Raw genomic sequence first — 144,179 nt, forward strand, 5'->3', positions numbered from 1 at the left:
CATTATTGACGAAAGTGGGACAACGTTGTCAGCTTTCAGCCAGAACCCGTTTACCGCGTCCAGCGGAGCTACACTTTCCGCGTCCAGTGGAGCTACACTTTCCGCGTCAAGCGGTGCAACGCTTTCCGCATCCAACCTTTCGGCTTCGCGTCTTCCACCGCCGCTGGTGTATGTTCGGGACCTTGTCGTCCCGTTACCACAACAGCGAGCGACGAGCGTTGCCTCGTCTGCGTTTGGCTGTTCTGGTGGCCCCGTCGTTCCATCATCACAACAGCGTGGTGTTACATGCTCATCGTTTGGCAGCTTTGGTGGCCACGTCACCTCGACACCAACGCAGCCGACGATGATCGTTCCAGCAGCATCCAGTGTTGTGTCGCCTCCGTTTGGCAGCTTTGGTGGCCATGTCGCCTCGTCACCAACGCAGCCAGCGTTACCTCCAGCGTTTTATGCTTCCGTGGTTCATCCTACCAGTTGCGCCGCAGAAATCTGCGAAATGAAACAGGACATAAAACATTTGGTAGGTGCAATGGAGGAGATGAACGCACACGTGTACACTCGATGACTCGTGTCTTGGTACAACGGAACGTGCAGGGTACGGCAGTCAGAGTTGTCCCCACCAGCGACATCGAGCCCACTTCATCTTTTGCTCCAGTCAAGTCGAAGGAGGAACTGGACGAAATGGAGCAATTTCTCGCCAACGAATGCAATATGGAAAGCATGGTGGCACGCTTAAGTGGTTCGGTACCTCCGCGTGATGCAGCAAAACGCTTAAGTGATGCTGTTCATATTGTTTTGTTGGACGAGTTTTTGATCCAGTGTAGTTGGCTTGGTGGGGGCAAAAACGGACTGAAAGTTCCCATAAAAAAGGATGCGAATTTTCAAACGTTGCTGCGACGAGTTGCAGGTTTTGATATCCGCGAGAGCGCAGCGTTTGATAAAATCCTCAAGCAGAAGATCTTTCATGCTAAGGATAGACTTCGCTTGCAAAACCTGCAAAGAAGCGTATACCGTAAACGGAATACGGGTTTGTCATGGGGATACACAAAAATTTACACTTAAAATATTTTTTTTTATTTCACAACATTTTTTGGCTAAAGTCTGAAATAAGGACCCACCCTCTCACGGTCAGAGTGGTTCTCAATCGTAATTGTGACGGTTGCGTGTTTTTTTAATTATGTATCGAGGCACAGACACCTGAGGGCATGGTCGTTCAAGAAGAAAATGTAGCCATTGGTGCCATCTGTCGACCACAGGTCAAAGATTGGCCATCTGTTGGATACCGCCCGAGTTATGGAGCAAAGTTGGGCCAAAAATGAGTAAAATTGCACCAAATGCTCGAAAAAGTGCAACAGTTGCTTTCGCGAATAGCCCCGGCCACAGACATGGTAGCGATTAGTGGTGCATGGATGAAATGTAGGCACAAGTGCCATCTACACCGCCGGTACATCTAGTACCGCCTGAGTTATGGGGCAAAGATGGGCCAAATATGAGGAAAATTTTACGCTTTCACAAACAGGGTATGGAACTTGGTTCCTCGATGAATAAATCACTTTTCACTACGCGAAAACCCCAATGTATTTGTAATTATAAAAAAAAATTCTGGCCACATTGCATAGCCTCCGAACCACCCTCTACGAAAAATTGACACGCAGATGAGTGACCGTGAGAGGGGGGTCCTTCCCTGCGGACAATATGAGAGAGAATCCCATACAAAATTTTGGCCTTATTTTCGCCTTATTCTGGCCTTATTGGGAGAACCAGATTAAGGCGAAATGAACAAGATGTGAGAGACGGCACTCACGTATGTTTTTTTTTATCTCGCATACCGTTACATTCGAAAATCGACATATCAGATTCGAAAATCGACCCATCCCTTGTCATCTGTCAAAATGAAATGTCATAAGCATATGTTGTTAACATTTTATTCGTTGGCTGTGCTGTTGGCGAGTTTGATTTTCTGTTTGTCGATTTTTTTTGCTGTAACCTGTAAGTAATATAAAAAGTAATGTGTAAAAAATTGTTTAAAGTGCAGAAGGTTAAGAAATAAACGATTGAACTTACTTTAGCGTTATTTTAGGTATTCGTTGGTTTCCCGGGAAGATTCTTCGATCGGATGCCACTGTGTTGCTGCCGGCAGTGAATCGCTCTTCTTGACATATTCTGTAAGTAATTAAAATACAGCAAATTTTTAACGCGTAGAAAGTTAAGAAACAAACGATTTAACTGACGTTACTGTTATTTTAGCTAAAGGATGGAATCGAAGAAAGACTCTACGGTCGGATGCCGCTGCGCTGTTGGTAGTGGAAGCGAATGTCCCTGTACAGCTATAGGAATAGAAATATGTAAACAAGTTTACAAATTAACAAAAACTGTGTCCGATTTGAAGAATCAACGGTATGAAAATTTGAGAATCCCTAACCAACGCCAAACTCTTGTGATGCCAACGACGAGCAATGATGAAATTATTCCCCTAATTTCATCTCAGCAGCAATTGCATGAGTTAAACGATAAATTAGCATTAACGGAAGAATTTAATCGATTGAAAACTAAATTGGAGGCAAAAATCACAGTTGCTGTAGGGAAACAACGTATGCATGAGGCTCTTTACCTTATGTTCAATCGGCTATTTTTAGTCAAATGTAGCTGGAGCGGTAGAGGAGGTAAAATAGAATTCCGGCGATTTGAAAACATCCTTAGACTTTTTGCTGGCATAGGTGAAATAGGACTTGAAACAACAAGAAGCTTAGCGGAAGAAGCAGCGGGAATGAACCACTAGAAAAAACGAACGCTTCAAACGCTAACACCCTGAAGAGGGAGTACGAACATTTTTTTCATGAAGGAGTAAAAGAGGTGGCATGCTAAAATTGAGTGACTTTGTTCGCAGGGATATTTCAGACTTTAGCTAAATGAACTCAACGAATGAACTCAGAATGAACTATGTAACCGGACAAAATAAAAAAAAAGCAGTAACAAACTGATCCTCTAACTTTCACGAAATTTTCTCCAATATCACATTAATCCCGATTTCCCGATCAATGAAAGTTCCTACAAGGAAAATAATGCATTACTCAACAACGACAAATACGTACTCAACTGTCCGGAGCATGAAATATTGCGCTTTAAGATCAATGGGATGGGCATAAGTCCTACTGAAGATAAAATCCTGGCAATACAAAACTTTACACTACCTGAAACGCAGGAAGAAGTGCGGAGTTTTTTAGGATTAATCAACTTTGTTGGCCAGTTTATTCCCCATCTCTCATCAAAAACGTAAGCTTTGCGACGCTTTATAAGAGAAGACACTAAATCGTTTGAGCTGGACCAACAGAAAACGAGTTCATACGGGAGCAGTGGTGATGGATGCTATGGCATCACTTGAGCTGGTCTTGTTGAACCGGGGCAACCGGCCAACCTGGAGCAGCAACAGTGGCCGTAGTTCCATTATCGACGTTTCCTTCTGCAGCTCGTCTCTTCTGGGGGAAAATAACTGGCGAGTCTGCGACGAAAATCCAAGTGACCACAATACCATCAAGTTTGCGGTCGGGAGGACGACGACGCAGCGTAACCTGGGACACAGTGCACAGCAGGCTTCGGAGAGCAGATGGGCAACCCGGTATTTCAACAAGGACTTGTTCGTTGAAATTCTGGGGTCACTGGACATCTACAATCGCACCCTCTTGGCGGACGAGTTGACGCAGGTAATGTCAACTGCCTGCGACGCGACGATGCCGAGATTGCCAGCAGCACGGGGAGGACGACGATCGGTGTACTGGTGGAATAACGAGATTTCCCAGTTACGTCGCACTTACATCGGGATGCGAAGAAGACTCAGGCGAGCCCGAACGGAAGAGCAGCGACAGGATCGGCCTCCGGCGTACACAGCAGCGAGAGCAGCACTGGAGCAAGCGGTCAAGCGGAGCAAGAAGGAGCAGGGCGATCAACTTCCGGAACAGCTGGGGCCTCACGGATTCGGGCCAGGCTACAAAATCCGGAGGCAGATGTGGCAAGGAGCCCGAGTACCGATGGAACGGGATCCAGCCAAGCTGCAGCACATCGTCGGCGAACTTTTTCCGGTGCAACCGCCCATGGAATGGCCCACGGCAACAGGATTGACGGACGAGGACACGGCACGGGATGCCGTTACCGAGGGTGAGCTGGTGAGCATTGCAAAATCGCTCAATCCCCAGCGTGCCCCAGGAGACGACAACATTCCGAACGTGGCCTTGATTGCGGCGATGACGGCGTTTCCACGCGTCTTCATGAGAACGTTCCAGCATTACATCGATTCCGGCCACTTCCCCGTCGAATGGAAGAGGCAACGGCTAGTGCTGTTCTCGAAAGCCGGGAAACCATCCGGAGAAGCATCGTCGTACCGGCCAATCTGCCTGCTGAGTGTTCTGGGAAAAGTATTGGAGCGACTCATACAGCGCAGACTTACGGAGCATCTGGATGCAACGGGCGGTCTCGCTGATGCCCAATACGGATTCAGGAAAGGACGCTCAACCATGGATGCCATCAACAGGGTGATTGCCAACGGAAGAGTTGCGCTCGACAAGAAGCGCAGGGGCGATCGACTGTGTGCGATGGTGACAATCGACGTGAAGAACGCCTTCAACACGGCCAACTGGACAGCGATCGGAGCAGCTCTGCAGCGAAGGAACACGCCACCGTACCTCCAGGCGTTGCTGCGAAACTACTTCACGAATCGCACGCTCCACTACGAAACGGATGAAGGAATGGTCTCGTTACCAGTATCGGCAGGTGTCCCACAGGGTTCGGTTCTAGGGCCAACACTGTGGAATGTTATGTACGATGACCTTCTTCGTTTGGAGCTGTTCGGAAAGCGTGCGGACATTGTAGGGCTTGCTGATGATGTGGTGTTCACCTTTATCGGGAGGGACCCGCAGCAAATCAGCAACCTTGCTACGAGGAACCTGGAGATGATCGAGCGTTGGATGGATGGAGTGGGATTGAAGCTGGCCCATCAAAAGACCGGCTACATGATCTTCTGCACTCATCACAACCCGCAGGTAGCTCAACTACGTGCGGGGAGACACACGATCGTATCCACGGAATCGCTCAAGTACCTGGGGGTCGAGCTCTGCCGCAAACAGCACCACGGTCGGCATTTGGAGAAGGTCTGCAGCAAGGCATCACGTATCACGGATGTCTTGACCGCTCTGATGCCGAATAAGTGTGGCCCAAAAAGCAGCAGAAGGAGACCCTTGGTTAACGTTGGGAATAGCATTGTCCGTTACGTGGCACCATCGTGGGGACGGACGCTTCTTCATAAGGACGTTCACCGGACCACGGTTCAGAGGACGCACCGCACAGGAGTTCTTCGAGTGGCCAGTGCCTTCCAAACGGTCTCCTACGATGCCGCTTGCGTGGTCGCAAGCACTATCCCGTTAGTCCTTCTCCTAGAGGAAGATATCCGCTGCCACGACGAAAAGGTAGCGAGGGGAAGTCCAGGGCCAGACATACGAAAGCGGCAAAGGGAAGAGACCATGGGACGCTGGCAACAACAATGGACAGCCGGAGCGGAGCAGCCGAGATCGCCGGGGATGAAGACGAGGAGAATTATCCCGGACATTATGTCCTGGGTAAATCGCAAGCACGGAGAAATTGATTTTTATCTCTCTCAACTCTTTACAGGGCATGGGTTTCTCCGGAGCTACTTCGTCGAAAAAGGCATCCTCGACGGCTCGCCAAACTGCCCGGTGTGTGAACACCAAGTGGAAGATGTCGACCATGTAATGTTCCACTGTCCACGGTTTGCTCGAACCCAACACGAGATGCAGCAGCAGAGCCACACCCGCTTAACGATAGAAAATCTTGCAGCGGAAATGTGTGCCAACAGCAGCACATGGGAAGCAGTCCGGACCGCCGCAAGGACCATCTTAAGAAACCTCCAAGTGAGATGGAATGAGGAAAGTCCACCTACGGCCAGACGGAGACGACAACAACGACGGCGGAACACGGAACAAACGGGACCGCACCAAAGGATGACGACAACGGAAGCAGCAGCAGCAGCAGCAACGAGTAACCAGAGCAGCAGCAGGAGCTAGACCCCACCGGAAGTAGCGGCTACGGACGGGCGGAATTAAGCAGCAGCAGCGGAAGGAAGGCACGAAGCAGCAGCAGCAGCAGCTGAGACAACTAGGACGGATGACGCAGTAGCAGCATTGGAAAGCAGCAACGCGTCAACAGGATGGGTGCATCGCACAAACGTTCCTGCATGGAGTACTACGCACATCAAGCGCATCGGCAGGGTTCGGATCAGGTCGAGGAGTGGTTTAGTTAGGGTCCCATCGGCTGCCGGGTCCGCTTCACGGGCCCAGCGTCACGATGAATCCCACATAACCCGTCTCGGAGGGATTGGTTTGTAGCCGCAAGCCGCCCTTCGAGGTGGGTACTTTTTGAAGGTTCCCTCCCCGTTAACAAAAAAAAAAAGAAAAAAAGGTAATGGATCAAACCGATACCAGGTAACGACAATATCCAAGTTTGAATCGATTCAAAAGCAACGATTCAAAAAGTATCGGAACTTTGACATCTGCTTGAACCGAACCGAAAACCACGGATCGAAACTGTAAAAATATCAGATCGTTGAATCTGACTTGAATCGAACCTAACGTATCGTGAACCTGTTTCACTTCAAAAAAAGAATCACGAACCATGGCCTCCATTGCACCATCCTCCATCTCAACAGTTTAAACATAAAATCTACTGTCTCGTCCAACGTTGGTCTTACGGAAGCCTCGGAATAATCGAAACGAAAGATATTCCTTCCATATCTGTCGTATGAATACATGGTTGCATAGTAAACAAAACACATCGTATCACTTAGATTTTTGAGACCGCAATGCGAGCGAACAGCAATACATTTGAGTTATGAAAAAAGGCTTTCGGTAATGTGTGGAAAGCGGCGGCCTTCCCTTGTATATATCAAGATTTGCAAGTGTTTATTTTTATGAGTAAAGTGATTGTTACTGACGGGAACAAATTCGGACTACGGGGTCCGCCGTACAGAGTTGACTACGCGAAGAATAGTCAAACTCGAAGCTCTTGCGCTAGCTTCTTTTCGCGTATTTATAGTGCCGCGGAATGGACTTCAAATATCGCACACTTCTCTTGCGGAAAATACGGCGATTGCCAAAATCACTCGAGTCAGCACAACTAGCCTTTGCTTCTGGATTTTCCAGAACAACTATGTAGCTGTGAACCTTCGTAATTTGGCGTTGCGGACTTAACAACGCGGACTGCTCTGCGATAAGATGGCTTGGTCAGATCAACTTGAGTCAAGACAACTAGCCTTTTCTTCTGGGTTAACCAGAACAAGTATCTAACTGTGGACCTTCGTGGGTATCTGATTAGCCAGAACCTAAAGGCGCCCGGCAACGGCGAGTGCAAAAGTCTGCAAATTGCAGGATTTACGGCTCTCATGAGTTCCATGCAAATTGCAAGCTTTTGCAAGAAACCTGGAACGCGCACAAAAATTCTTGCAATATGCAGCGAGCTGTCAACCAGAATGTAAACAACGGTTGTTAGTGCTAACTTTAGTCTTCATCCAGCTGGTTCAACAAAGAGAAATACTTTGGAACAGGACAAATATTCATTACAAGGATGCCAACAAGCAAGCAGACGCATGGGCACAAATATCTGCAGCTATGGATATACCTTGTTCTTCATTAATCCATAAGTGGAAGTCACTTTGTGCTGCATATCGTACTTACAATTCAAAAGTATCACAAAGCAAAGTGACTGGTTCATGTAAATTTACTTGTACCAATAAAGAAAACATTACCATAGCATTTTTTTAATAACTTTTAACTGCTGCTGATGTCTTCAAACCAACGTGGTTTGCTTATGAAGCCATGGATTTTATGAAAATTGATCGTGAATGTAAATCAACCATTAGCACCGTGAGTAAGAATTGAAAAGTTATTTTGTAATTCAATTGCATTTTTGTACTATTTTGTACTACATTTTTGTACTAAAACTATTGATTATAGTTCAAAATAATTTAAATCAATCCAAATTATGTTCTTAACTTTACATAAAATGCTTTAATTTAAATTTACAAACCCTTTAGTTAATTAACCTATACTACACAAATCAAAATTTAAAAGTTTTACATTTATACACATTCATTTATTAGCTAAATAATTTGCAAATCGCATGCTCATTTCCTTAAGATCATTTGATGATCTTATTTGTATTCCGGCCAATTCATCCAACACCGTTGTCATACCATTCGAAGATGACGATGTAGATCCAATAACCGAAGTAGAATTACTTTCAAGATCCATATATTCTGTAGGTTGCCGTGAACGTAAAAAATTATGTAAATATACAGTTGTAAGTACAACTAATCTTGCGAATTCAGGTTCCAACTGAATTGGACCAACTAGGACTCGGAATCTGCTTGATAAAATGCCAAATACATTTTCTATAACACTGCGTGCTCTTGAGTGTAATGTGTTAAATGTACGTTCAACAGAACCTCTTGCATGGGTTCCTGCGAATGGTCGAATTAAATATTCCGTCATTGCAAACGCCTTATCACCTAGCAATACAAATGGTACTGGTTGGGCATAAGGCGCGTTCAAGATTTGCGGGGCAGAAATATTTAGGCATTTGTTTTCGAGCAAGGAGTATAAAGAAGAATTTTTAAAGACTCCACCATCGGAAACTCGACCTTGACAACCTACATCAGCATACAATATATTATAATTAGCATCACATACAGCCAGCAAAACGATTCTGTTATAGCCTTTATAATTATAATATTCTGTTCCACTATGTTTCGGCGATCGAATCGGTACATGTTTACCGTCCATTGCTCCTAGTACATGTGGAAATTTCGATCGACTTTCGAATTCTTGGGCCACTTTTAACCATTCTTCAATCGTGCCTGGAAGCTGAAAAAACAACAAAAAATGAACAAACTACATTAATAAAGTATTTTATTTTAATTTATTTTTTTATATATTTCAGCATCCATTGAATATTATAACATCGGTGCCAACTACGCTGAACTTAAATCCTCCAGTAAATGAAGATGAAGTAATCATGGCCCTCACTTCCGAGCCTTTACCAATTACCACACTTCCTGTATCGCCATCATCCACAATAGTACAACAAACTGAAAATCAACCACCGTTGCTACAATCGCCGATATTACCAGCAACAACACTACCAACACTAACACTAACATCTACACAACAGCCAAACACCGCACAACTGTCCACTTCGCAGTCTCCACAACCACAGTCTTCAGAAGAAATACTCGCTTTACCGTCCACTTCGCAGCCTGCCGAAATGCGGTCCTCATAGCGACGAGCTACAACCTCGGCAACAAGGAGTCGCACGCCAGCAGAACGTCGTAATGGACGAACGCAAGAGGTTGTGGATTATTTAAATAGTGAAGCCGAAACAATAGAACTCCTAAGAACTTTAACAAAACATACAACCCAAGAGAAGGATGAACAGGCTATGCAATTTGGCCATACTGTATCGGGAATAGTAAAATTTATTCCAACTGAAAAGAGGGAGGATTTTTTTAACAAAGTTATGAGTGTTGTACATAACCAAAATTCGTTCGATAGCGATGTGCAACAATATGGACATGCAATTATGTGATCTTTGCAAAATATGACAAAGAACAATAGAAAATCGGCATATAAAGATATTCAAGCTATAATCAACAGCCGAGATTAAGAAGAATGATTGTACAATAATAAATATTGAAATCATATGAAAATTGTTCTCTTTTAATATACATCTTCATCCTTACCCCAACATATTCCTGCAGAACTTGTATCAACGCATTACATACATCAACAATAATCCGGCTAATCGATCTTACAGACACCTGAAAGGAAAATAAGCTGAAGTAAATTGGTAAAAACAAATATTTATACTACTTACTCGAAACAGGTATTGCAAACTCGCAAAACAATCTCCAGTTGCCAAATATCTTAAAGTGATTAACAGTCTTTCCTGTGATGTAATCGCTTTTCGCATATTTGTATCAGTTTTCCGAATTTTTGGCTCCACGAGATGCAATAAGTGTTCAAAATCTTCGTTATTCATACGGAGGAAGTTGAATGTGGCTCCCGTAAATTGCTCTTGCATTATCACGTCCAAAAGATCGTTTCCGGCTTCACGTCGTTGGATAAAAATTGGTCTCATCCACCACTGACGGATTTGCGCCAAAGCTCGCCTGCGTCGAACTAGGTTCATAGCCAGCACTCTTGCTAACACTCGTGCCCATTGCGGCGATTGTAAAATTTGCATCACTCGAAAATCCTCCCTAAAATAGTTGCGTTCAATTTAATTGATTGGCCGTGTTAATTTAACTTGCATAATGTAATATAATAGCGCATTCATAACTACGTGCTTACTTACATGTTTTGGATATTCAAACTGTTGTTGTCTGTCACCTTGCACAGTTAATAACAAAATGTAAGTGAAAAAATATTCCGATATTTGTCTTTCCAATATCGGATTTAAGGAATATTAAAATAGTATAATAATCGTTGTTTTGTCTCAAATAATGATAGAGGAACAATAAACAATAATTAAACCGAATTTTATGTAAAGCGTTCTTTGAAAAATAAGTAAATAATGAATTCAGAAGAGCAAACTAAATTCGTCAACTAACGCTACTTTTGTTCAGTACTGTAAAATAGATTGACATTTTAGCACATGACATATATACCGTGAGTGTTTGGATGAGCTACCGTAAATGCAAAAGCAAATAAGTTAGCCACGAGCTCACGCTTGCAAACGTAATTTTAGCCCTTGCAAATGAGATTTGAGTGCCTTGCAAAATTTTGCGCTTGCAAAATACAACGTTGCCGGGCGCCTTAAGACGAACTCGCCCGTTGAGGTTTAGATTGCAATTTCTTCCGGCTTATATACTAACAATGGATTCCGTTCTATCGTTCGATTCTCGCCTAACGCGTAACCCGTATAGCAAAATATGGGCATTTAAACTACTCGACCCGAAGCCACTGCTCGAATCGGAAAACCCTATATGCCTCTCGCGCGCCCGTATTCAAAAACGTATCGCGACCTCTCGTTCTGTTTTCGAATTTTTGAGCTTTTTCATGATTTTTAAGTAGGCGGGGCTGTAGCTCCGCTCTACAATTATAGTGTAAGACGTGTAACAGTGTGTGTCATGTCGCATGCTTCGCTGCATGGCAAACACGACGACACACGAACAACACCGAAGAGGACGACAAAAACACGATCCTTCACTGCACACTGGATTAGGGTGCGTGTACGATGCGGCAAACAGCGCAAGAAGAAAAAACGATCCTTCACTGCACACAGGATTACAGTGTGCGCACGGCGAATGACGCAGCACAAAAGGAAGACGAAAACACTATCCTGTACCAACGCGTACAATATGTTTGACACTATTTGTCACCAAAATACACGCATAAACATTCACACACCAAACACAGCACCAACTGAATTCATCGTCGTGTGAAAAGGGGAAGAAGTTTCCACAACATGCACCGAAAGTTTTTTCCCTCACTACATTTCAATGCGCTTGCCGAAGCAAGCACGGAGTGAAGGGAAAAAACTAACACCACACGTTAATGGCATGAAAAGGCACATCAACTCTACATAAATCACAACACTGGTCAGCATATTGCACTGCACAAAGCAATCGCGCATACTTGCAAACTTCCGCGCATCATTCACGCACAAACAAATATAAAATTTTCTAAGTCCCACAACACGTCCGCCCTGGACTTAGCACACAGCAAACTGAGCTCGTCACAGTGTGGGATGAACGCTAGAGTAAGGACGCAGGATAAACAATGTAGGCCAGAACGAGATGGAAACAATTCTAGCTTCAACAAACTCTCTCGGCTCACACACACAATCAAGGGTTTCATGCTTTTTTTCGGGTTTCGCCGTCGTTTTCCATGTTCTTCTTGATCTTTTACCGTAATTCTCTCAAATTTGAGGTCTCTTTGTCTGTCGGGAAGGGTCTGAACGCGTTCTGACTTGTTTATGTTTATACGTATCGAACCATGATCGCTTAAAGTTCTCACATGCTCGTTCTATGATAAAATGTCTCGTTCGCAACATTGATGTTCTTTGCTCGGGGATGTTATTCCCTACAAAGAATGGTTAATTTATCTATTCGTCAAGAATTGTTTTTTCACGTGTACAAATTGTTTCCAGCGTAGACTTGTTTTGTCAGCGCGTGCTCTAGTGATACTTGTTCATTTCGATCGAGTGTAGTGTTTTTAATATACCAAAGCGTACCGTTTTTTTACACGAGCTTTGAAATTAGGTGTGCAAAGATGAATTCATAAGAAAAAACATTTTTTGTTGTTCCGCATGTGCAATATTAGTTCTCAAAGCTGGACAAATGCTCAAATCGCAGGTGTCCGGATTAGCGATTGGCCCACTGTAGCTCGACACCAATCAATTGCAATCAAGCATAACGGAGCGGGTGGGCTAAATACGACCTAGGTAAAAACTGGACGGAAGTAAATAAACTACCCACTCATAAACCCAACCGGAACTACAGAGTGTTCAATAAATTCGAAAACAACCTTTCATCGTTGTATTGCTTTGTACCATGTGCACTCAGTGTAACGGTATTGATGTCAGTTTTAGCCCCATATATACAGTAACTTTGGCACAAAATATAAACTTGCTGTCACTTTTTGTTTGTTCACTAAGCACGATGAAAAAGTACCGCGACATCGTAGTAAAACTGTTTGCGAAAGGTGAGCAACCCAGTGACATATTCCGGCGGTTGAAGGAACATGGGGTGAAACGGAATTTAATTCATACCACCATCTGTCGGTACCGGGAGACGGGCTCGACCAATGACCGTGTGAGATCCGAGCGGCCGAATTTGCCAAGAACGCCAGCAGCCATCTGAGTGGTGAGGGAGAGCGTTCGCCGAAAAATGAACCGCTTGTTCCGGAAGACCACTGCTGACCTGCATGTGTTGATCGGGACTGCTCAAACCATCATTAGGAAGGACCTAGGATGCAAACCGTACAAAAAACGCAAGGATTACGGAGTAACGGAGGCTACAACGCAAACGAGGCTGGTCAGAGTCAAGCTGTTATTTTCGCGGCACGTGGTCATGAGTTCGTGTTCACTGATGAGAAACTCTTTGTCTTGCAACAGCCACACAATGTTCAAAATGATCGGTTGTGGTCGTCGACGTTGGACAGCTTCCCCCCCCCCCCCCCCCTTCCCTAATAAACATTCCAAGATTCCAAAACGCCACGTCACTCATGGTTTGTGAGGGTGCATCCAGACGCGGGAAACTCCCACTGGTATTCATAGAGAAAAACGTGAAAATCAATGCTGCGTACTACGAAGGCTGACAATAAAGTAAGGTCTCCAACAGTCGCAATCGAGAGCCTGACCCGAACGGACGTGTCTGCGCAGTGCTCCGATTGGTGAGAAAGTATTCGTGAGAGAGCGAGAGAGTGGGAGCGATAGTTATCCGTGTGACGAATGATAGTGAGTGTGTGTATGTGAAGCGAAAGCGAAAGTGACGCTGCACGCACTATTTCTTAAATTGCGAATTATACGATTTTCGTGATTGCAATCGCAAATCAAATTATTTGCGCGTGTGTGCTTTGAAGAGACGAAGATTTAGAGACATAGTTTGTGAAAATCAGTGGGGTTTTTTGAAGGTTATAAACAACATTGTGAAATTCATATATTGTGTGTTTCTGTGTCGATGAGTGTGTGCGCGGGCGCGCGTGTGTTCCGTGTTAGTGAGTGTGTGAGCGAGCGCGAATAGAACCTTCTAGAACTATCTAGAAATTTCTCGGCTGTTGCCGCGCGTGGCGTTCCGTTGCCCGCGCGTGTGTTCCGTGTTAGTGAGTGTGTGCGCGAGCGTGAGTAGAACCTTCTGGAACTTTCTAGAACTTTCTCGGCTGTTGCCGCGCGTGGCTTCCTTTTGCCCGCGCGTGTGTGTGTGAGTGTGTGCGCAAGCGCGCGGAATTTTCTCGGTTGTTGCTGCGCGTTCCGTTGCCCGCGTGTGTGTGTGTGCGCGAGCGCGTGGAACTTTCTCGGCCGTTGCCGCGCGTGGCGTTCCGTTGCCCGCGCGTGGCGTTCCGTGTCGCTGTGTGTGCGTTTCTCATAGCGTCACAGCGTCGGGAGCCATACGCGGTGGCGGGGGGTAACAACCCGCCACCATGGAAACGCGACTGAGAGGAAGGACAATATCGGTAGATGAGCGTCCTACCCTCGCAACAAAGAAGCCGGTGAGCGAGAAAAAACTCGGGACCATCGTCCAGGAACCGTCATCGGCAGGAGTGCCAGCAAGGACCATGGCGACGGGAGCAGTCAAATCGGCGGGAACGGCGACGAAGCCGGCGACTTCAACACCGGTTTCCACCGGAGAAGTGCGTCGGATGCTGGCGGACGCAAAAGCTGATAATGAGATGACGGTCGGCATTGTCAAGCGGTTGGAGGAGCAGATCCAGTTGCTGCGCTTGCAAATGGAGACCTCCAACGAGCAGCTGAAGGAAGCGCGAAGGGAGGTAAAAGAGGCGCGCGAAGAAGCTCGGTTACGCGAAGCGGAACACCGCGAAGAGCTCCGCAAGGAGAAGGAGCTCTTCAACGCTCTTCTAGCGCAGACTCTCGGTGGGACCGGCGGAGCTCGGCTAGAGAGCCAGCAGGAACTGCAGCGGGAGCAGGAGCTGCTTCGGAGGCTGGAAAGCCAGCAACGACAAGAACAGCGGCAGCAGCTGGAAGATCAACAGCGCCAACGGTGACGTCAGCAGCAGCAGCAACAACAACGGCAGCAGCGGCTACCTGCGCAGCAATGGCCGACGGTGCAGCAGAGCGGGCGTGCTCAGCGTCAGGGCGTGGCGGAGTCGGCATCCTCGGCGGTACTCGATGAGCCAGGAACGTGGGTGGAGGTCGTTCGCGGCAATCGGCGCAGGAATAAGCAGAATGGAGTGAATCTGCCCCGGCAGCCAACACACCGGCAGCATCATCAGTGGGCGCACCAGCAAAGTGGGCAGCAGCAGCAGCGGATGGAAATTCATCAGCAGGAGAAGCGGCGTCCGCGACGAAAACGCCCGGATGAAATCGTCGTGGTGCCCGCCCCAGGAGTGTCCTACAAGGACATGTATGTGAAGCTCCAGACCAGCCCGCGGATTGCCGATTTCCAGCGGCAAATTGGGGTTGGCAGAAGAACGCCGAAGGACCACCTCCTGCTGCCTTTGTCCCGCGACGTTGATAGCGCGGCGCTGAAGGACATCATCCAGGAGGTTATTGGAGAGAGTGGATCGGTAACCGTCAAGACAGAGATGGCCGAGGTCGTCCTGACTGGAATCGACAACATGATCGACGAGGAGGCGATCAAAAAGGCGTTCATGACCACTCTGGGAAAGCAGTCATTGGTGGCCACCGTGAACCTTTGGGAGCGCCGAGACATGACGAAGCGGGCTCGTGTGCGCCTTCCATGAGCAGAAGCGGAACTCGTCAAGGATCGCCGTTTGGAGCTGGGCTACACGTATTGTTCGGTACATGAAGCCCCAAAAGTATCGGGTCAGCTGACTCGGTGCTTCCGGTGTCTGGAGCGGGGACACATCGCCGCGACGTGTACGGGGGAGGATCGGTCCAATCGTTGCTTACGGTGCGGTGACCAAACTCACAAGGCGTCGGGTTACACCAACGAGATCAAGTGCATGCTGTGTGGCGGCGCCCACCGAATTGGTGCCGCAGCCTGCGGTTGACAACCTTCGAACTGAAATGGATGTGCTACAGATCAACGTCAATCGTAGCAGGAGCGCGCTAGATCTTGCGCTCAACACGATGCGGATGGAGCGGGCGGACGTCTGTCTAATGGTGGAGCAGCACAGTGTCCCCAGGAACAACGGGAACTGGGTAGCCGACAGGGACGGGAAGGTGGCCATCATAGCCAGCAGCGAAACGTATCCGGTTCAGCAAGTGGTCTCCGTGACGCAGTCTGGAATCGCGGCTGCCCGGATCAATGGCGTCCTGTTCATATGCAGCTACGTGTCGCCTTCAGCGGGCGTCCCTGAGTTCCTGGAGGTTATGCAGCGCATCGATGTGATAGCGAGAGATCACTCGCGCGTCGTCATTGCGGGGGACGTCAATGCGTGGCACAGTGCTTGGGGGAGTGGCCGCACTAACGCAAAGGGAGAGGCTGTGGTCCAGCTCGTCGACAGCTTGGGGCTGGAGGTGTTAAACACTGGCACCGCCCTAACCTTCCTGGGCAACGGAGTGGCTCGCCCGAGCGTGGTGGACGTTGGCTTTGCCAGACGCAGCATCGCCGGAGATAACACCTTTCCGGAGCATCGGTGGAGGATTATGAGCAGATACTCGTACAGCGACCACGTGTACATTTTGCTGTAGGGGAGCTGCTCCAGCGGCCAGCGGCAGATCGTCGTCGACAGGAGGGTCCTTCCACACGGGAAAGCGGCACGAGATGGCGTACCCGTCAGTTCGACGCCCGGCTTTTCGGCGTAGCGCTCGATGTAACTTCGTTCGCAGAGCGGGTTACAAGTGCCGAAAGCTTGGAGAGAGTCATGACGGAAGCTTGTGACGGAGCCATGGCGCGAGTGTTCCCTTCACAAGGTCATTCGGGACGACCTGCGTATTGGTGGACGCCAGCGATCGAGGTCCTGTGTGAGGACTGCCGCCTCGCTAAGGAACGCCTTGAAGCTGCCATCGACGAGGAAGAGCAGATCGCCGCAGCCAGTGACCTCCTCCAGGTGCGGACCGCCCTGGAGACAGCCATCCCCACCAGCAAGAAGGAGCACTTCGATGAAATGCTGCAGGGCCTCGCGGAAGACGAGACGGGACAATGGTTCCGCAACGTACTTAGCCGCCTTCGTGGAAGCTGGACGGCGAGGGAGCGCGATCCATCGGTGCTAGAGGGCGTCGTTTCCACTCTGTTCCCCCAGCATCCTCCGGTTGACTGGCCAACGTCACCAGGCCAAGTCCTGGAGAGGGGGGAGGAGGAACCAGTTCGGGACGTTACTACACAGGAGCTGCTGGACATCGCGAGCTCATTGAACCCGAGGAAAGCTCCAGGACTGGATGGTGTGCCGAACGCCGCTTTGACGGCCGCCATCCGGAAGTATCCGGACATCTTCAGGGAGTTGTTCCAGGAATGCTTGGACAACGAGCGGTTCCCGGATGAGTGGAAGAAGCAGAAACTGGCCCTTATCCCCAAGCCGGGCAAGCCACCGGGGCTCGCTTCATCTTTCCGCCCGATTCTGCTGCTGAACAACCCGGGCAAGGCGAACGAGCGGTTGCTGTTGTCGCGAATAAACGATGTCGTCGAGGATCCTGAATCACCAAGGTTGGCAGAAAACCAGTACGGGTTCAGGAGGGGCCGTTCGACAGTGCAGGCGATTCAGCTGGTGGTGGATGCGGGCCGTCACGCGATGACATTTGGCCGTACCAACGACAGGGACAAACGCTGCCTTCTAGTTGTGGCGCTAGATGTGCGTAATGCGTTTAACACTGCCAGCTGGCAGTGCATCGCTACAGCCCTGGAGGACAAGGGCGTGCCGAGGCAGCTCCGCAACATCCTGAGAGACTACTTCGCCAACAGGGAGCTCGTCTATGACACCGCAGACGGGCCCGTTACACGCCGAGTGACTGCAGGTGTTCCGCAGGGGTCCATTGTGGGCCCGACACTGTGGAACATCATGTACGACGGCGTGTTGCGGGTCGAGCTCCCTGAAGGGGCTAGCGTCATCGGCTATGCGGATGACATAGCGGTCATGGCACGGGGGTGCACACCAGAGGAGGCGGCATCGGTGGCCGAACAGGCGGTGGGCGCGATTGCGGCTTGGATGGAGGACCATCACCTGCAGCTCGCTCCGGAGAAAACGGAAGGAGTGATGATCTCCAGTCTGCATAGAGGTCAACTGAGGGTGCCGTTCCGTGTCGGGGACACCATCATACGCAGCAAGCAGTCGATCCGGTATCTGGAGGTCCAGATTCACGACCACCTGTCGTGGAAGCCGCACGTGGAGCTGTCAACGGCTAAAGCCCTCCGCGTGGTAGGCGTGGTCACCTTAGTGATGAGGAACCACAGTGGGCCCCAGGTGGCCAAGCGTCGGTTGTTGGCGGCGGTGGCGGAGTCGATCATCCGTTATGCTGCCCCCGTGTGGTCCGAGGCGACAGATCTGCAGAGGTGCCGAAGGAAGCTGGCCCAGGTGCAGAGGCCCCTGGCACGCGGTGTCACCAGCTCGTTCGTTTCGGTGGCATATGAGACAGGAGTTGTACTGGCAGGCCTTGTGCCGTTCAGGCTGCTGGTACGGGAGGACGCAAGGTGCCATCGGAGGCTCCTAGCTGCCCCGGGCGCCAGCCGCAAGGACATCCGGCTGGAGGAGCGACAGAGGACTCTCCAGGAGTGGCAGCGAGCGTGGGATGCGGCGGCCGCAGCTCCAATGGCCAGTCGGTACGCGGTTTGGGCCCACCGAATGATCCCGGACCTGCACCTGTGGATGGGTAGGCGACATGGAGAGGTGGATTTCCACCTCTCGCAGGTATTAACCGGACATGGATTCTTCCGGGAATACCTCCATGTCTGCGGTTTTGCCCCATCGGGGGAATGTCCACGGTGCCCGGGGTCGGTTGAGTCGGTGGCGCATGTGCTGTTCCGGTGTGAGGTTTTCCACGAGATCCGAGTGGAGCTGATGGGATACGGCATCAGCGATCCAGTGAGCGAGGACAATCTCGGCATGAAGCTGCTGGAGAGCCCCGAGCGGTGGAACAACATACAGGAAGCTGCACGCAGAATTACGAAGGTGTTGCAACAGCTTTGGCGTGAGGACGAGCTGCAGCTCAACTTCCAGGCACACCTTGCAGCATCACCGACGGGAGCATCAGCGGAAGACGCTGGTCCGCTTGGAAGAGGTGTCCGTTGACGGGGTGGCGGAACTCTTTCGATCCAACCGAGGTCGAGCCAGACGGACCAGAAGAGGTCGCCGGAGGGCGGAGGAACGGGCGGAAGTGCGCCTTGCATCCGCAATGGCAGCAGCCGAACGGGAACGCGAGGAGACCATACTGATGGCGGCGGTGCGGGCGGAGGAAGCAGGAGAAGCGCCACCACCCATCGCAATGAGAGGACGCGGACTGCCTCCTTCTCCGAGAATGATAAGAGCGCGGCACGAGCGGAGATTGTACCTGCAACGTCTCTACCGTCAGCGCGCCAGGGAAGGGACTCTACCACCAGTCCCACATGGTAGAAGCCGGAGGAGTAGGTCGGCCCCTTCGGAAGCTGATATCATCTGACGGCGGGTGAGAAGGCGTGAGATGGAGCGGTTACGCCGAGTATCACGTAGGGTGCCGTCTAACCAGGGAGCGCGTGAGGCGCTATCCGCAGACTCCCTGGCAGCCATCACGGAAGCGACTACCTCCGGCCGTTAAAACAAGGAGGATTATGGAATAGGGGGTTTAAAGGAAAGCGAAAGGAATGGCGTGAAAAAAAAATGCGTTGGGGGATTAATTCCGTTATGCGAATGAAAATGTTATGCGAATGAAAATGTTATGAATTTTCGTTACAAAATGTTATGTTCGTTATGAAAATGAAACAATAAAGGCGATGCCACGTGCGTAAAATATTCCTGGACCCAAGCCCCGCTAGGGAACGGGTCCAGGAGAGGGAGATAAGGATTAGATGTAAGATAAGTTAAGCTTATATTGAATAAATCCTTGAGCATTAAAAAAAAAGTAAGGTCTCCAACGCTGCAACTTCGCCGGATCACGCGCTAGGCGAAATCTGACAACACAAAATCACAACACGAAATCTGACAAAATCGGCATACAAAGATATTCAAGCTATAATCAACAGCCGAGATGAAGAAGAATGATTGTACAATAATAAATATTGAAATCATATGAAAATTGTTCTCTTTTAATATACATCTTCATCCTTACCCGAACATATTCCTGCAGAACTTGTATCAACGCATTACATACATCAACAATAATCCGGCTAATCGATCTTACAGACACCTGAAAGGAAAATAAGCTGAAGTAAATTGATAAAAACAAATATTTATACTACTTACTCGAAACAGGTATTGCAAACTCGCAAAACAATCTCCAGTTGCCAAATATCTTAAAGTGATTAACACTTTAAGTCTTTCCTGTGATGTAATCGCTTTTCGCATATTTGTATCAGTTTTCCGAATTTTTGGCTCCACGAGATGCAATAAGTGTTCAAAATCTTCGTTCTTCATACGAAGGAAGTTGAATGTGGCTCCCGTAAATTGCTCTTGCATTATCACGTCCAAAAGATCGTTTCCGGCTTCACGTCGTTGGATAAAAATTGGTCTCATCCACCACTGACGGATTTGCGCCAAAGCTCGCCTGCGTCGAACTAGGTTCATAGCCAGCACTCTTGCTAACACTCGTGCCCATTGCGGCGATTGTAAAATTTGCATCACTCGAAAATCCTCCCTAAAATAGTTGCGTTCAATTTAATTGATTGGCCGTGTTAATTTAACTTGCATAATATAATATAATAGCGCATTCATAACTACGTGCGTACTTACATGTTTTGGATATTCAAACTGTTGTTGTCTGTCACCTTGCACAGTTAATAACAAAATGTAAGTGAAAAAATATTCCGATATTTGTCTTTCCAATATCGGATTTAAGGAATATTAAAATAGTATAATAATCGTTGTTTTGTCTCAAATAATGATAGAGGAACAATAAAAACTAATTAAACCGAAATTTGCAAAATAAGTAAATAATGAATTCAGAAGAGCAAACTAAATTCGTCAACTAACGCTACTTTTGTTCAGTACTGTAAAATAGATTGACATTTTAACACATGACATATATACCGTGAGTGTTTGGATGAGCTACCGTAAATGCAAAAGCAAATAAGTTGGCCACGAGCTCACGCTTGCAAACGTAATTTTAGCCCTTGCAAATGAGATTTGAGTGCCTTGCAAAATTTTGCGCTTGCAAAATACAACGTTGCCGGGCGCCTTAAGACGAACTCGCCCGTTGAGGTTTAGATTGCAATTTCTTCCGGCTTATATACTAACAATGGATTCCGTTCTATCGTTCGATTCTCGCCTAACGCGTAACCCGTATAGCAAAATATGGGCATTTAAACTACTCGACCCGAAGCCACTGCTCGAATCGGAAAACCCTATATGCCTCTCGCGCGCCCGTATTCAAAAACGTATCGCGACCTCTCGTTCTGTTTTCGAATTTTTGAGCTTTTTCATGATTTTTAAGTAGGCGGGGCTGTAGCTCCGCTCTACAATTATAGTGTAAGACGTGTAACAGTGTGTGTCATGTCGCATGCTTCGCTGCATGGCAAACACGACGACACACGAACAACACCGAAGAGGACGACAAAAACACGATCCTTCACTGCACACTGGATTAGGGTGCGCGTACGATGCGGCAAACAGCGCAAGAAGAAAAAACGATCCTTCACTGCACACAGGATTACAGTGTGCGCACGGCGAATGACGCAGCACAAAAGGAAGACGAAAACACTATCCTGTACCAACGCGTACAATATGTTTGACACTATTTGTCACCAAAATACACGCATAAACATTCACACACCAAACACAACACCAACTGAATTCATCGACGTGTGAAAAGGGGAAGAAGTTTCCACAACATGCACCGAAAGTTTTTTCCCTCACTACATTTCAATGCGCTTGCCGAAGCAAGCACGGAGTGTAGGGAAAAAACTAACACCACACGTTAATGGCATAAAAAGGCACATCAACTCTACATAAATCACAACACTGGTCAGCATATTGCACTGCACAAAGCAATCGCGCATACTTGCAAACTTCCGCGCATCATTCACGCACAAACAAATATAAAATTTGCTAAGTCCCACAACACGTCCACCCTGGACTTAGCGCACAGCAAACTGAGCTCGTCACAGTGTGGGATGAACGCTAGAGTAAGGACGCAGGATAACAATGTAGGTCAGAACGAGATGGAAACAATTCTAGCTTCAACAAAATCTCTCGGCTCACACACACAATCAAGGGTTTCATGCTTTTTTTTCGGGTTTCGCCGTCGTTTTCCATGTTCTTCTTGATCTTTTACCGTAATTCTCTCAAATTTGAGGTCTCTTTGTCTGTCGGGAAGGGTCTGAACGCGTTCTGACTTGTTTATGTTTATACGTATCGAACCATGATCGCTTAAAGTTCTCACATGCTCGTTCTATGATAAAATGTCTCGTTCGCAACATTGATGTTCTTTGCTCGGGGATGTTATTCCCTACAAAGAATGGTTAATTTATCTATTCGTCAAGAATTGTTCTTTCACGTGTACAAATTGTTTCCAGCGTAGACTTGTTTTGTCAGCGCGTGCTCTAGTGATACTTGTTCATTTCGATCGAGTGTAGTGTTTTTAATATACCAAAGCGTACCGTTTTTTTACACGAGCTTTGAAATTAGGTGTGCAAAGATGAATTCATAAGAAAAAACATTTTTTGTTGTTCCGCATGTGCAATATTAGTTCTCAAAGCTGGACAAATGCTCAAATCGCAGGTGTCCGGATTAGCGATTGGCCCACTGTAGCTCGACACCAATCAATTGCAATCAAGCATAACGGAGCGGGTGGGCTAAATACGACCTAGGTAAAAACTGGACGGAAGTAAATAAACTACCCACTCATAAACCCAACCGGAACTACAGAGTGTTCAATAAATTCGAAAACAACCTTTCATCGTTGTATTGCTTTGTACCATGTGCACTCAGTGTAACGATATTGATGTCAGTTTTAGCCCCATATATACAGTAACTTTGGCACAAAATATAAACTTGCTGTCACTTTTAGTTTGTTCACTAAGCACGATGAAAAAGTACCGCGACATCGTAGTAAAACTGTTTGCGAAAGGTGAGCAACCCAGTGACATATTCCGGCGGTTGAAGGAACATGGGGTGAAACGGAATTTAATTCATACCACCATCTGTCGGTACCGGGAGACGAGCTCGACCAATGACCGTGTGAGATCCGAGCGGCCGAATTTGCCAAGAACGCCAGCAGCCATCTGAGTGGTGAGGGAGAGCGTTCGCCGAAAAATGAACCGCTTGTTCCGGAAGACCACTGCTGACCTGCATGTGTTGATCGGGACTGCTCAAACCATCATTAGGAAGGACCTAGGATGCAAACCGTACAAAAAACGCAAGGATTACGGAGTAACGGAGGCTACAACGCAAACGAGGCTGGTTAGAGTCAAGCTGTTATTTTCGCGGCACGTGGTCATGAGTTCGTGTTCACTGATGAGAAACTCTTTGTCTTGCAACAGCCACACAATGTTCAAAATGATCGGTTGTGGTCGTCGACGTTGGACAGCTTCCCCCCCCCCCCCCCCCCCCTTCCCTAATAAACATTCCAAGATTCCAAAACGCCACGTCACTCATGGTTTGTGAGGGTGCATCCAGACGCGGGAAACTCCCACTGGTATTCATAGAGAAAAACGTGAAAATCAATGCTGCGTACTACGAAGGCTGACAATAAAGTAAGGTCTCCAACAGTCGCAATCGAGAGCCTGACCCGAACGGACGTGTCTGCGCAGTGCTCCGATTGGTGAGAAAGTATTCGTGAGAGAGCGAGAGAGTGGGAGCGATAGTTATCCGTGTGACGAATGATAGTGAGTGTGTGTATGTGAAGCGAAAGCGAAAGTGACGCTACACGCACTATTTCTTAATTGCGAATTATACGATTTTCGTGATTGCAATCGCAAATCAAATTATTTGCGCGTGTGTGCTTTGAAGAGACGAAGATTTAGAGACATAGTTTGTGAAAATCAGTGGAGTTTTTTGAAGGTTATAAACAACATTGTGAAATTCATATATTGTGTGTTTCTGTGTCGATGAGTGTGTGCGCGGGCGCGCGTGTGTTCCGTGTTAGTGAGTGTGTGAGCGAGCGCGAATAGAACCTTCTAGAACTATCTAGAAATTTCTCGGCTGTTGCCGCGCGTGGCTTCCTTTTGCCCGCGCGTGTGTGTATGCGCGTGTGAGTGTGTGCGCGAGCGCGTGGAACTTTCTCGGCTGTTGCCGCGCGTGGCGTTCCGTTGCCCGCGCGTGTGTTCCGTGTTAGTGAGTGTGTGCGCGAGCGTGAGTAGAACCTTCTAGAACTTTCTAGAACTTTCTCGGCTGTTGCCGCGCGTGGCTTCCTTTTGCCCGCGCGTGTGTGTGTGAGTGTGTGCGCAAGCGCGTGGAATTTTCTCGGTTGTTGCGTCGGGAGCCATACGCGGTGGCGGGGGGTAACAACCCGCCACCATGGAAACGCGACTGAGAGGAAGGACAATATCGGTAGATGAGCGTCCTACCCTCGCAACAAAGAAGCCGGTGAGCGAGAAAAAACTCGGGACCATCGTCCAGGAACCGTCATCGGCAGGAGTGCCAGCAAGGACCATGGCGACGGGAGCAGTCAAATCGGCGGGAACGGCGACGAAGCCGGCGACTTCAACACCGGTTTCCACCGGAGAAGTGCGTCGGATGCTGGCGGACGCAAAAGCTGATAATGAGATGACGGTCGGCATTGTCAAGCGGTTGGAGGAGCAGATCCAGTTGCTGCGCTTGCAAATGGAGACCTCCAACGAGCAGCTGAAGGAAGCGCGAAGGGAGGTAAAAGAGGCGCGCGAAGAAGCTCGGTTACGCGAAGCGGAACACCGCGAAGAGCTCCGCAAGGAGAAGGAGCTCTTCAACGCTCTTCTAGCGCAGACTCTCGGTGGGACCGGCGGAGCTCGGCTAGAGAGCCAGCAGGAACTGCAGCGGGAGCAGGAGCTGCTTCGGAGGCTGGAAAGCCAGCAACGACAAGAACAGCGGCAGCAGCTGGAAGATCAACAGCGCCAACGGTGACGTCAGCAGCAGCAGCAACAACAACGGCAGCAGCGGCTACCTGCGCAGCAATGGCCGACGGTGCAGCAGAGCGGGCGTGCTCAGCGTCAGGGCGTGGCGGAGTCGGCATCCTCGGCGGTACTCGATGAGCCAGGAACGTGGGTGGAGGTCGTTCGCGGCAATCGGCGCAGGAATAAGCAGAATGGAGTGAATCTGCCCCGGCAGCCAGCACACCGGCAGCATCATCAGTGGGCGCACCAGCAAAGTGGGCAGCAGCAGCAGCGGATGGAAATTCATCAGCAGGAGAAGCGGCGTCCGCGACGAAAACGCCCGGATGAAATCGTCGTGGTGCCCGCCCCAGGAGTGTCCTACAAGGACATGTATGTGAAGCTCCGGACCAGCCCGCGGATTGCCGATTTCCAGCGGCAAATTGGGGTTGGCAGAAGAACGCCGAAGGACCACCTCCTGCTGCCTTTGTCCCGCGACGTTGATAGCGCGGCGCTGAAGGACATCATCCAGGAGGTTATTGGAGAGAGTGGATCGGTAACCGTCAAGACAGAGATGGCCGAGGTCGTCCTGACTGGAATCGACAACATGATCGACGAGGAGGCGATCAAAAAGGCGTTCATGACCACTCTGGGAAAGCAGTCATTGGTGGCCACCGTGAACCTTTGGGAGCGCCGAGACATGACGAAGCGGGCTCGTGTGCGCCTTCCATGAGCAGAAGCGGAACTCGTCAAGGATCGCCGTTTGGAGCTGGGCTACACGTATTGTTCGGTACATGAAGCCCCAAAAGTATCGGGTCAGCTGACTCGGTGCTTCCGGTGTCTGGAGCGGGGACACATCGCCGCGACGTGTACGGGGGAGGATCGGTCCAATCGTTGCTTACGGTGCGGTGACCAAACTCACAAGGCGTCGGGTTACACCAACGAGATCAAGTGCATGCTGTGTGGCGGCGCCCACCGAATTGGTGCCGCAGCCTGCGGTGGACAACCTTCGAACTGAAATGGATGTGCTACAGATCAACGTCAATCGTAGCAGGAGCGCGCTAGATCTTGCGCTCAACACGATGCGGATGGAGCGGGCGGACGTCTGTCTAATGGTGGAGCAGCACAGTGTCCCCAGGAACAACGGGAACTGGGTAGCCGACAGGGACGGGAAGGTGGCCATCATAGCCAGCAGCGAAACGTATCCGGTTCAGCAAGTGGTCTCCGTGACGCAGTCTGGGATCGCGGCTGCCCGGATCAATGGCGTCCTGTTCATATGCAGCTACGTGTCGCCTTCAGCGGGCGTCCCTGAGTTCCTGGAGGTTATGCAGCGCATCGATGTGATAGCGAGAGATCACTCGCGCGTCGTCATTGCGGGGGACGTCAATGCGTGGCACAGTGCTTGGGGGAGTGGCCGCACTAACGCAAAGGGAGAGGCTGTGGTCCAGCTCGTCGACAGCTTGGGGCTGGAGGTGTTAAACACTGGCACCGCCCTAACCTTCCTGGGCAACGGAGTGGCTCGCCCGAGCGTGGTGGACGTTGGCTTTGCCAGACGCAGCATCGCCGGAGATAACACCTTTCCGGAGCATCGGTGGAGGATTATGAGCAGATACTCGTACAGCGACCACGTGTACATTTTGCTGTAGGGGAGCTGCTCCAGCGGCCAGCGGCAGATCGTCGTCGACAGGAGGGTCCTTCCACACGGGAAAGCGGCACGAGATGGCGTACCCGTCAGTTCGACGCCCGGCTTTTCGGCGTAGCGCTCGATGTAACTTCGTTCGCAGAGCGGGTTACAAGTGCCGAAAGCTTGGAGAGAGTCATGACGGAAGCTTGTGACGGAGCCATGGCGCGAGTGTTCCCTTCACAAGGTCATTCGGGACGACCTGCGTATTGGTGGACGCCAGCGATCGAGGTCCTGTGTGAGGACTGCCGCCTCGCTAAGGAACGCCTTGAAGCTGCCATCGACGAGGAAGAGCAGATCGCCGCAGCCAGTGACCTCCTCCAGGTGCGGACCGCCCTGGAGACAGCCATCCCCACCAGCAAGAAGGAGCACTTCGATGAAATGCTGCAGGGCCTCGCGGAAGACGAGACGGGACAATGGTTCCGCAACGTACTTAGTCGCCTTCGTGGAAGCTGGACGGCGAGGGAGCGCGATCCATCGGTGCTAGAGGGCGTCGTTTCCACTCTGTTCCCCCAGCATCCTCCGGTTGACTGGCCAACGTCACCAGGCCAAGTCCTGGAGAGGGGGGAGGAGGAACCAGTTCGGGACGTTACTACACAGGAGCTGCTGGACATCGCGAGCTCGTTGAACCCGAGGAAAGCTCCAGGACTGGATGGTGTGCCGAACGCCGCTTTGACGGCCGCCATCCGGAAGTATCCGGACATCTTCAGGGAGTTGTTCCAGGAATGCTTGGGCAACGAGCGGTTCCCGGATGAGTGGAAGAAGCAGAAACTGGCCCTTATCTCCAAGCCGGGCAAGCCACCGGGGCTCGCTTCATCTTTCCGCCCGATTCTGCTGCTGAACAACCCGGGCAAGGCGAACGAGCGGTTGCTGTTGTCGCGAATAAACGATGTCGTCGAGGATCCTGAATCACCAAGGTTGGCAGAAAACCAGTACGGGTTCAGGAGGGGCCGTTCGACAGTGCAGGCGATTCAGCTGGTGGTGGATGCGGGCCGTCACGCGATGACATTTGGCCGTACCAACGACAGGGACAAACGCTGCCTTCTAGTTGTGGCGCTAGATGTGCGTAATGCGTTTAACACTGCCAGCTGGCAGTGCATCGCTACAGCCCTGGAGGACAAGGGCGTGCCGAGGCAGCTCCGCAACATCCTGAGAGACTACTTCGCCAACAGGGAGCTCGTCTATGACACCGCAGACGGGCCCGTTACACGCCGAGTGACTGCAGGTGTTCCGCAGGGGTCCATTGTGGGCCCGACACTGTGGAACATCATGTACGACGGCGTGTTGCGGGTCGAGCTCCCTGAAGGGGCTAGCGTCATCGGCTATGCGGATGACATAGCGGTCATGGCACGGGGGTGCACACCAGAGGAGGCGGCATCGGTGGCCGAACAGGCGGTGGGCGCGATTGCGGCTTGGATAGAGGACCATCACCTGCAGCTCGCTCCGGAGAAAACGGAAGGAGTGATGATCTCCAGTCTGCATAGAGGTCAACTGAGGGTGCCGTTCCGTGTCGGGGACACCATCATACGCAGCAAGCAGTCGATCCGGTATCTGGAGGTCCAGATTCACGACCACCTGTCGTGGAAGCCGCACGTGGAGCTGTCAACGGCTAAAGCCCTCCGCGTGGTAGGCGTGGTCACCTTAGTGATGAGGAACCACAGTGGACCCCAGGTGGCCAAGCGTCGGTTGTTGGCGGCGGTGGCGGAGTCGATCATCCGTTATGCTGCCCCCGTGTGGTCCGAGGCGACAGATCTGCAGAGGTGCCGAAGGAAGCTGGCCCAGGTGCAGAGGCCCCTGGCACGCGGTGTCACCAGCTCGTTCGTTTCGGTGGCATATGAGACAGGAGTTGTACTGGCAGGCCTTGTGCCGTTCAGGCTGCTGGTACGGGAGGACGCAAGGTGCCATCGGAGGCTCCTAGCTGCCCCGGGCGCCAGCCGCAAGGACATCCGGCTGGAGGAGCGACAGAGGACTCTCCAGGAGTGGCAGCGAGCGTGGGATGCGGCGGCCGCAGCTCCAATGGCCAGTCGGTACGCGGTTTGGGCCCACCGAATGATCCCGGACCTGCACCTGTGGATGGGTAGGCGACATGGAGAGGTGGATTTCCACCTCTCGCAGGTATTAACCGGACATGGATTCTTCCGGGAATACCTCCATGTCTGCGGTTTTGCCCCATCGGGGGAATGTCCACGGTGCCCGGGGTCGGTTGAGTCGGTGGCGCATGTGCTGTTCCGGTGTGAGGTTTTCCACGAGATCCGAGTGGAGCTGATGGGATACGGCATCAGCGATCCAGTGAGCGAGGACAATCTCGGCATGAAGCTGCTGGAGAGCCCCGAGCGGTGGAACAACATACAGGAAGCTGCACGCAGAATTACGAAGGTGTTGCAACAGCTTTGGCGTGAGGACGAGCTGCAGCTCAACCTCCAGGCACACCTTGCAGCATCACCGACGGGAGCATCAGCGGAAGACGCTGGTCCGCTTGGAAGAGGTGTCCGTTGACGGGGTGGCGGAACTCTTTCGATCCAACCGAGGTCGAGCCAGACGGACCAGAAGAGGTCGCCGGAGGGCGGAGGAACGGGCGGAAGTGCGCCTTGCATCCGCAATGGCAGCAGCCGAACGGGAACGCGAGGAGACCATACTGATGGCGGCGGTGCGGGCGGAGGAAGCAGGAGAAGCGCCACCACCCATCGCAATGAGAGGACGCGGACTGCCTCCTTCTCCGAGAATGATAAGAGCGCGGCACGAGCGGAGATTGTACCTGCAACGTCTCTACCGTCAGCGCGCCAGGGAAGGGACTCTACCACCAGTCCCACATGGTAGAAGCCGGAGGAGTAGGTCGGCCCCTTCGGAAGCTGATATCATCTGACGGCGGGTGAGAAGGCGTGAGATGGAGCGGTTACGCCGAGTATCACGTAGGGTGCCGTCTAACCAGGGAGCGCGTGAGGCGCTATCCGCAGACTCCCTGGCAGCCATCACGGAAGCGACTACCTCCGGCCGTTAAAACAAGGAGGATTATGGAATAGGGGGTTTAAAGGAAAGCGAAAGGAATGGCGTGAAAAAAAAATGCGTTGGGGGATTAATTCCGTTATGCGAATGAAAATGTTATGCGAATGAAAATGTTATGAATTTTCGTTACAAAATGTTATGTTCGTTATGAAAATGAAACAATAAAGGCGATGCCACGTGCGTAAAATATTCCTGGACCCAAGCCCCGCTAGGGAACGGGTCCAGGAGAGGGAGATAAGGATTAGATGTAAGATAAGTTAAGCTTATATTGAATAAATCCTTGAGCATTAAAAAAAAAGTAAGGTCTCCAACGCTGCAACTTCGCCGGATCACGCGCTAGGCGAAATCTGACAACACAAAATCACAACACGAAATCTGACAAAATCGGCATACAAAGATATTCAAGCTATAATCAACAGCCGAGATGAAGAAGAATGATTGTACAATAATAAATATTGAAATCATATGAAAATTGTTCTCTTTTAATATACATCTTCATCCTTACCCGAACATATTCCTGCAGAACTTGTATCAACGCATTACATACATCAACAATAATCCGGCTAATCGATCTTACAGACACCTGAAAGGAAAATAAGCTGAAGTAAATTGATAAAAACAAATATTTATACTACTTACTCGAAACAGGTATTGCAAACTCGCAAAACAATCTCCAGTTGCCAAATATCTTAAAGTGATTAACAGTCTTTCCTGTGATGTAATCGCTTTTCGCATATTTGTATCAGTTTTCCGAATTTTTGGCTCCACGAGATGCAATAAGTGTTCAAAATCTTCGTTCTTCATACGAAGGAAGTTGAATGTGGCTCCCGTAAATTGCTCTTGCATTATCACGTCCAAAAGATCGTTTCCGGCTTCACGTCGTTGGATAAAAATTGGTCTCATCCACCACTGACGGATTTGCGCCAAAGCTCGCCTGCGTCGAACTAGGTTCATAGCCAGCACTCTTGCTAACACTCGTGCCCATTGCGGCGATTGTAAAATTTGCATCACTCGAAAATCCTCCCTAAAATAGTTGCGTTCAATTTAATTGATTGGCCGTGTTAATTTAACTTGCATAATATACTATAATAGCGCATTCATAACTACGTGCGTACTTACATGTTTTGGATATTCAAACTGTTGTTGTCTGTCACCTTGCACAGTTAATAACAAAATGTAAGTGAAAAAATATTCCGATATTTGTCTTTCCAATATCGGATTTAAGGAATATTAAAATAGTATAATAATCGTTGTTTTGTCTCAAATAATGATAGAGGAACAATAAAAACTAATTAAACCGAAATTTGCAAAATAAGTAAATAATGAATTCAGAAGAGCAAACTAAATTCGTCAACTAACGCTACTTTTGTTCAGTACTGTAAAATAGATTGACATTTTAACACATGACATATATACCGTGAGTGTTTGGATGAGCTACCGTAAATGCAAAAGCAAATAAGTTGGCCACGAGCTCACGCTTGCAAACGTAATTTTAGCCCTTGCAAATGAGATTTGAGTGCCTTGCAAAATTTTGCGCTTGCAAAATACAACGTTGCCGGGCGCCTTAAGACGAACTCGCCCGTTGAGGTTTAGATTGCAATTTCTTCCGGCTTATATACTAACAATGGATTCCGTTCTATCGTTCGATTCTCGCCTAACGCGTAACCCGTATAGCAAAATATGGGCATTTAAACTACTCGACCCGAAGCCACTGCTCGAATCGGAAAACCCTATATGCCTCTCGCGCGCCCGTATTCAAAAACGTATCGCGACCTCTCGTTCTGTTTTCGAATTTTTGAGCTTTTTCATGATTTTTAAGTAGGCGGGGCTGTAGCTCCGCTCTACAATTATAGTGTAAGACGTGTAACAGTGTGTGTCATGTCGCATGCTTCGCTGCATGGCAAACACGACGACACACGAACAACACCGAAGAGGACGACAAAAACACGATCCTTCACTGCACACTGGATTAGGGTGCGCGTACGATGCGGCAAACAGCGCAAGAAGAAAAAACGATCCTTCACTGCACACAGGATTACAGTGTGCGCACGGCGAATGACGCAGCACAAAAGGAAGACGAAAACACTATCCTGTACCAACGCGTACAATATGTTTGACACTATTTGTCACCAAAATACACGCATAAACATTCACACACCAAACACAACACCAACTGAATTCATCGACGTGTGAAAAGGGGAAGAAGTTTCCACAACATGCACCGAAAGTTTTTTCCCTCACTACATTTCAATGCGCTTGCCGAAGCAAGCACGGAGTGTAGGGAAAAAACTAACACCACACGTTAATGGCATAAAAAGGCACATCAACTCTACATAAATCACAACACTGGTCAGCATATTGCACTGCACAAAGCAATCGCGCATACTTGCAAACTTCCGCGCATCATTCACGCACAAACAAATATAAAATTTGCTAAGTCCCACAACACGTCCACCCTGGACTTAGCGCACAGCAAACTGAGCTCGTCACAGTGTGGGATGAACGCTAGAGTAAGGACGCAGGATAACAATGTAGGTCAGAACGAGATGGAAACAATTCTAGCTTCAACAAACTCTCTCGGCTCACACACACAATCAAGGGTTTCATGCTTTTTTTCGGGTTTCGCCGTCGTTTTCCATGTTCTTCTTGATCTTTTACCGTAATTCTCTCAAATTTGAGGTCTCTTTGTCTGTCGGGAAGGGTCTGAACGCGTTCTGACTTGTTTATGTTTATACGTATCGAACCATGATCGCTTAAAGTTCTCACATGCTCGTTCTATGATAAAATGTCTCGTTCGCAACATTGATGTTCTTTGCTCGGGGATGTTATTCCCTACAAAGAATGGTTAATTTATCTATTCGTCAAGAATTGTTTTTTCACGTGTACAAATTGTTTCCAGCGTAGACTTGTTTTGTCAGCGCGTGCTCTAGTGATACTTGTTCATTTCGATCGAGTGTAGTGTTTTTAATATACCAAAGCGTACCGTTTTTTTACACGAGCTTTGAAATTAGGTGTGCAAAGATGAATTCATAAGAAAAAACATTTTTTGTTGTTCCGCATGTGCAATATTAGTTCTCAAAGCTGGACAAATGCTCAAATCGCAGGTGTCCGGATTAGCGATTGGCCCACTGTAGCTCGACACCAATCAATTGCAATCAAGCATAACGGAGCGGGTGGGCTAAATACGACCTAGGTAAAAACTGGACGGAAGTAAATAAACTACCCACTCATAAACCCAACCGGAACTACAGAGTGTTCAATAAATTCGAAAACAACCTTTCATCGTTGTATTGCTTTGTACCATGTGCACTCAGTGTAACGGTATTGATGTCAGTTTTAGCCCCATATATACAGTAACTTTGGCACAAAATATAAACTTGCTGTCACTTTTAGTTTGTTCACTAAGCACGATGAAAAAGTACCGCGACATCGTAGTAAAACTGTTTGCGAAAGGTGAGCAACCCAGTGACATATTCCGGCGGTTGAAGGAACATGGGGTGAAACGGAATTTAATTCATACCACCATCTGTCGGTACCGGGAGACGGGCTCGACCAATGACCGTGTGAGATCCGAGCGGCCGAATTTGCCAAGAACGCCAGCAGCCATCTGAGTGGTGAGGGAGAGCGTTCGCCGAAAAATGAACCGCTTGTTCCGGAAGACCACTGCTGACCTGCATGTGTTGATCGGGACTGCTCAAACCATCATTACGAAGGACCTAGGATGCAAACCGTACAAAAAACGCAAGGATTACGGAGTAACGGAGGCTACAACGCAAACGAGGCTGGTCAGAGTCAAGCTGTTATTTTCGCGGCACGTGGTCATGAGTTCGTGTTCACTGATGAGAAACTCTTTGTCTTGCAACAGCCACACAATGTTCAAAATGATCGGTTGTGGTCGTCGACGTTGGACAGCTTCCCCCCCCCCCCCCCCCCCTTCCCTAATAAACATTCCAAGATTCCAAAACGCCACGTCACTCATGGTTTGTGAGGGTGCATCCAGACGCGGGAAACTCCCACTGGTATTCATAGAGAAAAACGTGAAAATCAATGCTGCGTACTACGAAGGCTGACAATAAAGTAAGGTCTCCAACAGTCGCAATCGAGAGCCTGACCCGAACGGACGTGTCTGCGCAGTGCTCCGATTGGTGAGAAAGTATTCGTGAGAGAGCGAGAGAGTGGGAGCGATAGTTATCCGTGTGACGAATGATAGTGAGTGTGTGTATGTGAAGCGAAAGCGAAAGTGACGCTACACGCACTATTTCTTAAATTGCGAATTATACGATTTTCGTGATTGCAATCGCAAATCAAATTATTTGCGCGTGTGTGCTTTGAAGAGACGAAGATTTAGAGACATAGTTTGTGAAAATCAGTGGAGTTTTTTGAAGGTTATAAACAACATTGTGAAATTCATATATTGTGTGTTTCTGTGTCGATGAGTGTGTGCGCGGGCGCGCGTGTGTTCCGTGTTAGTGAGTGTGTGAGCGAGCGCGAATAGAACCTTCTAGAACTATCTAGAAATTTCTCGGCTGTTGCCGCGCGTGGCTTCCTTTTGCCCGCGCGTGTGTGTATGCGCGTGTGAGTGTGTGCGCGAGCGCGTGGAACTTTCTCGGCTGTTGCCGCGCGTGGCGTTCCGTTGCCCGCGCGTGTGTTCCGTGTTAGTGAGTGTGTGCGCGAGCGTGAGTAGAACCTTCTGGAACTTTCTAGAACTTTCTCGGCTGTTGCCGCGCGTGGCTTCCTTTTGCCCGCGCGTGTGTGTGTGAGTGTGTGCGCAAGCGCGTGGAATTTTCTCGGTTGTTGCGTCGGGAGCCATACGCGGTGGCGGGGGGTAACAACCCGCCACCATGGAAACGCGACTGAGAGGAAGGACAATATCGGTAGATGAGCGTCCTACCCTCGCAACAAAGAAGCCGGTGAGCGAGAAAAAACTCGGGACCATCGTCCAGGAACCGTCATCGGCAGGAGTGCCAGCAAGGACCATGGCGACGGGAGCAGTCAAATCGGCGGGAACGGCGACGAAGCCGGCGACTTCAACACCGGTTTCCACCGGAGAAGTGCGTCGGATGCTGGCGGACGCAAAAGCTGATAATGAGATGACGGTCGGCATTGTCAAGCGGTTGGAGGAGCAGATCCAGTTGCTGCGCTTGCAAATGGAGACCTCCAACGAGCAGCTGAAGGAAGCGCGAAGGGAGGTAAAAGAGGCGCGCGAAGAAGCTCGGTTACGCGAAGCGGAACACCGCGAAGAGCTCCGCAAGGAGAAGGAGCTCTTCAACGCTCTTCTAGCGCAGACTCTCGGTGGGACCGGCGGAGCTCGGCTAGAGAGCCAGCAGGAACTGCAGCGGGAGCAGGAGCTGCTTCGGAGGCTGGAAAGCCAGCAACGACAAGAACAGCGGCAGCAGCTGGAAGATCAACAGCGCCAACGGTGACGTCAGCAGCAGCAGCAACAACAACGGCAGCAGCGGCTACCTGCGCAGCAATGGCCGACGGTGCAGCAGAGCGGGCGTGCTCAGCGTCAGGGCGTGGCGGAGTCGGCATGCTCGGCGGTACTCGATGAGCCAGGAACGTGGGTGGAGGTCGTTCGCGGCAATCGGCGCAGGAATAAGCAGAATGGAGTGAATCTGCCCCGGCAGCCAGCACACCGGCAGCATCATCAGTGGGCGCACCAGCAAAGTGGGCAGCAGCAGCAGCGGATGGAAATTCATCAGCAGGAGAAGCGGCGTCCGCGACGAAAACGCCCGGATGAAATCGTCGTGGTGCCCGCCCCAGGAGTGTCCTACAAGGACATGTATGTGAAGCTCCGGACCAGCCCGCGGATTGCCGATTTCCAGCGGCAAATTGGGGTTGGCAGAAGAACGCCGAAAGACCACCTCCTGCTGCCTTTGTCCCGCGACGTTGATAGCGCGGCGCTGAAGGACATCATCCAGGAGGTTATTGGAGAGAGTGGATCGGTAACCGTCAAGACAGAGATGGCCGAGGTCGTCCTGACTGGAATCGACAACATGATCGACGAGGAGGCGATCAAAAAGGCGTTCATGACCACTCTGGGAAAGCAGTCATTGGTGGCCACCGTGAACCTTTGGGAGCGCCGAGACATGACGAAGCGGGCTCGTGTGCGCCTTCCATGAGCAGAAGCGGAACTCGTCAAGGATCGCCGTTTGGAGCTGGGCTACACGTATTGTTCGGTACATGAAGCCCCAAAAGTATCGGGTCAGCTGACTCGGTGCTTCCGGTGTCTGGAGCGGGGACACATCGCCGCGACGTGTACGGGGGAGGATCGGTCCAATCGTTGCTTACGGTGCGGTGACCAAACTCACAAGGCGTCGGGTTACACCAACGAGATCAAGTGCATGCTGTGTGGCGGCGCCCACCGAATTGGTGCCGCAGCCTGCGGTGGACAACCTTCGAACTGAAATGGATGTGCTACAGATCAACGTCAATCGTAGCAGGAGCGCGCTAGATCTTGCGCTCAACACGATGCGGATGGAGCGGGCGGACGTCTGTCTAATGGTGGAGCAGCACAGTGTCCCCAGGAACAACGGGAACTGGGTAGCCGACAGGGACGGGAAGGTGGCCATCATAGCCAGCAGCGAAACGTATCCGGTTCAGCAAGTGGTCTCCGTGACGCAGTCTGGGATCGCGGCTGCCCGGATCAATGGCGTCCTGTTCATATGCAGCTACGTGTCGCCTTCAGCGGGCGTCCCTGAGTTCCTGGAGGTTATGCAGCGCATCGATGTGATAGCGAGAGATCACTCGCGCGTCGTCATTGCGGGGGACGTCAATGCGTGGCACAGTGCTTGGGGGAGTGGCCGCACTAACGCAAAGGGAGAGGCTGTGGTCCAGCTCGTCGACAGCTTGGGGCTGGAGGTGTTAAACACTGGCACCGCCCTAACCTTCCTGGGCAACGGAGTGGCTCGCCCGAGCGTGGTGGACGTTGGCTTTGCCAGACGCAGCATCGCCGGAGATAACACCTTTCCGGAGCATCGGTGGAGGATTATGAGCAGATACTCGTACAGCGACCACGTGTACATTTTGCTGTAGGGGAGCTGCTCCAGCGGCCAGCGGCAGATCGTCGTCGACAGGAGGGTCCTTCCACACGGGAAAGCGGCACGAGATGGCGTACCCGTCAGTTCGACGCCCGGCTTTTCGGCGTAGCGCTCGATGTAACTTCGTTCGCAGAGCGGGTTACAAGTGCCGAAAGCTTGGAGAGAGTCATGACGGAAGCTTGTGACGGAGCCATGGCGCGAGTGTTCCCTTCACAAGGTCATTCGGGACGACCTGCGTATTGGTGGACGCCAGCGATCGAGGTCCTGTGTGAGGACTGCCGCCTCGCTAAGGAACGCCTTGAAGCTGCCATCGACGAGGAAGAGCAGATCGCCGCAGCCAGTGACCTCCTCCAGGTGCGGACCGCCCTGGAGACAGCCATCCCCACCAGCAAGAAGGAGCACTTCGATGAAATGCTGCAGGGCCTCGCGGAAGACGAGACGGGACAATGGTTCCGCAACGTACTTAGCCGCCTTCGTGGAAGCTGGACGGCGAGGGAGCGCGATCCATCGGTGCTAGAGGGCGTCGTTTCCACTCTGTTCCCCCAGCATCCTCCGGTTGACTGGCCAACGTCACCAGGCCAAGTCCTGGAGAGGGGGGAGGAGGAACCAGTTCGGGACGTTACTACACAGGAGCTGCTGGACATCGCGAGCTCGTTGAACCCGAGGAAAGCTCCAGGACTGGATGGTGTGCCGAACGCCGCTTTGACGGCCGCCATCCGGAAGTATCCGGACATCTTCAGGGAGTTGTTCCAGGAATGCTTGGACAACGAGCGGTTCCCGGATGAGTGGAAGAAGCAGAAACTGGCCCTTATCCCCAAGCCGGGCAAGCCACCGGGGCTCGCTTCATCTTTCCGCCCGATTCTGCTGCTGAACAACCCGGGCAAGGCGAACGAGCGGTTGCTGTTGTCGCGAATAAACGATGTCGTCGAGGATCCTGAATCACCAAGGTTGGCAGAAAACCAGTACGGGTTCAGGAGGGGCCGTTCGACAGTGCAGGTGATTCAGCTGGTGGTGGATGCGGGCCGTCACGCGATGACATTTGGCCGTACCAACGACAGGGACAAACGCTGCCTTCTAGTTGTGGCGCTAGATGTGCGTAATGCGTTTAACACTGCCAGCTGGCAGTGCATCGCTACAGCCCTGGAGGACAAGGGCGTGCCGAGGCAGCTCCGCAACATCCTGAGAGACTACTTCGCCAACAGGGAGCTCGTCTATGACACCGCAGACGGGCCCGTTACACGCCGAGTGACTGCAGGTGTTCCGCAGGGGTCCATTGTGGGCCCGACACTGTGGAACATCATGTACGACGGCGTGTTGCGGGTCGAGCTCCCTGAAGGGGCTAGCGTCATCGGCTATGCGGATGACATAGCGGTCATGGCACGGGGGTGCACACCAGAGGAGGCGGCATCGGTGGCCGAACAGGCGGTGGGCGCGATTGCGGCTTGGATGGAGGACCATCACCTGCAGCTCGCTCCGGAGAAAACGGAAGGAGTGATGATCTCCAGTCTGCATAGAGGTCAACTGAGGGTGCCGTTCCGTGTCGGGGACACCATCATACGCAGCAAGCAGTCGATCCGGTATCTGGAGGTCCAGATTCACGACCACCTGTCGTGGAAGCCGCACGTGGAGCTGTCAACGGCTAAAGCCCTCCGCGTGGTAGGCGTGGTCACCTTAGTGATGAGGAACCACAGTGGACCCCAGGTGGCCAAGCGTCGGTTGTTGGCGGCGGTGGCGGAGTCGATCATCCGTTATGCTGCCCCCGTGTGGTCCGAGGCGACAGATCTGCAGAGGTGCCGAAGGAAGCTGGCCCAGGTGCAGAGGCCCCTGGCACGCGGTGTCACCAGCTCGTTCGTTTCGGTGGCATATGAGACAGGAGTTGTACTGGCAGGCCTTGTGCCGTTCAGGCTGCTGGTACGGGAGGACGCAAGGTGCCATCGGAGGCTCCTAGCTGCCCCGGGCGCCAGCCGCAAGGACATCCGGCTGGAGGAGCGACAGAGGACTCTCCAGGAGTGGCAGCGAGCGTGGGATGCGGCGGCCGCAGCTCCAATGGCCAGTCGGTACGCGGTTTGGGCCCACCGAATGATCCCGGACCTGCACCTGTGGATGGGTAGGCGACATGGAGAGGTGGATTTCCACCTCTCGCAGGTATTAACCGGACATGGATTCTTCCGGGAATACCTCCATGTCTGCGGTTTTGCCCCATCGGGGGAATGTCCACGGTGCCCGGGGTCGGTTGAGTCGGTGGCGCATGTGCTGTCCCGGTGTGAGGTTTTCCACGAGATCCGAGTGGAGCTGATGGGATACGGCATCAGCGATCCAGTGAGCGAGGACAATCTCGGCATGAAGCTGCTGGAGAGCCCCGAGCGGTGGAACAACATACAGGAAGCTGCACGCAGAATTACGAAGGTGTTGCAACAGCTTTGGCGTGAGGACGAGCTGCAGCTCAACCTCCAGGCACACCTTGCAGCATCACCGACGGGAGCATCAGCGGAAGACGCTGGTCCGCTTGGAAGAGGTGTCCGTTGACGGGGTGGCGGAACTCTTTCGATCCAACCGAGGTCGAGCCAGACGGACCAGAAGAGGTCGCCGGAGGGCGGAGGAACGGGCGGAAGTGCGCCTTGCATCCGCAATGGCAGCAGCCGAACGGGAACGCGAGGAGACCATACTGATGGCGGCGGTGCGGGCGGAGGAAGCAGGAGAAGCGCCACCACCCATCGCAATGAGAGGACGCGGACTGCCTCCTTCTCCGAGAATGATAAGAGCGCGGCACGAGCGGAGATTGTACCTGCAACGTCTCTACCGTCAGCGCGCCAGGGAAGGGACTCTACCACCAGTCCCACATGGTAGAAGCCGGAGGAGTAGGTCGGCCCCTTCGGAAGCTGATATCATCTGACGGCGGGTGAGAAGGCGTGAGATGGAGCGGTTACGCCGAGTATCACGTAGGGTGCCGTCTAACCAGGGAGCGCGTGAGGCGCTATCCGCAGACTCCCTGGCAGCCATCACGGAAGCGACTACCTCCGGCCGTTAAAACAAGGAGGATTATGGAATAGGGGGTTTAAAGGAAAGCGAAAGGAATGGCGTGAAAAAAAAATGCGTTGGGGGATTAATTCCGTTATGCGAATGAAAATGTTATGCGAATGAAAATGTTATGAATTTTCGTTACAAAATGTTATGTTCGTTATGAAAATGAAACAATAAAGGCGATGCCACGTGCGTAAAATATTCCTGGACCCAAGCCCCGCTAGGGAACGGGTCCAGGAGAGGGAGATAAGGATTAGATGTAAGATAAGTTAAGCTTATATTGAATAAATCCTTGAGCATTAAAAAAAAAGTAAGGTCTCCAACGCTGCAACTTCGCCGGATCACGCGCTAGGCGAAATCTGACAACACAAAATCACAACACGAAATCTGACAAAATCGGCATACAAAGATATTCAAGCTATAATCAACAGCCGAGATGAAGAAGAATGATTGTACAATAATAAATATTGAAATCATATGAAAATTGTTCTCTTTTAATATACATCTTCATCCTTACCCGAACATATTCCTGCAGAACTTGTATCAACGCATTACATACATCAACAATAATCCGGCTAATCGATCTTACAGACACCTGAAAGGAAAATAAGCTGAAGTAAATTGATAAAAACAAATATTTATACTACTTACTCGAAACAGGTATTGCAAACTCGCAAAACAATCTCCAGTTGCCAAATATCTTAAAGTGATTAACAGTCTTTCCTGTGATGTAATCGCTTTTCGCATATTTGTATCAGTTTTCCGAATTTTTGGCTCCACGAGATGCAATAAGTGTTCAAAATCTTCGTTCTTCATACGAAGGAAGTTGAATGTGGCTCCCGTAAATTGCTCTTGCATTATCACGTCCAAAAGATCGTTTCCGGCTTCACGTCGTTGGATAAAAATTGGTCTCATCCACCACTGACGGATTTGCGCCAAAGCTCGCCTGCGTCGAACTAGGTTCATAGCCAGCACTCTTGCTAACACTCGTGCCCATTGCGGCGATTGTAAAATTTGCATCACTCGAAAATCCTCCCTAAAATAGTTGCGTTCAATTTAATTGATTGGCCGTGTTAATTTAACTTGCATAATATAATATAATAGCGCATTCATAACTACGTGCGTACTTACATGTTTTGGATATTCAAACTGTTGTTGTCTGTCACCTTGCACAGTTAATAACAAAATGTAAGTGAAAAAATATTCCGATATTTGTCTTTCCAATATCGGATTTAAGGAATATTAAAATAGTATAATAATCGTTGTTTTGTCTCAAATAATGATAGAGGAACAATAAAAACTAATTAAACCGAAATTTGCAAAATAAGTAAATAATGAATTCAGAAGAGCAAACTAAATTCGTCAACTAACGCTACTTTTGTTCAGTACTGTAAAATAGATTGACATTTTAACACATGACATATATACCGTGAGTGTTTGGATGAGCTACCGTAAATGCAAAAGCAAATAAGTTGGCCAAGAGCTCACGCTTGCAAACGTAATTTTAGCCCTTGCAAATGAGATTTGAGTGCCTTGCAAAATTTTGCGCTTGCAAAATACAACGTTGCCGGGCGCCTTAAGACGAACTCGCCCGTTGAGGTTTAGATTGCAATTTCTTCCGGCTTATATACTAACAATGGATTCCGTTCTATCGTTCGATTCTCGCCTAACGCGTAACCCGTATAGCAAAATATGGGCATTTAAACTACTCGACCCGAAGCCACTGCTCGAATCGGAAAACCCTATATGCCTCTCGCGCGCCCGTATTCAAAAACGTATCGCGACCTCTCGTTCTGTTTTCGAATTTTTGAGCTTTTTCATGATTTTTAAGTAGGCGGGGCTGTAGCTCCGCTCTACAATTATAGTGTAAGACGTGTAACAGTGTGTGTCATGTCGCATGCTTCGCTGCATGGCAAACACGACGACACACGAACAACACCGAAGAGGACGACAAAAACACGATCCTTCACTGCACACTGGATTAGGGTGCGCGTACGATGCGGCAAACAGCGCAAGAAGAAAAAACGATCCTTCACTGCACACAGGATTACAGTGTGCGCACGGTGAATGACGCAGCACAAAAGGAAGACGAAAACACTATCCTGTACCAACGCGTACAATATGTTTGACACTATTTGTCACCAAAATACACGCATAAACATTCACACACCAAACACAGCACCAACTGAATTCATCGTCGTGTGAAAAGGGGAAGAAGTTTCCACAACATGCACCGAAAGTTTTTTCCCTCACTACATTTCAATGCGCTTGCCGAAGCAAGCACGGAGTGTAGGGAAAAAACTAACACCACACGTTAATGGCATAAAAAGGCACATCAACTCTACATAAATCACAACACTGGTCAGCATATTGCACTGCACAAAGCAATCGCGCATACTTGCAAACTTCCGCGCATCATTCACGCACAAACAAATATAAAATTTGCTAAGTCCCACAACACGTCCACCCTGGACTTAGCGCACAGCAAACTGAGCTCGTCACAGTGTGGGATGAACGCTAGAGTAAGGACGCAGGATAACAATGTAGGTCAGAACGAGATGGAAACAATTCTAGCTTCAACAAACTCTCTCGGCTCACACACACAATCAAGGGTTTCATGCTTTTTTTCGGGTTTCGCCGTCGTTTTCCATGTTCTTCTTGATCTTTTACCGTAATTCTCTCAAATTTGAGGTCTCTTTGTCTGTCGGGAAGGGTCTGAACGCGTTCTGACTTGTTTATGTTTATACGTATCGAACCATGATCGCTTAAAGTTCTCACATGCTCGTTCTATGATAAAATGTCTCGTTCGCAACATTGATGTTCTTTGCTCGGGGATGTTATTCCCTACAAAGAATGGTTAATTTATCTATTCGTCAAGAATTGTTTTTTCACGTGTACAAATTGTTTCCAGCGTAGACTTGTTTTGTCAGCGCGTGCTCTAGTGATACTTGTTCATTTCGATCGAGTGTAGTGTTTTTAATATACCAAAGCGTACCGTTTTTTTACACGAGCTTTGAAATTAGGTGTGCAAAGATGAATTCATAAGAAAAAACATTTTTTGTTGTTCCGCATGTGCAATATTAGTTCTCAAAGCTGGACAAATGCTCAAATCGCAGGTGTCCGGATTAGCGATTGGCCCACTGTAGCTCGACACCAATCAATTGCAATCAAGCATAACGGAGCGGGTGGGCTAAATACGACCTAGGTAAAAACTGGACGGAAGTAAATAAACTACCCACTCATAAACCCAACCGGAACTACAGAGTGTTCAATAAATTCGAAAACAACCTTTCATCGTTGTATTGCTTTGTACCATGTGCACTCAGTGTAACGGTATTGATGTCAGTTTTAGCCCCATATATACAGTAACTTTGGCACAAAATATAAACTTGCTGTCACTTTTAGTTTGTTCACTAAGCACGATGAAAAAGTACCGCGACATCGTAGTAAAACTGTTTGCGAAAGGTGAGCAACCCAGTGACATATTCCGGCGGTTGAAGGAACATGGGGTGAAACGGAATTTAATTCATACCACCATCTGTCGGTACCGGGAGACGGGCTCGACCAATGACCGTGTGAGATCCGAGCGGCCGAATTTGCCAAGAACGCCAGCAGCCATCTGAGTGGTGAGGGAGAGCGTTCGCCGAAAAATGAACCGCTTGTTCCGGAAGACCACTGCTGACCTGCATGTGTTGATCGGGACTGCTCAAACCATCATTACGAAGGACCTAGGATGCAAACCGTACAAAAAACGCAAGGATTACGGAGTAACGGAGGCTACAACGCAAACGAGGCTGGTCAGAGTCAAGCTGTTATTTTCGCGGCACGTGGTCATGAGTTCGTGTTCACTGATGAGAAACTCTTTGTCTTGCAACAGCCACACAATGTTCAAAATGATCGGTTGTGGTCGTCGACGTTGGACAGCTTCCCCCCCCCCCCCCCTTCCCTAATAAACATTCCAAGATTCCAAAACGCCACGTCACTCATGGTTTGTGAGGGTGCATCCAGACGCGGGAAACTCCCACTGGTATTCATAGAGAAAAACGTGAAAATCAATGCTGCGTACTACGAAGGCTGACAATAAAGTAAGGTCTCCAACAGTCGCAATCGAGAGCCTGACCCGAACGGACGTGTCTGCGCAGTGCTCCGATTGGTGAGAAAGTATTCGTGAGAGAGCGAGAGAGTGGGAGCGATAGTTATCCGTGTGACGAATGATAGTGAGTGTGTGTATGTGAAGCGAAAGCGAAAGTGACGCTGCACGCACTATTTCTTAAATTGCGAATTATACGATTTTCGTGATTGCAATCGCAAATCAAATTATTTGCGCGTGTGTGCTTTGAAGAGACGAAGATTTAGAGACATAGTTTGTGAAAATCAGTGGAGTTTTTTGAAGGTTATAAACAACATTGTGAAATTCATATATTGTGTGTTTCTGTGTCGATGAGTGTGTGCGCGGGCGCGCGTGTGTTCCGTGTTAGTGAGTGTGTGAGCGAGCGCGAATAGAACCTTCTAGAACTATCTAGAAATTTCTCGGCTGTTGCCGCGCGTGGCTTCCTTTTGCCCGCGCGTGTGTGTATGCGCGTGTGAGTGTGTGCGCGAGCGCGTGGAACTTTCTCGGCTGTTGCCGCGCGTGGCGTTCCGTTGCCCGCGCGTGTGTTCCGTGTTAGTGAGTGTGTGCGCGAGCGTGAGTAGAACCTTCTGGAACTTTCTAGAACTTTCTCGGCTGTTGCCGCGCGTGGCTTCCTTTTGCCCGCGCGTGTGTGTGTGAGTGTGTGCGCAAGCGCGCGGAATTTTCTCGGTTGTTGCTGCGCGTTCCGTTGCCCGCGTGTGTTTGTGTGCGCGAGCGCGTGGAACTTTCTCGGCCGTTGCCGCGCGTGGCGTTCCGTTGCCCGCGCGTGGCGTTCCGTGTCGCTGTGTGTGCGTTTCTCATAGCGTCACAGCGTCGGGAGCCATACGCGGTGGCGGGGGGTAACAACCCGCCACCATGGAAACGCGACTGAGAGGAAGGACAATATCGGTAGATGAGCGTCCTACCCTCGCAACAAAGAAGCCGGTGAGCGAGAAAAAACTCGGGACCATCGTCCAGGAACCGTCATCGGCAGGAGTGCCAGCAAGGACCATGGCGACGGGAGGAGTCAAATCGGCGGGAACGGCGACGAAGCCGGCGACTTCAACACCGGTTTCCACCGGAGAAGTGCGTCGGATGCTGGCGGACGCAAAAGCTGATAATGAGATGACGGTCGGCATTGTCAAGCGGTTGGAGGAGCAGATCCAGTTGCTGCGCTTGCAAATGGAGACCTCCAACGAGCAGCTGAAGGAAGCGCGAAGGGAGGTAAAAGAGGCGCGCGAAGAAGCTCGGTTACGCGAAGCGGAACACCGCGAAGAGCTCCGCAAGGAGAAGGAGCTCTTCAACGCTCTTCTAGCGCAGACTCTCGGTGGGACCGGCGGAGCTCGGCTAGAGAGCCAGCAGGAACTGCAGCGGGAGCAGGAGCTGCTTCGGAGGCTGGAAAGCCAGCAACGACAAGAACAGCGGCAGCAGCTGGAAGATCAACAGCGCCAACGGTGACGTCAGCAGCAGCAGCAACAACAACGGCAGCAGCGGCTACCTGCGCAGCAATGGCCGACGGTGCAGCAGAGCGGGCGTGCTCAGCGTCAGGGCGTGGCGGAGTCGGCATCCTCGGCGGTACTCGATGAGCCAGGAACGTGGGTGGAGGTCGTTCGCGGCAATCGGCGCAGGAATAAGCAGAATGGAGTGAGTCTGCCCCGGCAGCCAGCACACCGGCAGCATCATCAGTGGGCGCACCAGCAAAGTGGGCAGCAGCAGCAGCGGATGGAAATTCATCAGCAGGAGAAGCGGCGTCCGCGACGAAAACGCCCGGATGAAATCGTCGTGGTGCCCGCCCCAGGAGTGTCCTACAAGGACATGTATGTGAAGCTCCGGACCAGCCCGCGGATTGCCGATTTCCAGCGGCAAATTGGGGTTGGCAGAAGAACGCCGAAGGACCACCTCCTGCTGCCTTTGTCCCGCGACGTTGATAGCGCGGCGCTGAAGGACATCATCCAGGAGGTTATTGGAGAGAGTGGATCGGTAACCGTCAAGACAGAGATGGCCGAGGTCGTCCTGACTGGAATCGACAACATGATCGACGAGGAGGCGATCAAAAAGGCGTTCATGACCACTCTGGGAAAGCAGTCATTGGTGGCCACCGTGAACCTTTGGGAGCGCCGAGACATGACGAAGCGGGCTCGTGTGCGCCTTCCATGAGCAGAAGCGGAACTCGTCAAGGATCGCCGTTTGGAGCTGGGCTACACGTATTGTTCGGTACATGAAGCCCCAAAAGTATCGGGTCAGCTGACTCGGTGCTTCCGGTGTCTGGAGCGGGGACACATCGCCGCGACGTGTACGGGGGAGGATCGGTCCAATCGTTGCTTACGGTGCGGTGACCAAACTCACAAGGCGTCGGGTTACACCAACGAGATCAAGTGCATGCTGTGTGGCGGCGCCCACCGAATTGGTGCCGCAGCCTGCGGTGGACAACCTTCGAACTGAAATGGATGTGCTACAGATCAACGTCAATCGTAGCAGGAGCGCGCTAGATCTTGCGCTCAACACGATGCGGATGGAGCGGGCGGACGTCTGTCTAATGGTGGAGCAGCACAGTGTCCCCAGGAACAACGGGAACTGGGTAGCCGACAGGGACGGGAAGGTGGCCATCATAGCCAGCAGCGAAACGTATCCGGTTCAGCAAGTGGTCTCCGTGACGCAGTCTGGGATCGCGGCTGCCCGGATCAATGGCGTCCTGTTCATATGCAGCTACGTGTCGCCTTCAGCGGGCGTCCCTGAGTTCCTGGAGGTTATGCAGCGCATCGATGTGATAGCGAGAGATCACTCGCGCGTCGTCATTGCGGGGGACGTCAATGCGTGGCACAGTGCTTGGGGGAGTGGCCGCACTAACGCAAAGGGAGAGGCTGTGGTCCAGCTCGTCGACAGCTTGGGGCTGGAGGTGTTAAACACTGGCACCGCCCTAACCTTCCTGGGCAACGGAGTGGCTCGCCCGAGCGTGGTGGACGTTGGCTTTGCCAGACGCAGCATCGCCGGAGATAACACCTTTCCGGAGCATCGGTGGAGGATTATGAGCAGATACTCGTACAGCGACCACGTGTACATTTTGCTGTAGGGGAGCTGCTCCAGCGGCCAGCGGCAGATCGTCGTCGACAGGAGGGTCCTTCCACACGGGAAAGCGGCACGAGATGGCGTACCCGTCAGTTCGACGCCCGGCTTTTCGGCGTAGCGCTCGATGTAACTTCGTTCGCAGAGCGGGTTACAAGTGCCGAAAGCTTGGAGAGAGTCATGACGGAAGCTTGTGACGGAGCCATGGCGCGAGTGTTCCCTTCACAAGGTCATTCGGGACGACCTGCGTATTGGTGGACGCCAGCGATCGAGGTCCTGTGTGAGGACTGCCGCCTCGCTAAGGAACGCCTTGAAGCTGCCATCGACGAGGAAGAGCAGATCGCCGCAGCCAGTGACCTCCTCCAGGTGCGGACCGCCCTGGAGACAGCCATCCCCACCAGCAAGAAGGAGCACTTCGATGAAATGCTGCAGGGCCTCGCGGAAGACGAGACGGGACAATGGTTCCGCAACGTACTTAGCCGCCTTCGTGGAAGCTGGACGGCGAGGGAGCGCGATCCATCGGTGCTAGAGGGCGTCGTTTCCACTCTGTTCCCCCAGCATCCTCCGGTTGACTGGCCAACGTCACCAGGCCAAGTCCTGGAGAGGGGGGAGGAGGAACCAGTTCGGGACGTTACTACACAGGAGCTGCTGGACATCGCGAGCTCGTTGAACCCGAGGAAAGCTCCAGGACTGGATGGTGTGCCGAACGCCGCTTTGACGGCCGCCATCCGGAAGTATCCGGACATCTTCAGGGAGTTGTTCCAGGAATGCTTGGACAACGAGCGGTTCCCGGATGAGTGGAAGAAGCAGAAACTGGCCCTTATCCCCAAGCCGGGCAAGCCACCGGGGCTCGCTTCATCTTTCCGCCCGATTCTGCTGCTGAACAACCCGGGCAAGGCGAACGAGCGGTTGCTGTTGTCGCGAATAAACGATGTCGTCGAGGATCCTGAATCACCAAGGTTGGCAGAAAACCAGTACGGGTTCAGGAGGGGCCGTTCGACAGTGCAGGTGATTCAGCTGGTGGTGGATGCGGGCCGTCACGCGATGACATTTGGCCGTACCAACGACAGGGACAAACGCTGCCTTCTAGTTGTGGCGCTAGATGTGCGTAATGCGTTTAACACTGCCAGCTGGCAGTGCATCGCTACAGCCCTGGAGGACAAGGGCGTGCCGAGGCAGCTCCGCAACATCCTGAGAGACTACTTCGCCAACAGGGAGCTCGTCTATGACACCGCAGACGGGCCCGTTACACGCCGAGTGACTGCAGGTGTTCCGCAGGGGTCCATTGTGGGCCCGACACTGTGGAACATCATGTACGACGGCGTGTTGCGGGTCGAGCTCCCTGAAGGGGCTAGCGTCATCGGCTATGCGGATGACATAGCGGTCATGGCACGGGGGTGCACACCAGAGGAGGCGGCATCGGTGGCCGAACAGGCGGTGGGCGCGATTGCGGCTTGGATGGAGGACCATCACCTGCAGCTCGCTCCGGAGAAAACGGAAGGAGTGATGATCTCCAGTCTGCATAGAGGTCAACTGAGGGTGCCGTTCCGTGCCGGGACACCATCATACGCAGCAAGCAGTCGATCCGGTATCTGGAGGTCCAGATTCACGACCACCTGTCGTGGAAGCCGCACGTGGAGCTGTCAACGGCTAAAGCCCTCCGCGTGGTAGGCGTGGTCACCTTAGTGATGAGGAACCACAGTGGGCCCCAGGTGGCCAAGCGTCGGTTGTTGGCGGCGGTGGCGGAGTCGATCATCCGTTATGCTGCCCCCGTGTGGTCCGAGGCGACAGATCTGCAGAGGTGCCGAAGGAAGCTGGCCCAGGTGCAGAGGCCCCTGGCACGCGGTGTCACCAGCTCGTTCGTTTCGGTGGCATATGAGACAGGAGTTGTACTGGCAGGCCTTGTGCCGTTCAGGCTGCTGGTACGGGAGGACGCAAGGTGCCATCGGAGGCTCCTAGCTGCCCCGGGCGCCAGCCGCAAGGACATCCGGCTGGAGGAGCGACAGAGGACTCTCCAGGAGTGGCAGCGAGCGTGGGATGCGGCGGCCGCAGCTCCAATGGCCAGTCGGTACGCGGTTTGGGCCCACCGAATGATCCCGGACCTGCACCTGTGGATGGGTAGGCGACATGGAGAGGTGGATTTCCACCTCTCGCAGGTATTAACCGGACATGGATTCTTCCGGGAATACCTCCATGTCTGCGGTTTTGCCCCATCGGGGGAATGTCCACGGTGCCCGGGGTCGGTTGAGTCGGTGGCGCATGTGCTGTTCCGGTGTGAGGTTTTCCACGAGATCCGAGTGGAGCTGATGGGATACGGCATCAGCGATCCAGTGAGCGAGGACAATCTCGGCATGAAGCTGCTGGAGAGCCCCGAGCGGTGGAACAACATACAGGAAGCTGCACGCAGAATTACGAAGGTGTTGCAACAGCTTTGGCGTGAGGACGAGCTGCAGCTCAACCTCCAGGCACACCTTGCAGCATCACCGACGGGAGCATCAGCGGAAGACGCTGGTCCGCTTGGAAGAGGTGTCCGTTGACGGGGTGGCGGAACTCTTTCGATCCAACCGAGGTCGAGCCAGACGGACCAGAAGAGGTCGCCGGAGGGCGGAGGAACGGGCGGAAGTGCGCCTTGCATCCGCAATGGCAGCAGCCGAACGGGAACGCGAGGAGACCATACTGATGGCGGCGGTGCGGGCGGAGGAAGCAGGAGAAGCGCCACCACCCATCGCAATGAGAGGACGCGGACTGCCTCCTTCTCCGAGAATGATAAGAGCGCGGCACGAGCGGAGATTGTACCTGCAACGTCTCTACCGTCAGCGCGCCAGGGAAGGGACTCTACCACCAGTCCCACATGGTAGAAGCCGGAGGAGTAGGTCGGCCCCTTCGGAAGCTGATATCATCCGACGGCGGGTGAGAAGGCGTGAGATGGAGCGGTTACGCCAAGTATCACGTAGGGTGCCGTCTAACCAGGGAGCGCGTGAGGCGCTATCCGCAGACTCCCTGGCAGCCATCACGGAAGCGACTACCTCCGGCCGTTAAAACAAGGAGGATTATGGAATAGGGGGTTTAAAGGAAAGCGAAAGGAATGGCGTGAAAAAAAAATGCGTTGGGGGATTAATTCCGTTATGCGAATGAAAATGTTATGCGAATGAAAATGTTATGAATTTTCGTTACAAAATGTTATGTTCGTTATGAAAATGAAACAATAAAGGCGATGCCACGTGCGTAAAATATTCCTGGACCCAAGCCCCGCTAGGGAACGGGTCCAGGAGAGGGAGATAAGGATTAGATGTAAGATAAGTTAAGCTTATATTGAATAAATCCTTGAGCATTAAAAAAAAAGTAAGGTCTCCAACGCTGCAACTTCGCCGGATCACGCGCTAGGCGAAATCTGACAACACCGCCGTGTTCCTTGGTTCCCCCACTACCACTTTGCTGCTGCGTGAGGCTTCCGCGCTGTGAGGTGAGGCGCTCAGTCTTGGCTGAGCAGCCGTCAACGATGGAGGTACCCCTCGCGTCAGCGTCCAAGTGCGAATTGCGTCCTGTAATACGTTTTATGAGTGCGAAAAACGTGACACCTATTGAAATCCATCGTCAACTAGTTGAAGTTTACGGGGAAAAGTGTATGGACATAAAAAACGTGCGTAAGTGGAGCCGCGAGTTCAATTCCGGGCGCACTAATGTTCACGACGAGCAGAGAAGTGGCCGACCGTCGGTCTCGGATACGATGTGACTACACCCCAAGTGACTACCACATGTTTCCCGCCCTGAAAAAACATCTCGGAGGGAAGAAGTTTGAAAGTGACGCGGAGGTTCAGAAAGAGGTCAACACCTGGCTGCGCGAGGCGTACGGAGAGTGGTATTCTGCCGGCATAGACAAGTTCATCGTGCTGATGCGCAAGGTGTTGGAAAAAATAGCGATTATGTAGAAAAGTAGCCAAGACCTTGGCCTTTCCAACGGTGTATCGCTTTTTGTAAATAAATGTCATTTTCTATGAAAAAAAAAATTGGAGACCTTACTTTATTGTCAGCCCTCGTATAAGGCCGAGGTTCTGGAAAAGGTTGTGGCCACATCACTTCAGGAACTGTAGGGGAAGGATTATTACGTCTTTCAACAGGACGGTGCACCGGCCCACACGGTGAATTTCGTCCAAGCATCGAGCATCGTGGGATCGAGGCAATTCGTCTGATTTTCTCGATAAGATTTTGTGGCCTCCCAGCTCCCCTGATCTCATCCCACTGGACTTTTATGTATGATCAGTAGCTACAGTGCTTCTAAGCTGATTGCTAATTGAACTATAATGAATTTTGCTATTCATAACATATTCTTATCATTCGGCCCGGTGGTGCATGTGATAAACGGCGCCAGTCCACACGGCCGGACCGGCTTCAAACCCCATCCGGACCGTCCCCCCGTAGCAAGGACTGACTATCCGGCTTTACCACGTAGCTCTAGTAAGTCTAGTAAGCCAGAAATGGCTGGCGTGACCTGTAAGGTCGTTAAGCCAAGAAGAAGAAGAATTTTGCTAATATTTTCTTTATTAAAGCTTTAGTTCAAATCTTATCATTCCCGTGTGACAATTTAACGAAGACTCACTATGGCGAACACGATGACAGCTCGAAGCACCCATACTGAGACGCTCCCCGGTGTGCAGAGAGCGAGAGAAACGGACCAAAAAATGGAGGGGGAATGGTCCGAAGCGCCATGTAAAAAATGGTCCGAAGGAAGATATGTTCGGACCATTTCCCATGTGCTAGCATATGGCAAAAAAGAGAAACGGACCATTCCTAGCATTCCATTGCAGAGCGCGCTCTCCGTATTTCTGTCGTTGTGTGCGTGTAGGTTCAAGCAGTGATCTTCGGTTCACACGTACGAATGATGCCGAAGAGGATGACGAAAACACGATATTTCGCTGCACATAGGAATACAGCGCATACAATGCGGGCAAAACCCACAAGAAGAAGAAGACACTATCCTTCACTGCATATAGGAATGGGGTGAGCGAACGACGAACGACGCCGGCAAGAAGCACAAAAGGAAGACAAAAACATGATCCTGTACTGCATAGAATCGCAGTGCCTGCGCGTACAGGATATTTGACATCATTTTTCACCAAATCAAATGCAAAAACTGACAGAACAATAATCACTATTTCACACACAACGCACAACAACAACTGTATTCATCGGCGTGTAAAAAAGCGAAGAAGTTTCCACAACATGTACCGAAAGTTCTTTTCCTCACTTCAATTCAATGCGCTTGCCGAAGCAAGCACAGAGTGAAGGGAAAAAACTAACACCACACGTTAACACCTTTAACTATGTGGGTTTTAGGAAAGAGGCAGGATGAACAATTCAGGACGAGATGCAAATAATTCTACCTTGAGCAAACTCTGTCGGTTTACACATACAATCAAAGAACCCTTCTTTTTACATGGATCCGCTCTCAAAATAGTCAAGTTTTGGAGAGAAAAACAGTAGCGACCAACTTTTTCCTAAACTTTTACCGAAACTACACGTCAACGGACCAAAATGGTCCGTTCATCTCGCTCTCTGCACACCGGGATCTCATCGATTCCATCCTCTATAGTGAGAAGGCTTTTGAAATGCTTCCGTCATAGTGAGTTGTTTGAGTGAGGTAAATTTTGTACCGTGAGATGATTGTTTATGGTGTGTCAGTTGCAGCAGTTGCTTGTTTTGGAAATATCGTTGCTTTATTTTGAAAGTATTGTGTTAAGAAAGAACCAATATTTAGTGAAGTCATACTTTAATATAAGTCAGAGGTGTGGTGCACGCTGTAGCAGAACAGGCAAACTATTTTCTAGGGTGTTTTATAGAAAAAAAAACAATGTTTACAAAATAAACAAAGTGTTTCGCGATTGTGTTTTCAGAGGTTACGGACGATTTTGTTAGCGACAATGGATCGTTTTCAAATGAAGAGGCTGAATTTTTAGAACTTGATGAATCATCCCAACATAGCTATGCAGAATCAATACTGAATGAGGACAGCGAAGAGGAGGAGTACACGGATGTCGAGTATTTGGAGTCGGAAGAAATTGAACCATCCAACATATCCGCGTTAGCGAAATCTTTGCGTATTTGGTTTATAAAATACAAGATTGCTAGAAGTGCAGCAAATGATTTGCTTAAAATTCTACGTACAGATGCTTCCTGTGCCCTTCCGCAGGATGTAAGAACTTTATTAAAAGCTCCGGTGCGAGTGGGCGAGCAAATTGCAGCTGTTCCAGGCGGTGGACATATGTGGTATCACGGTGTTGAATCGTGTTTAACGTATTATTATCGGTAGGTGAACAGTTTTACTCAAAACATCGTTTAGATAATTATATAGCATGTATTTTTTTCAGCGATGTTACTCCAGACGTACACGAATTTGAGCTTAATTTATCGTTGGATGGTATTCCTCTTTACAATCGAAGCTCAGCACAAATGTGGCCCATTCTGATGCAACTACACGGCATGCCGCATGTTCGGTAATGGTTGTCGGTATTTATAGTAGTATGTCAAAGCCAACTAATGCCGAAGCGGTTTTGCGACCGTTGGTGACAGAACTGAATAGACTCCGTGAAAATGGTTTAGCGATACGTAACAGGTTGTATTCTGTTTCGGTCCGAGCCATAATTGCGGATTCACCTGCTCGAGCATTTATCAAACGTATGTTAACGTAACGAATATCTGCTTGAGATGGAGATGGAGCGGTTACGCCGAGTATCACGTAGGGTGCCGTCTAACCAGGGAGCGCGTGAGGCGCTATCCGCAGACTCCCTGGCAGCCATCACGGAAGCGACTACCTCCGGCCGTTAAAACAAGGAGGATTATGGAATAGGGGGTTTAAAGGAAAGCGAAAGGAATGGCGTGAAAAAAAAATGCGTTGGGGGATTAATTCCGTTATGCGAATGAAAATGTTATGCGAATGAAAATGTTATGAATTTTCGTTACAAAATGTTATGTTCGTTATGAAAATGAAACAATAAAGGCGATGCCACGTGCGTAAAATATTCCTGGACCCAAGCCCCGCTAGGGAACGGGTCCAGGAGAGGGAGATAAGGATTAGATGTAAGATAAGTTAAGCTTATATTGAATAAATCCTTGAGCATTAAAAAAAAAGTAAGGTCTCCAACGCTGCAACTTCGCCGGATCACGCGCTAGGCGAAATCTGACAACACCGCCGTGTTCCTTGGTTCCCCCACTACCACTTTGCTGCTGCGTGAGGCTTCCGCGCTGTGAGGTGAGGCGCTCAGTCTTGGCTGAGCAGCCGTCAACGATGGAGGTACCCCTCGCGTCAGCGTCCAAGTGCGAATTGCGTCCTGTAATACGTTTTATGAGTGCGAAAAACGTGACACCTATTGAAATCCATCGTCAACTAGTTGAAGTTTACGGGGAAAAGTGTATGGACATAAAAAACGTGCGTAAGTGGAGCCGCGAGTTCAATTCCGGGCGCACTAATGTTCACGACGAGCAGAGAAGTGGCCGACCGTCGGTCTCGGATACGATGTGACTACACCCCAAGTGACTACCACATGTTTCCCGCCCTGAAAAAACATCTCGGAGGGAAGAAGTTTGAAAGTGACGCGGAGGTTCAGAAAGAGGTCAACACCTGGCTGCGCGAGGCGTACGGAGAGTGGTATTCTGCCGGCATAGACAAGTTCATCGTGCTGATGCGCAAGGTGTTGGAAAAAATAGCGATTATGTAGAAAAGTAGCCAAGACCTTGGCCTTTCCAACGGTGTATCGCTTTTTGTAAATAAATGTCATTTTCTATGAAAAAAAAAATTGGAGACCTTACTTTATTGTCAGCCCTCGTATAAGGCCGAGGTTCTGGAAAAGGTTGTGGCCACATCACTTCAGGAACTGTAGGGGAAGGATTATTACGTCTTTCAACAGGACGGTGCACCGGCCCACACGGTGAATTTCGTCCAAGCATCGAGCATCGTGGGATCGAGGCAATTCGTCTGATTTTCTCGATAAGATTTTGTGGCCTCCCAGCTCCCCTGATCTCATCCCACTGGAGTTTTATGTATGATCAGTAGCTACAGTGCTTCTAAGCTGATTGCTAATTGAACTATAATGAATTTTGCTATTCATAACATATTCTTATCATTCGGCCCGGTGGTGCATGTGATAAACGGCGCCAGTCCACACGGCCGGACCGGCTTCAAACCCCATCCGGACCGTCCCCCCGTAGCAAGGACTGACTATCCGGCTTTACCACGTAGCTCTAGTAAGTCTAGTAAGCCAGAAATGGCTGGCGTGACCTGTAAGGTCGTTAAGCCAAGAAGAAGAAGAATTTTGCTAATATTTTCTTTATTAAAGCTTTAGTTCAAATCTTATCATTCCCGTGTGACAATTTAACGAAGACTCACTATGGCGAACACGATGACAGCTCGAAGCACCCATACTGAGACGCTCCCCGGTGTGCAGAGAGCGAGAGAAACGGACCAAAAAATGGAGGGGGAATGGTCAGAAGCGCCATGTAAAAAATGGTCCGATATGTTCGGACCATTTCCCATGTGCTAGCATATGGCAAAAAAGAGAAACGGACCATTCCTAGCATTCCATTGCAGAGCGCGCTCTCCGTATTTCTGTCGTTGTGTGCGTGTAGGTTCAAGCAGTGATCTTCGGTTCACACGTACGAATGATGCCGAAGAGGATGACGAAAACACGATATTTCGCTGCACATAGGAATACAGCGCATACAATGCGGGCAAAACCCACAAGAAGAAGAAGACACTATCCTTCACTGCATATAGGAATGGGGTGAGCGAACGACGAACGACGCCGGCAAGAAGCACAAAAGGAAGACAAAAACATGATCCTGTACTGCATAGAATCGCAGTGCCTGCGCGTACAGGATATTTGACATCATTTTTCACCAAATCAAATGCAAAAACTGACAGAACAATAATCACTATTTCACACACAACGGACAACAACAACTGTATTCATCGGCGTGTAAAAAAGCGAAGAAGTTTCCACAACATGTACCGAAAGTTCTTTTCCTCACTTCAATTCAATGCGCTTGCCGAAGCAAGCACGGAGTGAAGGGAAAAAACTAACACCACACGTTAACACCTTTAACTATGTGGGTTTTAGGAAAGAGGCAGGATGAACAATTCAGGACGAGATGCAAATAATTCTACCTTGAGCAAACTCTGTCGGTTTACACATACAATCAAAGAACCCTTCTTTTTACATGGATCCGCTCTCAAAATAGTCAAGTTTTGGAGAGAAAAACAGTAGCGACCAACTTTTTCCTAAACTTTTACCGAAACTACACGTCAACGGACCAAAATGGTCCGTTCATCTCGCTCTCTGCACACCGGGATCTCATCGATTCCATCCTCTATAGTGAGAAGGCTTTTGAAATGCTTCCGTCATAGTGAGTTGTTTGAGTGAGGTAAATTTTGTACCGTGAGATGATTGTTTATGGTGTGTCAGTTGCAGCAGTTGCTTGTTTTGGAAATATCGTTGCTTTATTTTGAAAGTATTGTGTTAAGAAAGAACCAATATTTAGTGAAGTCATACTTTAATATAAGTCAGAGGTGTGGTGCACGCTGTAGCAGAACAGGCAAACTATTTTCTAGGGTGTTTTATAGAAAAAAAAAACAATGTTTACAAAATAAACAAAGTGTTTCGCGATTGTGTTTTCAGAGGTTACGGACGATTTTGTTAGCGACAATGGATCGTTTTCAAATGAAGAGGCTGAATTTTTAGAACTTGATGAATCATCCCAACATAGCTATGCAGAATCAATACTGAATGAGGACAGCGAAGAGGAGGAGTACACGGATGTCGAGTATTTGGAGTCGGAAGAAATTGAACCATCCAACATATCCGCGTTAGCGAAATCTTTGCGTATTTGGTTTATAAAATACAAGATTGCTAGAAGTGCAGCAAATGATTTGCTTAAAATTCTACGTACAGATGCTTCCTGTGCCCTTCCGCAGGATGTAAGAACTTTATTAAAAGCTCCGGTGCGAGTGGGCGAGCAAATTGCAGCTGTTCCAGGCGGTGGACATATGTGGTATCACGGTGTTGAATCGTGTTTAACGTATTATTATCGGTAGGTGAACAGTTTTACTCAAAACATCGTTTAGATAATTATATAGCATGTATTTTTTTCAGCGATGTTACTCCAGACGTACACGAATTTGAGCTTAATTTATCGTTGGATGGTATTCCTCTTTACAATCGAAGCTCAGCACAAATGTGGCCCATTCTGATGCAACTACACGGCATGCCGCATGTTCGGTAATGGTTGTCGGTATTTATAGTAGTATGTCAAAGCCAACTAATGCCGAAGCGGTTTTGCGACCGTTGGTGACAGAACTGAATAGACTCCGTGAAAATGGTTTAGCGATACGTAACAGGTTGTATTCTGTTTCGGTCCGAGCCATAATTGCGGATTCACCTGCTCGAGCATTTATCAAACGTATGTTAACGTAACGAATATCTGCTTTGCACATCAAAACTAAAATTGATTTTATTTTTAGAGGTGGTTAATTACAACGGCGTTCACGGTTGTATGAAGTGTAAGTGCGTGGGCGTTAGTTTAAGGAAACCGAAAAAAGTGATCTTCGAGGATATATTTGCCGCTAACAGAACGGATGAAGAGTTCAGAAATGAACGATGCACCGGCCAAGGCCATCGTAAAGGTCCAACTCCTTTAACGGATCTAAGAGGTTTTGATATGATAGAGGGGATGCCAATAGGTGATAAGTTGCATTTGATAGATTTAGGCGTAATGCAAAAGCTTCTTTTAGGTTGGGTGCTAGGTGAACTAGTCCCATTTAAGAAGTGGTCTGCATGTGACAGAAATGAAATTTCAGAGGAGTTTATTAGCATTAAGCTTCCATCGGAGTTTCTCAGAAAATTTAGCTCTTTGGACGTTTTACATTATTGGAAAGGACCAGAGTTTCGATATTTTTTAAGTTACGGAGGGATTATAGTATTGCAAGATAGAATTGGTAAAGTAGCCTACGAACATTTTAAGTTATTATACTGTGCAATATCATTGTTATCATCTAATGCATTTATATCGCACTGGGAACTCGCACAAAATATGTTGACGAAATTTGTTCAAGATTTTAGTAGAGTTTATCATAGAAATTATTTAGTTAGTAATGTACATTTGTTATTACACTTATACGACGATGTACGTAGTTTGGGTCCTTTGAGTACATTTTCAACTTATCCATTTAAAGATATGCTACAACACATCAAGCATGGATACGTTCGAAGTGGGTACAGGAGTTTGGAACAGGCAATAGGAAAAATAACTTTGCTTAGGAGTATAGAAATAGCTCATTCGTGTGAAATCCAAAAATTTCCTAGATTACTAACGAAAAAAAATGAAATAATAACTCATGTGAGAGATAGATTTATTTTAAGAAATAATGGCAGAGATTGCTGGTTATTAACTAGAAATAATAATATAATTAGGTATAGTTATGCAGAAATGGAGTCTGAGAAAATTGTAGTTTACGGATACCCAATAACTAAACGTGAGGAAGCCTTTTCAACACCATGCTTATCAAATATTATATTGAACTACATAAGCTTGCAATCAGATATTTCGACCAATTTATACAAAATTCCAATTGAAAACGTGAAGTGTAAAATGGTAGCATTGAAAATTGTTCGATCAAGTACGCGTAAACTTTATTTTACTCCTGTTTTACATACACTAATTTAAAATAAACATAGTCAACCATAAGGTACATATTGCGTAGTAACACATCAATTATGTATTATATTATGACTAATATACGTATAACGTTATCAAAGTACTTCTGAGTGCAAAATGTATGATGCAAAACGTAACGTGATTTTTTTCACGTTTGTTCTTAAAATTTATCACATATTTGGAGTTCAAATGTTCGTAACGATAATAATAATAATAATGATGGATAACATAATAAGCGCAATAATTGAATAATTGATACATTTTTTGAATAAATGAGTTACAGAAAGAACGATTATATTTCATGAATGACGAGCCTATAACAAGATCAAAAACGGAAACAACGATAATCACAATAAATTATCTGTTCGCTTCAGTTGGATTACGACAACTCGATTTTCGCGAACCTTTCAACGCAGAACGTTGTTTTGCGTAACGCAACTTGAGTTTAAAAAATGCTGTTACTTCTTCATTCGTAGCCTCGTGATACTTTGTGGTTCCTATAAATTTGAATAATTTCAATATACATGTGTATTTCACCAATGGTATTTTTGGATTTGTGCTTGGTCCACCTAACCAACTACACTTCGCAAAGAAAATTGGTTTGAAAATTACATCTAACGCTTCGTGCAATCTGTTTTTAAAGATAAGAAGAGTTTTTAAAGATAAAGAAAAAACACCAAGTAAACAACATGGACTATATGCGCAAAAAATGGCCTCATGTCAAAAATGGCCAAATGCAGCTATCAAGAAACCATAAACTTTTTTCTAGGGGCAGTGAAAGCGGCCTTTTGAATTTTGCTCACCAATAACGTTTTCACTGGGCTACTTCTTCTCACCACCAAACCCAAAGTGGGTAAAGAGACTAGGTGGGCTCATAGGTTTGACGCGGTAGACATGCTGAAAACCATTTAGAAGTTTGTGGGTTCGATTGTGATACGTATATTTTCACTTACACACATAGCACGTTCCAAAGGATTCACACACATACATTGACAAAAAATCGAACCCATAAACGTCAAATTTTAATTCATTTTTCTACATCGTTAGGGATAAGCCCACCTGGTATCTATACCCACTTTGACCAAACCTCTCACACGGACGATTTAAAAAATCCGAGTTTGGTCTTCCCAATGACCACCTACCGTGAAAACCTTCGTTAAATTGTCACACGGGTTATTACTATTATTATTTTTGCATGCATATCACTTATTTTTCATCGCTATCTTTTATTTTTTACTCATAGAATACAGCTAGTATACAGTAATACAGTATACATTTGTTCTTCATTGATAACATATTCTTTTTTGACAAATATCCCTTAACATAAACGGTCCTACGATCGATTAGCTATGCTGGAAAACCCGATTGAAAGAAAAATAACTTTTTTTGTTTTGGGACCTTACGCACAATACTAATTTTTTTCAATCCATCTACGTATTGCAAAACTTCTGAAATGAGAAAATAACATTTCTAGCAATCCCGCGCTAACCAGCGCCCCAAACACAAACCAAAATAACGGCGCGTCTGTCTTGTCTGTAGTACAAATCTGTCTCAGTACAAATGTACTGTTAAGTGGTACCACTTAACACGTGTGCGCACCAAATACCGGTGAGAGACATTAAAAAAATCATTTCATCACGCAAGGATCGAGAAAGAATTTGAGAAAAGAATAAGCAAGGAGTAGCTCGCACATGCTACGTCGGAGGCAGTGTACGAAATAACAATAAGAGAAGAAGTGTAAGCAACCTTGAACGCGGTTGCTCTAAAACGTTGACCTGCGAGCTGATCGATGGACGCATCGATCGACTCGTTCTCACGATAGCCGCAGACCGATCAAGTTGCCGATGAACACCGAATTGCAAGTCGACAATTCGCACGCTAGGTGTTTTGCTTGCGTATCGATTATTGCAATCACCGCTGTCTCCAGGCACCTCGCTCAGGGCGCAACATGACGCTATGTTGCGCAACACTTAGATAGGTTATAAATAAGCGAAAACAATAAATTCGATCATCAATTAGAAGCCTACACTTCAACGACTACGATTCGTTATTTAATATCACAAGCTATATGGATGGTTACCACAGAAGACACCGTTCGTCTTGCTGGCCGCTACCCGTGTGAATTGCTACCGGTAAGTTGTGCCGCGCCGATAACCAGTTTGCAGGCACAAGAAGAAGAAAAAGTTTAACGGTATCCATACGATGGCAATGATGACCCTGACCGAACAATACATGCAATGCTATACTTCCAGCAGAATCCGGAGTCAAAAACGATTCCGGAACCAAAAACGATTCCGGAATCATAAACGAATCCGGAATCAAAAAACGAATCCGGATCAAAACGATTCCGGAATCAACCGGAATCATTTTTCCGGATCGGATCAGAACTATGCTTGGGTGGGTTCGGATCGGAATCGTGATTCCGGCCCGGAGGGCCCATCGCTAATCTGAAATGATATTTTATCAGTTGTGGTGAAGCAAATCAGTTTGTACTGTGAAACGAAGAATTGTCCGGACAACAACTTAATTAATTAGCGTACAACCCATCGAATACAGATAGCAATCGTTGTAAGCGAAAGTGTGGGTTTTGTTTTATAAAGATATTGTGTTTTGTAGCTACGTCGGAAGAAGAACTTGTTCATCAAAAAATGAGGTAGAGGAACAGCCGCCAATCAGGAAACGAAAGCGAGTACCGAGGACAGGAAAAGGATTGTGGCAGCATACGAACGAGGATCGACTGTTCCTAGTATTTGCGCAGCATTTGGCATAAATCGGTGTACGGTTTATGATGTGTTTGAGGAAAATTAATGATTGTAAAATGTCTTTTAAGAAAACTATACGGATAACAAAAACACTTCTGGCTCTGTTAGTTAGGAGCACGCATCTTATCGCCTTTATTTCCTGCGTTGTGTATGCTACAATTTTGACAATTCAAATTCACTTCAGTGCTATCGGCACAGTGTGTGAAGAGCGCATATTTTGGTCACAAACAGTTTACACTAGTTTGCGGAAAATGCGTTTGACCGGCGAGGTTGAAGCTTCGAAACATGGTGGCACCAAGCCCAAAAAGTTAACCGAGGAATCGGTTAGCAGCATTAAGAGTTAGATCGACTAAGAGTGCACGATTTCGCTTCGAAAAATGATACAGCAGTTGCAGGACGAGTTCCACGAGGAAGTTAGTGGAACTTCCTCGCGAAACAATTTCGCGCGCCATTCAAGGCTTCCACTCTCTTTAAAAAAACTCTATTAAAAGAGTGCATAGGCAGCCAACGAGACGGAAAGATGCGGCTAATATTGTGGTGAGAAAAGAATATGCCCTGCAGTTCATGGCACTTCCTTGCCAAATAAGTGAGAACAACATCATTTATATTGACGAAGTAAGCATGAATGTCTCCATGCGTGCCACTATGGGGCGTTCTGCAGTCGGAAAGCCCGCTGTGGTTGTGGTACCCCAGCTTCAAAGCCGGAACTGTTAGTGATATTGAAATACCTGTGAGCTAAACGACTGTGAATTTATGTATATTTTTGTGAGTATGTAAAGCTTGGTTCATTTAGAAATGGGGCACTTTGATGTATTTATTGTGGCGCCACCCGTGGACAAAATTGGAAACTTTTGACAGCGTTTGTTGACAGTAGTAAACACTTCACTTACACAAATTTTCACGCAATTTAGTTATTTCTGCTCCAAGATATTCGACATGCAAGAGGAGAATCGAAAACTGATTGTGCACAACTATCTGCTTAATCCATCAGTGTCATCTCGGGTGCTGGCAAAACAGTTAAGTTTGCCTAAGTCGACTGTTGCGCGAGTGGTTAAAAGGTACAAGGAGACACAGACGACTGTCCGTAAGGTGCAAACTAACAGACGGAGTGGGACCGTGAATCGTCAACTGCGATTGAGAGTAATTCGGAAAATTAAGGCTAACCCAAACATCTCGGACTACGATTTGGCCAAAAATCTTAATGCCGACCGCTCTACTGTACGGCGAATCCGACTCCGAGAAGGTTTTAAGTGTTTTCAAGCGAGTAAACAACCCAATCGGACCTTAAAACAACAAACAATGGCCAGAAACCGGGCTCGGAAGTTGTACGATCAGGTGCTGACCAAACCGCATGGTTGCATTTTGATGGACGATGAAACCTACGTGAAAGCCGATTTTAAACAAATTCCTGGGGTGAAATTTTATAAAGCATATGCTCGTGGCAGCGTCCCCAGCAGGTTCAAATTTGTTTTTGCCGATAAATTCGCAAAAAAATTTATGATTTGGCAAGGAATCTGCTCATGTGGCAAAAAGACCAAAGTGTTTGTGACGAATAAGAATATGAATTCGAATTTGTATAAGAAGGAGTGCCTCAAGAAACGGATTTTGCCATTTATTAGGTCTCATGACGGTCCAGTCATGTTTTGGCCTGATTTAGCAAGCTGCCATTATAGCAAGGACGTCCTACAATGGTACAACGATAATGGTGTGCAATTCATATCAAAAAAGCTGAATCCACCAAATTGCCCCCAGTTTCGTCCAATAGAGCGATGTTGGGCAACAATGAAGCAAAAATTAAAGAAAAAGGGAGCAGTTACTAAAGAAACAACACAAATGAAAAATTGGTGGAATTTACTGGCCAAAACAGTGACTGAAGCAACTGTGCGCCGGTTGATGAGCGGAATAAACAGAAAAGTCCGAGAATTTCTTCGTAAATGCGAAGAGTAATTTTTTCATATTTTTTTTTTAAATAAATTACATCAAAACCTATGATTCGTTCGAACAAAGTTTTTCAATTGGATTAGTGGTATTAAAGATATACGCAATGCAAAGTGCCCCATTTCTAAATGAACCAACCCTTATATAACTGTGAGCTAAACGACTGTGAACTTATATCTTTGTTAGTATGTATGTTTGTTTGTTTGTTTGTCATTACAATGAAATATTTTTGATATAAAATATACTTTTTGTCATGGATTTTTAATGCTACCAAAGAGAGCTCTGATTTTTTTCTATATTTGCTCGTTTCGTTTCGTTTGCTCTGGGAGCGATCGTGACTATTGTCAACTTTGCTCATTTTTATGCTTTTTTGATTGAAGTAAGGGAAACCTAAAATATGCTACACAAAATCAATCGTTCCCGATTGTATCGAAACATCCAAATTGCTAGTAGATGCAAAAATCAAGTAATTATTATTACAGGGTTTATCAGCCCATACAACAAGCTTTAGAATGACATAAACAACACAGAATTCGTTATAAACAACCTTTTCAGACTTGAAAACACATTACATAGTTTTAGCTACACTGTTTCAACAGATAAAACAACTTGAGCATTTGTTTTGAAACATGTCTGATTTGTCAAGATTTCTATACCTATATGATGCACATCGAAGTTTGAACTGTGAACTGAAGAATTGTGCGGGCAATAACCAAATTACTTTTTAACTTTTTTCGATTAATTATTTATCAGGAGATAAAAGAAATAAACTTGTACGACTCTGTTTATTTTGCATCATATAGGTATAGAAACCTTGGCAAATCTGACATCTTTCTATAAAATGTTCAAGTTGTTTTATCTATTGAAACAGTGTAGCTAAAACAATGTAATGTGTTTTCAAGTCTGAAAAGGTTGTTTGTAACGAATGCTGTGTTGTTTATGTCATTCTAAAGCTTGTTCTATGGGCTGATAAACTCTGTAAAGGCTTCTGCAATTTTTCTTGTGGGAATCAGCTTCTAAAGCAATGCAACGATCAAGCAATATCCTTTAATTTTTGGATTTTTAAATGTGGTTTGATTTACGCATCAGGAGGTAAAATAGATACAAACTTGTACGACTCTGTATATTTTTTCGGTTGAAAATTCAAACGCGAGTAAGGTGTTAATGTGCATTTGCATCATATGGGTATTCAAAACATGACAAATCTGACATTTTTCTATAAAATGTTTAAATTGTGTTATCTATTGAAACAGCGTAGCTAAAACGATGTAATGTGTTTTAAAATCTGAAAATGTTGTTTATTTCGAATTCTGTGTTGTTTATGTCATTCTAAAGCTTTTTCTATGCGCTGATAAACCCTGTATACCGCATCAAAAAACTGGCTAGAAGAAAAACAACTACGTGTAAGACAGTAGTAAGACACTGTCTGATATTAACACTAGAACTACCGGACCAGTCATTTTGACTGGAACGCTTCCTTTTCATCACATTATTTTTTGGGGTTAAACAATCCTAAGGTAGTTGAAACATTTATTTTACTTATACATATATGCTTACGATCTCAAATTAACAATAAAATATACTCCAACTCTTCCTAATTGTTTTTAAAATTAACAATGAACGAAAAACGCTTAAAACGCTCGGTAGTTCTAGTGTTAATTATCAATAAATGTGTTAATGCATGCATTTATAAGGCACTTCAAAAACAATAAAAAAAATTTCGAATTATTGAAGATTGGAGAAAAGTTGAGAAAATTTCAAACCACGAAGTAAAGAAGTCTACATAAAGAGTGTTACACTTTTTAAGATACACTATTGACACAAGTATTGACGAAAAAAAACTATAGAAAGGTAAGCTGTCACGGCTTATGCCTCGAAATATGTCGGCATCAATCGATATGAGTAAAAGACTCGAAATACATTCATGAAGTTGCAACGGGAACGTGATCACCAGATCCGTCAAAATCGAGACTCAGTATATTCGAAAACGAACACCAACGAAGAAATTCACAAGATTTGTTCCGAAATTAAACTGCAGTGGAAAACGAACGAAGCACAGATCATCGAGTATGTGATAGATTCAGTGATAGGAAAAAAGGGGAAAGGTCGCGTTAAAATGACAGCGTTTGAATCCACCGAAACATTCCGCCAAAAAAGGCAACCGGTACCAATATTAGCTACTAGGGTTCGTGAACGAAACTTGACACAACCAAAATTCGAAAATCATTTTCAAAACGGAGCACGCCGAACGGGGAGTGGCACAGAGGTAGTGGTGTCGGTGTTGTTGCTGCCCAACAGAACGCTTGGTGATGCATGTAGTCGATTTATGATGTGCCCCGGTACGAAGAAATCTTTTCAGCAGTATATTGTTAAGTGCTTTATAAAAATTTAAATGTAAGCGTGAAGTACCCAAAGAATCAATCCGCCGACGAAGAGGTTATTATGGAGTTAGGTGTTGCTCGTTCGAGTGCTATTTATCGACTGACTCTTTATTCTTAGTCTAATACATACATACATATACTTACATCTAACGCTTACACTATACGCTTATACGCTAACCTACACTTACGACACTACATTCTCCCCCTTAAACGAAGTTTACTTTCTATCTAGGGTACTTTAATCTTGGTTGTCCTTCCAGTCTTTTCGATCGTCTTAACGGTGGAGGACTTGATTCACTCCTTTTCCTTTTATGTGAAATATTTACATTTGTTGGTACTACAATTACATTCTTACTCATCCTACTATCCTTTTTCCTTATTTGGTTTTTATGCACCATGCGTATTACTCCATTCAGACTTATTAAGTATCTTAGACCACTTATTTTCTTTTTGACTATTGCTGGAATCCATCTCATATGTTCCTTAAAGTGATTTTTGTAATACACTTCTTCCTCTTCTTCATACTGATCATGATTTGTTATCATTGGAACTTGCCTTCTTGATTCTACCTTAGTTAAGATTTGTCTTTCGTGTCCTTTTATAGGATTTACTTTTGTTATTAATGTGTGTGGTACGTAGCAAAATACTCTCTCCGACGGCGTGACTTTAGTTACAGTACATGGACTATTTCTATAACTGATTAGAAAGTGATTCAGCTTCCTTTGTAGACTTAATGGTTTTAATCTTGTATCCAACAAATACTTTTTTAGACTATCTTTTACTGTCCTAACCGCTCTCTCGGCCAACCCGTTTGACTGTGGGTGGTACGGCGGGGACTTACTCACTTTTATACCTTTTGCTCTTAAGAACGACAAAAACTTTTCTGAACTAAATGGAGGACCATTATCTGACACGATTTCCTCTGGTAACCCAAAATATGCAAAAAATATTTCTAGCATCTCTATAACATTTTCTGCCTTAGTACTTTTCATAATTTTTACTTCCATGAACTTGGAAAAACTATCGACTATTATAAATAACGTACTATTTTCAAAAAAGAAAAAATCTATATGCACTCTTTGAAACGGACGCGTACATTGCAACCATTTGGTTGCGACTATTTCTTTTGGTACGATTTGTCTACACTGACAGACTTGACATGCTTTTATATACTGCTCAAAATCTCTATCCATATTTTTCCACCACACGAGTTTCCTAGCTGACATTTTCATTCTTACCAAACCATCATGGTTTTCATGGAATAGACTGACTATTTTATCTTTCAGCTTATCTGGTATTACTACTCGATCGTTAAAAAATAATACTCCATCTTCTATTGCTAAACTGTTACTAACTTTAGCATAATCTTTCAACTCCCATTTCACATTGTTCGACCATCCATACTTAACATTTTTGTAGACTTTTTGCAAAATACTATCTGACTTTTGGAATTGTTTGACCAACTCAATATCGATAATTGAGGAAGACGAAATCGCATTTAATTGTGTGAACTCCTCATCTATCTCTAAAATTTCTGCCAAAGGTAATCTACTTAACCCATCCACGTGACCCATACATTTTCCTGGCCTATGCTCTATCACATATTCATAATTGGCTAATAACAATGCCCATCGGCTCAGCCTAGCTACTGCTATAGACGAAGTTGTTCTTGACGGTTTGAATATTTCTTTGACGCCTGAGTTATCTGTTACCAGTTTGAATTTGATTCCGTAAATGTATTTATGAAACTTTTGGACACCGAAAACAACGGCTAATGCTTCCTTATGAACCTGTGCGTAATTTCTCTGTGCTTGAGAAAGAGTTGTTGAAGCAAAATATATAGGTTTTTCTACCCCTCCAATTTCATGAGACAAAACTGCACCTAAACCGTAAGGACTTGCATCTACTGCTAAAATAACAGGTTTTTTAGGATCAAATGGTACTAAAACGTTGTTATCTACTAACATTGATTTCGCTTTTTCGAATGATTCCTGACATTCCTTTGACCATACATATTTTTTGTCTTTGCGTAGAAGTTCATACATCGGACTCAATATTGTTGCTAGATTTGGCAAAAACCTGCTGTAATAATTTATCATGCCTAGATACGCTTGTAATTGCATCACATCTGATGGTACCGGTGCTTCAATAATCGCTTTTACTTTTGACTCATTTGGTGTTATTCCGTTCTTTGATATTTTGTAGCCTAGGTACTCTATTTCTGTTTTAAAAAATTCCGACTTCTTTTCGTTTATCTTTACTTTATGCAATTCCAGCCTTTTTAAAACTTCGCATACATTCTCCATGCATTGTTTTTCATTTTCTCCGCCAACGAGTATGTCGTCCATATACGCAATGCCTTTAGTCTTTAACAATATTTGATCTACTATTGTTTGAAATATTGCAGGCGCAGACTGTACTCCAAATGGCATTCTAGTGTACTTGTATAGCCCTTTATGCGTATTTATAGTACAAATATTTTGCGAATTTTCTGATAACTTTACTTGCAAGTACGCTCCTGTTAGGTCTATTTTGCAAAAAACTGTCCAATTTGCAATTTTCGCCAAAATATCATCAATCCTCGGTAATGGGTAATGTTCTACCGTAAGATATTTATTTATCGTAGCTTTTCCATCCAAACAGATACGTACTGAGCCATCACTTTTTCCTACAACCACTATAGGGCTCGCCCACGCTGATGTACGTATTGGTACTAGTATACCGTCATTCACTAATTTATCTAGGTTGGCTTCAACTTTTTCTATTAATGCGAACGGCACTGAATACGCTTTATGGAAAATTGGGGTAAAATTAGGTTTTAACACTAAACTGGCTTCAAACCCTTCTATCGTTTCCTTGTTATTTCCGTTTGTTAGATTCGGAAACATTTTTTTCATGTCTCCAAGCCATTTGTCCGCTTCGATTTGATTTAATTTAAAACCTTTTCGCCAATCCGGAAATAATATATCCAACGCATCACGACCTAGTAAAGGATTACCGTTATTTTCTGTTTTAATTACGTTGACTTCTAGACGGACCGTTTTACTTTTTATCGCTACGTTTACGCATATTTTTCCTAACGGTGTCAGACGTTGACCCGATGCCGTAATAAAACGCAAATGTGTTTGTTCTAATTCGACATTAGCAAACTCTTTCCTATACACACTCTCCGGTATTACCGTATTACACGCACCACAGTCTATCTCAAACGCAATGTCTACACCGTTGATATTTAAAACGCACACTTCTGGATTACTGATCGTATTCTCTTCTAATATGCGTGTTAGCGACACATCCTTCGGTTCCGCTCGCAAACTATGCACGTTCGTACTTCGGCAACACGACGACACATGACCATACTTCTTACAGTTGAAACACTGCCACATACGCGCAGGACATGTCTGTGGATTATGCGATCTTCCACATCTGTAACACTGCTGCTGCTGCTGCTGCTGCTTGCTCTCCTGCTTATGCGTGTAGCTCTGTTGATGTAAAGGTGTACTGTTCCCACGGTGGTAGTGCACTTTTGGACCGACGCTTCGTTTTGGCGCACACTTAATCACCGCCATTTCCCTCGGTTTCTCTTTCGATGTAAATGTTTCGTTTTGTTCATCCGCAGCTTCCCATGTTCTGGCGATATTTTCTGCACTCTCGAATGTTAACTCGGACTCTCGAAGAAGACGTTTCCTTAGTCCTTCATCTCGGACACCAACTACTAATTGATCTCGCAAGCTTTCCTTTAGACAGCACGTGAATTTACACGATTGTGCGAGCGATTTCAGTTCCACGATGTACTCCGCAACAGAACTATCTTTTTGTAGACAGTTTCTAAAGTTGAACCGTTCCGCCACTACGTTGACTTTCTGTTCCAATTGCTCTTGCAGCTTAATGCACAGCTTCTCGTAGTTTAGCGTCTTTGGCTGTTCAGGCAACACCATCTTTGATATGAGGCTATACAGCGATGCTCCTCCCAACGTTAACAACATCACTGTTTTCTTTGAATCTTCCACCTCGTTAACTTGGAAAAAAATATCAATACGTTCCAAGTACTCCCTGATGCTTTCGCCCATGACAAATGGTTCAATTTCTCCGATTAACGACATGACTAATATTTGACTTTTCGTTTGCTTTTTCCTCGTCGCCAACTATTATGGAGTTAGGTGTTGCTCGTTCGAGTGCTATTTATCGACTGACTCTTTATTCTTAGTCTAATACATACATACATATACTTACATCTAACGCTTACACTATACGCTTATACGCTAACCTACACTTACGACACTACAGAGGTAACCGGTACAAATAGTAGTATTAGGGATCGTGAACGGGACTACAACCAGATGATCGCTCGGAGCCACGGTCTGAAGGAAATAATGGCGCGCATGAAATGGCACAACCAAAATTCGAAAATCATTTTCAAAACGGAGCATGTCGAACGGGGAGTGGCACAGAGGTAGTGGTGTCGGTGTTGTTGCTGCCCAACAGAACGCTTGGTGATGCATGTAGTCGATTTATGATGCGCCCCGGTACGAAGAAATCATTTCAGCATTATATTGTTAAGTGCTTTATAAAAATTTAAATGTAAGCGTGAAGTACCCAAAGAATCAATCCGCCGACGAAGAGGTAACCGGTACCAATAGTAGTATTAGGGATCGTGAACGGGACTACAACCAGATGATCGCTCAGAGCCACGGTCTGAAGGAAATAATGGCGCGCATTAAATGGCACAACCAAAATTCGAAAATCATTTTCAAAACGGAGCATGTCGAACGGGGAGTGGCACAGAGGTAGTGGTGTCGGTGTTGTTGCTGCCCAACAGAACGCTTGGTGATGCATGTAGTCGATTTATGATGCGCCCCGGTACGAAGAAATCATTTCAGCATTATATTGTTAAGTGCTTTATAAAAATTTAAATGTAAGCGTGAAGTACCCAAAGAATCAATCCGCCGACGAAGAGGTAACCGGTACCAATAGTAGTATTAGGGATCGTGAACGGGACTACAACCAGATGATCGCTCAGAGCCACGGTCTGAAGGAAATAATGGCGCGCATGAAATGGCACAACCAAAATTCGAAAATCATTTTCAAAACGGAGCATGTCGAACGGGGAGTGGCACAGAGGTAGTGGTGTCGGAGTTGTTGCTGCCCAACAGAACGCTTGGTGATGCATGTAGTCGATTTATGATGCGCCCCGGTACGAAGAAATCATTTCAGCATTATATTGTTAAGTGCTTTATAAAAATTTAAATGTAAGCGTGAAGTACCCAAAGAATCAATCCGCCGACGAAGAGGTAACCGGTACCTATAGTAGTATTAGGGATCGTGAACGGGACTACAACCAGATGATCGCTCGGAGCCACGGTCTGAAGGAAATAATGGCGCGCATGAAATGGCACAACCAAAATTCGAAAATCATTTTCAAAACGGAGCATGTCGAACGGGGAGTGGCACTGAGGTAGTGGTGTCGGTGTTGTTGCTGCCCAACAGAACGCTTGGTGATGCATGTAGTCGATTTATGATGCGCCCCGGTACGAAGAAATCATTTCAGCATTATATTGTTAAGTGCTTTATAAAAATTTAAATGTAAGCGTGAAGTACCCAAAGAATCAATCCGCCGACGAAGAGGTAACCGGTACAAATAGTAGTATTAGGGATCGTGAACGGGACTACAACCAGATAATCGCTCGGAGCCACGGTCTGAAGGAAATAATGGCGCGCATGAAATGGCACAACCAAAATTCGAAAATCATTTTCAAAACGGAGCATGTCGAACGGGGAGTGGCACAGAGGTAGTGGTGTCGGTGTTGTTGCTGCCCAACAGAACGCTTGGTGATGCATGTAGTCGATTTATGATGCGCCCCGGTACGAAGAAATCATTTCAGCATTATATTGTTAAGTGCTTTATAAAAATTTAAATGTAAGCGTGAAGTACCCAAAGAATCCATCCGCCGACGAAGAGGTAACCGGTACCAATAGTAGTATTAGGGATCGTGAACGGGACTACAACCAGATGATCGCTCAGAGCCACGGTCTGAAGGAAATAATGGCGTGCATGAAATGGCACAACCAAAATTCGAAAATCATTTTCAAAACGGAGCATGTCGAACGGGGAGTGGCACAGAGGTAGTGGTGTCGGTGTTGTTGCTGCCCAACAGAACGCTTGGTGATGCATGTAGTCGATTTATGATGCGCCCCGGTACGAAGAAATCATTTCAGCATTATATTGTTAAGTGCTTTATAAAAATTTAAATGTAAGCGTGAAGTACCCAAAGAATCAATCCGCCGACGAAGAGGTAACCGGTACCAATAGTAGTATTAGGGATCGTGAACGGGACTACAACCAGATGATCGCTCGGAGCCACGGTCTGAAGGAAATAATGGCGCGCATGAAATGGCACAACCAAAATTCGAAAATCATTTTCAAAACGGAGCATGTCGAACGGGGAGTGGCACAGAGGTAGTGGTGTCGGTGTTGTTGCTGCCCAACAGAACGCTTGGTGATGCATGTAGTCGATTTATGATGCGCCCCGGTACGAAGAAATCATTTCAGCATTATATTGTTAAGTGCTTTATAAAAATTTAAATGTAAGCGTGAAGTACCCAAAGAATCAATCCGCCGACGAAGAGGTAACCGGTACCTATAGTAGTATTAGGGATCGTGAACGGGACTACAACCAGATGATCGCTCGGAGCCACGGTCTGAAGGAAATAATGGCGCGCATGAAATGGCACAACCAAAATTCGAAAATCATTTTCAAAACGGAGCATGTCGAACGGGGAGTGGCACAGAGGTAGTGGTGTCGGTGTTGTTGCTGCCCAACAGAACGCTTGGTGATGCATGTAGTCGATTTATGATGCGCCCCGGTACGAAGAAACCATTTCAGCATTATATTTTTAAGTGCTTTATAAAAATTTAAATGTAAGCGTGAAATACCCAAAGAATCAATCCGCCGACGAAGGTAACCGGTACCAATAGTAGTATTAGGGATCGTGAACGGGACTACAACCAGATGATCGCTCGGAGCCACGGTCTGAAGGAAATAATGGCGCGCATGAAATGGCACAACCAAAATTCGAAAATCATTTTCAAAACGGAGCATGTCGAACGGGGAGTGGCACAGAGGTAGTGGTGTCGGTGTTGTTGCTGCCCAACAAAACGCTTGGTGATGCATGTAGTCGATTTATGATGCGCCCCGGTACGAAGAAATCATTTCAGCATTATATTTTTAAGTGCTTTATAAAAATTTAAATGTAAGCGTGAAGTACCCAAAGAATCCATCCGCCGACGAAGAGGTAACCGGTACCAATAGTAGTATTAGGGATCGTGAACGGGACTACAACCAGATGATCGCTCGGAGCCACGGTCTGAAGGAAATAATGGCGCGCATGAAATGGCACAACCAAAATTCGAAAATCATTTTCAAAACGGAGCATGTCGAACGGGGAGTGGCACTGAGGTAGTGGTGTCGGTGTTGTTGCTGCCCAACAGAACGCTTGGTGATGCATGTAGTCGATTTATGATGCGCCCCGGTACGAAGAAATCATTTCAGCATTATATTGTTAAGTGCTTTATAAAAATTTAAATGTAAGCGTGAAGTACCCAAAGAATCAATCCGCCGACGAAGAGGTAACCGGTACCAATAGTAGTATTAGGGATCGTGAACGGGACTACAACCAGATGATCGCTCGGAGCCACGGTCTGAAGGAAATAATGGCGCGCATGAAATGGCACAACCAAAATTCGAAAATCATTTTCAAAACGGAGCATGTCGAACGGGGAGTGGCACAGAGGTAGTGGTGTCGGTGTTGTTGCTGCCCAACAGAACGCTTGGTGATGCATGTAGTCGATTTATGATGCGCCCCGGTACGAAGAAATCATTTCAGCATTATATTTTTAAGTGCTTTATAAAAATTTAAATGTAAGCGTAAAATACCCAAAGAATCAATCCGCCGACGAAGAGGTAACCGGTACCAATAGTAGTATTAGGGATCGTGAACGGGACTACAACCAGATGATCGCTCGGAGCCACGGTCTGAAGGAAATAATGGCGCGCATGAAATGGCACAACCAAAATTCGAAAATCATTTTCAAAACGGAGCATGTCGAACGGGGAGTGGCACAGAGGTAGTGGTGTCGGTGTTGTTGCTGCCCAACAAAACGCTTGGTGATGCATGTAGTCGATTTATGATGCGCCCCGGTACGAAGAAATCATTTCAGCATTATATTTTTAAGTGCTTTATAAAAATTTAAATGTAAGCGTGAAGTACCCAAAGAATCCATCCGCCGACGAAGAGGTAACCGGTACCAATAGTAGTATTAGGGATCGTGAACGGGACTACAACCAGATGATCGCTCGGAGCCACGGTCTGAAGGAAATAATGGCGCGCATGAAATGGCACAACCAAAATTCGAAAATCATTTTCAAAACGGAGCATGTCGAACGGGGAGTGGCACAGAGGTAGTGGTGTCGGTGTTGTTGCTGCCCAACAAAACGCTTGGTGATGCATGTAGTCGATTTATGATGCGCCCCGGTACGAAGAAATCATTTCAGCATTAAATTTTAAAGTACTTTATAAAAATTTAAATTTAAGCGTGAAGTATTTGTACAAGTTCGTGTATAAGGGGCACGACCGTCTCAGTGTTTCCCTGGCGGTAGACATCGTTGAGATTCAGCAACATATCGATGTACGCTACCTTTCACCGACGGACAACTGCTGGCGGATTATGCGCTTTGATTTGCAGGCAAAAATTCACACTACTGTAATCAGTATTTTCGAAACCCACAGTAGTAACCCTGCTTCGAAAAACGATAAGATCGATAGGATCGAAGTAGCGCGGTGAGAAGTAGGATTCACAAAACAGCGATAGCAAGCGAAGGACGTGCGTGTGAGATCTAGCGAAAATAAAATGTACGGTTACTCTATTGTTACACTGCCAATTCATATAGAAAATCAGCAGAACTTTTTGCCGTTCAAATGAAACCGTTTCGTGCGTGTTAAAGTGCAGTAACCATACCATGTTGACACGGTTTTTCCAGCTACAGGCACAACACAACTTTGCCAGAGCGCTGCTATACACCACGGATTTTCTTCTAGGATTCCATTCAGAAATTACGCTTGCAACCGCAGCAAGCGACATAACAGCAATGTTGCTTACAGGAGGAAAAACAGTGCACTCCACGTTTAATTTGCCCTGGACTTAAACGAACATTCCACCTGTAGCATTCCAGTTCAGTCGTAACTGGAAGTTTGAGATGAGGCGTCGATAAGCAGTCGGTACGCTCTCGAAGCAGTCGATCGAACGTTGCAGGACATAACGGGTGTGCAACGTCCTTTCGGCTGCGAGGTGATTCTGCTGTCCGATGATTTTCGCTAAATTTTGGTGTGAGGTGTGTAAAATATTAAGTAGAAAACAGAAAAAAGGAACACAAAAAAACTACGCGAGGTTGATCCGTAGATTTTGGGAAATCGAGTCATGCGAATCATCCAGCACACCGTCCACAGAAGAAAAATCATGTGAACAACAATTTACTGGAACAGTGAAAAGAGACGCTTCCGGAAGATTTGTGGTACCTATACTAACGAAAAAAAAGGTCGTGACACAAATGCGTGACTCACTGACTACAGCACAACGCAGACTCGCTGCATTATGGAGGGAGGCCAATCCGGAGCTAAAAAATTTTTGACGTTTGCTTAAAAGCCCCATTGACTCAGTGTGCTCTGCACTTTCTGTTAATTTATTGTGTGTTAAACTCTGTGATTCGTGTTCTGACTACTCTCAAAGTATAGAGTTTTGTAGGCTTCACACAGGAATTATTTAGTTCCGTCGTTGCATGTTTGTTGTGCTACTGAATTTTACCTTTTTCTGACCATCTTCGCGACGCTCGGCATCACAACAATCTCAGTGAATTTTTCGCGATATCTGTATGCAACTGTTGTGCCATCGATTTTAAGGAGAAGGATTCGATCCTGCTGCTTCTGTGACTCGGCTTTCCATTTCGGCTGTTCATCGGTCGCTGAAACCTTGTTAAAGGAGATCTCGCTGAAAGCGCAGCTTCTTTGGTGCTGTCCTGGCTGCGCTGCCGTTTTCGCGAATCCGCGCACTAGATACCTGAGGGCTGAGAAAGGCTCACGCATCGATTGTCTCTCTGCCGTAGTGGATAGCATGAAAACGCTATCACTTGAACCGCTGGTCAATGAGTTGCGTTCTTCCGTGACATCCCTCCGACACTCGGAGATTGATGCCAATCGAGCCCCCGCCCAGACCTCTCATACGGACGACTTTCCTTTGTTTCCGGCCAGTAAACGTCGTAGATTATACAGAGATGTTTGTTCATCATCTGATACCAACACCGTTGCCACTCCAGCACCCGCCGTTGTTACCCAAACTTCGAAAAGCATCCCGTACAACGCACCATCACTACCACCGACAATCATAGGGACTTATACCACACTCACTTCTGCAACTGCATTACCACTGTCAACACGACCGAATTACATGTGGATAGACATCTCGAGCGTAGAACCATCCGTCACAGCTGACCAAGTTGTCACCATGGTGAAAAATTGTTTACATACCGAAGATGCTATCGGTTTCTGCCTGCTGAAGAAAGGTACGGATCCACTCTCAGTAAGAGCGCTCTCATTCAAGGTGAGAATCACCGCCGCGCTTCGGGTTAAAGCACTTTCCCCGAATCTTGGCCGGCTGGGCTGCAGATACGTGAGTTTATTGCGCGTATTCAACAAGCAAAAACACACAAGAATGTCGCCTACTCTCGTCAATCACCGTCGCATCAACCAATGACTCCCGATCATACTTACCCACCACCTTATCCGAATAACACGCTGATTTCTCCAACTGAACTTCCTATGACGAATGTTAATACCAGAACGCACCAAACAACTTTGGACCAGTTTTTTCCTATATAACCGCGCTCTACCACACCACTTTCAAACATCATCGTATACAGGGTTTGTCAGCCCATAGAACAAGCTTTATGACATAAACATAAATGACATAAACAACACAGAATTCGTTACAAACAACCTTTTCAGACTTGAAAACACATTACATTGTTTTAGCTACACTGTTTCAATAGATAAAACAACTTGAACATTTTATAGAAAGATGTCAGATTTGCCAAGGTTTCTATACCTATATGATGCACATAAATATATGATGCAAAATAAACAGAGTCGTACAAGTTTATTTCTTTTATCTCCTGATAAATAATTAATCGAAAAAAATTAAAAAGTAATTTGGTTATTGCCCGCACAATTCTTCAGTTCACAGTTCAAACTTCGATGTGCATCATATAGGTATAGAAATCTTGACAAATCAGACATGTTTCAAAACAAATGCTCAAGTTGTTTTATCCATTGAAACAGTGTAGCTAAAACTATGTAATGTGTTTTCAAGTCTGAAAAGGTTGTTTGTAACGAATTCTGTGTTGTTTATGTCATTCTAAAGCTTGTTGTATGGGCTGATAAACCCTGTAATGTCACTCACACTATTACCGATACTTTACCGTGCAGGACCCCTACGGTGGTTCCGACCCGAAATGATCCTCTGCACTCATCATCAATGTTAGCGACCGCAGCGATGAAATCACAACGTATTTCTTTCTACTACCAGAATGTCCGCAACATGCGTTCGAAGGATAGAGAATTTAGTTTATCGGTGTTGGAAGCTGATCATGACGTCATTATTCTCAACGAAACGTGGCTGGACTCAAGTTTATCATCTGCTCTCTTTTTCGACAAGAGCTTCTGTGTTTACCGCTGTGATAGGAACGCCGCTAGCAGTGTTTGCTCTCGCGGTGGCGAAGTTTTGATCGCTTGCTCTTCATCGCTCAACTCATACGAGATCCCGTTGCATCACCCGGCGCTCGAGATAATCTGTGTTTGTATCCTGTTCGCTAATACTCGCTTGCTCGTTGTTGCTGTCTATCTTCCTCCCAGCCACAGTGCGTGCGCGACAACGATCAGCACTGTTCTTGACTGCACCAGCAACATATGCTCATCTCTGCGGCCTGGCGACGGTTTCTTGCTTATTGGTGATTTTAATCAACATTCGATTTCCTGGTCAGCTGCAATCGCCGATACCGATGCTTCTTTCCAATTTTTTGAGCCAGTTTCTCTGTCTACACGTCGTGCTCAGTTCATCGATGATTTACATCACAACGCGCTTTTTCAAATTAATAACAAATTCAACTCCTCTGGCAACGTCCTTGATCTTATATTCGCTAACTCTGAAACAGCGTCCGCTTCATCGGTGGTATCAGTCAGCGATAATTCTCTGCTCCCGATTAATCATCATCACCCACCACTCGAGTTCGATGCAATAGCACCCGTTAATCTAGCTGCTAATATCACCACTGGAAAGCGTCTGAACTTCGCCCGGGCCGATATTCATAAACTTGAGAGTTTGATTTCAACTTTTGATGAACGTTTTAGCTGCAATGATTACGCTTCTCTTGACCTAGCAGTTAAGGCTTTCTCTGAGTTTATGTCACACGCGCTGCGCAAATGCGTGCCTCTGCAGATACCACCCGGTGGACCACCGTGGGGTGATCGTACTTTACGGGCTCTGAAAAAAGCTAAACGTGTAGCCTATCGGAATCTACGTGCGCGGCGTTCTGCAACATCAAGGCAGCATTACCGTGCACTCGCTCTACCGGCGCTACAATAGGTCATGCTACCGAAGACATTTATACCGTGTCCAATTCAACCTGCACCGTAACCCACGGTTCTTCTGGAATTTTGTCAACAATAAACGTAACAATAAACGTAGGGGCGGCCCGGTGGTGCATGTGATAAACGGCGCCAGTCCACACGGCCAGACCGGGTTCAAATCCCATCCGGACCGTCCCCCCGTAGCAAGGACTGACTATCCGGCTACGTGGTAAAATAAGTCTAGTAAGCCAGAAATGGCCGGCGTGACCTGTAAGGTCGTTAAGCCAAGAAGAAGAAGAAGAAGAAGAAACGTAATTCATCTGGCCTTCCGAGTACCATAACTTACGGTGGGACCCTCGCGACTACACCTGCCGAGGTGTGCGAGTTATTTGCTACACGCTTCGCGGATTCATTCCAACCGGATGTCGTGGATCTCGAGACCGTAGACGCCGCACTGGTCAACACGCCCATGGGAGCCCTTTGTCCAGCTTTGCCTGTTATTAACGCGGAAAGTGTCGCAACCGCGATTGGACGCCTCAAATCGTCCTACGCTCCGGGACCGAACGGCACACCTGCGATCATACTTAAACGCTGTCTGTCTTCAATCGCTCCGATTTTATCTAAAATCTTTTGCAAATCGTTGCAGTCCGGCACATTCCCTTCGGTATGGAAGAATTCCTGGATGGTTCCTATTTACAAAACGGGGTGTAAATCTGACGTAGCTAACTATCGCGGCATCACGTCACTTTGTGCTTGCGCTAAAGTGTTCGAGCTACAGGTTTATGAGCCGCTGCTAGCCTGCGCTCGTAATTACATCAGTGCGACCCAGCATGGCTTCATGCCTAAACGATCAACAACGACCAATTTATTAGAACTTGTAAATTATTGCCACCGCTCGATCGATGAAGGTGTTCAAGTTGATGCCGTTTATTCTGATATCAAAGCTGCGTTTGATAGCGTATCACATCGCATCCTGCTGGCCAAGCTGAACTTTTTGGGCTTTCCTGATTTATTAACTAAAAGGTTAAGGTCATATCTCACCGATCATATCCGGTCATATCTACTAGATACGGATAGGCGAATCCTTTTCTAGGGCCATATCGGCGTCTTCGTGCGATTCGCTGTTCTGATGTTCACTCTGTTCTCCAGGATTCGCTCAAGCAGTTTAACTCCTGGTGCGCACGTAACGCTTTGGCAATCTGTCCCATCACAACACTGTTCATGTTATTAAAAAGCGTTTATATGCCTACATTTTCCATGTTTATATCAGTGGTCCCCAACCTTTGGTCCGCGGACCACTTGTGCAGAAGCGATAGTGGCAATGAGCAAAGGAGAGATTGTGATCAGTCGCGATCGGACAGCGTCGGTTTAAGTAACGAAGAAAGGTTTCGGTAATGAGCGGAAAGCGACGCCATTGCTTTCTACACAGCACATTTTGCAAAATTCGTTTTTTGATGCCAAAAAGTGTTGTATTTTCTTAGACGATGTTATTTAAGTTGTATTTAAGTATTAAAGTAGTGATTAATACAACAATTTGTGCATGGATGCGTTGTAAAATAGTGAAAAACGTGGTTTTGAACATGTACAAATTGTACAAAGCGTTGGCTTGGGTTGTGTCAACGTAGGCGTGATACTTCATGTCGAGCGCATTTACATTTACATGTACATTTTTGAAAGTTCTAGTGATGATTCTGGTGAGCGCAGTTTGCTTTACGCTAACGCCAAAGTGGACGAGTAAATGTACAATCAGTGCATGTGCCATGCGTGTTTGGCCGTAGGCCGTACCATGCGTAGGCGATTGTGTGTGTTGAAGTATGTGTGTGCCTTTGTGCACGACAAAAAAAGGCAATATGTTTTTGGTGAAAAAAAGTTGTGTGCGTTTTCTAATGAGCTTATTGCGTGAAATCATAAAAAATGTGGTCATTGTAGGCGAGCATGTTTTTTTTTAATGTGACTTAGCTCATTGAAGTGTGTTTGTGTGTCTTTATGCATGAAAAAAATGAAGTGCGTATGTGAAAAAAAGAAAATAGAATAGAAAAAGAAAAGAAAATAAAATAAAAAGAAAAGTGTGTGATTGAAGTGTGTTTGTGTGTCTATGCATGAAAAAATGAAGTGCGTATGTGAAAAAAAGAAAAAAGAATAAAAAAAAGAAAAGAAAATAAAATAAAAAGAAAAGTGTGTGATTGAAGTGTGTTTGTGTGTCTTTATGCATGAAAAAAATGAAGTGCGTATGTGAAAAAAAGAAAATAGAATAAAAAAAAGAAAATAAAATAAATAGAAAAGTGTGTGATTGAAGTGTGTTTGTGTGTCTTTATGCATGAAAAAAATGAAGTGCGTATGTAAAAAAAAGAAAATAGAATAAAAAAAAAGATAATAAAATAAAAAGAAAAGTGTGTGATTGAAGTGTGTTTGCATTGTCTTTATGCATGAAAAAAATGAAGTGCGTATGTGAAAAAAAAAATAGAATAAAAAAAAGAAAATAAAATAAAAAGAAAAGTGTGTGATTGAAGTGTGTTTGTGTGTCTTTATGCATGAAAAAAATGAAATGCGTATGTGAAAAAAAGAAAATAGAATAAAAAAAAGAAAATAAAATAAAAAGAAAAGTGTGTGATTGAAGTGTGTTTGCATTGTCTTTATGCATGAAAAAATGAAGTGTGTATGTAAAAAAAAGAAAATAGAATAAAAAAAAAAGAAAATATAATAAAAAGAAAAGTGTGTGATAGAAGTGTGTTTGTGTGTCTTTATGCATGAAAAAAATGAAGCGCATATGTGAAAAAAAGAAAATAAAATAAAAAAAAGGAAAAAAAATAAAAAGAAAAGTGTGTGATTGAAGTGTGATTGTGTGTCTTTATGCATGAAAAAATGAAGTGCGTATGTGAAAAAAAAGAAAATAGAATAAAAAAAAAGAAAAGAAAGGAAAAGAAAAGAAAATAAAAAGAAAAGTGTGTCAAGCAAAGGGGTCGCGAAGAAGCAGTTTTGGCTCCCGAAGTAAATGCTTTATGAAACTAAAGCGTGCTGCGTACCAACAATTTTCTCGGGTAAGTAAACCAATTTTAATAAAAAATATCGGAAGTTTGATTTTGACTAGAAGTAATTGATGGGACACTTTCTGGCAGCCTTGTGTTTATAACATTAACACTAGAACTACCAAGCGTTTCAAGCGTTTTTCGTTTGTGGTTAATTTTTAAACAATTTCGAAGAGTTGGAGTATATTTTATTGTTTATTGCAGATCGTACTATAGAATATATATGTGAAACTCATGTTTGAACTACCTTAGAATTGTTTAACCCTAAAAAATTATGTGATGAAAATGAAGCGTTCCAGTCAAAATGACTGGTGCGGTAGTTCTAGTGTTAAACGGCGATGCAAAATGTCGTGTATTTCGTGGAAGGCTAAAAAACGTTGCCTCAAAGCTACAGTAAATTTCTTCCCCGTTCTCCCCCTTTTCTCCAGCCCAGTGGTGTTTGCAAGGGGCTTGATTCGCCACTGGTATCTGATTGTTATTTTTTTCGAGTAATCCAGTTATCCTGAAATATACTAACAATATATGCTGAGGCAACTACGTTAACTAAGCCGGCAAAGCTAGCCGTTTCCGAACATGACACTACTAATGAATCTTCACTACCACCGCTACCGCTACCACCGCTGGTTAGTTAAATATTGATATCTCCGCCAGCTGAATCTTGCATTCCCACTAATTTCACCTCGGTTTGTGGATCGGACTCCGGTGCCTTAGATACATTTTTCAGACACCAAAACCACCTGCCTCGTATCCTTGTGCGGGAAACTTATTCCCATGCTGGCCACTGCTGAATGTTGATTAATTTGGTAATTTAGCTGACTTAATGACTCTAATTATACTCTTAAAAGTTTTCCGTCGGGTTTCGTGTCCCTTTTCTTCAGGTTTCGATCAAATATCTCAGTCTGTATTTATGCTTGAGAAGAATGGAATATTTCTAGGTTAGTCTCATGTCTTTATTTTCCCTCGATCGTATAAACTACCTCCGACAAGGGACATGTTTTGGTTGCATAGTTTTTATTCGACCAAGTTGGCGAATGCTTCGAGTGTACCGTATTATATCCGCACGGGAATGTGTATTTGTATGCGTCAAGTCCCGCTGCTTACTTCACGGACAAATTGCCTACACCTTCGATACGTGGAAAATGGTGTTGGAGGTGTATAATTTTTCTACATCTTCCCTCTCAAGTGCGCCACATTCCTGCATCGAAATCCATCGACCATTTCTTATGAATTAAGACGGGAAAGGCCGAAAGGTGATGCTAAACTCACTCTTGTAAGTAATCTAAACCATTGGGTATGTCTGTACTATATCGGCAGCAGAGATAGGGATGGTAAAATTTATTTCCTTACAGTACCCGCAAAACTTCTAAACGACTTCTAAACGGGTAGGTAAACAACAACGGCATCACTACAAGATCACACCTTTGTATCTGCAGCGATTAGATAAAGTCTTTTCCTCGTACTCGCTCTCTCGTTTATTTCCCTTCCTTCAGGCTCGCCTGTAATGCGATTGAACGAGCGCAAAGTTTCCACGTGTACGCCCGGCTAGATTTAGTGTCCTCGGGCGAACCTAGCGAAGGTGCAGGAAAAATAGCGACTCTAAGGTAGGGCTGTAATATACATCAAGCTCGCAGCCCATTTTTACTAATCTTCACAGTTTGCTCAGATCTGCAAATAAAAGTTGATATTAAGCTGGTGCCCTAACTTTTGCTGGATGGTGTAAAGATTAAGTTATCCTCCAACAAAACAAGCTTGATAGCTTTAAAAAAACCCGGAGCAAAGATCCGAAGCCTGAAGATCTATATTTGTGATAGGATCTTCTAGGTGAAATTCTCGTCTCGGGGATAAAACAATATTGAGCAATTCTGTAACGCTCGCATAATGTAGGCTAAATAACTAAAGATCAAGCAAGCGCTCTAAAACACAGTTTTAAAGTAAAATATTAAATCCAAATATTAAAGGTGATTATAATTGAGCCGGCTTCCTGAGTTCACTTATTTAAAATTAATGCATAATTGCTACACTAATCTTGCACCAACACTTTGTTTCCCAAGTATTCCAGCATATACAGAGCAAATAATGAAAGCTTACCGCCATGGGAAGTCCAGCTCAGCTACAATACCAAAATGTCTAAAGACACAAAAGAGCATTAGCTTGTTCATAGCTTTTAGGTAAAAACGAACATACGGATAGTCTTCCAATACTGTCCAACACTATAATTTTCTTCGTCGATATTAGCAACACCCATGGAAACTTTCGCTGTATTCAGGGATACATAAAATAAGAAAATATTTACCAATTTATACAGGTTAAGGAATGGCAATGTAGTTTTCTCTCCCTTCGACATAAAACCCACCCTCGACGTAAAATATCAGTTACATTTATAATTCAAAAATATAATTAGCGGTTAACTGAACCGATGGTTGGAAATCGAAACCAGGCAGCAGAAATGACTGGAGGCATTTCCTCCGAAATTGTCAATCTTTGTTTTCACTCCTCGCTGAGCATTGCTGAGCTAATTTAACAACAATTTTGTCATCAGCGTTTCCACACAAAACGAAGCAGCGAAGGACGGCGTTGCTAAGCTAGGATGGTAGATTCGTTTCGAGAGTTTATCTGTACGAAATGGAGCATAATTTGATCCGGAGGCTTTGGCTGTGCAGTAATACGGTTCCGCTACTGGTACCATGGCGCTAGCAGTTTTCCTGCTCGCGCAGCAACATCCTATTGCTCCCAAGCGAAAATATGCCCCTCCCGTTTGTCCGAATACGCTAGCGGTTTGTGAGGAGTTGTGGAAGCATGAACGAAGGGAGCGATGAAAAGTGATAGGATGCTAAATAAGTAAGCGAAGAAATGGGAAGACCCCTTCGCAAGGATAACGACACCGCGACATCTCCACGGGGTAGAGGCACTGTGAAAATGTTAATCGAAGGATTAATAATTCAGCAATCATTTTATTACAGATTGCTGGGGAATCGCTTCGCGGATCGTTCTAGAAGAAAGGTAGAAGGGGCAAAAATGAGAAGGTGAAGTTTTCTTCCCGTTCATCCACATCCACGGCATTCTTCTGTCCAGGTTTTTTGGTCTTCGAAGCAAAAGGAGGCCCTGGTGGATTTGATCACTAGCACCAGTAGGACCTGTGTCATAGATTTCCCAGCAGATAAATTTTCTCGGGGCATACACACGCACATTTGGTCAATTGCAGTCACCTGATGCAACAGGGGGAGGGGGATGGGAAGGGGGGTGTTTCAAGCCGTAGCTTGATTTTCTATCAAGGTGGTAAAAGAAAGTGAAAACCAAAAAAGAATGAAACCTTCAACCTGCGACCAGTGTGAAGTCACCATCACACTGGTTTAGATGAGAGATCAGCAAATTGCGTTTAATTTTGATAGCGTACACCGACCATGGTCCCCGTGTTTACGATCCTTTATTACGATCCTTGGTGTTCTTCTAGATTCGAGACTATCCTTCAAGGATCAGCTCGAACACGCTGTCGCTAGGGAAAATCGTTTGGTCGGTCTGGTTGTTAACCTTACCCGCGAGCTCCGTGACCCTGTTTGTGCTAAAACGCTGTACTGTTCGCTCGTCCGATCGGTACTGGAGTACGCCAATGACGTTTGGTGGCCTACGGCAGCTCGGCCACTTGCACGACTCGAGTCCATCCAGCGGAAATTTACGCGCTTCGCCTTGTGTTCCTGGGATCGCCAACTCCACTATCGGACCAGGTGCTTGCTGCTTGGCCTATCGCTCCTCGAGGAAAGGTTGCTGAACGCTAGGAGATTGTTCGTAGCGGGTCTAATGAATGGTTGACGTTGACTCTGCTACACTACTCTCGTCCATCAACCTTTACGTTCCGGCCCATTCTATCTTGGTGTTTGATGCTTCTTGTGCTACAACTTCGGGCATATCGCTGAACGACGCCCTAATGGTCGGTCCAGTGATACAGGAAGACCTCATCGGAATAATGCTTCGGATTCGTGTACCGAAATACGCTATCACTGCAGACATAGAAAAAAATGTATCGCCAAGTCCGGATTCGGGAGACAGATCGACCATTGCCACAAATTGTTTGGAAGGATGATCCAGAAGCCGAGATGAAAACCTTTCAAATGAAAACCATCACCTATGGAACTTCGTCGGCTCCATATCTGACTACAAGGGGCTAGCAGAACACGGTAAAATGGAATACCCCCAGGCACCAAAAATATTAAGCAACAATTACTACATGGATGATCTCGTTACCGGTGTGGATACAAAATCCGAAGGAACCATCTTACAGGGTTTTTCAATTCAGTTTAGACTAGCTGCACACTTTTACCCGCGTCTAATTTTTAAGTATAAGCAATTGATCTCGACATGCCAGCTTCTGACAGCTTTAAGGACGCATGTTTATAGCTCCCACGTTGAACGATTGAATTTTATAATGAAGTGCTGTTAACACGAGGAAATTAATAATCTTCGATATTGTTGTTTGTAAAATATATTTCGTAAATTAAAATCAATCAACGTCTTACTTGGTTGGCGATTAGCATTATTATTTGATTTCATTAAATCATTCAAATATATGTAACTCTTTACGTACAGCAAAGTCCTCACATTTTGTATGAACAACTATGTATCTGACTTTTCACAACACAGCATTTTTGTTACCAGCAAATGTTACATGCGAGGTTGTGAATATTGCACTTCGAAGACAGCATCAAATCTTTGTTCAATTAAATTGTATTTAATTTATGAAATATATTTTACAAACAATATCAATAATTATTAAAAACAAACATTTCAGCAATACGGTCAGGCCGTTCTTTATGAATAAAAAAAAACAAACATTTTCTCGTGTAAACAGCACTTCATAATAAAATTCAATCTTTCAACTTCGAGGTTATACACTGCGGCATCAAAGCTGCCAGAAGCTAGCATGTCGAAATCAATTGCTTGCACTTAAAAATCCGACGCGGGTATCCTAAAAAACATGCTGCTTACTAAAAAGCAATTGCACAGAGCAGGAAAAAGTGTGCGGCTAGCCTAAACTCAATAGAAAAACCCTGTATTTCGAATTTATTCGTTAAAAGGCTAGCAGCCCGACCCGCTAAATTGACAAAAAAGGCCTTCACTTCTAAGGAACTGCGCGAGAGTTCACGGTTAAGAACCTTCGCGAGTTAAATTCTAAGCGCGACGGTGTCGACGAATTACATACGTTGTGTTCAAGAATTGACCTAACGATAACGAACCATATCCGTCTTCCTTCGCTTCTAAGGCTGCCTACAGACGGCAGACGCGGTACCACGGAAAACGCGTTTAACTTGTGTTGTCACTTGTCGAATACGCTACCGCGGCAACGCAGATTTATTGAACATCCAAAACTCTGCGGAACAGCACGCGCGTTTGGGGACGCGGTGATTTGACAGTCAAAATGTTATACAAGTTGGTATTGACAATGAAAGTTTTACTCGTTTTCCACGGAGCCGCGACTCATCTGTTGTCGGCCTGATAGTAAACTGATTTCAGTTTCTTGAACCCCATTTTCGAGCTCGAAAATTTACAATTCAAAATAACTAATCATAAATTCAAATTATGGCCTTTAAAATAAAAGAAAACTATAAAATAAACTAAACTAAACTAAACCTCCTGCAAATATATATGCTCTGCTTGTATTTTACTCATAGTTAGAGTAAGGAAATAGTACAAAGTACAGAATTTTTGCTCTAGTAAAAACATCATGCATTCTTATTCTGTTTAACTAATATTTGCTTCAAATCAAGATATTAATACCGTACAGGACCATAGTCATATGACCTATCTCGTTTTCGTTCATATAACGCTTGAAGTTCATCATATGAGGCTTGTTGAATGTGAGCGAGAAAGTTTACGAAGTTGAGAATATGAACTATACTTGATGTGGACAATCAAGGTACATCAAGGTAACCATTTGACAAAAGTCCTCTGTTGGAATCTCATTCAAAATGGCCTAGTTTACAGCGCGTGAAGTGTAAACACGATTAATAGATGTTTGCATTGCGTTTGTATTTGCGAGTTCCTACTAATTTTAATAATATAATTTTGTAAATGATTTTAATAAACCACTATACCATTGCGACAGCACAAGATCGCAAATCCGTTGGAGGATCTTTGTCACATGTATGAGAGACAGGAAACTTCCTCGTACGTCGCGGTATCAACCCTCAGTACAGAGAATCATCCTACACCGACGGATTTAGCCTCACTCCAGAAGGAACACCCATACATTGCTCCAAAAGCTATATCCTCCACGCAATACAGCTCTATTCTACGCGTTAAGTAGTAAAGCGATAGCGATAGCGAGAGAAAATCGCCGGAGAGATCGTAACACCGTAGATACCACACTTACTGATAAAGCAATCTGCGAAAATGACAGGTTACCTACACATATACAGCCACTTTCTTAGTCAAAGCTTTTTCGTGATAATTAGCAGATCATGAAAACGAGAAAAATCATATTTTGGATATCGAATGTTCTGTGGAAAATGAATGTTCGAAAATGGTGCAATGCCATGAATGCGATCGCCGGTTTCACGAAGCTTGCACTAAACTCACCAGACTGCCTAAACCAGATGAACCGTACTTATGCATTAATTTCAGTAAAGATTACACCAAGCCCACTACTCTCTCTCTCTCTTTCTCTTCTTGGCTTTTAACGACCTTTCAGGTGACGCCGGCCATTTCTGGCTTACTAAACTTATTTTACCACGTAGCCGGATAGACAGTCCTTGCTACGGGGGGACGGTCCGGATGGGATTTGAACTCGGTCCGGCCGTGTGGACTGGCGCCGTTTATCACATGCACCATCGGGCCGTCCCGATGGGCGCACTACTAGCATGTCGAGTCAAGACACGGCCATCGCAGCGCTAGTAGATGTCATAAAAAGTAGTGGGCTCGACACGATTACGCATTTGAATCGTAGGGCCCTTAACCAGTTTCTTGACTTCGACAGCAAGGCAACAGATTGGCAGAAATTCAAGCGCTCTTTCAATGACAGCACAAAGAAAGCTAACTTTACACTAGTTGAGATTTTGAACCGATTTCAACACGCACCGTCCACGATCCGTCCACCGACTAAAATGGTTTGTTTACATGTGCAATGAAAGAAGAAATTGAATCATATTCGGAGGATCTATGTTCGCCCGGATTTAGATCGATGGAGTCGAATTTTCTCATCACTAGCTCTATATTCTATATCCTGTTGCTCGAAAAGTAATGTACTAATGCAACCCACAGAGACAGACTATATCGATTTGATACAATTCTGTTGATCAATTCGATAGCATTGCGTAAAACGGTTTGACGATAGTGATGCTTCCGTATGCGAAGTGCGAATATTGCATTAAGGTTAAAGTTTTAATCATGTCTTCATATATACTAAGAGGGCTGACAATAAAGTAAGGTCTCCAACGCTGCAACTTCGCCGGATCACGCACTAGGCGAAATCTGGCAACACCGCCGTGTTCCTTGGTTTCCCCACTACCACTTTGCTGCTGGGTGAGGCTTCCCCGACCGCTCAGTCTTGGCTGAGTAGCCGTCAACGATGGAGGTACCCCTCGCGTCAGCGTCGAAGTGCGAATTGCGTTTTTTGAGTGCGAAAAAGGTGACACCTATTGAAATTCATCGTAAACTAGTTGAAGTTTACGGGGAAAAGTGTATGGACATAAAAAACGTGCGTAAGTGGAGCCGCGAGTTCAATTCCGGGCGCACTAATGTTCACGACGAGAAGAGAAGTGGCCGACCGTCGGTCTCGGATGCGATTGTTCAAGCAGTGGAGGCAGAAATGCTCAAAAACCGCCGTGCGACAATTAGGGACGTGGAAGAGAAGCTTGGAGGAGTGTGCAGCAGCGAAAAAATCCGTCATATCCTTGTGAACAACTTGCAGTATCACAAAGTTTCTGCCCGATGGGTGCCGAAACAGCTGACCGAAGACCACATGAAGCGGCGCGTGGAATGTGCGACCAAAGTTATGGCCCGTTTTGAAGAGGAAGGCGATGATTTTTTGGAAGGGTTTGTTACGGGGGATGAAACGTGTGCTCGTCACTACACACCCGAAACAAAGGAGTCGTCCAAACAATGGCGCCATAGCGATTCTCCGAAACCCAAAAAGAGTAAGGCGACACTGTCAGCCGGCAAGGTGATGGCTATGGTGTTTTGGGATCGCCACGGGGTATTGTTGGTGGATTTCATGCCAAGGGGAACTACTATCAATGCACCTTGCTGCATGACTGTGAGACCCTGGAAAAGCTTCGTCGTGCCATAAAAAACAAACGCCCGGGATTGCTGAGCAAAGGAGTGAAATTTCACCACGACAACGCGCGCCCGCACACAACCAACGTTACCCTTGACCTGCTCAAGAAATTTGGCTGGGACATCATCGATCACTCTCCCTATAGTCCCGACGTGGCCCCAAGTGACTACCACATGTTCCCCGCCCTGAAAAAACATCTCGGAGGGAAGAAGTTTGAAAGTGACGCGGAGGTTCAGAAAGAGGTCAACACCTGGCTGCGCGAGGCGGACGGAGAGTGATATTCTGCCGGCATAGACAAGTTCATCGTACGGATGCGCAAGGTGTTGGAAAAAAATGGCGATTATGTAGAAAAGTAGCCAAGACCTTGGCCTTTCCAACGGTGTATCGCTTTTTGTAAATAAATGTCATTTTCTATGAAAAAAAAAAATTGGAGACCTTACTTGATTGTCAGCCCTCGTATCATGGAAAGCTTTTGGAAACATTTCAGTAATCATTTAAGTGTTTATCATCCCAACAAACAGAGTTCCACGTGTTTCCAACAATATGAAAAACACAAATGTCTATGACTTATTCACACGTCATTTCGCTACACGTACACTGTCCACTTCAATCAAATAATCTTCTTTTGAACAAACGTCAGATTCAGCAGATGTGCTGATAATTTTTTAAGTTGATCAATTTAATCAATAGTAAATTTTTGATATCCTTAAATCTTCCACAATTCAATATAGAAATAAGAAAAAATGCAAAAGAAATTTAAAAAAAAACATTTAAACGTATCAGCACCGCTACTATATCTGATGTTTGTTTAAATTTGGTCGGCTTTTCAATCGCAAGAAAAAAAATCATCGCATAACAGTTGTTCGATCTGTCATCGAATATCCTAAAGCATACACACACCGAAAGGTTGTTATTTACAACACGAATATTCTTTGATTGATTTGGACAGTGTACCAGGAACGGAGTAACATGTGAGTAAGACGTAGACAGTTGTGTTTTTCGTATTGCCCATTGTTGGAAATATGTGGAACTCTGTTGGCCTGTTAAACATTTTATTAATATTCAGACAACAAGGTTTATCTTGATTTGTTGATCACGCAAGTCGACCAAGTTTTAGCAGTTATACAGTGAAATATATTTGTAGTGTGCTCTACAACGGAAGTTTGAGTATTTACATCATATGTAATTATTTTATCGTATCTTTTTAACAACAGTGAAGTGTGTGAATGGTTTAAAAATCTGGTAACAAGTAAATTAATGGTGTTGAAAAAATGTGTTAAAACATTGTAACAAAACTATTATGAATAAAATATATGTATTTCTGCGACCAATGTGATGTATGTACAGCACCGTGTTTTATCCTTCACACGCAGAAACGAAAGAAATACTTCAGAAAGGGAAGAGAATCAAAATAAGCCGGCACACACTGAAATAACAATCGGAAAACACGAATGTAATGTAAACAATCAATTGGAAAAAAAAATCGCCAATTCAGACTCTTAATCCAACTCGCATACATGATATGCAAACTGTGCATACGCAATTTGCACTCGGTTGCATCACTATCCATAATCTGTTTTGTGCAATGCTGTCGTGTGAGTATTTCATCTTGAGTGCGTTATTTCGTTACTTGATGAGCACCCGTGCATCAAATGTCAGCTGTCTTCTTCTTCTTGGCTTAACGACCTTACAGGTCACGCCGCCCATTTCTGGCTTACTAGACTTATTTTACCACGTAGCCGGATAGTCAGTCCTTGCTACGGGGGAACGATCCGGATGGGATTTGAACCCGGTCCTGCCGTGTGGACCGGCGCCGTTTTTCACATGCACCACCGGACCGCCCCTAATGTCAGCTGTATTATTGAGGAATTGCACCAGTTACAGATAACAGATTGTCGACGTCCTTCCTTTTCTTTCTAAAAAAAAAAATAATATTATCGTTGTAAATATTTTTTAGTCACGATTTCGTCAAACAAACGATGTCAACCTTATCACCTACGATTAGATAGGCTATCATCCACCATCGACGATTTTTCCGACGACGTGCGTCGTCACACTGATTGATGGATGAAGATGTTTTAAATTACGTATCAATGTTAACCTTTTATAACTGTTGCGTCCAGCAACAAAGATTGCGTCCAGCAATCACAAATTTCTTTCCCTTTATTAAATCGCGACACGCAGCTTTCTATAACTAAAACTATATTATATTAAACACGTGTGTTTTGTGTGTTGGTGTTGTTAACGTTTGTAGAGTTGAATTGTGTGGATTGTGTGTGTGTGTTAAAAAAAAACCTCTGCGTTCTTGCTGAGTCGCTAGGGAAAGAGCCCTGGCGCCAGATGCGGTGCGCTTTTATTCCGCGGCACTCATCCCGCTCAGCCGAATGTCATCGCTGAGCCGAAACTCACTCAGCCGAAATCGCTTTATGAGCAAGCGCCATCTAGCGGGAACGCGACGTGGCAGCGAAAGTTTAATTGAACCGTTTTATAGAACAATAACAGTCATTCACTGGTTCACAAGAATAAACGCAACAGTGAAACAAACAACAATAAAATTTATACACGCGGCTTGCAATAACGTCTGCAAACACAATGTTTGACGCGACAGTATGAACTACTGGATTAATTTAATCCACCTAGCGTGATTATGTTGTAGCAGATACAGGGTTTTTCTATTCAGTTTAAAATAGCTGCACACTTTTCCCTGCTCTGTGCAATTGATTTTTAGTAAGCAGCATGTTTTTTAGGATACCCGCGTCGGATTTTTAAGTATAAGCAATTGATTTCGACATGCCAGCTTCTGGCACCTTTGAAGCCGCAGTGCAGTTCTATTTTGGACCTCATAGAGCACACACGCGTTTTTCTACAGTTTGAGTGAGCCGTTAAAAAGGACAGTGAATTCGTAACGAGAAAAAAAGACGATATAACACGAGATGTAGTTTGTTATTGGCAAAAGGAAGATTGTATTGCCATACAAGAAAAGTGAAAAAGGACACTATAGAGAGAAACCCTCAATGATGGGGGTCAACAACCCCGGGCAGGGAATACCCCTCTATAATTATTACAATGAATTAGGGACAGAACAAGGTTTTAGTATGGGAGAACCCAAACGTAAAATGAAAAAGGGAACACTTTTACGGAGTGTGAACGAAGAGGGAAATCAAGAAGAAAGATTCTTAGTGATCGAATCGGATATGGAAAACAGAGATTTAAGCCGGACAAATCCGTTTCTAATAAAAAAATCGATTGAGACAATAATGGGGAAAAACATGACCCACCCCAGTCATGCAAAAGCGAGTTCATGCGGTCTACTTTCTTTTGTTCTCATGGTCCGAAACGAGTCCATTCGGAATCCACCGCGGAGTCCCGCAGGAAGACATTACTGGCCACACGCACACACTCAAACCGGGTTGGTATATATATTAATTCACTTTCACTTTTTGTTCGCATTGTCCGCCTCCAATTTTTTTCATGCCCATCAGTTTTGTAGCATATGCTACATGTCAGCTGACATTGAACAGAAGAAGAAATCAAGCAAGGACTAAAAGAAGAAAGAGTGAGCGACGTGATCATTCTCAGACGAAAAATGGACGATAAAATGGTGAACACACGCACAGAGTGGAGGTTTACATCCCGAAACCAATGCGATGTGGAAACTGCATGCGCATGGGACACACGAAGAAATGGCGCAAAAGAGAGAGAGAAAGTATGTGCCAAGTATAGCGAAAGAGAACATGAAGAAATATGCAATGTACTAAAATGTGTATCATGCGGTGAAGGCCACCATACACTAGAAAAAACGTGTCCGGTATTTCTGGACGAGATAGATATCCAAAAAATAAAAACGATAAATAAAGTGACTTACGGAGAAGCCAGAAGAATTCGAAGAAGCAATTGCCCGCATATTCTAAAAACATTCACAAACCCACAAACGTCATACGCACAAAAAATAAAACATACAAACAATACAGAAATAATTAATACGACAGATAACAAAAAAGAGTACACAAAAAAAATAATGATACAAAATGAAACATCATCAACACAGGAAAAATATGCAAATCAAGAAAAAATTGATACCACAATAACAAACCAAAACAACAAAGAAAACAACCAAAAAGAAACAGAAACTAGAAAAAAATAAGAAAAAACAACAAACAACGAAATAGCAATGTCATCGCAAACATCAAGTGACTTATCTCAACTGGATTTTGAGGATATACTGATTCAAAATGAAAATGGAGAACTAATCCCACTTCAACACATAAACGAAGAATTAGAAAAAAGGAAGAAAACATGACAAGATAAAAAAACGAAGAACTCCTTTTTTGACAAGGCAAACAATAGTATACAATTCAGCAATATATTAAAAAATGGAACTAAAAATACTACAAGCAAATGTGCAAAGCATGAAAAAAAACAACGACGAATTAACGCTTATACTTAAAACGGAGAATTTCAGTGTAGCATGCCTACAAGAAACATGGTTAAAGGAAGATGAAAAAATAAAAATAGCAGGATACAACATAATAAAAGACAGCAGAGCAGATGGATATGGAAGCAGTGCAATTGTAATAAGAAAAGGCATAAAATTCAAAGAATTAAAAATAGTAAAACCAGAAAATAATATAACAGCTATAGAAATCAAGGAAGCAAAATTATTAATCATATCTATATACGTTAGCCCAAAAACCACAACGCAAGTTATTGCAGAAATAATACAACAAATAAATAGAAACAAACAAAACAAAACTATTATAACTGGAGATTTCAACTGCCGCCATACTTTTTGGGGTGATGATAAAAATGATAAAAAAGGAAAATTGCTGGAAGAAATCGATAACACAAACTACATAGTCCAAAAAAATGATAAAAAACATGCATCTCAGAAAATCTCAAAAAAAGAAATACATCCATAGATCTAACCATAGTTTCCCAAGATTTAGAAAGCAGGATAAGCAGGAAAATACTCGATACACAAATAGGTAATAGTAACCATAGAATGACAAGGATAGAAATAAACGAATGTACAAGCACACAAATAAGGACAGGAGTCAATAAGACAAAAATTCTAGACACTTTAAAACTTTTGAATCATGGAAAATTTAAAACAATAAAACAAATAACAAAACAAATAGAAAAAATCATTAAAAACAACAAAGGAAAAATAAAATATCAACCAAAGTCATGGTGGAACAGAGAATTAAAAAAAGCATTTGAAGAACGAAACAGGGCAAGGAAAAAATATAATAGATCAAAAGACTTAAATGGGGCGGCCATTTAAGTGGGGGCTTAAATGGGGCGGCCCGGTGGTGCATTTGAAAAACGGCGCCCATCCACACGCCAGGGACCGGGTCCAAATTCCATCCGGACTGTCCCCCCGTAGCATGGACTGACTATCCTGCTACGTGGTAAAATAAGTCTTGATACGGCCAGGCCGTTCTAACCGAGCAAAAAAAAAGACTTAAACGATGGAATAGAGTACAGGAAACGTGCTGCGATACTAAAAACAAAAATAAGAATAAACAAAAACAAATTCCACCAAGACACAATAGAACAAATAAATAAGCAAACCATAACAAAGGAACTATGGGAGGTAGTAAAAAAAATACTCCAACAAGGAAGAAACACAAAGAGAAGAAAATATAATTAACAATACTGAAGAAGCAGCAAGAGAACTTCTCAAAAAACATACGGCAAAAATAGAAAAAATGATATACGTCAGATGAACCTGCCAGAATTTATAAATTGCAACTACTAGATAAAGAAAGCTGGGACAGAATCCTAAGTAAAACAAAAGAAATCAGCACCAGGAGTAGACAAAATAACATATGAGATGCTGAGAAACTTAAACCCACAAGCAGCACAAATAATAATAGAAGAAATAAACGAGATGTGGAACAAGGGAAAAATAAAAAAAAATTAAAAAGGATAAAAACAATAGCTATTCAAAAACCAAATAGAGACAAAGAAAAAATAGAAAACTACAGACTGATATCGCTTATCAATACCATAATTAACGTAAGCAACTCCGAGGTACTCTCTCTTCTTGGCTTTAACGACCTTAACGACCATTTTTGGCTTACTAGACTTATTTTTACCACGTAGCCGGATAGTCAGTCCTTGCTACGGGGGTCGGTCCGGATGGGATTTGAACCCGGTCCGGCCGTGTGGACTGGCACCGTTTATCACATGCACCAACTAAGAGGTACTAAACAAAATAAATAAACACTGCGACACATACAAAATAATACCAGAAACCTCATTCGGTTTTAGAAAAAACAGGTCAACTCAAGCATGTACAAATTATCTTATAAACTGGATATACAAAAAGAAAAAACAAAAAAGGAAAATAGGTATAGTTTTTATTGATTTAGAAAATGCCTACAATAACGTAAAACTAAAAACTTTGCTACAAGAATTGATTGAAACAAACATGAATAGCCAAATAGTCAGATGGATAAGGGAATTTAAAAAAAAAAACAGAACTATAGAATTCTTCTTCTTCTTCTTCTTGGCTTAACGACCTTACAGGTCACGCCGGCCATTTCTGGCTTACTAGACTTATTTTACCACGTAGCCAGATAGTCAGTCCTTGCTACGGGGGGACGGTCCGGATGGGATGGGAACTATAGAATTAGAAAGCATCAATAACATAATTAAAAAACTAGTCAGTGACGGTCTACCACAAGGGGATGTAATGTCACCAACATTATTTAATATATACACTAGAAAGCTACACCATAGGATAAATCAAATACCAAAGATAAAATTAATACAATACGCAGATGACTTTGCAATTTTAGCATCGGATAGCAACGAAACAAAATTATATAAAAACTTAAACAAAGGGATACAGAAATTTGAAAAAGGAATCCAAGAACTAAATTTAGAAATGAACCTCCAGAAAACAAAAACAATGATAATAGGCACAACAAAAAGTAGGTTTCAACTAAAAATACAAAACACGGAGATTGAAAATGTCAACACATACAAATACTTAGGGATAACACTAGATAAAAAGCTAAACTTCAACAAACATATGGAAGAGTTAAAAAACAAGAGAAAGACTGAACATATTTAAAATATTATGCGGAAAAAATAGAAGCCTAAGACCAGAAAAAGCAAGGATATTATACAGATCTACAATTAGAAGTATAATAGAAAATGGATCTTCAATCGCAAAAAACGGCAACAAAACATCAAGAAGGAAGATAGGAACAATTACAAACAACGCACTTCGAAAAATTTCCGGAAGCACAAAAACAACCCCGTTCAACTCGGTACATGCGATCAATGCCGAAATACCCTTAGAAATTAGATGCAAATACGAGGGCTGACAATAAAGTAAGGTCTCCAACGTTGCAACTTCGCCGGATCACGCGCTAGGCGAAATCTGGCAACACCGCCGTGTTCCTTGGTTCCCCCACTACCACTTTGCTGCTGGGTGAGGCTTCCCCGACCGCTCAGTCTTGGCTGAGCAGCCGTCAACGATGGAGGTACCCCTTGCGTCAGCGTCCAAGTGCGAATTGCGTTCTGTAATACGTTATTTGAATGCGAAAAAGGTGACACCTATTGAAATCCATCGTCAACTAGTTGAAGTTTACGGGGAAAAGTGTATGGACATAAAAAACGTGCGTAAGTGGAGCCGCGAGTTCAATTCCGGGCGCACTAATGTTCACGACGAGGAGAGAAGTGGCCGACCGTCGGTCTCGGATGCGATTGTTCAAACAGTGGAGGCAGAAATGATCAAAAACCGCCGTGCGACAATTAGGGACTTGGAAGAGAAGCTTGGAGGAGTGTGTAGCAGCGAAACAATCCGTCATATCCTTGTGAACAACTTGCAGAAGTTTGAAAGTGACGCGGAGGTTCAGAAAGAGGTCAACACCTGGCTGCGCGAGGCGGACGGAGAGTGTTATTCTGCCGGCATAGACAAGTTCATCGTGCGGATGTTGGAAAAAAATGGCGATTATGTAGAAAAGTAGTCAAGACCTTGGCCTTTCCAACGGTGTATCGCTTTTTGTAAATAAATGTCATTTTCTATGAAAAAAAAAATTAGAGACCTTACTTTATTGTCAGCCCTCGTATATAGCATGCAAGGAAATGACAAAAAACTATACATTCTGCCCACTGATACGAAAACAACTAATCAATGCAACCAAAACAAATAAAAACAAGAAAAAACTAACAGCACAGGAACACCTGTATGCAGAGAATATAAGACTGATAGAAAAAATTGCCATCAGCAAAAGTAATGATTTAGACCATGGCATAAAGATAAATACGGATATAAAAAAAAAATAAAAAAAAATATAAACAGAAACCCATGTGTTACAAAACAAACTGTGATAGAAAGCATAAGCCAAAGATTACAAAACAGAAACAATATATTTACAGACGGCAGCAAAAAAAAGACCAATGTGGTATCAAATAGGTATCTACATCCAAAAAGGACACCAAAATTGGTACCACAGCTTTAAGGCAAAAAACAACGCGTGCATCACAAGCATTAAACTGTACGGATTAGGGCAGGCAATGAGGATAGCAAAAGAACTGAACATGACAAATCCAATCATATTTACAGATAGTCTAACAAGCTGTGATATACTAAAGAAAGCAGAACATGAAATACAAATTGACGAAAACATATACAACATTCTAAACTTAGGTAAAGAAATAAATGCGAAAATATGGTGGATTCCTGCACACGTAGGCATTAACGGAAACGAATGTGCTGATAGATTAGCAAAAGAGGGAACAATTGCCGATAATATAATAGACAACAAAATCTGCTACACAGACGTATATGAAGAACTAAAAAAGAACATGACAAAAGAAGCAAAAGAATGGTACGAAAAAGAATGTAGTGCGAAGGGAAAATCCAGGAATTTCAAAAAGAATTTGAAATGATCCCATGGGAAAAAGACATAAACATTAACCCCGAGGAATACAAAATAACAAACCGAATATTAACAGGCCACGACCTATCTCCTTTTTGGCTGGCCAAAATGAAGATTGTAGAGTCAGGAAAATGCCAAACATGTGACACTCCAAAATCAGGGAGACATATAATATTCAAATGTAAAGAACACGAGAAAGAGAAGGGTAACATTACATTCGATCGTCTAAAAGAAAGATGGAAAGAGAAAACTGGAAGGGAAATTAAAAAGATATACAAATTCATAAAAGAAAATGAACAAACAGAAAAGGACAGAAATAGACAACAACAAAAAAATGACCAAATGACAAACGTTAGGTTTCACAATAACACGCACATTTTCCTCTATATGGAAAATCGTTTGGGTGACACAGTAGGTAAGCCTCTGAATATGACTGGGTTGTCACATGAACCAAGCATAGGAGGATACATCCCAACTCAACAACGAATAAGAAGAAGAAGAAGCCGCAGTGTACCGTATCCGTGATAATGTTTGCACCATCGTACAAATAAGGTCCCCGTTTCACCTGTGCACTAAATATCTTGGTTTTATTTGCTAGCATATATTTTTTGGTTCATACCGAAGTGTCAAAATGCAAAAGAAAAAAACAAATACTAAGTTTGACAGTTGTACCATGACGAAGTGGCAGCGTATTCGTGATTTGTCCCGCGCTCAAACAAGAGACAATTGCAAATTGTCATTGCAAAAAGACATTTCGACCACCGTGGGAGTGTCCCGGTGGACCGTCAAAAGGATTTTAGATCGAGAAAAGAATGGACAACTATCCCCGAAGGTGGCCACAGGTTGTCCGAGGTCAGCTCGGGTTCCGAGGGTTATTGCTGCTATAAAAAGGAAGATTCGGGTAAATCCAGTTCGCTCAATAAGAAAAAAGGCGAAGGAACATGGGATCAGTGGCTTTGCGGCACGGAAGATCGTAAAGGAAGATTGCGGGGCGAAATCGAGGGCACGGAAGAAGACTCACATAATTACTAACCGCATCCGGGAGCTGCGAGTCGAACGATGCAAGAAAATCTTGAACTTTCTGAAGCGAAAAAATCCGGTTATCTTGTTCACCGACGAGAGCATGTTTACCGTCGATCCGGTATCAAATTCTAGAACTGACCGATACATTAGTTCTCTTCCGGTAAAAGACGTGGCCGACAAGCATAAGAATGTGTATTTGACCAAACATCCTGCTAGCGTTATGGTCTTTGGAATGGTGGCTTCCGATGGCAAAAAAATGGACCCAGTGTTCATTCCAGAAGGTGACAAGGTCAACACGGAAGTCTACATTGGCATTCTAAGGAAGTACGTTCTTCCGTGGATCATAGAACACTACGGTCCGAAGCCAAACGTTGTGTTTCAACAAGATGGGGCCCCGTGTCACACCTCGAACCGCACTCATAAGTGGTTGCAGGAACATCTTCCATTCTGGACGAAGGATATGTGGTCGCCATCCTGCCCAGATCTTAATCCGCTGGATTATTCTATATGGCGCTTTATGAAGGCCAAGGCCTGTTCTAAACGCCACTCCAGTACAGCAAGCCTCAGACAAACATTGACCCATACCTGGAGAGAAATGGATGGAGAGTACATTATAAGAACCTGCCGTGCATTCCGGAAGCGTATGGAGGCCGTAATTGTAGCAAACGGAACGTAGTTTGGGACCCTAAGAAACATTCTGCTTTTAAATTAAAAAAAAATCTTGAACATGAAAATGTTAACAACCTTTTTTATTTTGACGTTGCTCAATGGTGCAAACATTATCACGCATACGGTATAACCTCGAAGTTGAAAGATTGAATTGATTGAATTGAACTGATACCGATGATTATTAAAAACAAACATTTCCTCGTGTAAACAGCACTTCATTATAAAATTCAATCCTTCAACGTGGGAGCTATAAACTTGCGTCCTTAAAGCTGCCAGAAAGAGGCATGTCGAAATCAATTGCTTATACTTAAAAATCCGACGCGCGTATCCCAAAAAACATGCTACTTACTAAAAATCAAATGAACTAAACTGAATAGAAAAACCCTGTACCTAATGAACCGCAATTATAATGTTAGATATGGACAGACAGTTTCTAAAATGTATAAGGGTATGAAGTGGGGTTGAATTTTTAATTATTTGATCAGGATCGGAGACCCTAACTTGACCTGACAATTTGTTCTGTTTATATACTATTTGATGGCGTTCGCTAGTTGCGCGGAGTTGATCCGTTTTGAAGCTCGGAGCTGAACCGTTTTGCTTTCTTTGATTAAAACGAAAGTAGCGTGGATGCTACAGGTACATCAGGTGTTCCTCAAGAAAGCAATATTGGCCTTATGCTGTATGCCTTATGTGAACGACATATCGTATATTTTGCCAAATGTGTATTTCTCATTGTACGCCGACGACCTTAAAATATATGTATCCGTAGACCGGAACGATAGAAGATCCAGCTCTCCTTCAAACAGTTCTTGTTCATTTAAGTCTGTAGTGTTATCAAAACCTTTTATGTCTATGCGTCGAAAAATGTTGTATCATGTCCTTTACTCGTGCACGTGCTATTATTAAAACAGACTATTTCATTAAAGGACAAAAATAAGAACACAAAACACATGAAATTAGAGACTTAGGGGTAATACTAGACACGAAACTTAGTTTCACTGCACACCACGAAGAAACCTAACCACGAAGAACGCTAACAGAAAGCTAGGATTAATATTTAAAATGACTAGGGACTTTGACAATCCAACATGTATAACATCATTGTATTGGGCACTAGTCGGGCCGATACTAGAAACATACTACGACACCGATCGTAGTACCGAAAAAGAACATGTACAGGGCCACACTGATGTAAGCTAACAGGCAAAACGCAGGAAATATGGATATCGAAAGTACAAACGAACACGCTACGCCAGTACGAACCGTCACGAGGCGTTAGGTTTTATGAGCTGCATAATTGCGATAACATGCATGAAACCGAAAGGATCGATAACAGACCAAAACGCGTATGTTTATGTATGACGTAAAGTACAAATAAACTTGAGCCGCACTTCGAAGTCCAAATTGTTAAATTGTCCACGTTCTGACTGAAGCGTTAAAGCGTGAGAAAGTAGGTCAACCCGCAAGGCTACGCACAAAAACGGCAATTGCGTCGATCATATCTAATACATAATAAATACGAATATATTAAATTCTTTTTTTTTCGCAAATCACACCCGAAAGAGTACGGACGTGTTTCTCTTTCGCTGCGAATTAGTATAACACGATAATAAAGAGTATATACACGCACAAATACCTATCCTCTCTACCCATCATGGGAAAGAGCAGACTGCTGAGAGGGTAAAAATCCCAAGCGTCCGTCACGCTTAGTAGTGACATACACACACCTAGCCGCAAAAGGCCAAATAATGAGAACAGTTTCGAGTTGCTAAGCGACCTAGGGAACAAGGAACCACGTGCTAAGCAAGTAGCCAACAACATAAACGGATACAACAACAGCCAATCAAAAATCCCACCGATAACGGTAAATAGTGCGTCAGTGGCGTTAATCCACAAGACTATTGTGGCAATAGGTGTGGTGAGGTACACCACAAAACAAACTAGACACGGGACAATAGTGCAAGTTCATGATGTAAATGACCACAAAAAAGTCATAAGAACATTAAAAGACAAAAACGTAAGCTTCCACACATACCAGCTGGAAGAAGAAAAAACGACCAAAGTAGTGTTACATGGTCTGTACGAAATTCCGATCAGTGAAGTGATTGAACTTTTAAAAGAAGAAAATATCCTGCCGGTGTCAGTAAAACAACTTCCCATCAAAAACAAAAAATATGACGAACACGCAGTGTACATATTACACTTCCTAAAGGGAACAGTCAACATGCAGTTGTTAAAAAATATTCGTGCTATCAACCACTGTCGTGTGACATGGGAATATTTTTCAAGTAAACCTGGACCCATGCAATGCAAACGGTGCCAAATGTATGGACACGGAGCAGCCAACTGCAACCGTAACAAAAAGTGCTTCCTATGTGCGGGTGAGCACGATACAATCATTTGTCCGCTAACGGCAGGAACGTCGACAAGCGATAGACGAGCACCAGAACACAAGCTGAAATGCGCTAACTGTGGTGGTAATCACACAGCCAGATACCATGAGTGTCCAAAAAGACCTGTGCGCATAGTCAAGCAAAATACAAACACAAATCAAAGATTCAAACCAGCCGCTTCGGACTTTCCTAAACTTCCCCAGTCTACTCCTCTACAAGGTTGGAGACAATGACCTTCTAACGCATGGTCGAATAACACAACAAAGAACGCAAACCCCGATCTGTTCGATCAGTCAGAGCTCATGCCGATAATAGAAGAGATAATCTGCAAACTTCAACCATGCAGATCAAAACAAGAGCAGCTGATGACTATATTTGGCATCGTAACCAAATACTGTGTGATGCCAAAATGAATCCTTTCGCTCTGAAAATAGCATACTGGAACGCAAATAGCGTTCTAAACAAGCGAATGGAGATAGTTGACTTCGTTAACAAACATTCAATTGATATCTTGTCAATTAGCGAAACATACCTGAAAACAAATATGAATTTTTCCATCCCTAAATATAAGATTTATAGGTTAGATAGGGTTAATGGTTCAAAAGGTGGCGTTGCTATCATTATCAAAGCTAATATTAAACATAAATTATTGAACTCGTTAAACCTTAAAGTTATAGAAGCCTTAGCAGTATCGGTAGAAACTCCTGGTGGTAGTTTTACATTTATTTCGGCCTACCATCCTGGAGCTAACAAAAATTTGAACGCATTCAATAAGGATATAGTCAGCCTTACTAGCAAAAAGAATAACTATATTATATGTGGTGATTTTAATGCCAGGCACAGGCACTGGAACTGCATCAGTTCCAACCCAGCAGGAAAGGTTCTGTTTGACCAAATGCAAATAGGACTATTTTCGATACATTATCCTAATTCGCCTACGTTCTTCTCCTCAGACCACAAAAAAGCCCCATCTACGTTGGACATTATTCTAACTAACAACTTTCTTGATTTATCCACTCCTAAAACCGTCACTGAATTATCGTCGGATCATGTGCCAATTACTTTCAAAATCTTACATACCAAGCCAATCGGTACTCCAACTAAACTTATACACAATTACAAAGAAGCTAATTGCCAAATTTTTAAAAATGAAATTTGCAATAATATTAATCTCTCTGAAATTAACCTCGAGAACATAAAAAATCATTCACAAATTGATCAAATGATAAACAGTTTTTCACAAATTATTTCAAACGCACATAGTAAAGCCGTCCCTACAGTTAAACCAAGCCATTATAATATTATTCTTCCTCAATACATCAAAAACCTAATCAAGAAAAGAAATTTAGCTAGACGTAATTGGCAACGACATAGAAAATGCAATACTCTCAAACAAGCCTATAACAGCTTAAATGCACTTATAAAATATGAACTTGATTTGATTCGAAATGAAGCCTGGTCGGATAACCTTATGAATATCAACCAACAAACTAAAAATTACGATAAATTGTGGAAATTTATAAAAATAATCAAAAACAAAAATAATTCCATGCCACCTCTAAAAATAGATAACAAAACTCTACTATCTGCCGAAGAAAAATGTGAAGCGATTAAGAATCATTTTGAGTCAGCGCACAAACTTACATTTCAGACGATTAGCCCAATCGAAAAAAAAGTTAATTCAAATGTGGAAAAGTTCTTAAAAGCAAACAAGTCTCACAACTTCGACTCGAGGCTGCTTAGTTCTCCATCAGAGATTAAACAGGTATTAAAAAATATGCACAACAAAAAAAGCAACAGGCCCAGACAACATAAACAACAAATGCCTGAAAAAAATTCCTAATAAGGCAATAATTTACTTGAATTTCATTTTCAATAGCTGTTTTAAACACGGTTATTTTCCCAACGTCTGGAAGAAATCCAAACTAATAGCCATCCCTAAACCAGGCAAAAATAAATCGTCACCAGATAGTTACAGACCAATAAGCCTGCTTAGTTGTGTTGGAAAAATATTTGAAAAACTGATTACTAAACGCATCTACCATCACACAGAAGTACACAACATCATACCAACTTCACAGTTTGGCTTCCAACCTGGTATGTCAACAACTCACCAGCTACATAGGCTTACCAATGCCATCAAGAACAATAGATTAACAAGAAAGTCCACAGGAATGGTTCTATTGGACAATGAGAAAGCATTTGATGTAGTATGGCACAAAGGTCTCTTATACAAACTGATATCATACGGTTATCCAACTACGCTGATTAAATTAATTCAGTCTTTCCTTTCAAACAGGGAAAACTGTGTTCGTATTTCAAACAATAAGTCTGCAAAATTTACACCTGTAGCTGGAGTACCACAAGGTAGCATACTCTCCCCCTTGTTATTCAATATCTTCATATCAGATATTCCAAAATTCAATAATTGTATACAATATTTATACGCCGACGATCTGGCATTAACCTCAACGGCTAAACATCCCGCAACAATCAGAAGATCATTGAATAGAGCATTAACTCAATACACGAAATACTTTCGTAAATGGAAAATTAAAATAAATGGGGCTAAAACTGAAGCGATATTTTTCACCCGAAACATTAGCCGGAGACTCCCTAAGCAAGGCTTAACGATAAATGACACATCGGTGGCCTGGTGTAACAAAGTAAAATACCTTGGCGTCATCCTAGATAAACGTTTAACGTTTAAAGAACATACAGCAAACGTACTATCCAAATCGGAAAATATTGTTAGAATTCTTTACACGTTCTTACACAGGAAATCCTTACTGAATATAAAAAACAAACTACTAATTTATTATTGTTTTATTAGGCCAACTTTAACCTATGCATGTCCGATCTGGTTTCGTATGGCCAATACTCATTTGAAAAGCCTCCAAGTTAAGCAAAACAAAATTCTCAAAATGATCCTTAACGTGCCCTTATGGTCCAAAACGTCAATCATACACAAACGAACTGAAACAATGATGTTAGCAGACTACTTAACAAAACTGAACTATAATTATATAAACAAATCCCACAGTAGCACCCGCCCTGTACTTTATCGGTTAGTTAGGAATTAGAATATAGTTTAAAATTTAGTTTAGTTAGCTTTAGGCAATTTAGGTAGGACATTAGATTAGATTAGATGTAAGATAATACTTCTTTCTGAGGGTTTTTTTTTGTATTTTTCCCTCTAAACTTAACCAAGAAACATCTTTGAACATAAGAATCATTCGGCAACGCCAACTAGTTGAAGATAAGCTAATGAGGAGAGTTAGATAAACGGACCCATTACAAGACAAAACATGTATTTTTGTAACAATTGTAACAATGACAACCCCAAATACATTACTACTACTACTACTACTACTTAAATTCTTTTTCAACTTACCTTTGCATAACACCATCCGTGTTTTCTCAGCAGGCTCACTTATTTTACAACAATGCTCACTGTTAGCATGGAGCTGGGAACCCTAAAAATTTAAGTATCAGAATATTATTTCGCTCTTTTTTTATCTACATTTACAACATTAAAAAGCATAAGGTACTCACAAATCCTGCAGGTTGGTGAACATCGCATTAAACGCAATGCGATTAAATCTATTTTCTGCCATGATATCATTTTAACATTTATCTGCTGTGCCACCGCTTGCAAATGAATTTTTAGAAATAAAATATTAATATTTTACAACTACAATTACAATCACAATAAAAGAAATCCACAACCGAGTATGCGCGGGATAAGACAAAGGACAAGCCGTAATCATGCAATTTATATAAAAACAGGGAGGCCACTCAAATCAGAATTTTAGATTCCCGGTTTTTTCCCGGTTTTCACCCGGTTTTTTCCAAGTTTTTCCCGGTTTTTGGCGGTTCGCTACACTTAGTTTCTCGGTTGTAAAGAAACATTGCGCTTTAATGCCGAAGTTCTTAACATATAACCCTATTCCAGGCAAATGGTCACTTGGATAGACAAACCGATTTCGATTGCTTATTTCCCCAATTGACTTGAAATTAGGTTCATGGGTGAAAACCACAATCGGATTTCTCTGCAACTTTAGAGGCCTGTAACTTGTTCATACGTGATTCAATTTCGATGCATTAATCTAATGAAATTTAAATAAACTCTTCTAGTTTCAAGTTAGTATAAGCCGTTTACATGTTTTGGTATTTCAAAGTTGACACCATTTTAAGAATGTGGTCAAGAATTATGTGGTGGTTAAGAATTATGGGTATTCAAAACTAAATACTATCGGTATAACATTACCATCCTAAAAATGTTAAATAAAGGTAAATGTTTCACGTGATGCTAATTTGTCAAGTGGGGCTAAATGCACAGAGCTATGGGGTTAAATGAACCGAGCTATTTCGCAAAATGGGCATTATTACTCATACAACATAAATGGACTAGCGATACAAGGTGCTGATAGGATCCGTGATCTTGGCGTCCTGTTAGATGGCAAGCTTACTTTTCGAAATCATTATGAAAACATAATAAGTAAGGCCGACAGCACTTTTGATTTAGTTCGTAAAATGACTAGCGAATTCAATGATCCTGTTTGTATAAAAACTCCGTTCGTTAGTCTAGTCCGTCCTATCCTTCAGTTTGGATCTATCGTAGGGTGCCCATGTAACGAACGATGCATCAAAAGAATCGAAAAAAATCAAAGATACATGCCTAGGTTTGCCATAAAGATACTGACATGCACTAAGACTGGAAACATTAGAAAACCACCGCGAAAACGCCAAAATCATATTTATTGCAAATTTATTAAAGGAAAAAATAGGAGCGCCCAAGAATCTATCTACCTGGAAGAACATGGACGTTTTGTTTGAATAAAAAAACTCTTCAAATTGTACACTTTGACGATTAATTTGGTATTACATGAAATAAAATTTTCCCGGTTTTCCGGAGGAATTCCCGATGTTTTCCCGGTTTAAAGAAATTCCCGGCTAATTCCCGATTTTCCGGTTGAGTGGCCACCCTGGAAAAAATTAAAAAAATAAATGAATCGGAAATATCTAAACAAAATTGATTGAGCTAAAGTATTTTAAGTATAATTTAATGTGTCTAAAAACGCATTTAATATCGACACATTTCATGAATCTCAAAACACATTTTTATAAATTTGATTTTGTAAGACATAAAAAAAAATAACGTACGTTAATTCAGAAATAATAGACTAACAAAAACTCACCTATTCAACCAGAACGTTTTTTTTTTCTTTTTTGCGATGACGATGCTCTTCCTTTCCGACATAGTTCTGGAAAAATGAAAAAGACATTTATTTAATGAGCGTTGAAATAATTTGATGATTCATCTGCACTGCAAATACATAGCTTGCATAAATAAATTAAATAAATAAATAATACATAAATTAGAAATAAATACATAAATTAGACACACGTATTTCGCAGAGATAGAGTATCGACTAAGATAGGGAAGCGAGAGCATTTGATATATAAAATAATCTAAAAACGCATTTAATATCTACACACAACTACATACATGATTCTCAAAACGCATTTTTATAAATTCAATTTCGTAAGGCTAATGATGATAATGGCATGATGATGATGATGATAATGAAGGCATGAAAAATTACGATGATATTGCAGGCTTTAGAACGCAATGCAAATGTGCGTAATAGTTAGTATCATTGAACCAATCCATGCGTAAAACTCGCTAACCTCACTTCTACGGAAAAGATACGATATGGAAACACCAACACCACAATACAGAACTACATCAAATACGCACTCGACACAACACAAAAGACGATATGCGATACAAAAAGCATGTTTGGACTTTGCAGATAAGAAGGCCCGTGCGTGTGTATGTGTACTGACGCCGCACAAGGTTGTGACTGCGCAATGAGATAATATAAATGTACATACATATATATTAGACGCAACTTACGATTGTACAACGAAGAACATACTTTTAACTATGTTCGGTCACCCATTGCTTGCAATTAAGCGAACGCCATTCAACACTGTCACACTCCACTAAACGGAACCGTTTTTCAGCACGATCACTTTTAACTTACACTTTACAGTCCTATCCCGCACTATTCACGCGGATTTAAGCTTTTGTTAACACTGGTAACCACGTTAACTTAACTTAAATTATTTTCACTGCTCTTTTACTGTCATTTTAACAGAGAATTAAAAAAAATTGCCAGAACTGCACCATTTCCAACTAATCCACAAACCGCCATGACACGAATGTTCCTAACCAAATATTAACATGTGGTTAAACGTTTGGTAAAAAGAAACAGAATTCCTACTCCTTCCCTTGACAGCTAATGAACGCTTGAAGTGTTTAAGGCCACTGTACACGACATTTTCCGTCTTCATTAGAAATAATATATTTTACAACAATTTTTACGACGAGGGCTAAACATTGATAATTGTAATACAGCATGCTTTAATTAGAGTAAACTTGTAAAACTTGAATTTCGCGAAAAACGTTAAAAGAGGGTTAACATTATTGTAATACCTTCCTTACCCTAGCGACAAAAATGGGTAAAAGATTTTTGTAGTCCCCCTAAGGGTTTGCTGCAACCCTGACACATGACACGGTAAGTTTTGGAACACTGTCGGGGGTGTTGGTCATGCGATGTGAAATATTTTTTGTAAATAAGATTTGTTTAGCTTTTCAATTTTGGTAAACACGGGTGGTTTTAACACGGCTAGCCAAAAGCAACGGAACATAAAATGTGGAAATAGATTTGCAGGCATATATTTATGAGCGGAGGCATTTATTATCTCAAGTTGTATGGTCGAAAATCATAACTTTCTCTGCAAGGTAAGCAAAGTATTGAAATAAAAATAAGTGGCATGATTTTAACACATGCAATGTATTTTATTTCAGCATTTTCAGAACCCGAAGGGTGTAACACTTCGAAATATCTACAGAGAAAATGTGTGGCCTTTTGCAACCCGGTTCAAACTACCCCGAGGTCTGGTACATCCGAGGCGATTAGTGGTCGTGAAGTTAGGAAATATTAGATCGTTAGGTGGAGAAGAAATAGTTCGTTGCCAATTTTTGCTTGCCGTTACGTTGCAATTGTACATTGCAATCAAAACGATTCCGCACAGACCAGATGCTCGGTAGTGTAGAGAATAGAATAAAATATGGTAGAGAAATTAAGAAATCTGGAGAGTAAGAAAGAGAAAAAAATTGAAAATTCATCATGGGCGAGAGGATTAGCTGTCAACACGTGAGAGAAGCTGCACAAGAGAGGATCTGGAAATCCTGAGTGAGAAAACGAAAAAAGATCCTTCAGGAGAGAGGATCGAGCGACGATGAGTAAGTTTAGCGAAAGGACAGTCAGTTTTTGGACGGACGTGTAAGTGGACGGATCGTGTCGTAAATAAAATAAAAAAAGAAAAGAAAAAAAGAAAGATTCTAAAATTTGAATTTGTCTTGCTGAAAATGGTCAGGACAGAGAAAGAAATGGGTGGAAGTCACGACAGGTAGTAACCCGATAATTCAATTTATCATCTATTTAATAAAACATGAAGACAAAGACAGCATCCGGCAAACTATAAGTACCTGCCAATCAATTTTTGCGATGCAACCAAATGATGACACAGGCTACTGAATTTAAAAACCGGAGGGCTTACCTAGAGGCCAAAGGCTATTACTCTCTTTCAATCAGAAAAGAGTTTTTGGGGGGTTATTCCGTAGTTCGGAGCCCTTGTATTTGTTCTTCCTTCCTTCTTTGTCGATTGGTACTTGGCCACTTCCTTGGTCGTCCTTTGGTCTTCCTTCGGGGCTGCAGCGAGATGCTTGTCGGCTGACGGTATAACGATAACTAACTTAGTTCGGACATGCCGCCGCTTTTATATTGTGCTGGCCATGTCTCGAACTTTCCTATTTCCGTGTTTTTGAACGATTTCGTGTTTGATCCTGTCTGTTTTCGCATATTCTTTTGTTCCCCTAAGTCCTTTGTTACTTGTTCGCACCATATGGCACCCACTAGACAATTTTGCTTGTTCTCGTTATTGACCCTAGATGGCGCTTCTCTGTGTCCTGGCTATTGGCTATTGGTCGCCACAGTACTCCCCTCCTAGAGCGGTGTTACCGGTATCGCAGTGGGATTACAACTCTGCGTTGCGATCTGGTAACTCCGGTCGATACGTTGTCCTCGGTTGTCCGTAATATTGACTGAGGCTGAGTCTGGCTAGTTGGGGTCGCGCTGGATGAAGGCCTACAGGTTGCGGATGGTTGCTCAGGCGATAGTGGATCGACCGTTGGTGTTGCGCGTTGTGAGGTCATCATCGGTTCTTCGAAGGGGCGTGGCTGTTCGACTGGTGTAGTATCTTCTTCGGTGGTATAAGCGGGTTTCAAGCGGTCGATGGATACGAACGAGGGATGTCCATTCAGCAAAATCTGGAACGATTTTGGGCCTCGTTTGATAATCCGGTACGGTCCTTGATAAGGTGCCGTCAGGGCAGGGCGGACGGTATCGTTGCGTAGAAACACGTGGGAGCATTTGTTTAGGTCGGCGTGTACAAATGCGGTCCGGTTTGAATGCCAGGCGGTTTTCGGCGGACGGATGTTGTTCATCGCTTCTTGTAGTGTTTCGGCGAAGTCCGATTGGTCGGCTGGCGGTGGCTTCTCGGCGAGGAACTCGGCTGGGATGGTGAGTGTCGTACCATAGACCAGCTCGGCAGGTGATGCGTTGATGTCTTCTTTATGGGTGGTTCGTAGTCCCAGCAGGATTAGAGGTAGATGTTCGCTCCATCTCGTTGTGTCTTTGCAGCAGATGGCTGCCTTCAATGTGCGGTGCCAACGCTCAATCAACCCGTTCGCCTGTGGATGATAAGCAGTTGTTCGAATGTGTTTTGTGCCGAGTGTTCGAGTCAGTTCCTGTAGCAGTGCCGAAACGACAGTTGTCGCGGTAATGTCTGCAATCGGTACTGCTTCGGGCCAACGGGTGAAACGGTCGATGATGGTCAGACAATAGCGGTTGCCATTGCTGACGGGGAACGGTCCAATGATGTCGACGTTGATGTGCGCGAACCTAGCAGCTGTTGTCGGGTACCGTACCAGTGGGCTCTTCGTATGGCGTCCTACTTTGGCTCGCTGGCAGGCAATGCAGCTTTTTACAAACTCCTGGGTCTCCCGTTTGATGCCCACCCAAACAAATCTTTCTGTCATTAATTTGGCGGTGGCTCTTGCTCCTGGGTGGCTGAGATCGTGGACTGCGTGTAGAAGTGGCTTTCGGAATGTTTCCGTTACGTAAGGGCGAATTATACCTCCAGGACAATCAGCATACAAGGATTTAGTGCTACCGGGAATAGGTGTCTTCTGCAGCTGAAGGTCGGTTGGTGTTTTTCCACTCAGCAAGTCCTGTAGCTCCGTGTCACGGGTTTGTTCTTCGGCTAGCTGCTCGTAGTCGATGGTATGCGACGCGTGTACGGCTTCGATTCGGGATAGAAGGTCGGCGGTAATATTGTCTTCTCCTGCTACGTGCCGAATGTCGTTGGTGAATTGTCCGATAAAATCCAGTTGGCGCGTTCTACGTGGCGATGTGCTATCGTGGGATTGGCGGAAGGCGTAAGTTAGCGGTTTGTGGTCCGTATAAATACGGAATTCACGACCCTCTAACTGATGGCGAAAATGTCGTACGGCGAGGTAGACGGCTGTCAGCTCCCGGTCGTAGGTCGAGTATTTCAGCTGTGCTTTCTCGAACTTTTTCGAGAAGAATCCCAAAGGCTGGAGTTGACCGTTGACGAGTTGATGCAGCACTGCTCCAGCGGCGAAGTCGGAGGCGTCTGTCCAGAGCGATAGCTCTGCGTTGGGAGCGGGATGGGCCAACAGGGTGGCTTGCTTCAGTTGCTCCTTACAGCATTCGAATGCCTCGCTAGCTTCAGGTGTCCAGACTAGCGGTGCTTTATCCTTCTTTTTGTTCCCCGGGGTCATCGCTAACAGGATATTTTGCGTCTTCATGGCGTGGGGCAGGAACCGGCGGTAGTAGTTCACCATGGCTAGGAACCTCTTTAGTTCCATGACGTTGGATGGCTTCTTCATCTGGCTGATGGCAAGAACTCGTTCAGGAAGGGGGCGTATACCTTCGACGTTCACCAGGTGGCCCAGGAAGGTTATTTCGCTGCGGCCAAACTCGCATTTGGCTGGAATTATCGCCAGTTGATGCTCTTCCAAACGCTGGAAAAGTTGGCGCAAATGCTGGTGGTGCTCTTCTTCGGATGATGATGCCACGATCATATCGTCCAGGTAGGGAAAGACGAAATCGAGCCCGCGGAGTACATCGTGGATTAGGCGCTGGAAGGTCTGGGCAGCGTTCCTCAGTCCAAAAGGCATCGTGGTAAATTCAAACAAACCGAACGGGGTGGTGATCGCTGTTTTCGGTATGTCGTCCGGGTGCAATGGAATTTGATGATAGGCCTTGTGCAGATCGATTTTCGAGAAGATTGTCTTTCCCTGCAACTTTTCTGCAATCGTGAAGTCTTGCAGAAAAGGCAATGGATAGCGGTCCGGGATCGTCTGCGCGTTCAGGGTGCGGTAGTCACCGCATGGGCGCCAGGTTCCATCGGCCTTCTTCGTCATATGCAACGGGCTTGCCCAGCAGCTGTGGGAAGGACGGCAAATTCCGAGCTGCACCAAGGACTCGAATTCGGCACGGGCTGCGGTGAACTTCTCGGGCGACAATCTTCGGGGACGAGCAAAGGTTGGTTGTCCCGTTGTTTCGATGCGGTGTGAAATGTTGGTTTGCAAGGGTGTGCCAGGTGCTATCCGTGCGGTCAGGCCAGGAAACTCCTTCAACAGGTTGATGTAGGGGGATGTTCCGTCGCAAACTTTCACGGTGGGCTCCTGTAGATGTCGATCCGTTTCACCGGGCGTTTGTAGGTTGGTAAGGGCGTCTACCAGGCGCTTGCGTCTCAGGTCCACCAAAAGATGAAAATGCTGGAGAAAGTCGGCTCCAATAATAGCTGAGCCCACGTCGGCTATTACAAAATTCCATAAGAATGTTCGGCGTAATCCCAAGTCCAAAGAATAGAGGGTTTCTCCGTAGACTTCGATAGGGGTTTTATTGGCGGCAAATAAACGCATTGACGATGGTTTACCCGGGAAGGAACTGTGATGCCTCGGGATTACCGAAACATCGGCGCCGGTATCGATGAGGAAACGTTGCCTTGAGCGGCGATCCACTACGATGAGGCGATGGCTTGCGGTTGCAAGAGCGTTGACTTCCTTCTTAGTGTCGCTGGCCGTCTGTCAGGATGATGCGTTGGTCCCTTGCGAACGCTGGTGAATCGAACACGGGGCTCGGCAATTTCGCGCATCTTTTCCAAACTTTCGATGGAAGTAGCAAATTTCCTCTACTGTTGGTCGGGCTGGAGAGTTAGCCCAACGGCGGTGAAGTGGTCGAGGATGCGAGCGTGGTCGGGACGGTTCACGGCGATGGTCTTGTCGTAGCACAGCTTCCAAACGTTCACTTAATTGGTTCATTTGTTGAGCAAAGCGATCCATTTCCACGTTTCGCACTTCGGACACATGTTGGTATGGCCCGGTTGGTGGTAAAGGGCGAAGGAATCCATCACTGCGTCGGCTACCTTCACTTTCTCCTCCACGTTGGTGGCAGCAGCGAGGACGGCTGATTGAACGTAGGGCGGCAGACGTCCAATCCAAAGATCGACCAGGGTTAGGTCGGTCATTGCTCCTTTTGCCGTTCGGCGCATTTCTGCTAGCAGCTGGGATGGTTTCCGATCGCCGAGGGTCATCTCCGACAGCAATCGATGTAGGCGGCTTCGTTGCGATTCTTCGAAATACTGGATCAAGGCTCTCTTGGCGGCTTCGTAGCGGTCGGTAGCAGGAACATTTTCCAGGAAATGTCGCACTTCCGGAAGGATGCTTGTTGGGATTTGCGTTTTAAGGATATTAAAACGCTTGGCATCACATTGCGGAGTGAGGTTCCACACATCAAACCAATTTTCTAGAGCGAAGAAAAAGGTATGGATGTCGGAGGTGCTGAGTTCCGGGGGCTTGAGTCGCATGGCGTTCATCGTCTGAACCTCCTGATCGGGTGGCACGGTTGAAAAATCACGCGCGGCGGGAATCTCGATGAGCACTGGCGATGCGGTAGCACCAATAACCGGGGTGGTTCTGGCGACGGGCGCAGATGGTAGATCGATGATCACGAGCGGTGCGGTGTGACCGGCAGCGGGGCTGGTAACGGAGGCGGAGTTATCGGCAGGTTCACCACGCTGGATCGGGCTGTGCAGCATGGCGATCACGAGGCGTCAGCACGAATGGTCGTCTGCGATGGCTATCACGGCGTTGCGAAGATCGAAGAAGCGATGGGCAAAATGGCGTACAGCGCGGTGCACGGTAGAGATGTTCCGAGTCAGCAGCGGCGTGGGCAGGAACCACGAACCAACGGGCGTTGGTAATGGACGGTGGACGTGACAGTGGTATGGAACACCCGTAGGATTCCTGAAAAGGAATTAACCTGCGGTGCCAGTGGTACGGAACACTCGAGGAATTCCTGAAAAGGAATGAATCCTACGGTGCCAGTTGTACGGTTTGCTGAGAAGGAAATTTGTTAATAATGATGGGCTCGAAAGCCGGCGTCCGCTGAAGGCTCGGTGTCTCGAAGGCAGGAAAGATCACGTCGGGGTCACCAGTTTTGGGGGGTTATTCCGTAGTTCGGAGCCCTTGTATTTGTTCTTCCTTCCTTCTTTGTCGATTGGTACTTGGCCACTTCCTTGGTCGTCCTTTGGTCTTCCTTCGGGGCTGCAGCGAGATGCTTGTCGGCTGACGGTATAACGATAACTAACTTAGTTCGGACATGCCGCCGCTTTTATATTGTGCTGGCCATGTCTCGAACTTTCCTATTTCCGTGTTTTTGAACGATTTCGTGTTTGATCCTGTCTGTTTTCGCATATTCTTTTGTTCCCCTAAGTCCTTTGTTACTTGTTCGCACCATATGGCACCCACTAGACAATTTTGCTTGTTCTCGTTATTGACCCTAGATGGCGCTTCTCTGTGTCCTGGCTATTCCCGACAGACAAAGAGACCTCAAATTTGAGAGAATTACGGTAAAAGATCAAGAAGAACATGGAAAACGACGGCGAAACCCGAAAAAAAGCATGAAACCCTTGATTGTGTGTGTGAGCCGACAGAGTTTGTTGAAGCTAGAATTGTTTCCATCTCGTTCTGACCTACATTGTTATCCTGCGTCCTTACTCTAGCGTTCATCCCACACTGTGACGAGCTCAGTTTGCTGTGCGCTAAGTCCAGGATGGACGTGTTGTGGGACTTAGAAAATTTTATATCTGTTCGTGCGTAAATGATGCGCGGAAGTTTGCAAGTATGCGCGATTGCTTTGTGCAGTGCAATATGCTAACCAGTGTTGTGATTTATGTAGAGTTGATGTGCCTTTTCATGCCATTAACGTGTGGTGTTAGTTTTTTCCCTTCACTCCGTGCTTGCTTCGGCAAGCGCATTGAAATGTAGTGAGGGAAAAAACTTTCGGTGCATGTTGTGGAAACTTCTTCCCATTTTCACACGACGATGAATTCAGTTGGTGTTGTGTTTGGTGTTTGAATGTTTATGCGTGTATTTTGGTGATAAATAGTGTCAAAACATATTGTACGCGTTGGTACAGGATAGTGTTTTCGTCTTCCTTTTGTGCTTCTTTTGTGCTGCGTCATTCGCCGTGCGCACACTGTAATCCTGTGTGCAGTGAAGGATCGTTTTTTCTTCTTGCGCTGTTTGCCGCATCGTACGCGCACCCTAATCCAGTGTGCAGTGAAGGATCGTGTTTTTGTCGTCCTCTTCGGTGTTGTTCGTGTGTCGTCGTGTTTGCCATGCAGCGAAGCATGCGACATGACACACACTGTTACACGTCTTACACTATAATTGTAGAGCGGTGCTACAGCCCCGCCTACTTAAAAATCAGGAAAAAGCTCAAAAAATCAAAAACAGAACGAGAGGTCGCGATACGTTTTTGAATAGGGGCGCGCGAGAAGCACATAGGGGTCGTCGATTCCAGCAGTGGAAGCAATTCAAGCAGTTTAAATGCCCATTGTTTGCTATACGGGTTGGCTATTGCCCGTATAGCAAAATATGGGCATTTAAACTACTCGACGCGAAGCCACTGCTCGAATCGACGACCCCTATGTGCTTCTCGCGCGCCCCTATTCAAAAACGTATCGCGACCTCTCGTTCTGTTTTTGATTTTTTGAGCTTTTTCCTGATTTTTAAGTAGGCGGGGCTGTAGCACCGCTCTACAATTATAGTGTAAGACGTGTAACAGTGTGTGTCATGTCGCATGCTTCGCTGCATGGCAAACACGACGACACACGAACAACACCGAAGAGGACGACAAAAACACGATCCTTCACTGCACACTGGATTAGGGTGCGCGTACGATGCGGCAAACAGCGCAAGAAGAAAAAACGATCCTTCACTGCACACAGGATTACAGTGTGCGCACGGCGAATGACGCAGCACAAAAGAAGCACAAAAGGAAGACGAAAACACTATCCTGTACCAACGCGTACAATATGTTTTGACACTATTTATCACCAAAATACACGCATAAACATTCAAACACCAAACACAACACCAACTGAATTCATCGTCGTGTGAAAATGGGAAGAAGTTTCCACAACATGCACCGAAAGTTTTTTCCCTCACTACATTTCAATGCGCTTGCCGAAGCAAGCACGGAGTGAAGGGAAAAAACTAACACCACACGTTAATGGCATGAAAAGGCACATCAACTCTACATAAATCACAACACTGGTCAGCATATTGCACTGCACAAAGCAATCGCGCATACTTGCAAACTTCCGCGCATCATTTACGCACGAACAGATATAAAATTTTCTAAGTCCCACAACACGTCCGTCCTGGACTTAGCGCACAGCAAACTGAGCTCGTCACAGTGTGGGATGAACGCTAGAGTAAGGACGCAGGATAACAATGTAGGTCAGAACGAGATGGAAACAATTCTAGCTTCAACAAACTCTGTCGGCTCACACACACAATCAAGGGTTTCATGCTTTTTTTCGGGTTTCGCCGTCGTTTTCCATGTTCTTCTTGATCTTTTACCGTAATTTTCTCAAATTTGAGAGAATTTTACCGTCATTCTCCCAAATTTGAGGTCTCTTTGTCTGTCGGGTGGTCGCCACAGTACTCCCCTCCTAGAGCGGTGTTACCGGTATCGCAGTGGGATTACAACTCTGCGTTGCGATCTGGTAACTCCGGTCGATACGTTGTCCTCGGTTGTCCGTAATATTGACTGAGGCTGAGTCTGGCTAGTTGGGGTCGCGCTGGATGAAGGCCTACAGGTTGCGGATGGTTGCTCAGGCGATAGTGGATCGACCGTTGGTGTTGCGCGTTGTGAGGTCATCATCGGTTCTTCGAAGGGGCGTGGCTGTTCGACTGGTGTAGTACCCGTATAGCAAAATATGGGCATTTAAACTACTCGACGCGAAGCCACTGCTCGAATCGGAAAACCCTATGTGCCTCTCGCCCGCCCGTATTCAAAAACGTATCGCGACCTCTCGTTCTGTTTTTGATTTTTTGAGCTTTAACATGATTTTTAAGTAGGCGGGGCTGTAGCACCGCTCTACAATTATAGTGTAAGACGTGTAACAGTGTGTGTCATGTCGCATGCTTCGCTGCATGGCAAACACGACGACACACGAACAACACCGAAGAGGACGACAAAAACACGATCGTTCACTGCACACTGGATTAGGGTGCGCGTACGATGCGGCAAACAGCGCAAGAAGAAAAAAACGATCCTTCACTGCACACAGGATTACAGTGTGCGCACGGCGAATGACGCAGCACAAAAGAAGCACAAAAGGAAGACGAAAACACTATCCTGTACCAACGCGTACAATATGTTTGACACTATTTGTCACCAAAATACACGCATAAACATTCACACACCAAACACAACACCAACTGAATTCATCGTCGTGTGAAAAGGGGAAGAAGTTTCCACAACATGCACCGAAAGTTTTTTCCCTCACTACATTTCAATGCGCTTGCCGAAGCAAGCACGGAGTGTAGGGAAAAAACTAACACCACACGTTAATGGCATAAAAAGGCACATCAACTCTACATAAATCACAACACTGGTCAGCATATTGCACTGCACAAAGCAATCGCGCATACTTGCAAACTTCCGCGCATCATTCACGCACAAACAAATATAAAATTTGCAAAGTCCCACAACACGTCCACCCTGGACTTAGCGCACAGCAAACTGAGCTCGTCACAGTGTGGGATGAACGCTAGAGTAAGGACGCAGGATAACAATGTAGGTCAGAACGAGATGGAAACAATTCTAGTTTCAACAAACTCTGTCGGCTCACACACACAATCAAGGGTTTCATGCTTTTTTTCGGGTTTCGCCGTCGTTTTCCATGTTCTTCTTGATCTTTTACCGTAATTCTCTCAAATTTGAGGTCTCTTTGTCTGTCGGGTATCTTCTTCGGTGGTATAAGCGGGTTTCAAGCGGTCGATGGATACGAACGAGGGATGTCCATTCAGCAAAATCTGGAACGATTTTGGGCCTCGTTTGATAATCCGGTACGGTCCTTGATAAGGTGTCGTCAGGGCAGGGCGGACGGTATCGTTGCGTAGAAACACGTGGGAGCATTTGTTTAGGTCGGCGTGTACAAATGCGGTCCGGTTTGAATGCCAGGCGGTTTTCGGCGGACGGATGTTGTTCATCGCTTCTTGTAGTGTTTCGGCGAAGTCCGATTGGTCGGCTGGCGGTGGCTTCTCGGCGAGGAACTCGGCTGGGATGGTGAGTGTCGTACCATAGACCAGCTCGGCAGGTGATGCGTTGATGTCTTCTTTATGGGTGGTTCGTAGTCCCAGCAGGATTAGAGGTAGATGTTCGCTCCATCTCGTTGTGTCTTTGCAGCAGATGGCTGCCTTCAATGTGCGGTGCCAACGCTCAATCAACCCGTTCGCCTGTGGATGATAAGCAGTTGTTCGAATGTGTTTTGTGCCGAGTGTTCGAGTCAGTTCCTTGAACAAGGATGACTCGAATTGTCTGCCTTGGTCTGTGGTGATGTACGATGGCACTCCAAACCGGGCGATCCAATGCTGTAGCAGTGCCGAAACGACAGTTGTCGCGGTAATGTCTGCAATCGGTACTGCTTCGGGCCAACGGGTGAAACGGTCGATGATGGTCAGACAATAGCGGTTGCCATTGCTGACGGGGAACGGTCCAATGATGTCGACGTTGATGTGCGCGAACCTAGCAGCTGTTGTCGGGTACCGTACCAGTGGGCTCTTCGTATGGCGTCCTACTTTGGCTCGCTGGCAGGCAATGCAGCTTTTTACAAACTCCTGGGTCTCCCGTTTGATGCCCACCCAAACAAATCTTTCTGTCATTAATTTGGCGGTGGCTCTTGCTCCTGGGTGGCTGAGATCGTGGACTGCGTGTAGAAGTGGCTTTCGGAATGTTTCCGTTACGTAAGGGCGAATTATACCTCCAGGACAATCAGCATACAAGGATTTAGTGCTACCGGGAATAGGTGTCTTCTGCAGCTGAAGGTCGGTTGGTGTTTTTCCACTCAGCAAGTCCTGTAGCTCCGTGTCACGGGTTTGTTCTTCGGCTAGCTGCTCGTAGTCGATGGTATGCGACGCGTGTACGGCTTCGATTCGGGATAGAAGGTCGGCGGTAATATTGTCTTCTCCTGCTACGTGCCGAATGTCGTTGGTGAATTGTCCGATAAAATCCAGTTGGCGCGTTCTACGTGGCGATGTGCTATCGTGGGATTGGCGGAAGGCGTAAGTTAGCGGTTTGTGGTCCGTATAAATACGGAATTCACGACCCTCTAACTGATGGCGAAAATGTCGTACGGCGAGGTAGACGGCTGTCAGCTCCCGGTCGTAGGTCGAGTATTTCAGCTGTGCTTTCTCGAACTTTTTCGAGAAGAATCCCAAAGGCTGGAGTTGACCGTTGACGAGTTGATGCAGCACTGCTCCAGCGGCGAAGTCGGAGGCGTCTGTCCAGAGCGATAGCTCTGCGTTGGGAGCGGGATGGGCCAACAGGGTGGCTTGCTTCAGTTGCTCCTTACAGCATTCGAATGCCTCGCTAGCTTCAGGTGTCCAGACTAGCGGTGCTTTATCCTTCTTTTTGTTCCCCGGGGTCATCGCTAACAGGATATTTTGCGTCTTCATGGCGTGGGGCAGGAACCGGCGGTAGTAGTTCACCATGGCTAGGAACCTCTTTAGTTCCATGACGTTGGATGGCTTCTTCATCTGGCTGATGGCAAGAACTCGTTCAGGAAGGGGGCGTATACCTTCGACGTTCACCAGGTGGCCCAGGAAGGTTATTTCGCTGCGGCCAAACTCGCATTTGGCTGGAATTATCGCCAGTTGATGCTCTTCCAAACGCTGGAAAAGTTGGCGCAAATGCTGGTGGTGCTCTTCTTCGGATGATGATGCCACGATCATATCGTCCAGGTAGGGAAAGACGAAATCGAGCCCGCGGAGTACATCGTGGATTAGGCGCTGGAAGGTCTGGGCAGCGTTCCTCAGTCCAAAAGGCATCGTGGTAAATTCAAACAAACCGAACGGGGTGGTGATCGCTGTTTTCGGTATGTCGTCCGGGTGCAATGGAATTTGATGATAGGCCTTGTGCAGATCGATTTTCGAGAAGATTGTCTTTCCCTGCAACTTTTCTGCAATCGTGAAGTCTTGCAGAAAAGGCAATGGATAGCGGTCCGGGATCGTCTGCGCGTTCAGGGTGCGGTAGTCACCGCATGGGCGCCAGGTTCCATCGGCCTTCTTCGTCATATGCAACGGGCTTGCCCAGCAGCTGTGGGAAGGACGGCAAATTCCGAGCTGCACCAAGGACTCGAATTCGGCACGGGCTGCGGTGAACTTCTCGGGCGACAATCTTCGGGGACGAGCAAAGGTTGGTTGTCCCGTTGTTTCGATGCGGTGTGAAATGTTGGTTTGCAAGGGTGTGCCAGGTGCTATCCGTGCGGTCAGGCCAGGAAACTCCTTCAACAGGTTGATGTAGGGGGATGTTCCGTCGCAAACTTTCACGGTGGGCTCCTGTAGATGTCGATCCGTTTCACCGGGCGTTTGTAGGTTGGTAAGGGCGTCTACCAGGCGCTTGCGTCTCAGGTCCACCAAAAGATGAAAATGCTGGAGAAAGTCGGCTCCAATAATAGCTGAGCCCACGTCGGCTATTACAAAATTCCATAAGAATGTTCGGCGTAATCCCAAGTCCAAAGAATAGAGGGTTTCTCCGTAGACTTCGATAGGGGTTTTATTGGCGGCAAATAAACGCATTGACGATGGTTTACCCGGGAAGGAACTGTGATGCCTCGGGATTACCGAAACATCGGCGCCGGTATCGATGGGGAAACGTTGCCTTGAGCGGCGATCCACTACGATGAGGCGATGGCTTGCGGTTGCAAGAGCGTTGACTTCCTTCTTAGTGTCGCTGGCCGTCTGTCAGGATGATGCGTTGGTCCCTTGCGAACGCTGGTGAATCGAACACGGGGCTCGGCAATTTCGCGCATCTTTTCCAAACTTTCGATGGAAGTAGCAAATTTCCTCTACTGTTGGTCGGGCTGGAGAGTTAGCCCAACGGCGGTGAAGTGGTCGAGGATGCGAGCGTGGTCGGGACGGTTCACGGAGATGGTCTTGTCGTAGCACAGCTTCCAAACGTTCACTTAATTGGTTCATTTGTTGAGCAAAGCGATCCATTTCCACGTTTCGCACTTCGGACACATGTTGGTATGGCCCCGTTCGATGGTAAAGGGCGAAGGAATCCATCACTGCGTCGGCTACCTTCACTTTCTCCTCCACGTTGGTGGCAGCAGCGAGGACGGCTGATTGAACGTAGGGCGGCAGACGTCCAATCCAAAGATCGACCAGGGTTAGGTCGGTCATTGCTCCTTTTGCCGTTCGGCGCATTTCTGCTAGCAGCTGGGATGGTTTCCGATCGCCGAGGGTCATCTCCGACAGCAATCGATGTAGGCGGCTTCGTTGCGATTCTTCGAAATACTGGATCAAGGCTCTCTTGGCGGCTTCGTAGCGGTCGGTAGCAGGAACATTTTCCAGGAAATGTCGCACTTCCGGAAGGATGCTTGTTGGGATTTGCGTTTTAAGGATATTAAAACGCTTGGCATCACATTGCGGAGTGAGGTTCCACACATCAAACCAATTTTCTAGAGCGAAGAAAAAGGTATGGATGTCGGAGGTGCTGAGTTCCGGGGGCTTGAGTCGCATGGCGTTCATCGTCTGAACCTCCTGATCGGGTGGCACGGTTGAAAAATCACGCGCGGCGGGAATCTCGATGAGCACTGGCGATGCGGTAGCACCAATAACCGGGGTGGTTCTGGCGACGGGCGCAGATGGTAGATCGATGATCACGAGCGGTGCGGTGTGACCGGCAGCGGGGCTGGTAACGGAGGCGGAGTTATCGGCAGGTTCACCACGCTGGATCGGGCTGTGCAGCATGGCGATCACGAGGCGTCAGCACGAATGGTCGTCTGCGATGGCTATCACGGCGTTGCGAAGATCGAAGAAGCGAAGGGCAAAATGGCGTACAGCGCGGTGCACGGTAGAGATGTTCCGAGTCAGCAGCGGCGTGGGCAGGAACCACGAACCAACGGGCGTTGGTAATGGACGGTGGACGTGACAGTGGTATGGAACACCCGTAGGATTCCTGAAAAGGAATTAACCTGCGGTGCCAGTGGTACGGAACACTCGAGGAATTCCTGAAAAGGAATGAATCCTACGGTGCCAGTTGTACGGTTTGCTGAGAAGGAAATTTGTTAATAATGATGGGCTCGAAAGCCGGCGTCCGCTGAAGGCTCGGTGTCTCGAAGGCAGGAAAGATCACGTCGGGGTCACCAGTTTTGGGGGGTTATTCCGTAGTTCGGAGCCCTTGTATTTGTTCTTCCTTCCTTCTTTGTCGATTGGTACTTGGCCACTTCCTTGGTCGTCCTTTGGTCTTCCTTCGGGGCTGCAGCGAGATGCTTGTCGGCTGACGGTATAACGATAACTAACTTAGTTCGGACATGCCGCCGCTTTTATATTGTGCTGGCCATGTCTCGAACTTTCCTATTTCCGTGTTTTTGAACGATTTCGTGTTTGATCCTGTCTGTTTTCGCATATTCTTTTGTTCCCCTAAGTCCTTTGTTACTTGTTCGCACCATATGGCACCCACTAGACAATTTTGCTTGTTCTCGTTATTGACCCTAGATGGCGCTTCTCTGTGTCCTGGCTATTGGCTATTGGTCGCCACAAGTTTGTTCCTACGATCAATGCCACAAAGTGAAACGCTGATAATATGTATGTCGGTAGTGTAGCATAAATGTTAAAAAAAAATCATAGGCGAACTTATGTTTGCTCCGTATCAGTTTATGTTTTATGCTCATTTTGCACACTCACTACATTGCATTTTAAAGACTATTTTCGGACACCATGGCGTTGTATTGCATTATAATAACGGCACTATACATTCTTTATAATGACGATCAGGTTTTTGTCCATTCAACGAAGGATAACGATGGAGGATGAAGTGATAAATATGATCCTTGTTAGGTTGAATAGTGCTCTAGGTGCAATCCAAACAAGCGGCATAGCTTACAACCAGTTATGTAATTGAAAAACACATTGAATATGCTAGTAAAACGAAACATATACAGAACTGCAGAGTCAATACGTATCGAAATCTTTTATGGGTAAGAAATGGTTAGCGTTATGGTTAGTGCTTGTGAAAGTAATTTCGGCCAAATCGGTACTAATTTTAAAATGCAAAAGCAAGTTTTCTGCAAGTAGCACTCAGTGTCAATTATGCAGTTTCATATTAATAGTGAGAGAAAACTATGCAGTGGATTATCAAGAGCAACAGCAAGACACGTCTGTTCCCGTTGGCGGACCAAGACCAAGAGACCGTTTTATTATTTTAGATTATAAACATAATGTCACACATGACAGTTCTATACGTTTACACATGTTGGTTGCATTCTTAACACCTCCGCTCAACCAAACATTCCTAACATTGTTCTTAATTTTTGGAAGTTCACTCGTTGTAAACCCTTTGTAAATATATCCGCTATCTGATCCGTCGTTGGTTTGTAATATACTTTAAAAATTCCCTCTTGGATCTTTTCTCGAATAAAATGATAACGGATATCCAAATGTTTCATGCGTTTCTGATCCCTCGGCTCTTCTGCTATGTGTATACAAGACTGATTGTCTTCAAACAAAGTTATTGAATTGCTTCGCATGCAGCCTGACTCAAAGAGATATACTCTGCTTCTGTCGACGACAATGATACAGTCGCTTGCTTTCTGGTCATCCATGAGACGCATGCTCCAAATACTTGAAATATGTTTCCAGAAATAGACCGTCGATCTTGTATATCACTACCCCAGTCAGCGTCAGCATATCCTAACAGTGGTTCTTCTTCACCATGTCTGTTATACATCAATCCTTAGTTGATCGTTCCCTTAAGATACCCCAGTATTCGTTTTAAATGACACCAATGAGTATCTGTTGGTGCCGACTGAAATCGACTGAAGAAATTCACCGCAACACTGATATCTGGCCTTGACGCAAGCGCCAGATACGTTAGACAACCGATAAGCTCGCGATATGGTTTCTTGGTTAATTCTTCTTCAGGTTTCCTAGCTTCCAATTTCAAATTTGGTTCTAACGGTGTTGCTATTGGATTACAGTCATTCATACCGAATCTTTCTAATAAGTTTGAAATATACTTGGACTGACTGATTTTCAAAGTACCTTTGCTCTTGTCTCTATCTACTTTCAAACCAAGAAAGATTTTCAACTCGCCCATGTCCGTCATTTCAAATCGTTTTGATAACTGTTGTTTCTACTTTTCTATTAGATACATTTGATCCGAGGCGAGAATAATATCATCCACATATAACAAAAGATAAACAACCGATCCCTTGACATTCATTTGATACATACAGGTATCTACTTTTGACCGCGAGAATCCAATGCTTTTTATGAACGAATCGAATTGTTCATTCCAGCTCCTAGGAGCTTGCTTCAAGCCATACAAGGCTTTATTTAATTTGCATACTAAGCCTGGCTTATCACTATCCAGCCCTTCAGGTTGCTTCATATATATCTCTTCCTTAAGCACACCATTTAGGAAAGCAGTTCTCACATCCATTTGGTGTATGAAATAACCTCTCTTATTGGCCACAGCCAAAAGCGTTCTTACTGTAGTTATTCTTGCTACAGGCGCATAAGTCTCATCAAAATCGAAACCTTTCCGTTGCGAAAAACCTTTTGCCACTAGCCTAGCTTTGTAACGATTTACATTACCGATTTCATCACGCTTCACCTTAAATACCCATTTACAATCCACAAGATGCTTCCCTTCTGGTTTGAGAACTAGTTTCCACGTGTCGTTCTTTTTAAGTGATTCGATTTCACTTTCGATAGCCGCTTTCCAATGATTCCAATCCGTTCGTTTCCGTAATTCAGCAATTGTTGTTGGGAGATCATCAACGTAAGTCTCTGCATTCCACGAGCACGCCACATCCGATGAATGTACTTCCTCCGCTGAATCTATGAGAAGAGCACAGCCAGTAGTCTTTCCAAAAACAGTAACGAAGTCTTTGTACTTACCGGGAAAAGTGCGCTCCCGTCCGCTTCGCCTTGTGGACGCTTTCATAGAGTCATCTCCACTACATAGTTGCGAAGGGAGCGCGTCGTTGTTGTCACCATGGCCTTCATCCTCGGTTTCATCTTCAGGATCACTTTTCTGTTCGCCCGGTTCAGCTGACAGGTACTCCGAAAGCTCGGATACATCATCCCTCATATTCTCAGGCTCGTCTTCTTCAGACTCGACGGAAACTGTTACCGGTTCTTTGTTGTGCTTCTTTTTGTCGAACACAACATCTCGCGACATAAACATAGTTCTCTTTTTGGGATTCCAGATTTTATAACCGTTAGTGACATATCCAACCATTATGTTCTTCTCACTTCTGGAGTCCAGTTTTCCACGCTTTTCTTTTGGTATCAACGTGTACGCAGTTGATCCAAACACACGCATTTTGTCTATCTGTGGTTTTGTACCGTGCCACATCTCAAAAGGCGTCTTCCTTTCATTTATAGCTGACGACGGATTTCGGTTCATGATGTACGTAGCAATTAGCACAGCTTCACCCCACATTGTTTTAGGTAGACCGGAATCCTGTAACAGGGCACGACCTCTATCCAACAAGGTTCGATTTAACCTTTCTGCTACACCGTTTTGCTGTGGACTGTACGGCATAGTGGTTTCCATTTGGATTCCCTTTGTGCGGCAATACTTTTGGAACATAGAACTTGTATATTCCCCCCCATTGTCGCACCGCAGCCTGCAGATTTTCATGTTGAAGAATGTTGTTACTTGCTCATAATACAGTTCAAACTTTTCAAACACTTCCGATTTGTGTTCCATCAAGAAAATCATTGTGAAATGACTATAGTCATCCATAAATGATACAAAGTACCGCTTTCCATTCCATGTTCGCGGATTGAACGGCCCGCATACATCCGAATGTACTAGGTGCAAAGGACGTGACGAACGTTTCTGTGCGGTATCCGTAAATGGCTGTCTTGTTTGTTTGCTTGTCAAACAAATTTCGCACACACACCGATCAGGCCACTCTGGGATATTATATTTGGTCACAATCATATCATGCTTCCACAGCTTTTTCATATTTTCTTCTCCCAAATGACCAAAACGTCGATGCCAAAGTTCATACGAACTGTCACATTTCGTCATCATAGAACACGAATCCGGTACATTCTTTGTGGTTCTGAGAAAAATGTCTAGAGCATATAGCCTTCCTTGTCTTTCTCCAGTACACACAATCTGTTTTTCTTTAGTAATGAGAACTTTACCATTAGCGATCTTTACTGTCATACCATTATCTTCCAGCCGTCGCACAGAAAACAGATTGCACTGTAAATCGGGAACGTACAACACATTTGTAACTATTGATGGTCGCTTTTTTCCCTTAACCATCATGTCCACCCGAATCGTACCAGCATATTTTGCAACAACAAATTCACCAGACTTTGCTATGGAGATCGACACTTCTTGTTTCAGCTCGATCAATTCTTCAAATAGTTCTTTGTTGTTCACCATGTGGTCCGTGGCTCCAGAGTCCAAAAACCACTCGATTCGTTCGCTTCGCGTTGTGGAGGACATAAAACACACACTATTATTTGCTATTGCAAAGAATGACATTTCTCTCTCGTGAGCAGTGTGAGCACTATTTCTTTTGTTCCACTTTTGTTGAGGGGGTTTTCTTTTCATCGTGCTACCAGAGGCTGTGCTGTTTCCTCGTTCAGCACATTCCATGCGCTTGTGTCCGAATTTGCCACATTCAAAACATTTTAATCCCGCCTTTTTTACGCCGAAAGCCGATTCACTTGGGCATTTTTCCGAGGAACCCTTGCTATTGATACGTTTTGCTGATTCGTCCAGAAGCCGTTTTTTCACATAATCGAGCGTTAATTGTTCTGGCTGTATCGTTTCTACCGCTGTTATAAGAGCATTATATGATTCCGGTAAGGACAAAAGAAGTTGACACACAACATCTTCTTCCTCAATTTTCACTCCGGCAGCCTTCATTTCACGCAGAACTTTTCCAAATTGTAGCAGATACGATTTTATATCTCCGCCCTCTTTTAACCTCAATTCTTGAAACTGCTTCTTCAACAGAAGTTTCCCAGCTATGCCAACATGTTCGAACGCGTTCTTTAAAGCACCCCATGCTTCCTTTGCCGTTCTCTTGTCTTTTACGTAGTCCAACTGATCTTCGCCGATTCGATGGATAAGGAGTTGTTTGCACTTTCGATCTCTGCTAATGCGCAAATCGAGTTTCTTCTTCTTCTCCGCTAGGACGGTCGCACTGTCCTCAGGGAGCTCCTTCGCGTACTCCTCGTCCTCTATAGCACTTTCCAAGCAGTCCAGCAAACCTTTATCCTCCATTAACACCTCAATTCGGAACTTCCAGTTACCGAAATTTGTTCCATCGAACACCCAGACCTTTTCTTCGCTCATTATGCTGTAATCCAATTCTCGTTTCACACAATAAACAAACTGAAAACAACACACGTTTTCCTGTGAACACTGTTACGGCGCTGGGCCCATAACCTGAGAGAAAACCATGCAGTGGGTTATCAAGAGCAACAGCAAGACACGTCTGTTCCCGTTGGCGGACCAAGACCAAGAGACCGTTTTATTATTTTAGATTATAAACATAATGTCACACATGACAGTTCTATACGTTTACGCATGTTGGTTGCATTCTTAACAAATAGTAATCATTTTCTACAATTGTAAACTCGTCACAGCTATCACATGACGTCATAACGCATTCGTTACAACAGATCTCTTGAAGCATGCCGTATCTTTTTCGATCGATCAATCCGTATTTATCTCTAGTAATTATGATTCTCGGTGAACCTCGGCAGTTCCCCACAGCACCGCGATTTTTTAATTTACGGATTTTGACGAAACAGCAAATTGTCATTAAAACAAACTGCGAACACTGGTCGCGAGATCATTGTACGACCAGACGTCGGGAGTATTATGTACCCAAAACCTATAGTCTAGTTTTTACTTAATCAGCGTCAAGTCTCCTCTCACCTAACGTAAGGCGTCAATGTCTCCAACACTTCAATAAGGGAAATCTCTTCCAGATTTCCAAATGATCGCCTGGAAGATCAAGTGCCAGCCAAAAGTAAATGTAAACGCACCCCGAAAGTATGAACATGACCCCCGATCCTATAATACACTTGTTGAAAAATGTTATAGAATGAAGAATGGTACAGATGAATGATACTATGTATAAAGTACATTTGCATAAGACATTCTTGCCCTGTACTGGTTTTTTACCTCCATTCATTCGAAGTGGTTCACTCGTATGAACTCTTACAAAACAATTTCATTCGGTATTTTCGAGATATCGAGTAACCTTTAGAAGGAAATGATTTTCCGAACCGATATCGCTTTTTCACCCGTACCGGGACGTGCTAATTATATGTACTCTTATATGTACCTATTATATGTGCTAATTATATATACTTATATGTATGTAATTTGATGAGTGAACTTTTCCGTTGTTTGTTTCCGCTATCTCCTGAGAGAGATTTGTGCTAACTGTAAACTAATCAAACATCTTGTAACAATACTGACCTGAAATGTTTGTCGATCACTGATTGTGCGATCATCCGTGGTGTGGTTGGCTTTGGAGGCTGGATCGTACCGTATTACATCGTCGTATTGTTTCAGCTTTGGGTTCGCTAATCCCCTTTTCCTTAATCCGTTATCCGTTAATCCTTTGTGAACGTTTCGAACCAGACCAAATTATATTCGCGATGTTCGGCCTGCTAGTTGATTACTGTAAGGATTCTTCTATACTTACTTCTGTAAGGGAAGGAAAATAGGTTTGATTGGGCCTCATACGGTCCGGTGAATTAAAAAATATATTGTACAGCAAATGCCTTCGTGTGCAGTACCCTGTACAATGGATATAAAATAAAAGCAAAGAAATAAAAAAATGTATTGCCCCCGATCCTGTTAGTATATGATGGTCTATAGCAGACATCATATTCCAGCCAGCACCACGTGGAGGTAGGATACGGAGTTCCAAGATAGAGGACGTTTTACATTTAAAATTTAAAAATAATTAATACATCCTCTTCTTGGCATTAGCCAGCCAGCTTGAAAGAAATTATTGAATTAAAAATGTATTTGGAAGTAAAAATGAAAAAATTCGGAAATCTTACGCTTGATCCAGACCGATCTTGATGGCGTGCATATTACCTGATGATTAAAAAGGAAAAATAAATAAGTTACACAATTTTTACACCCTCATTAGTTTGTGAAAATCATTAACATATATCACAATTCGACATGAACAACGTAAGGTGAGATAAGTTATTATACCATGATCGCTTTTAGATATTGGCTATCGAACACTTACGCAAAATCTTGAACAGCTTTGATGGCCTGCAACACACTCAGGAAACTGTTCTGGTTCTGGCGTTTCATTTCGTACTCGCGTATGTACTTAATCAGCACTACTCGCTTTGTGCCTTTGGATCGAATAATGGGCTTAACCCTTTCAAGGTTGTATACATACCACGGTTGTATACATTTGTCGCATTTTTGAAGAAAACAAAGTGATAATAATGGAAGTTTTGGCCGCTGTGAAAAGCTTGACCGAGCTGAAAAAGATAACTGAAGACGAGCAGCGTTTGGTTCGGTTGCTGCAGGAAGCGGAAATTTTACCACCCGTTCAATTGTGCAACAAGTGCAATCGCCGGATGAAACTGAAAACAACTCGAAAGGCAAATTCGTGCAAGTGGATTTGCAAGCCCACATCGAGCTGCACAGGGTGGGAATGTACTGTCCGTACGGACAGCATTTTCAAAAATTCCCGTTTATCTCTGTCTAAGTTGATAGAGATAACGTATGAATGGTCGCGGGATACGAAGCGATCCAGTGCTGCAGCCGAGTGTGGGGCAGGCAAGAGTGCCATTGGGAAGTGGTTCACTATTCTGTGGGAAGTAACGGCAGAACATTTTGAATGTAGTCAGGGGCAAATTGGTGGGGATGGATTAACCGTCGAAATTGACGAATCCGTCCTCACCCAAAGAAAATACAATCGCGGTCGCGTCTCAGCCAACAACCAAGTCTGGGTGGTTGGCGGCATCTGTCGCGAAACGCGAGCAATTTTTTTGGAGCTGGTTGAGCAACGTGATGCTGCAACATTACACCGCATCATCAACCAGCATGTGGCTCCGGGTACAACGATCGTGACCGATGGTTGGCGTGCATATAATGGAATTGATCAGCACGGTTTTATTCACGAAACCATAAACCAAAATTTTGTGGACCCAAGCGATCCTTTTGTGCACACACAAAATATTGAAAATTTGTGGCGCTGGGTTAAGCCCTTTATTCGATCCAAAGGCACAAAGCGAGTAGTGCTGATTAAGTACATACGCGAGTACGAAATGAAACGCCAGAACCAGAACAGTTTCCTGAGTGTGTTGCAGGCCATCAAAGCTGTTCAAGATTTTGCGTAAGTGTTCGATAGCCAATATCTAAAAGCGATCATGGTATAATAACTTATCTCACCTTACGTTGTTCATGTCGAATTGTGATATATGTTAATGATTTTCACAAACTAATGAGGGTGTAAAAATTGTGTAACTTATTTATTTTTCCTTTTTAATCATCAGGTAATATGCACGCCATCAAGATCGGTCTGGATCAAGCGTAAGATTTCCGAATTTTTTCATTTTTACTTCCAAATACATTTTTAATTCAATAATTTCTTTCAAGCTGGCTGGCTAATGCCAAGAAGAGGATGTATTAATTATTTTTAAATTTTAAATGTAAAACGTCCTCTATCTTGGAACTCCGTATCCTACCTCCACGTGGTGCTGGCTGGAATATGATGTCTGCTATAGACCATCATATACTAACAGGATCGGGGGCAATACATTTTTTTATTTCTTTGCTTTTATTTTATATCCATTGTACAGGGTACTGCACACGAAGGCATTTGCTGTACAATATATTTTTTAATTCACCGGACCGTATGAGGCCCAATCAAACCTATTTTCCTTCCCTTACAGAAGTAAGTATAGAAGAATCCTTACAGTAATTAACTAGCAGGCCGAACATCGCGAATATAATTTGGTCTGGTTCGAAACGTTCACAAAGGATTAACGGATAACGGATTAAGGAAAAGGGGATTAGCGAACCCAAAGCTGAAACAATACGACGATGTAATACGGTACGATCCAGCCTCCAAAGCCAACCACACCACGGATGATCGCACAATCAGTGATCGACAAATATTTCAGGTCAGTATTGTTACAAGATGTTTGATTAGTTTACAGTTAGCACAAATCTCTCTCAGGAGATAGCGGAAACAAACAACGGAAAAGTTCACTCATCAAATTACATACATATAAGTATATATAATTAGCACATATAATAGGTACATATAAGAGTACATATAATTAGCACGTCCCGGTACGGGTGAAAAAGCGATATCGGTTCGGAAAATCATTTCCTTCTAAAGGTTACTCGATATCTCGAAAATACCGAATGAAATTGTTTTGTAAGAGTTCATACGAGTGAACCACTTCGAATGAATGGAGGTAAAAAACCAGTACAGGGCAAGAATGTCTTATGCAAATGTACTTTATACATAGTATCATTCATCTGTACCATTCTTCATTCTATAACATTTTTCAGCAAGTGTATTATAGGATCGGGGGTCATGTTCATACTTTCGGGGTGCGTTTACATTTACTTTTGGCTGGCACTTGATCTTCCAGGCGATCATTTGGAAATCTGGAAGAGATTTCCCTTATTGAAGTGTTGGAGACATTGACGCCTTACGTTAGGTGAGAGGAGACTTGACGCTGATTAAGTAAAAACTAGACTATAGGTTTTGGGTACATAATACTCCCGACGTCTGGTCGTACAATGATCTCGCGACCAGTGTTCGCAGTTTGTTTTAATGACAATTTGCTGTTTCGTCAAAATCCGTAAATTAAAAAATCTCGGTGCTGTGGGGAACTGCCGAGGTTCACCGAGAATCATAATTACTAGAGATAAATACGGATTGATCGATCGAAAAAGATACGGCATGCTTCAAGAGATCTGTTGTAACGAATGCGTTATGACGTCATGTGATAGCTGTGACGAGTTTACAATTGTAGAAAATGATTACTATTTGTTAAGAATGCAACCAACATGCGTAAACGTATAGAACTGTCATGTGTGACATTATGTTTATAATCTAAAATAATAAAACGGTCTCTTGGTCTTGGTCCGCCAACGGGAACAGACGTGTCTTGCTGTTGCTCTTGATAACCCACTGCATGGTTTTCTCTCAGGTTATGGGCCCAGCGCCGTAACAGTGTTCACAGGAAAACGTGTGTTGTTTTCAGTTTGTTTATTGTGTGAAACGAGAATTGGATTACAGCATAATGAGCGAAGAAAAGGTCTGGGTGTTCGATGGAACAAATTTCGGTAACTGGAAGTTCCGAATTGAGGTGTTAATGGAGGATAAAGGTTTGCTGGACTGCTTGGAAAGTGCTATAGAGGACGAGGAGTACGCGAAGGAGCTCCCTGAGGACAGTGCGACCGTCCTAGCGGAGAAGAAGAAGAAACTCGATTTGCGCATTAGCAGAGATCGAAAGTGCAAACAACTCCTTATCCATCGAATCGGCGAAGATCAGTTGGACTACGTAAAAGACAAGAGAACGGCAAAGGAAGCATGGGGTGCTTTAAAGAACGCGTTCGAACATGTTGGCATAGCTGGGAAACTTCTGTTGAAGAAGCAGTTTCAAGAATTGAGGTTAAAAGAGGGCGGAGATATAAAATCGTATCTGCTACAATTTGGAAAAGTTCTGCGTGAAATGAAGGCTGCCGGAGTGAAAATTGAGGAAGAAGATGTTGTGTGTCAACTTCTTTTGTCCTTACCGGAATCATATAATGCTCTTATAACAGCGGTAGAAACGATACAGCCAGAACAATTAACGCTCGATTATGTGAAAAAACGGCTTCTGGACGAATCAGCAAAACGTATCAATAGCAAGGGTTCCTCGGAAAAATGCCCAAGTGAATCGGCTTTCGGCGTAAAAAAGGCGGGATTAAAATGTTTTGAATGTGGCAAATTCGGACACAAGCGCATGGAATGTGCTGAACGAGGAAACAGCACAGCCTCTGGTAGCACGATGAAAAGAAAACCCCCTCAACAAAAGTGGAACAAAAGAAATAGTGCTCACACTGCTCACGAGAGAGAAATGTCATTCTTTGCAATAGCAAATAATAGTGTGTGTTTTATGTCCTCCACAACGCGAAGCGAACGAATCGAGTGGTTTTTGGACTCTGGAGCCACGGACCACATGGTGAACAACAAAGAACTATTTGAAGAATTGATCGAGCTGAAACAAGAAGTGTCGATCTCCATAGCAAAGTCTGGTGAATTTGTTGTTGCAAAATATGCTGGTACGATTCGGGTGGACATGATGGTTAAGGGAAAAAAGCGACCATCAATAGTTACAAATGTGTTGTACGTTCCCGATTTACAGTGCAATCTGTTTTCTGTGCGACGGCTGGAAGATAATGGTATGACAGTAAAGATCGCTAATGGTAAAGTTCTCATTACTAAAGAAAAACAGATTGTGTGTACTGGAGAAAGACAAGGAAGGCTATATGCTCTAGACATTTTTCTCAGAACCACAAAGAATGTACCGGATTCGTGTTCTATGATGACGAAATGTGACAGTTCGTATGAACTTTGGCATCGACGTTTTGGTCATTTGGGAGAAGAAAATATGAAAAAGCTGTGGAAGCATGATATGATTGTGACCAAATATAATATCCCAGAGTGGCCTGATCGGTGTGTGTGCGAAATTTGTTTGAAAAGCAAACAAACAAGACAGCCATTTACGGATACCGCACAGAAACGTTCGTCACGTCCTTTGCACCTAGTACATTCGGATGTATGCGGGCCGTTCAATCCGCGAACATGGAATGGAAAGCGGTACTTTGTATCATTTATGGATGACTATAGTAATTTCACAATGATTTTCTTGATGGAACACAAATCGGAAGTGTTTGAAAAGTTTGAACTGTATTATGAGCAAGTAACAACATTCTTCAACATGAAAATCTGCAGGCTGCGGTGCGACAATGGGGGGGAATATACAAGTTCTATGTTCCAAAAGTATTGCCGCACAAAGGGAATCCAAATGGAAACCACTATGCCGTACAGTCCACAGCAAAACGGTGTAGCAGAAAGGTTAAATCGAACCTTGTTGGATAGAGGTCGTGCCCTGTTACAGGATTCCGGTCTACCTAAAACAATGTGGGGTGAAGCTGTGCTAATTGCTACGTACATCATGAACCGAAATCCGTCGTCAGCTATAAATGAAAGGAAGACGCCTTTTGAGATGTGGCACGGTACAAAACCACAGATAGACAAAATGCGTGTGTTTGGATCAACTGCGTACACGTTGATACCAAAAGAAAAGCGTGGAAAACTGGACTCCAGAAGTGAGAAGAACATAATGGTTGGATATGTCACTAACGGTTATAAAATCTGGAATCCCAAAAAGAGAACTATGTTTATGTCGCGAGATGTTGTGTTCGACAAAAAGAAGCACAACAAAGAACCGGTAACAGTTTCCGTCGAGTCTGAAGAAGACGAGCCTGAGAATATGAGGGATGATGTATCCGAGCTTTCGGAGTACCTGTCAGCTGAACCGGGCGAACAGAAAAGTGATCCTGAAGATGAAACCGAGGATGAAGGCCATGGTGACAACAACGACGCGCTCCCTTCGCAACTATGTAGTGGAGATGACTCTATGAAAGCGTCCACAAGGCGAAGCGGACGGGAGCGCACTTTTCCCGGTAAGTACAAAGACTTCGTTACTGTTTTTGGAAAGACTACTGGCTGTGCTCTTCTCATAGATTCAGCGGAGGAAGTACATTCATCGGATGTGGCGTGCTCGTGGAATGCAGAGACTTACGTTGATGATCTCCCAACAACAATTGCTGAATTACGGAAACGAACGGATTGGAATCATTGGAAAGCGGCTATCGAAAGTGAAATCGAATCACTTAAAAAGAACGACACGTGGAAACTAGTTCTCAAACCAGAAGGGAAGCATCTTGTGGATTGTAAATGGGTATTTAAGGTGAAGCGTGATGAAATCGGTAATGTAAATCGTTACAAAGCTAGGCTAGTGGCAAAAGGTTTTTCGCAACGGAAAGGTTTCGATTTTGATGAGACTTATGCGCCTGTAGCAAGAATAACTACAGTAAGAACGCTTTTGGCTGTGGCCAATAAGAGAGGTTATTTCATACACCAAATGGATGTGAGAACTGCTTTCCTAAATGGTGTGCTTAAGGAAGAGATATATATGAAGCAACCTGAAGGGCTGGATAGTGATAAGCCAGGCTTAGTATGCAAATTAAATAAAGCCTTGTATGGCTTGAAGCAAGCTCCTAGGAGCTGGAATGAACAATTCGATTCGTTCATAAAAAGCATTGGATTCTCGCGGTCAAAAGTAGATACCTGTATGTATCAAATGAATGTCAAGGGATCGGTTGTTTATCTTTTGTTATATGTGGATGATATTATTCTCGCCTCGGATCAAATGTATCTAATAGAAAAGTAGAAACAACAGTTATCAAAACGATTTGAAATGACGGACATGGGCGAGTTGAAAATCTTTCTTGGTTTGAAAGTAGATAGAGACAAGAGCAAAGGTACTTTGAAAATCAGTCAGTCCAAGTATATTTCAAACTTATTAGAAAGATTCGGTATGAATGACTGTAATCCAATAGCAACACCGTTAGAAGCAAATTTGAAATTGGAAGCTAGGAAACCTGAAGAAGAATTAACCAAGAAACCATATCGCGAGCTTATCGGTTGTCTAACGTATCTGGCGCTTGCGTCAAGGCCAGATATCAGTGTTGCGGTGAATTTCTTCAGTCGATTTCAGTCGGCACCAACAGATACTCATTGGTGTCATTTAAAACGAATACTGGGGTATCTTAAGGGAACGATCAACTAAGGATTGATGTATAACAGACATGGTGAAGAAGAACCACTGTTAGGATATGCTGACGCTGACTGGGGTAGTGATATACAAGATCGACGGTCTATTTCTGGAAACATATTTCAAGTATTTGGAGCATGCGTCTCATGGATGACCAGAAAGCAAGCGACTGTATCATTGTCGTCGACAGAAGCAGAGTATATCTCTTTGAGTCAGGCTGCATGCGAAGCAATTCAATAACTTTGTTTGAAGACAATCAGTCTTGTATACACATAGCAGAAGAGCCGAGGGATCAGAAACGCATGAAACATTTGGATATCCGTTATCATTTTATTCGAGAAAAGATCCAAGAGGGAATTTTTAAAGTATATTACAAACCAACGACGGATCAGATAGCGGATATATTTACAAAGGGTTTACAACGAGTGAACTTCCAAAAATTAAGAACAATGTTAGGAATGTTTGGTTGAGCGGAGGTGTTAAGAATGCAACCAACATGTGTAAACGTATAGAACTGTCATGTGTGACATTATGTTTATAATCTAAAATAATAAAACGGTCTCTTGGTCTTGGTCCGCCAACGGGAACAGACGTGTCTTGCTGTTGCTCTTGATAATCCACTGCATGGTTTTCTCTCACTATTAATATGAAACTGCATAATTGACACTGAGTGCTACTTGCAGAAAACTTGCTTTTGCATTTTAAAATTAGTACCGATTTGGCCGAAATTACTTTCACAAGCACTAACCATAACGCTAACCATTTCTTACCCATAAAAGATTTCGATACGTATTGACTCTGCAGTTCTGTATATGTTTCGTTTTACTAGCATATTCAATGTGTTTTTCAATTACATAACTGGTTGTAAGCTATGCCGCTTGTTTGGATTGCACCTAGAGCACTATTCAACCTAACAAGGATCATATTTATCACTTCATCCTCCATCGTTATCCTTCGTTGAATGGACAAAAACCTGATCGTCATTATAAAGAATGTATAGTGCCGTTATTATAATGCAATACAACGCCATGGTGTCCGAAAATAGTCTTTAAAATGCAATGTAGTGAGTGTGCAAAATGAGCATAAAACATAAACTGATACGGAGCAAACATAAGTTCGCCTATGATTTTTTTTTAACATTTATGCTACACTACCGACATACATATTATCAGCGTTTCACTTTGTGGCATTGATCGTAGGAACAAACTCTTTTCTGATTGAAAGAGAGTAATAACCTTTGGCCTCTAGGTAAGCCCTCCGGTTTTTAAATTCAGTAGCCTGTGTCATCATTTGGTTGCATCGCAAAAATTGATTGGTAGGTACTTATAGTTTGCCGGATGCTGTCTTTGTCTTTATGTTTTATTAAATAGATGATAAATTGAATTATCGGGTTACTACCTGTCGTGACTTCCACCCATTTCTTTCTCTGTCCTGACCATTTTCAGCAAGACAAATTCAAATTTTAGAATCTTTCTTTTTTTCTTTTCTTTTTTTATTTTATTTACGACACGATCCGTCCACTTACACGTCCGTCCAAAAACTGACTGTCCTTTCGCTAAACTTACTCATCGTCGCTCGATCCTCTCTCCTGAAGGATCTTTTTTCGTTTTCTCACTCAGGATTTCCAGATCCTCTCTTGTGCAGCTTCTCTCACGTGTTGACAGCTAATCCTCTCGCCCATGATGAATTTTCAATTTTTTTCTCTTTCTTACTCTCCAGATTTCTTAATTTCTCTACCATATTTTATTCTATTCTCTACACTACCGAGCATCTGGTCTGTGCGGAATCGTTTTGATTGCAATGTACAATTGCAACGTAACGGCAAGCAAAAATTGGCAACGAACTATTTCTTCTCCACCTAACGATCTAATATTTCCTAACTTCACGACCACTAATCGCCTCGGATGTACCAGACCTCGGGGTAGTTTGAACCGGGTTGCAAAAGGCCACACATTTTCTCTGTAGATATTTCGAAGTGTTACACCCTTCGGGTTCTGAAAATGCTGAAATAAAATACATTGCATGTGTTAAAATCATGCCACTTATTTTTATTTCAATACTTTGCTTACCTTGCAGAGAAAGTTATGATTTTTGACCATACAACTTGAGATAATAAATGCCTCCGCTCATAAATATATGCCTGCAAATCTATTTCCACATTTTATGTTCCGTTGCTTTTGGCTAGCCGTGTTAAAACCACCCGTGTTTACCAAAATTGAAAAGCTAAACAAATCTTATTTACAAAAAATATTTCACATCGCATGACCAACACCCCCGACAGTGTTCCAAAACTTACCGTGTCATGTGTCAGGGTTGCAGCAAACCCTTAGGGGGACTACAAAAATCTTTTACCCATTTTTGTCGCTAGGGTAAGGAAGGTATTACAATAATGTTAACCCTCTTTTAACGTTTTTCGCGAAATTCAAGTTTTACAAGTTTACTCTAATTAAAGCATGCTGTATTACAATTATCAATGTTTAGCCCTCGTCGTAAAAATTGTTGTAAAATATATTATTTCTAATGAAGACGGAAAATGTCGTGTACAGTGGCCTTAAACACTTCAAGCGTTCATTAGCTGTCAAGGGAAGGAGTAGGAATTCTGTTTCTTTTTACCAAACGTTTAACCACATGTTAATATTTGGTTAGGAACATTCGTGTCATGGCGGTTTGTGGATTAGTTGGAAATGGTGCAGTTCTGGCAATTTTTTTTAATTCTCTGTTAAAATGACAGTAAAAGAGCAGTGAAAATAATTTAAGTTAAGTTAACGTGGTTACCAGTGTTAACAAAAGCTTAAATCCGCGTGAATAGTGCGGGATAGGACTGTAAAGTGTAAGTTAAAAGTGATCGTGCTGAAAAACGGTTCCGTTTAGTGGAGTGTGACAGTGTTGAATGGCGTTCGCTTAATTGCAAGCAATGGGTGACCGAACATAGTTAAAAGTATGTTCTTCGTTGTACAATCGTAAGTTGCGTCTAATATATATGTATGTACATTTATATTATCTCATTGCGCAGTCACAACCTTGTGCGGCGTCAGTACACATACACACGCACGGGCCTTCTTATCTGCAAAGTCCAAACATGCTTTTTGTATCGCATATCGTCTTTTGTGTTGTGTCGAGTGCGTATTTGATGTAGTTCTGTATTGTGGTGTTGGTGTTTCCATATCGTATCTTTTCCGTAGAAGTGAGGTTAGCGAGTTTTACGCATGGATTGGTTCAATGATACTAACTATTACGCACATTTGCATTGCGTTCTAAAGCCTGCAATATCATCGTAATTTTTCATGCCTTCATTATCATCATCATCATCATGCCATTATCATCATTAGCCTTACGAAATTGAATTTATAAAAATGCGTTTTGAGAATCATGTATGTAGTTGTGTGTAGATATTAAATGCGTTTTTAGATTATTTTATATATCAAATGCTCTCGCTTCCCTATCTTAGTCGATACTCTATCTCTGCGAAATACGTGTGTCTAATTTGCAAGCTATGTATTTGCAGTGCAGATGAATCATCAAATTATTTCAACGCTCATTAAATAAATGTCCTTTTCATTTTTCCAGAACTATGTCGGAAAGGAAGAGCATCGTCATCGCAAAAAAGAAATAAAAACGTTCTGGTTGAATAGGTGAGTTATTGTTAGTCTATTATTTCTGAATTAACGTACGTTATTTTTCTATCCATAAATTAATCGAAATGAATGGAAGCCTAATCCAAAGCAATTTGTTACTTTTTTCGTTTAGCAGTCTGCGAACATTGCTATTGTGCTAATCGAATTAATCTAGAATGTCATACTCATGCGCTACGTTGGACAACGCCAATCTAAAATACATGTCTATTTGCTATTCAAATTTTGTTTTCTTAGACGTAATTGCAACCCGCTCTAATACAATTTATTTTACGAAATCGTGATCCAAAAGGTCAACGGCGAGAGTATTGCTTTTTAGGAGCTAAAAGGAAGTAAATCACGGATCTAGTAGCTGCCGTTGCAATGGTACAACGAAAAGAAACGAATATGCGTGATGTTATCATAGCAGAAAAAGTATGTAATCGCATTACGTTTTACACCATTGATGTGGGTGACGATCTACTACTCTGCAGCGTTTGTAAGTAGCTACTGTTTTTAATTTTGTTAACGTAAAGTTTAAAACAACGAATCAAGACTGTAATACTTATTTTTGTTTTAGGTTGCTAAGCAAACATTGAGTAATATTGCACTTGTCACCCTTAAGGAGTTATTAAGGTAAGTTGAAAAACAAATATATAATACAAGAATACAGCTGGGCAAACATGGTTGTTGCGAGATGCCAGTTTCTGTATTAGTTTACTAATTATTAGGAGTATTAATGTGTTCGTGCGGTTTTTAACCAAAGTTTTGGGCTCTGTTTTGGCGAAATGGTAATTTATTCAATTTTCAAAATACTGTCCGTCACTTTCCACAACCTTCTTCCACCTTTCAGGCAACTTTCTGATCCCGTCGCGGAAAAAAGATGGCGGTTTGGCCGCTAACCAATCCTCCATCCATTTTTGCACTTCTTGGTGATTATGGAACTGCTGGTCAGCCAGGCTGTGTTCCATCGACCGGAACAAATAGTAATCAGAAGGGGCAATGTCTGGGCTATACGGCGGGTGGGGTAGGACATCCCATTTGAGTGTTTTTAAATAATTTTTAACCGGTACCGCTATATGTGGCCTGGCATTGTCATGTAGCAATATGACTTTGTCGTGTCTATCGGCGTATTGTGGTCTTTTTTCTTTCAAAGCACGGCTTAAACGCATCAATTGTCGTCTATAGACCTCCCCAGTGATCTTTTCGTTTGGTTGTAGCAGCTCATAATACACCACACCCAGCTGGTCCCACCAAATACACAGCATGATCTTCGCGCCATGAATATTCGGCTTGGCTGTCGATGATGTGGCATGTCCGGGGTATCCATACGTTGCACGACGTTTTGGATTATCGTAATGTACCCACTTTTCATCACCAGTCACTATTCGATGCAAAAATCCCTTCCGCTCTTGCCTTTGGAGCAGTTGTTCACAAGTGAACAAACGGCGTTCGACGTCTCTTGGCTTCAGGTCATAGGGCAACCAATTTCCCACCTTCCGGATCATTCCCATTGCTTTTAATCGAAGAGAAATGGTTGGCTGAGCCACTCCCAGTGTCTGTGCAAGTGTTTTTTGGTTTTGTGATGGATCTTCATCCAGTATTGCCTCTAATTCTCCATCCTCAAACTTTCGTGGTCCTCCGGAACGCTCCTCATCTTCCAAATCAAAATTGCCACTTTTGAACCGTGCAAACCACTTCTGACACGTTCGTTCAGCTAGAGCATGGTCACCATACACTTCTACCAAAATTTTATGACTTTCGGCAGCCTTTTTCTTCATATTGAAATAATGAAGCAAAACTCCCCGCAAAAACACATTATTTGGTACAAATGATGCCATGTTCGGTGCTCGCAGATACTATGTTATTTACTATTTATCAAAATGACAGATAGTGGATATTGTAGCCCAATAATGACACTTCAAATTGGCAGTGTTGCCAGATTCAATAAATATGTAATAAATAAATGGGAGCATTAATACCAAAACCGCACGAACACATTAATACACCTAATAATTGCTTACGTTTACTTTAAATAATTACTTTTTTAGTTAAAGGCATTTTCGTATTGCTTATCTTATTGCCACGTTCTTATTACTCTTAAAAGAACAAACGCAAAAAACTGCACTTTTTAAATTTAGTTTATATGTATTCTCAATTAAAGCTTAGGCAAACCGAGAGAGATTTGAAACGAACCTATCGTAAGGAAGGGATTGATTCTTTGAATTTTCCTAATTCCCATTAGTAAACTCTGCACCAATGCAACAAATATTAAACCATTTGGAAAATATTGCAACCTAACATGCAAAAGACAGATGTTCGAATTCAACATTACATAACTGTGAGCGATATGCAGTTTCATGTTCCAAGTTTCGAATCCTTATCCTTGTTCGGTCGAATAAAAGAATTCCGGTTCGATATTTCTTCCTGGTTTTCGTTAGTAGCTTTTGAATTGAAAGTTTTTTGCATGGCCTCTCGTTTAAACCTCTGCAGAACAGTGTTCAGCTTGGCTTTATTAAATATCGTTGTTAAGATTAGGCTGCAAATACACGAAACGTGGTTTACGCGGTGCGATTAAAACGCGGCTAGTTTATACCAAGTTTAGCCCAGTTCAGGTGTCAAATTTGCCGCGACTGCTATCGCGCCCGCATTTTCGCTGAGTTGCTGAAGTGCATTTATGAAATAGTACATCTATGTATTCCCCGCATTTTAACGTTTGTCACGATTGTCGACAAAACTTGGAGTGCTGAAATTTGTTCAGTAAACAAGTCACCAATACATACCCAAGGATATCTAACTACCACAATACAAATCCAATATGTCAATGTCAACAAAGCCTATTATGAGACCTCATTACTCTACAGACTTTGCATTTCACAGTTGTTTTCAATTGTGTTGATGATTTTCTGGTTAGGAAGAACCCAAACATAAAGATTTCGCTAAAAGGATTTAAAAATACAATAAAATGAGTCAGTTTATAACTGCAGTAAACAGATGTTCTTTAGCTATTCATACTGCGTACGCGGTTAGGTCCATACATGAGGCGCGTTTTACTCGCCTGTTTGACGGACGTTATACCAAAATTGATAGGCGCGTTTTACTCACTTCGTGTATTTGCAGCTTTATGCTGTATTGTAAGTTTAAATTTTTGCTTGGTTTAGGCTCATTTTATACGAGGGCTGACAATAAAGTAAGGTCTCCAATTTTTTTTTCATAGAAAATGACATTTATTTACAAAAAGCGATACACCGTTGGAAAGGCCAAGGTCTTGGCTACTTTTCTACATAATCGCCATTTTTTTCCAACACCTTGCGCATCCGCACGATGAGCTTGTCTATGCCGGCAGAATACCACTCTCCGTCCGCCTCGCGCAGCCAGGTGTTGACCTCTTTCTGAACCTCCGCGTCACTTTCAAACTTCTGCAAGTTGTTCACAAGGTTATGACGGATTGTTTCGCTGCTACACA

General features: G+C 44.8%; 4 protein-coding genes across 14 annotated transcripts in view; 1 reads left to right on the forward strand and 3 right to left on the reverse strand.

Annotated features, from left to right (window-relative positions):
• Positions 1–7,519: 7,519 nt before the first annotated feature.
• LOC125769138 (putative nuclease HARBI1) lies at positions 7,520–108,989 on the reverse strand. 4 transcript variants are annotated; one of them, XM_049437652.1, is made up of 6 exons: positions 108,402–108,515; positions 106,034–106,129; positions 105,873–105,954; positions 30,150–30,534; positions 30,016–30,093; positions 7,520–8,921 (listed from the first exon to the last, which is right to left on the reverse strand). In XM_049437652.1, the coding sequence occupies exons 3-6, from the start codon at positions 105,878–105,880 to the stop codon at positions 8,148–8,150; spliced, it is 1,245 nt and encodes a 414-aa protein (XP_049293609.1). In that variant the 5' UTR covers positions 105,881–105,954; positions 106,034–106,129; positions 108,402–108,515; the 3' UTR covers positions 7,520–8,147. The 4 variants fall into 4 exon arrangements, with proteins under 4 accessions (XP_049293609.1, XP_049293619.1, XP_049293627.1 ...); XM_049437662.1 differs by lacking the exons at positions 30,016–30,093; positions 30,150–30,534; positions 105,873–105,954; positions 106,034–106,129; positions 108,402–108,515 and adding exons at positions 40,089–40,166; positions 40,223–41,024; XM_049437670.1 differs by lacking the exons at positions 30,016–30,093; positions 30,150–30,534; positions 105,873–105,954; positions 106,034–106,129; positions 108,402–108,515 and adding exons at positions 9,797–9,874; positions 9,931–10,730.
• Positions 64,578–78,517, forward strand: LOC125769190 (uncharacterized). 8 transcript variants are annotated; one of them, XM_049437761.1, is made up of 3 exons: positions 64,578–65,581; positions 71,820–72,485; positions 73,486–78,517. In XM_049437761.1, exon 3 carries the CDS (start codon positions 77,111–77,113, stop codon positions 78,215–78,217), a length of 1,107 nt encoding a protein of 368 aa, XP_049293718.1. In that variant the 5' UTR covers positions 64,578–65,581; positions 71,820–72,485; positions 73,486–77,110; the 3' UTR covers positions 78,218–78,517. The 8 variants fall into 8 exon arrangements, 4 of the variants coding, with proteins under 4 accessions (XP_049293718.1, XP_049293724.1, XP_049293733.1 ...); XR_007419037.1 differs by lacking the exons at positions 64,578–65,581; positions 73,486–78,517 and adding exons at positions 70,244–70,647; positions 72,984–73,472 and having other exon boundaries at positions 71,650–72,649; XR_007419039.1 differs by lacking the exons at positions 64,578–65,581; positions 73,486–78,517 and adding exons at positions 70,244–70,647; positions 73,152–73,472 and having other exon boundaries at positions 71,650–72,485.
• Positions 79,832–86,608, reverse strand: LOC125769332 (cGMP-specific 3',5'-cyclic phosphodiesterase alpha-like). The gene is made up of 2 exons (XM_049438009.1): positions 81,562–86,608; positions 79,832–81,339 (listed from the first exon to the last, which is right to left on the reverse strand). Exon 2 carries the CDS (start codon positions 81,055–81,057, stop codon positions 80,122–80,124), a length of 936 nt encoding a protein of 311 aa, XP_049293966.1. The 5' UTR covers positions 81,058–81,339; positions 81,562–86,608; the 3' UTR covers positions 79,832–80,121.
• A 34,996-nt stretch (positions 108,990–143,985) lies between the features above and the next one.
• The window catches only part of LOC125768033 (protein GVQW3-like), a 501-nt gene continuing 307 nt past the window's right edge, over positions 143,986–144,179 (reverse strand). Inside the window, exon 1 of the mRNA XM_049435154.1 lies at positions 143,986–144,179. This exon is cut by the window's right edge and continues 307 nt beyond it. Within this exon, the coding sequence (XP_049291111.1) occupies positions 143,986–144,179 (194 nt within the window).

This window comes from Anopheles funestus, chromosome X (genome assembly GCF_943734845.2).
Source record: "Anopheles funestus chromosome X, idAnoFuneDA-416_04, whole genome shotgun sequence".
NCBI lineage: Eukaryota > Metazoa > Arthropoda > Insecta > Diptera > Culicidae > Anopheles > Anopheles funestus.

Coding starts and splice junctions, on each gene's coding strand:
- LOC125769332 (XM_049438009.1), bottom strand. CDS start 81,057: ATGCATAAAGACACACAATCACACTTCAATCACACACTTTTCTTTTTA.
- LOC125769138 (XM_049437652.1), bottom strand. Junction 30,094..30,149: donor GTTTGCAATACCTGTTTCGA/GTAAGTAGTATA, acceptor TTTTCCTTTCAG/GTGTCTGTAAGATCGATTAG. Junction 8,922..30,015: donor TTCTGCAGGAATATGTTCGG/GTAAGGATGAAG, acceptor TTGTTTTTTCAG/CTTCCAGGCACGATTGAAGA.
- LOC125769190 (XM_049437761.1), top strand. CDS start 77,111: ATGTTAGCGACCGCAGCGATGAAATCACAACGTATTTCTTTCTACTAC.